The sequence below is a fragment of the Anabrus simplex genome, chromosome 3 (genome assembly GCF_040414725.1).
Source record: "Anabrus simplex isolate iqAnaSimp1 chromosome 3, ASM4041472v1, whole genome shotgun sequence".
Lineage (NCBI taxonomy): Eukaryota > Metazoa > Arthropoda > Insecta > Orthoptera > Tettigoniidae > Anabrus > Anabrus simplex.
This window is the reverse complement of record NC_090267.1, coordinates 367,494,877-367,639,055: the sequence shown is the minus strand read 5'-3', so window position 1 is coordinate 367,639,055 and position 144,179 is coordinate 367,494,877. Positions and strand designations below refer to the sequence as shown.

The following is a 144,179-nucleotide window of genomic DNA, read 5'->3' as shown; positions in this document are numbered from 1 at the left end:
ACGAGGGCTGGAACGAAGTCCACTCAGCCTCGGGAGGTCAACTGAATAGAGGGGTGATCGATTCCCTCCTCAGCCGTCCTCGAAATGGTTTTCCGTGTTTTCGCACTTCTCCTCCAGGCAAATGCCGGAATGGTACCTAACTTAAGGCCAGGGCCACTTCCTTCCCTCTTCCTTGTATATCCTTTCATAACTTCCCATCCCCCCAAAAGGTCCCTGTTCAGCATAGCAGGTGAGGCAGCCTGAGCGAGGTACTGGTCCTCCTCCCCAGTTTTATCCTCCCGACCCAATGTCTTCCGCTCCAGGATACTGCCCTTCAGGCGGCAGAGGTGGGATCCCTCGCAGAGCTCGAGGGAAAAACCAACCCTGGAGGGTAAACAGATTAAGAAAGAAAGAATTTTCTGTTATGCCATTTACTTTTGGAACAGTACCTGCAGTTTATTAAATACTGATAGCGAATAGAACTTGCAAAAATGATTTTGCAATATTGGAAATAATTCGATCTTCTTCTTCTTTGTCTGTTTACCCTCCAGGGTCGGTTTTTCCCTTGGACTCAGCGAGAGATCCCACCTCTACCGCCTCAAGGGCAGTGTCTGGAGCTTCAGACTCTGGGTCGTAGATACAACTGGGGAGGATGACAAGTACCTCGCCCAGGCGGCCTCACCTGCTATGCTGAACAGGCTCCTTGCGGGGGGATGGGAAGATTGGAAAGGATAGACAAGGAAGAGGGAAGGAAGCGGCCGTGGCCTTAAGTTAGGTATCATTCCAGCATTTGCCTGGAGGAGAAGTGGGAAACCACGGAAAACCACTTCCAGGATGGCTGAAGTGGGAATCGAACCCACCTCTACTCAGTTGACCTCCCGAGGCTGAGTGGACCCCGTTCCAGCTCTCGTACCACTTTTTCAAATTTCGTGGCAGAGCCGGGAATCGAACCCGGGCCTCCGGGGGGTGGCAGCGTATCACACTAACCACTCCACCACAGAGGCGGACCGATCTTAACCAGTTCAACATATTATTACAGTATTGTGCCTACTAAACTTGCGTGAATGGTTCTTACTAAATCCATTCTCTTTTGCATTTCATTACCCAAGATCTCAATGCCATGGAGCTATAGTGATGTATAGTCTCGGGGTAACGCGATGGAGTTAGGACGCTGAATGTTAGAGTTCGAATCCCAGTGAGGCTGATAATTTTTATTGAATGTTGAATGGATATAGCCTTCAGTAACAGAGACACAAGGGCTGAATAGATGATGTCATACCGTCGATATGCAGGACTGGAAAAACTTGGAAACGCATGTCTGAAATATGAAGGATGCGAGAACACGACGAAACAAGTCTGAAGGAAGGAAATCCTGGAAATGATTAGAAAGAAAAACGATATAATAAATGGCTGGGTGCGTTCAAGGGTTGGACTGAAAGTGCAACATGCGCCTGTGAGGTAGGCAACCTGCACAACAAGAGCCAACTACGTATTTTGGATAAACCAGCGGAGAGTCCTCCCAGTATTTAATACAGCTGGGGTCGGACGATAGTTGCCTTTGATGTGTTCCCTCCAACTAGCCCGCCCTTATACTTCCACTTATCAGCGCGGATGGATTTTTTTTAGCTATCTTCTTTTTGAACTTCATTACCCAGTATCTCCATATGAACGTCCGTCAGTGGTGTGTGGATTCGGGGTAGCGCACTGCATTAAGATTTCTGAACGCTGCAGTTCGTATCCCAGTACGGCGGTGTTTTTTTTTCTGAATAGTAAATAACTTTCTTATATAAGTCAATACATTCATTACCTATATATTTTTACTACATTGTGCCTACTAAATCAAATGCCTTGTACTTACACTAGAGTGAATGGATCTTTTTAGCTCCATTCTCTTTAGAACTTCATCACCCAGTATCTCAACGACAACGTCGGACTGTGATGTGTGGTCTTGGGGGTAATGCACGGGAGTACGAGTGATGAGCAGTGCAGTTCGAATCACAGTACGGCGGAGAAATTTTACCGAATACTAAGTGAATATAACTTTCAGTGATAGAGTACCAGGGAAGTGAGAGGTGCAGAGCAGCCAATAGGAACAGATGAGTAGAAGGTGTCATGGCGGTGACATGGATGGCTTCAGAAACTTAGAAGCAAATATCTGAAATAAGGCGGATGAGAAAAATATGAACTAAGGAATTCTGCGCATGCGTGAGCATGTGATCGCTTACAACCAATCAGTAACCAGAACTAAATCTTGGATTTCTGGTCTGCTGATTGATGTAGGTATAAGGGTGGGTTAGTGGTTGGGAACACGTCGAAGGCAGCGGTCGACCGACCCCAGAGGGGAAACCGGAGCCATTACCCCCAGCTGTCTAAAATGCGGGGAGGACTCTATGTCGGTTTGTTTAAATTTAGGTCGTTGAACCCTGCTGTGCAGGTTGCCTACTTCACAGGCGCTAACCCCAATTTTCAATTGAACCCTTGAACAACTTCCCTTACTCATATCGTATTTCATCTCAACCATTTCCTGGACATCGTCGTTTTTCAGAATTCCTTACTTCATATTTTCTCATCCGCCATATTTCTGATATTTGCTTCTAAGTTTCTGAAGCCGTCCATGTCTCTGCCATGACACCTTCTACGCAGGTGTTGTATCCAACTGGTTCCTACTGGCTGCTCTGCACCTCTCACTTCCTTGGTACTCTATTATTGAAATTATTATTAATTTACTATTCAGTAAAAATTGCCAGCCCGACCGAGACTCGAACTACACTGTTCTACATTCGCACTCCAGTGCCTTACCCCTAGACCACACTTCACTGTCGAACGGTTAGTCTGAAATCATGGGTAATGAAGTGCAATAAATAAATGGATTAATAAAATCCATTGCTACAAGTAAATTTATCGTTAATTTTGTTTAGCATGTACCCTAGGCGGTAGAGGTGAGATCCATCGCCGAGTCCGAGGGAGAAACCGACCCTGGAGTGTAAACAGATTAAGAAAAAAAAGAATGTATCCTTCTATATCAAACATACTGTAAGTGATCTAGATAAGAGATAATTATTTTAAATATAGTAATTAAAATGGTGTCCGCCTCTGTGGTGTAGTGGTTAGCGTAATTAGCTGCCACCCCCGGAGGTCCGGGTTCGATTCCCGGCTCTGCCACGAAATTTGAAAAGTGGTACGAGGGCTGGAACGGGGTCCACTCAGCCTCGGGAGGTCAACTGAGTAGAGGTGGGTTCGATTCCCACCTCAGCCATCCTCGAAGTGGTTTTCCGTGGTTTCCCACTTCTCCTCCAGGCGAATGCCGGGATGGTACCTCACTTGAGGCCACGGCCGCTTCCTTCCCTCTTCCTTGTCTATCCTTTCCAATCTTCCCATCCCCCGCAAGGCCCCTGCTCAGCATAGCAGGCGAGGCCGCCTGGGCGAGGTACTGGTCATTCTCCCCAGTTGTATCCAGCGACCCAAAGTCTGAAGCTCCAGGACACTGCCCTTGAGGCGGTAGAGGTGGGATCCCTCGCTGAGTCCGAGGGAAAAGCCAACCCTGGAGGGAAAACAGATTAAGAAAGAAAGAATTAAAACGGTAGTAGGCCTAATTTATGTCTTTTCTTTCCGTTTACCGACCAGTGTGGATTTTTCTCTCCGACTCAGCGGAGGATCCCACTTCTACCATCTCAAGGGCAGTGTCCTGGAGCGTGAGACTTTGGGTCGGTGAGATAAAACTGGGGTGGAGGACCAGTACCTCACCCCAGGCTGCCTCACCTACTATGCTCAACAGGGGCCTTGTGGCTGGATGCAAATATCAGAAGGTATAGACAAGAAATTGGGAAGGCGGCCGTGGCCTGAAGTTAGGAGAAGTGGGAAATCACGGATAACCACTTCCAGGATGGCTGAGGAATGAATCGAACCCCGATCTACTCAGCTGACCTCCCGAGGTTGAGTGGACCCCGTTCTAGCCTTCGTACCACTTTTCAAAAAATGGTGGCAGAGTTGGGAATCAAACCCGGGCCTCCGGGGGTGGCAGCTAATCTCACTAACCACTACACCACACAGGCGGACCGATACATAAATTATGGTATCTCTTTTTCTACATTGCGCCTTCTTCTTCTTAATCTGTTTACCCTCCAGGTTCGGTTTTTCCCTCGGACTCAGCGAGGGATCCCACCTCTACCGCCTCAAGGGCAGTATCCTGGAGCTTCAGACTTTGGGTCGGGGATACAACTGGAGAGAATGACCAGTACCTCGCCCAGGCGGCCTCACCTGCTATGCTGAAGAGGGGCCTTGTGCAGGGATGGGAAGATTGGATGGGACAGGCAAGGAAGGGGGTAAGGAAGCGGCCGTGGCCTTAAGTTAGGTACCATCCCGGCATTTGCCTGGAGGAGAAGTGGGAAACCACTTCCAGGATGGCTGAGGTGGGAATCGAACCCAACTCTACTCAGTTGACCTCCCGAGACTGAGTGGACCCCGTTCCACCCCTCGTACCACTTTTCAAATTTCGTGGCAGAGCCGGGAATCGAACCCGGACCTCCGAGAGTGGCAGCTAATCACGCTAACCACTACACTACAGAGGCGGACTACATTGCGACTACAAAATTAAATTCATGATACTTACACTTGAGGAATGGACTTTCTTAGCTCCCTCTCTTTAGAACTCCATTACCCAGTATCTCAATGACAACGTCCGACAGTGATCTGTGGGTAAAGCGCTGGAGTATGGATGCTGTCACTGGAATTCGAATGCAAACGGGGCGGATCGTTTCTAGTGAATTAGTAAATGAATATAACTTTCAGTAACAGAGTACCAAGGAAGTGAAAGGTGCAGAGCAGCCAATTGGAACAGCTGAGTAGAAGTTGCCATGGCGGAGACATGGATAGCTTCAGAAACTTAGAAGCAAATATCTGAAATATGGCGGATGAGGAAGTATGAACTTACGAATTCTGAAAAACGACAATATCAAGGAAAATGGTTCAAAAGAAATACGATATGGGTAAGGGAAGTTGTTCACGGTTTGAAATGAAAACGGGTGGCCCGCTCTTGGCCCTATATTTATCAACAGACCAGAAATCCGCGATTTGGTTCTGGTTACTGATTGGTTGTAAGCAATCACACCCTCACGCTTGCGCACTGCTGTACAATTGGACTTGGCGTTGTCCATTGTGAAGTAGTGCGATCTGTATTATTATTGTCATATTCAAATAGTTATTTACATGATTATTTAATTTTAAATCCCAGTTAATGATACTATGGAGATCAGTAGAGTAGCCAGGATCGTACGAGGTGGGGGGAGGGGGACAGGGGGTTATAATTACTAAATGATGATATATCATAAGGTGCTTGTGAGTGTGTGGTGTGCGCATGCATGAGTGTCTTTATAAGCACACTGGTTAATATTCAGATTGTAGCGCGACAAATTTATTTACCGAAATCATACACGATAATAAAATTTTATAAAAATCGTGTTCGGAACACTTGATTGGAGAAAATATATTGTTTGTGCACCTTCTTTTAGTTAGTGCACTTTTTTGTGTGAGGGGAGGAAATTAGGATAAATGTCCTGTTAGGTCATCAGCCCAGAGGCTGGTTGAATCCTCAAATAGCACCACCAAAGGTTATGCGGTTATAAGGAAACCGCAAAAACCAATGGCAGCACCAATGCAGTATTTTTTACTGTACAAAGCAAATTTAATACGTCCTCCAGTTTAATACATACATATCTCCATCTTTAGATAGAGTAATATTGGTCATACATGTTTCAGCTCCTTTGAGCCATCTTCAGTAACGAAAAGTTAAAATTTACATAATTAATGTTAAAATAATATGTTAAAATACAATGAAAAGAATGAAAAAACAAATAAGACATGATGGATTAAAAACAATGAATAACTATAGCGAGGTTGTGGACCTCTTAGTCTGAATGTGCACTATGTTACAATTAAAAACGAGGACGAATACACTGTGTTAAAATTGTAAATCATCATCCTCATCATCATCTGTTCACCCTCCAGGTTCGGGTTTTCCCTCGGACTTAGCGAGGGATCCCACCTCTACCGCCTCAAGGGCAGTGTCCTGGAGCTTCAGACTCTTGGTCGGAGGATACAACTGGGGAGTATGACCAGTAGCTCGCCCAGGCGGCCTCACCTGCTATGCTGAACAGGGGCCTTGTGGAGGGATGGGAAGATTGGAAGGGATAGGCAAGGAAGAGGGAAGGAAGCGGCCGTGGCCTTAAGTTAGGTACCATCCCGGCATTCGCCTGGAGGAGAAGTGGGAAACCACGGAAAAACACTTCCAGGATGGCTGAGATGGGAATCGAACCCACCTCTACTCAGTTGACCTCCCGAGGCTGAGTGGACCCCGTTCCAGCCCTCGTACCACTTTTCAAATTTCGTGGCAGAGCCGGGAATCGAACCCGGGCCTCCGGGGGTGGCAGCTAATCACGCTAACCACTACACCACAGAGGCGGACTAAAATTGAAAATAACAGTCTATTTCCGTTGAGTCACAATCCCAAGTGATCAAGAGGGCAGCGAGAAAACTGAGGTAGTTATGTTTGTGAAGAAAACAGATGTCAGGTAAATTGTGAGTGACTCATAGTGGACGATGACAACTCAGTTTCATATATATCTGAGTAAACATGTGGCCAACATTACAAATTACAATAAAACAGCGAAGAATTCACATGTAACTCAACTAACGTGCTGAACTTCCACCCTAACGATCAGCTGATTGCTTTCCCGCGCTCGCTACAGTACGGCCTGTACATCACGAAGGCAGTGGCAGTGTGTAATGTGTGACGGCGAGACGTAAAACCAATAGCAAAAAACATCCTGTTCATAGCCACGTGACCTCACGTTTTCTTACATGAAATCCGAACCACAAGGTTGTGACTTCATTTCGTGAGTACCACAAGCATCGGCAGAACTGTTGCGACGCATGCGGGAAATGGCTAGGATAAGGTAAACAACTTTGTAATGAATGTAGATGACATTTTTCCGAGCTTATAGGCCATGGCCCAATTGGATTCCTAGCTCCCTAGTTGGATCGTGAAATGATCCATAGTCATCATAAAAATATAAAGCCATATTCCACTTTAGCAGTTGTCCGACTCGTTGGCTGAATGGTCAGCGTACTGGCCTTCGGTTCAGAGGGTCCCGGGTTCGATTCCCGGCCGGGTCGGGGATTTTAACCTTCATTGGTTAATTCCAATGGCCCGGGGGCTGGGTGTTTGTGCTGTCCCCAACATCTCTGCAACTCACACACCACATAACACTATCCTACACCATAATAACACGCAGTTACCTACACATGGCAGATCCGCCCACCCTCATCGGAGGATCTGCCTTACAGGGGCTGCACTCGGCTAGAAATAGCCACACGAAATTATATTATACTTTAGCAGTTGACCCACGCTGACCAGTTTTACCACTCTCACGTCGAAACGAACTGGTCGCAGATGTTATTTTTACTCCGCACATTTTATGTGAACATTTAAATGAACTCATTAATCGTTTTACTGATGATGGAATTTAGTTTCCGAAAACTGGATCTAATAAATTTTCATTTGCGCTGATGTGAAGGGTCAGGGGGGGGGGGGAGGAAGAGGTGAGTCAACTTTTTATCGTAATCGAGTTAGCGGTGATGTATTGGGCATCGGACCAAGCTTAATTCAGCTACATTTTGAACTTCAGTTATTCAAAGCATATGATTTTGTAACTTTTTATTTGTTTATCTAGTAACGTTTTGAAATTAAAATTTCGTTTTATGGGTTCTGAAGGATGTTAACTTAGACCTGCCTGCTTTCTGCCCCTGACTCTTCGTAGACTGCGTTTGTATCTCTTTACTGTTGTTTAAATAGTGCAAACCTATTGTTGTATCAAGCAAGAGTCTAGTTTTACGTACTGTTGGTATCCTACTTTTTTTTCTTGTTTTTGCTACCAGCTTTACGTCGCACCGACACAGATAGGTCTTATGGCGACAATGGGATAGGAAAGGCCTAGGAGTGGGAAGGAGTATCTTTGAGCTTCTATTTGGGAGATGAGTTTGAACACCATCGTCGGTATGGTTGTTTCGGCGGTTTTCTATTTCCACACCAGGCAAAGGCTGGGGTAATATATTAATTAAGGTCACGGCCACTTCCTTCCCTGTCTTACCCCATCGTGGTCATAAGACTTGTCTTGAGTCGGTGAGACGTAAAACCAATAGCAAAAAAACATCATGTTCATAGCCACGTGACCTCACGTTTTCTTACATGAAATCCGAACCACAAGGTTGTGACTTTTCATTTCGTGAGTACCACAAGCATCGGCCGGAATTCGAGCCGTGGCCGCCTTGGCGAGAATTCAGTGACCATACCACTCGGTTATCACACCCTCACGAAGGCAGCAGGCGTTGCATGGTGTGACAACAGGGAATCACGAAAAAAAAAAAAAAAAAATCATCTTCAGGGCTGTCGATAGTGGGATTCGAGCCCATCATCTTTGAATATTTGTAGAAATGTATCCCACACACACAAAATTATCTACATTTCTATAAGTATTAACTGCTTTATCATCATCATCATCATCATCATCTGTTTACCCTCCAGGTTCGGTTTTTCCCCCGGACTCAGCGAGGGATCCCACCTCTACCGCCTCAAGGGCAGTGTCCTGGAGCTTCAGACTCTTGGTCAGGGGATACAACTGGGGAGTATGACCAGTACCTCGCCCAGGCGGCCTCACCTGCTATGGTGAACAGGGGCCTTGTAGGGGGATGGGAAGATTGGAAGGGATAGGCAAGGATGAGGGAAGGAAGCGGCCGTGGCCTTAAGTTAGGGACCATCCCGGCATTCGCCTGGAGGTGAAGTGGGAAACCACGGAAAAACCACTTCGAGGATGGCTGAGGTGGGAATCTAACCCACCTCTACTCAGTTGACCTCCCGAGGCTGAGTGGACCCCGTTCCAGCCCTCGTACCACTTTTCAAATTTCGTGACAGAGCCGGGAATCGAACCCGGACCTCCGGGGGTGGCAGCTAATCACGCTAACCACTACACCACAGAGGCGGCAACTGCTTTATCACTAAGGTAATACAGAGCTCTTGGATCAGCCGACCACTCGCTAGTGCATCCGCTGTATCCACGGTTACTAGACTAGAGACAATGGTATGAATGTAAATGGTATGAAAAGTAAAGTTGTGAGTTTCACCGAGAGGAAAAATCTAGGTCATCGGCCCCTATGGTACGAAATGAGACGAAATGCGATTACAATTAAAAGTACAAAATTCATCCACTGACCAGAATTCAAAACGTGATGATGAGGAATGAACTGATGAAGATGAATTTAAAACAATCAGTGGATAAGACGCGCAATGCCTCACATTCCCAGAAACATTATTACTGACCAAGGGACTGCTTCCACAGCCCAATCCTGAATCGATTGCTTGTCTAAATGGGTCAATATCTATGTCAACGATCCCGCATAATGGCACTTATCGCTAGTAAAGGAGAACCATGGTATTTCTCAAGTTGCGGTACTAATCAAAGGTAGCGTAAACTCACGGTTTCCAAACATTATGGTACTACTCACAAGTATTGTACGTCGTACAGGTAACGCAGACCTATGGTGTTTCTCACACAATGGTGCCACGCATAGCCAACGCAAACCGATGAAGTTACTCACCTAGGTGTACTAATCACGGGCGCCGGCATTCCCGTGGTGTTCCTCACATAGTGCGTACTAATCACAGGCAACGCAGACCCACGGTGTCGCTCATATAGTGGTACAATTCACAGGCTACGCCCAGACCCGTGGTGTTGCTTACATGGATACGACTCACGTGTACTGGAAACCCACAGTGATCCACCCACTGCTGCTACTAAGCACAAACCTATTATGTACCTAATATAGTGGTACTACGCGTAAGTAAAGGCGACCCATGGTGTTCCCCGCGTGATGGTACTAATCAAAAGTAGTTTCATGGTTCTAAGACAAACATCCCTTGGTCGCCCCTTTTAGTCACCTCTCACGACAGGCAGGGGATACCGTAGGTGTACTCTTCGTCTGAGTCTCCTACCCACAGGGGGTAGAAAGGGAGAAAAAGAAGGGATCCGTCACTTTGAAAAATGAAGTAACGGACTAAGAAAGGCAAGGGCCACGAAGGGCGTGGAAATGAAAGATTTCCTAGGCCTCGAATGCTCTAATACCGTCGGGGTCGGAAAGAGTTGACCAAGGGAGGTCGGACAGGATAGACGAAAGTGAGGAGACTGGCACAAGTAAGTGGAAGCAATGCCAGGACTAGCTAAGGGCCCCGTGGTCGTCAACCCACACTCCCAAGTTGAAAGCCCCTTGGGCCCCTTTTAGTCGCCTCTTACGGCAGGCAGGGGATACCGCGGGTGTATTCTACATGTGCGTCCCCCACCCGCAGGGGGTAGTACCGAGGTTTTAATATAAGAAAATGTCTTTGTTGGGGTAATCACATAATGGGATTGTAAATAAAGGTTGCAGATATCTTCATATGATTATGAGGGTGTTTATGGGTTGAGGGTGTATAAATCCCTGGTAAGACTACAATTAGAGTATGGTTCCAGTGTATGGGACCCTCAGCAGGATCGCATGATACGAGAACTGAAAAAAAATCCAAAGAAATATAGCTCAATTAGTTGCGGGTATCTGTTTTCTTTTTTTTTTTTTTTTTTTTTGCTATTGGCTTAACGTCGCACCGACACGGATAGGTCTTATGGTGACGATGGGACAGGAAAGGGCTAGAACTGAGAAGAAAGCGACCGTGGCCTTGATTAAGGTACAGCCCCAGCATTTGCCTAGTGTGAAAGTGGGAAACCACGGAAAACCATCTTCAGGGCTGCCGACAGTGGGGTTCGAACCCACTATCTCCCGAATACTGGATACTGGCCGCACTTAAGCGACTGCAGCTATCGAGCTCGGTGTTGCCGCGTAATTTGAGACAAAAGAGTAGGACAAAAGAGTAGTATTACGAAAATGTTGCAAGTTTTGAGCTGGGAAGACTTGGGTGAAAGGAGACGAGCTGCTCGACAAACCGGTATGTTCCGAGCTTTCCTAGGTAGTTAAAGTATAAGAGGTAGGATCACGCGCAGGTCTCCCCACCACGCTTGGCCGTCGGTAACGTCATCGAGCACCCTCAGCGCCTTGTCTTCTATATGAGGTAATACACTGCTGTGAACTATTCTGTTTTAGCCACAAGTTAGAGATAATAGAACTTCATTGATATTTTAACATCACCTCAGAAACGACATTCCACTTCATTAGTAGGAGATCAAATACAGTGTGAATCAAGCAGCGTTTCTGAAGTTTTTCGATCTGTATAAAAGGTTTTAACAATGCTAAGATTGTGATCGCAGTGGAATGGCCATTCCATATGTTCATGTTCTCAGCACCTATGATAACAATAACAAGGCGCCTCTAATTGTTACAGACTCGAACATTAAAGCTTGATGACTGCAAGAAGTATGTTCGTTGTTACAAACAATACTAGAAAACTATATACAACTGTCAACAACACAAACAGCAAACGTTAGGAAACTACTGTATAACTGTCCACAACACAAACAGTACAGTAAATGTTCTCCAAGTGCCAGGAACTGACAAATTCCACGTTAACATTAGATAGGCTATATCAGTTAATGAGCCTGTGTATTAACATTCTTAGCACTGGTTTTATATTCAACATTATAAACTGCCTTTCATAAAAAAAGTAACAGGTGTGTTATACACAAAGAATAATGCTGATATTTTTTTAAAACGTATTATCAAATATGATTCCCTATAGCCTCAGTGGAATTTCTTTTCTTTTCTTCTTTCTTTATCGGTATTGTATTAACTGAAACCCGGTCTCTTGAATGTCTTTCTTTTGTTTAAAGCGTTCATTCGAATAAAAGAACGGCTTCTCACGAAGCAACTTGAAAACTCATCAATTTCGGGGAATTTCTTCTTCAGGATATACGTAAGGTTTGTGATGATGTTAGAACACTCTTTCAGTTCTTTCACGTGGTAAAATTTGAACTCTTTTTCCATCTGCACTACCGTGGTGTACCGTCTCTCTGTAGGCTGCATCAAACTGTCCCCAGACATCTTTGAAATCTAATTTCTACCCCTTGTAGCTGGACCTGTTTTCTCTCCATAATCGCTTTCTATATCGAGGTTCTTCTTCTTTACCCTAAAAGCTATATAGCCAGTGAAGTCTTTAAGCAGCTCATCACGATCCTTGGTTTAGTGACTGTCCTCGAGCTGCTCCACTCGCTCTTCAAGGGCTTTAACGAATCCTTGCACATCCTCCGGTAAAGAAGAGGATGATGTATTCTCAACGCTGGCCTTAAACTGACACACGATATCCGAGTTCGATCGACTTCATCAGTAGTATATAACATTTGGATGTAATGTTTCATAATCTTCCGGAGAACAGTTGGAATTTCTTATCGCCTCGGAAGCATTGAGGCTAAGAAGCAATGATTTCACACTTTGCGTCACAGCTGTCGGAAGAGGATGGTTATAAAATCTTCCGAACCCTCGAAGCTGAGAAAGCTTTCAATAATGTCTTGATTACTTGTTACTGCTACAATTTATTTATGTCAGTGGCTTTAGGGAATACATGAAAATGTATGTTTCGTTCCTTCGCGTGCCTGGTATGATTTGTGCGACCTGCAATGGCACAACAAACCATACTGAAAAGTGTACACTATTACTGCTTTTTACGTTTTATCACATAAAATAAACACACACACGGTTTCTTATACACCACAGATATGTTACTATCGTGCATTATTAGCTCCTAGCTTCTGCGTGCACAGCGATTTTTATTCAAAGCACCTCTACTTCATTCAGAGCAGCTTCAGCACGAGGGTCCTGCGTGACGCCACAGCTCTGCTTTGCTACTGCGCATCTCTTCCGTAATCCTTACCTTGTATTCTACGTACCTTGCGAGCTTTCAGTGTAGAAATGGCGTGGTATGACATTAGTAGACGAATAACTTTGAGTGGTGTTTTTAAAAGTAGGAAATTTCACAATATGAAGGTAAAGTTAGAATTCAAGAGGCGTACATTTTGCAATAACATAGTAGTTCAGAAACCTAAGATTAATATTTGTATAACTTGTAGAAGCAATCAAACTGTAATAGGGAAACTGTTAAGTATGGATGAGGAGGAAAAAAGAAATCTGATGGAGAAGGCTATACAACATCTTAATCACGTCCAAGCAGAGCGGACTGCTTATAAAAACACCATAGACAATTATTGTAGACAAGGGATTAGACAACTGGTAACTCCATTGTCTCTTGGGCCACATAGCTGTAACACATACAAAGGCGCAATGCATTATAGTTTTGATTTTGCCCAACAGGTGCACTTACCATACGATCCGCAACAAGTTGGACCCATTTTCTTTCTTACCGGTATAGGTTACAAAGTGGGGCTCCTTGGTGTAGCATGTGAACCACTTAACAAATTTGTTTTGTACATTATTCCAGAAGCTTGTATTGCGGTTAAAGGAGTAAATTCTGTCTTATCTCATGTACATCACTTTTTGGAAAAAATTTCAGTAGGTGCGGAGCATTTAGAATTCCATGCTGATAACTGCGTTGGGAAAAATAAGAACATCTTAATGAGATACCTCATGTGGAGAGTTATGACACAAAAGAATAGCAGTTGAAAAATTTCATTTTTGCCAGGGGGGCTCACGAAATTTCACCCTGATTTGTATTTTGGTTGTTTCAAGAGAGCATTCCGGAAAAATGAAAGTGAAGTTATTGTAAATGTAATTAATGTCGCCCGTGCAAGTTGTCAGGTTTCTAGCTCTATTATTCCTATTGGGTGGTGTGCTAAGTCCCAACTGACGAGCCTAACTTAGCACACGAGGGCGAAACGCAGGCAACCAAGAATGAGTTAGCTGGAAAATTTATAATGTCCAATAACGGACCATTATATTGGTATTATAAATTTTACTCATTCAGGACAAATATTTTAGGTTCCCTATGGGAATCAACATCTATATCATCTATTATTCCTGTCGCTGTTGGCACAGAAGCCGGAAATGCAACAATTCCTACTTATGACTGGCAATACAACTTCCACGCTGGAATGAAAAAAATTGCACAAATAACCCGGATACATCACTTTGTGTATATGAAACAGCACCCTGGTGCAGTGTTGACAAAGAGATCCGTAGTTTCTGACGAAGTACCCTACACCATACTTCCAGAAGATCCACCGCCTGACTTCAGTGACCTTTCGCAAGTCACCAACCAACCCTCAAGGAATTAGCTTCGATAGACAGATGTATCTCCATGAAAAAATTAGACCCTTCGTATCAGAAGATAAGAAAGATATACTATGTCCTTCTGTAACATATTTCCGCCACCAACCACCTCAAGAGAAAAGCCTCCGAGAAAATTCTCCCTAAATAAGAGGTCTCGACCCACCTGCAGCTACTGTGGCGAGGCAGGACATCGGCACCAGACGGTGAAAGGGCATATACTATGTCCAAAACGCAGGCTTCAGCATAAATAACTGATATTCCTTTCTTATGCTGGCTGTGATAAACGATCATTAAGGTATGTGATCATTTTTGTAAAGTGCAGTAGTGATGCAATTAGTTGTCTTCAGGGACCTTCGGCAAGTCATAAAACCTCAGAGACTTAGCATCGATAGATAGATCTCCACGAAAAAATTAGACCGTAAATAATATCTGTTGGTAATCGTTAAAGAAATTCTATATCAGAATACCGGTGAACATGAAAATATAAACGCCAGCGTAACTTCCAAATAGTTTAGAAGTTGTTTGTGTCACAAAGTAACCAAATTTTTAAACAGCTCTACTGAAAAGTTATGAAATCTTATGTTGTAACATTACATGCTAATGTAAGGCCTTAATTTCTTTCGGAGGCATTCAATTCAATTACATGATATTAGTTACATATTATGGAACACGACAGTACCTTTATACACGATATGTGGTCCCTTTTCATATGCACGCACACATTTGTTGAAGCATTCTTGGTTTGCAACCACTCACCCACTATATCTTCAATGATCTCTACAATAAGTTGTAGCCTAGATTTCAGTTTTCCTTGACCCCTTGTATGTTCCTTAAATAGAATGTAGGAATTCAGGACCATTCTGGGAATAACATTAAATGCTACTTTTTTCCAATACTGAACAGTTTTGCATTCATCTAGGTAGGCATACAACATCATGTCAGAGGTACACTGCTGTTTGTTGAAAGTGAAACACCAAGACCGAGAGCTGTGATCACAATGCAATTTATTCCACATATTAGGGACACGACAAGACCCAAATGATTACAATTATAGAACTGTACATGCACGGTGACCGTGGAAATTCAGTACGTTGTGGCTCCACCATGCGCTGCAATCAGAGCTGCTAGACGTCATGGCATGGAATCAAAGAGCGCCTGAATATGCTGCTGGGGAATATTCTGCCACGCGGTTTGTAGGCACATCCATAAATCATCAACGGTGGCTGCAGGAGGACCTGAACGAACAAGGTGCTGACCGACCATATCCCAGACATGTTCAATGGGTGACATATCCAGCGAACAGGCAGGCCAGGGAAGCAGTGGTATCTGTCGTTCTTCGAAAAAGGCATGCACATCACTCACCACATGTGGCCGGGCATTGTCCTGCTGGAATATGGCGTCTGGAACGGCCTGCAGGAGGGGCAGTGCCTCGGGCTGTAAAACATCCCTAACGTAGCGGTAGCTGTTCAGATTGCCCTCAAGACGTAGGAGGCAAGATCACATGTTATAGGCAATTGCGCCCCAAACCATCACACTTGGTGTTTGTCTGCTATGCCACTCAACAATACTGTCTGCCCGATGGCGTTCACCACGGCGGCGTCTAACGCATATGCAGCCATCACTGTAGGACAAGTTCAAGTGGGACTCGTCCAAAAACACTACATTTTGCCACTCAACACGCCAGTGTCGGTGTTCACGTGCCCACTGCAGTCTACGGAGTTGGTGGTTGCTGGTCAATGGAAGCCGGCTCAATGGCATGCGTGCCACCAGTCCGGTCCTCAGAAGACGGTGTCAAACCGTCAATGCAGACATCCTCACACCTGTTACAGTGCTCCAACGTCGAGCCAACACCGTGGACGAAGCGGTTCTGTTCGTTACGGCCAAGCGGACAAGATGGCGGTCATCTCGCACTGTGGTCAGATTGTGTCGTCCAGTACCCTGTCAGCGCTGCGTACGGCCCTCTTCTCTCCACTGATTCCACATACGCCTCACTGTTGAAGCAGCGTACCCTGTACGAGGCGCAATGTCACGGAACGACAGACCCATCTCCCGGAGCCCTATCATTCTGCCCCGTTCGAACACACTCACATGCTGATATTCCCTCCTGTGATGTCGGCGAGGCATAGTGGCACTGAGGTACACGTTTCCACTTCGTATGACGGCTCCGCATTGACTGAGCGTTGCGTAACACTGACCTGGCCGGTCACACACAGAAAGGCACTGCTGGGCCTACATGCACGCCATTTCTCTGCAATTTAAATCGCTTATTATGGTTCCACTGTTCTACACGTCCTTTGATTTTGGCATGTTTCACACCATTGCTTCTGAGTGTTTCACTTTCTACAAACAGCAGTGTATCAATGCCCCCGATGAATTTATTGTAGCTGTGGATCACTTCCAGTTTTTCACAAGCTTTATGGTATTCCCCACTTTTAATTTGTACTTTCGTATTTTGAGTTAGCTGTTGCCTTACTGGAGAGAAGAACAGGTGCCTTTTGTGATTTCTTCTCACTGTAGGCACAGGCCAAGACAAATCCAAAACGACAGTACAAAGTACCCAGGCGCGGCGGGCCTACATTTGCCGCGTTAACCGGGCTAACACAATCTAAAACGAAAGATCAATGAATATGACTACATAATATTATGGCATATTGTTTATTTAATATCGCATACTATATTGTAACAACAATAAAGCCGAATTCTCTTCCATATAAATAAAACATCAATTTATGAAAGCTTCGCATCTGTCGAATGATGCGCTCTATTTTTCGTTTCTCTGAGGCAAACATGAGAAGCCTGAATTCGGTTGAGGCGTGCTTGCACATTCGATAACACTGGACAGATCTGACCGTGCTGGCTAGTAGGCTCCCGTGTTTGCCCAAGTCGAGAGGCTAACTTAACAGTAATCGCTTGCAGTATTCAGTTGTGGTTGTTATGAGCATGTCTTGTGCCTGCAACGACTTTGTTGTTGTTAAAGGGAGATTCAGTTATGATGGACAAATGTGGCTGTGATATGAGGATTTATTGAAACATTCATTCTGTAGCCAAACCTTTTCTGCTAAGAAACAAATAATGGAAAATGGGAGACCCACTCCTAGTATATTAGCTATGGTAACAGAAAGAAGAGACAAAGTGCATCGTTTTAATTATTCCTGGTACTCAAATGATATATGGTTGTGTGGATGTAGGAAGGCGTCCGGCTCCATGGCTAAATGGTTAGCGTGCTGGCCTTTGGTTACAGGGGTCCACGGTTTGATTCCCGGCAGGGTTGCCACGGGAGCTGGGTGTATGTGTTATCTTCATCATAATCATTGTGTCCGGCTCCATGGCTAAATGGTTAACGTGCCGACCTTTGGTCACAGGGGACCCGGTTTCGATCCCCGGCAGGGTCTGGAATTTTAACAATTGGTTAATTCCCCTGGCACGAGGACTAAGTGTATGTGCCGTCTTCATCATCATTTCATCATGACGCGCAGGTCGCCTACGGGTGCCAAATCAAAAGACCTACACTAGGGGTGTCCAGAGGCCACACGCCATTATTTATCATCATTTCATCCTCATCACGACGCGAAGGTCGCCTACGGCATCAAATCTAAAGATGCACCTGGCGAGCCGAACATGTCCTCGGCGCTAAAAGCTGTACGCTTTTTTTATATAGGAAGTCGTGTTCCTTGTATTGCTGGTCTTGCCTTTTATTTTCAACAGACACAAATGTTTGTGATGTTAATAGTCATTACGTATTCAGGAAAATGACATGAACAGGCTGTAGACCATGTTAATTCCAAAACAGCTTTACTGAAGTTACTAGAATAGACGAATCTCTAAGTCTTGCCTTCAAAATTAATCGGGACAAACATAATGAAAAAGTTAAGGCAAACAGGTATATATTTAGTTGTATAATAGATGCTGTTTGTTTCTTGGAAGAGCAAGAGCTGCCTTCTAGGGGCCATACTGAATAAAATGACTCGGTTAACAAAGGAAATATTGTTGAATTTTACAGAACCACTTATGATGAAAGAATACGGAACCAATTGGAAACCTCTGCTGTGTTTCTTGGTACTTCCCATGATATCCAAAATGATTTAATTGATTCAGTCTCAGCTGATTTGTTAAATAAACTAAAAGAAGAGGTCGAAGTAGCACCATTTGTAGCTGTGATATAAGACGAGGTCACGGACATTTCACAAACATCCCAAGCATTCTTCAGTGTTTCCTTATGTTACACATGATAGTATTCAGGAAAGATCTATTCAATTTATTGATGTGAGTACTGATTGCTCTGCTCTTTCTCTGACTGGGCATGTTTCAAATTAATCAATGAATTTCAATTTGGTGACAAATTAATTGCTCAAACGTGCGATGGGTGTTCTGTTATGGCTAGAGCACTAAACTGCCAAATATCAATCAGCCTTATTTGTCCACTGCTATGCACACAAGCTAAACCTAGTACTAAAACAGTCTGTTACAGGCATTAAGGAATATAAAGTATTCATTGAAACTCTATCTAGGTTCACAACTTTTTCTTGAGATCTTCAAAGAGAAAAGCTGCATTTAAGACATTTACTACTAAGCATTTGCCATCAGCTGCCCCGACCCACTGGATATATACGAAGCGTTTGGTTGAAGTAATATAAGAAATAAAGAGGATCAGAAGAAATTCTTCAAGTCGGTCATAAGCAACACCAAAGAATGGGACGGTGAAACAAGAATCTGTTCAAGAGGTTTCTTTGCTAGAATACAAGATTTTAAATTTATTTTTCTTTTAAATTTTGTCATCAACTGTACTGCAAAAATCTTGCTTTAAATTTTACAAACCAAAATTAATTATATAAGATACTGTGCTGTTAAGCCCAGAGGAGTGCGACAGCTTTGGCAGCCGGCACAATTCCTATCCTCCATTCCTGACCCGATCGAATGACTGGAAACAGGCTGTGGATTTTCATTTTCACTGTGCTGTTAAGGTCAGGGAATTTAAGAGATTTCTGAATGACAAACGTGACACATTTGATTTATTTTGGAAGTAGGGCACAGAAGAACATCCATTAGTCTCGTCAAATTAAAATGAAGAGCTAAAAGGCATCTGAGATCTGGCCCGCCAGTAGGTGAATTCCAAGCAGTAGTGTGAAACTGAATCACAGAGCATCCTGCTGCGGTGCCCCTCGTTTGTTTTGAACACAGCGTGCCACTCAGAGAGCCTTCCAGAAGCACTGCGTGTTCCTGCCAGCGAGCATATGGAGCAGTGACTTCATCCCGCTAGTGGCCTATATACATGCCGTCCAGGTGGAGAGTGAACAGAGGCTGTACACAGGCAGTCCAGCAACTAGCTACACTGCAAGTCAGACACGGTGCACCAAACAGGTGGACTGAAGTCTAGTCAGGAGGCTTCACCTCAGGGCAAACCAATTAGTCTCACTTATTATTTTCAATATTCTATTCCACTTAGTCTTCGTCTCTTCTGGCCAGTCCTTGTATTATGAATGTAATATTTATGTAGTTTTCAGCTGTGTCCTTTCTCGCTCTCAGAATGTACTGTATACTCTAAGCAATGGCCTTCAGAATCTTTTATTTGCATTGTATTCTGGCAACATAAAGTATTTGTAAATATTAGGTTAGGCAGTTTGTTAATGATTTCTGTAATAGATCAACGAGCTCATGCATGTTATTAGTGAAATGTATATATTAAGGAAGCATTGTTATTCGACAGCAGAAACTGTTTAAAGAGTTTTTTTTTTTTTTTTTTTTGTTATTCAAGTCTGGTAAAAAGACAGCAAGAATAATTATTGTACACAGCGAAAAGTGTTCACAAATAACCCATTTACTTTGTGTTGTGTATATCATCTCTTACGTATACAACACATCCAGGAGTTTATTCCCCACTTATGATGATATTTATTGAGTAAATATTGCATTAAACCATTAGTGATGTCCTGTTCTGTCCCCACCAGGCTTTCATCAATACCCAGTTCCTCATGAGGAGTGTAGTGGTGTCTAAATATGTTGATATGGTGTTGACAACTAAAGGTTGAAATCGAACACAGGGACCGTAGGCTCGATGACCTGGTAGAGCACACTTTTCACTGTCCACCAAATAAAACAACCTAAACATATGCTGAAACCTATGGAATGAAATCATGTTCCCAAACTACAGTGTTGACTGTGATGAGGAAGATGAACAATATGAAGCAATGGTAGCTTTCCTGTTTCTCCCTGAATTCAGAATGAAAGCCAGAAAACTTCTCATTTCAATTAGGGTTACGCCCTTCCATATACGAAGTTGTGGAGATTTTTGTTTAGGACTGATGGGCAGAGTGTTTGTTTTCTGAGACAAACAGATTCAAAAGAACAAATTGAAATATGAAATGGGAAGGGAACCTGGTGGTGGCATATGCTTAGGTCCTGTTAGTTCCTGATATTCATGAGGAAGCGAGATGTGCTGTTCCAGAGCGAAAATATCGCGATAATCTTTGCCCTCCAAATCGCTATCCACACTGAAATCACTGTCTGGAGATGCTGGATAATTATCATCATCATCATCATCTACACTTTCTGATTCAGACAAAGAAACATCATCATCGCTTGAATGTCACGATGCTCAGTGATATCGTCAGCGAAATGAACTCTCTTCACCATGTTGCACACAATAAACAACTAATCTTAACCTTCTCTTCTTCTTCATCCATTCCCTTTTCCAGATTCTCTCTGGGTAGGGTAGTGTACTAAAGCCCTCCACCTTACTTGATCTTTCCACCACTCCTCTTCTAGTACTTCATTGCTATCGACTCCTCTATTTGCAGTACAGTCCACAACAGAGCTCCTCCACCTCATTCTAGGCCTTTTTTTTGTTATGTTTTGCAAGTTGCTTTATGTTGCACTGACACAGATAGGTCTCATAGCGACGATGGGACAGGAAGCGGCTAGGAGTGGAAAGTTAGCGGCCATGACCTTAATTAAGGTACAGACTGGTGTGAAAATGGGAAACCACCAACCCCCCTAGGCCTCTTTGTAGTCTCTGTATCCATGAATGTTCTCTCTGGTATTATCTCTCCTGGCATTCTCATCATGTGTCCAAACCATTTTAGCTCTGCTATATCAATCTCTTCTTGAAGTTTACACTGACTTAGCAAATGTCATGGGATAGTCACCTAATAGCGTGTGGTGCCTCATCTGGCCCTGCGAACTGCAGTGAGACGCCGTGGAAGTGAGTCGACAAGTCCCTGGTAGTCTTCTGGATGCAGCTGACACCAAATCATTTGCAGAGCGCCCGCCAATGCTGGTCTGTTCGTGAGTGCAGGGCACGGAGCCTGCGTTGCAGGACAACCCAGATATGCTCGATAGGGTTCATATTGGGGCTCCTGGGTGGCCATGGCAGTCATTGGACACCCGCTGCATGTTCCTGGAACCATTCCCGGGCGACGTGGGAGCGATGTGGTGGCATGTTATCATCTTGAAACACCGCAGAACCGTCTGGGCGCTGGAAGGCCAAAAATGGGTGGAGATAGTCTCCCAGCAGCTCAACATACTGCGTTCCATTCAAAGTCTCTTCCAGAACAACTAGGGGGCCCATTCCATACCAAGAAAATGCACCCCAGACCATAACAGAGACACCAGCGCCCTGGACCACACCTTCGAGGCAGGGGGACCCATCACTTCATGTGGTCTGCGCCATACACGGTGCCTCCCATCGGCATGGTGCAGTTGAAATCGTGATTCGTCCGACCATATCACGTTACGCCATTGTTCCAGTGTCCATCCCTGGTGACTGGCGACAAATGCGCGTCTTTGTGCCCGATGACGTTGGGTTAACAGTGGCACCCATATGCGGCACCGGCTCCCATACTCCATAGAACCCATGTTCCTACGGATTGTCCACTGGGAGGCGTGTCTAGCATGGCCTGTGTTGAATTGAGCCGTGATTTGTTGCACGATTTTCCGTCTGTCACTATTGACAATCCGTCTCAGATGTCGCCGGTCATGGTCATCGAGGGTGGCTGGACGGCCGGTCGTTCATCTGTTGTGGACAGTGACACCCGCATTCAACCATTCACGATACACCCTGGACACGGTTGATCGTGTGAAGCCCAATTCCCGCACCACTTCCAAAATTGCACTTCCCATCTGTCAGGCACCGACCACCATACCCCGTTCGAACGGTGTCAGCTCACGACAACGTTCCATGTTACACCTGTCACATGCACAGCCACTGCCCACAAGGTCTGCCGCTGGCACAGAGGGCGTGTGGCGTGCAGAGAACACACCTGCACATCAGTGCTCCGCTATCCCATGACATTTGCTCAGTCAGTGTACACACTCCCACACTTCTCCTTATTTCCTCATTTCGTATTCAATCTCGTCTTGTCTTTCCCTGTATGCTCCTCAAGGACCTCATTTCACCTGCTTGTATCTTACTTTGGTTCCGCTTAGTCAACGTCCAGGCTTAACCTAACTGAACTATATCTAACACTTCATTAAGACTATGCTCCTAATTACTTTAAAAAAAGACTATTTAAATAATGAACTGACACATAAACTAAATATATTGCCTACAATACTGCTTAATTTCACTGTATAATTGTGAAGAGAAAAAAAAAACGGAGAGAAATACACGCAAGATTGCCACCAACCACGATGTAAACAAGACACGGAACTCCAGTGAGGACTTTTCAGACACTAGGAATACCTATAAATACGGATAGTCGGCAATTCCCACAGAGTATAACGTGAGTTAAAACTGTGCTCGTCTTATTCTGTGCAAAAATGCTGCTATCTGGCGTGTAAATAATGAAATGATAACAATAAAGACAGGCAAATTATTACTGTGATAGTTTTCGCAGGACCCGTGGGTATCCTTGAAAGCGAAAGGGTTAATGTGGATAAGCCATTTTCAGAAAAAGGTAGAAGTGTCAGGGTTTGAATTTGAATGTATCATATATACAGTGAACACTTTTATCCCAGTCAACTTTTCCCTAGCAGTAAGCTCTCATCAACTGGCACCAATGAGTCTGAACTGCCATTGCGATGGTCTCTACCAAATGCAGTACGAACTATTCTGTGTTATATTGATGGTCATACAGATCTTGTGATAGTACCTGGCTGCCTGAATGCTGTCGCATACATCACGGATATCATGAACCACTTTAGTGTTACTGGCATAAGGTCTGATTTTGAGTTAATTCATGATAACGCAAGAGGCCATACTGCACAGGACACCAGAGACCACCTCCAAGGTTAGTACATCTCTGTCACAGAGTGCCAGTGTCAGGTGACTGGAATAGTTGATTATTGCTGTTAATAAACATACCACAAAGGAAAGTAAGGAAGTAGATAGTTAAGGCATGCAGTTTTGAATTTTGATATTAAATTATCTAGAACTGGCTTCAATTTATAAATGGTAAGGTGAGTCTGTTTGCCATAACCTTTATTAACAGCAAAATGAAGGAATTTAAGCAGAAGGTGTTGCTAGCAATCTATTTCTAGCTTTTAACTGTATCATCAAGAAAGAACATTTTTGATAAAAGATTACACTTTTATTAGTGGGAAACCAATATATAGCTGCTTCTTATTTTCATTTTCGCCATCTGTGTATTTATGCAGATTGTTGAGTATACACAATTTTTTGCACTGCTATTAGCTCACAAAGTTCATTTTCTAAGAAATATTCATATATTTCCACTGGCTCTTTCTTATCAACAAATCTTTCTCTCCTGTATTCCTACGCATACCAATCGTTTGGTACAACAGAAACTTACCTTCATTTCCTTTTTCACTACTCTTGCCAGAACTCGAATCCAATACTAGTTCATGACATTCAAACAACTCCCTAGAAGTAACACTTGTGCTCGGAGCACTGACTAATAGTGTAGTTTCATCATTACTATCCGAGCTAAGACAACTAGAGCTACCCTCCTCACTTAGATCGAGCGTATCACATACTGAGAAAGTGGTACAGATATATTATAACATGATAACATTAAAATGATCACTATAGAAGAGTAAACTCATTTAAAAGCCGCAAAGTGAAATAATAGTTCTGATGAATTCATGCAATTCTGCAGCAGCAACCGGTATGCTGGTCTCAACTGAACTGCAGTCAAGCAACAAACGGGCATTCTTATGCAATGCAACTATGGACAGAATATAAAAGGCAACTACATAGTTGAGAAAACTTCATATACATGGCAGCAACTCTTGAAACAAACAGTGAAAGTTTCAAAACTCCCGCGTGATTTGGAAAGGGGAGAAAAATGCTAAATTGCTGCTCGCACCGCAAGCCCTGCTATGCGGGGTAAAAAAAATACATGAAGTGGAAGCGGGCATACAACAAATGAAGGAAGAGAAAGCAGCTGGGCCAAATGGCATACAAGCATAATTTCTCAAACTGTTCAATGAAGAAAAAATAAAAATTATCACAAAAATATTCAACGACATTTACTCATCCAGTAAAATTCCTCCAGAATGGTTAGAATCAGAATGTGGGAACTACCGCACCATCAGTTTAAAGAACCATCTACTAAAATTGTTTCTTAAAGTGATACACAAGCGGATATGCAGTATTTGTGAAGAACAGATAGCGTCCAACCAGTTCGGGTTTTTAAACGCAGCTGGTACTAGAGAAGCAAAATTTAGTGTACAAGCACTGTTCCAAAGATGTAGGGATATCAACTGTAATGTATTTGCATGCCTAATTGATTATCAAAAGGAGTTTGATCGTATGAATAATGAACACATGATAGGCATACTTAAGAGAACAGGAATTGATGGGATAGATCTCAGAATAATAGCAGATTTATACTGGAACCAATCTGCAGTCATGAAAATAAATCAAGACCAATCTGAGCAAGTGAGAATACGCTGAGGGGTCAGACAAGGATGTATAATATCACCGATACTCTTCACCTTTATTCTGAGCACTTATTCAAAGAAGACCTAATTGATGTGGAAGAAGGAATTTCAGTGAATGGTGTCGAACTCAACAATTTGCGCTACACAAGTGACACAATTGTCTTTGCAGATACGATGGAAGGGCTACAGAAGTTGAACAGAATTTCTGAAACAAGCAAGAGATATGGTCTGGACATCAACACTAATAAAACAAAATATATGATCATCAGTAAGAAGAACATCCAAAATGTGAATCTGTTCCTCAATGGAGCAAGTATAGAGAGAATTTCACAGTATCCGTACCTGAGAACCATCATTAATGAAGCATGGGACAATTCATAAGAGATAAAGTGTCGCACTGGAAAAGCGAGGAGTGTTTTCAACTCATTGAGCTCAACCTTCAAGAATCACGACCTTACCATGGATACAAAAGCCACCACTGCTATACTGGAAGAATTTCAACTCTGGCTATACAGAAGAATTTTGAGAATATCATGGACTAAGAAAGTTACAAACGTTGAGGTTCTATGCCAAGCTAACAAGAGACCAGAGATGATCAACACTATCAAGTGTCGTAAACTACAATATTTTGGACACATCATGAGGAATCAGGAAAGATGAGCTGCTTCAACTTATCCTGCAAGGAAAAAGATCTCCTGGGCAAAGAAGAATTTCCTGCCTCGACAACCTTAAAATCTGGTTCAACAAAACATCTGCAGAACTGTTCCGAATTGCAATGGATAAAGCCAGAATAGCCATGTTGATCGTCAACATCCGAGGTGGACAGGCACGCTAAGAAGAAGAAGAAGAATGTTTTTCCTTATTTCTGATTTAAGAAATACTCTAAAATATAAAACTTAATATTTTTAACAATGTATTAAATATTGTCTACATAGTTACCGCAATTAGCTACTTCCTACTTTCCTTTGTGGTATGTTTATTAGCAGAGGATTCTATATAAAATGTTATTTCTTGCGACTTGAATTTTCTGGTATAGGTACAGTAGAAGTCTGTTATAGCGAGTACAGCAAATAACAAGAAACCAGTTATAATGTCAGTTTTTGTCTGTCCCTTCAAAATTCCTATATTAAATTGTGTATTATCCTTCAGTAACAGTGAGAGCCCTATCACTGATGCATCTGTTATTACGAGCGACTAAGCATGCACGATTTTTTCTGTTACCAATATTTATGCACTCAGCCATTAGATTGCATGCGATCGATAATCTTCAGTATTGTTTCCTCTTTATGTCCACTAGTGAGCTCTCTCGTCGACATCCGAAGGCGATGTTGGAGTCGAATAGTAACACCCGTCGACTGCTGTTCCGTAAAAAAAAAAAAAAAAAAAAAAAGGATAAGAAAGATGAGAACATGTTTTCGTAATAAATGCATAAATAACATGTCCAATAACAGTCATTAACTAATTTAAAGTTAAAAACTTCATGATCGTTCCGTATTGAATAGAGAAATAAGAAGATGTACAATATTAGAAGGATCCACCTTTCAATACTCCGTTGTAAGCTGAACTAAAAAGAAGTCACAACTTGTTTACTGGGACCGGTTTCGACACAATGTTCAATGTATTAGTTGTCTTAAGATCTTTATATCTTGCCCTATTTTACTATTTGGCTGATGATGACACTTGTATAGTGAGTAGGTTACCATTTCTCTACTGGCGCATGAAATATGTTTTCATGATACATATAGTACAGTTAAGTTACGCGGCGCTGCTTGAATAAGAAAACTGAAATGTTTGCCACAAAATGCGATCGATCATCTTTGGTACACTATCGTTTTCTTGCTATGTGCATTTGCAAGCTCTGTCCTCAACATTCAAAGGTGATGTTGGAGTCGATTAGTAACACCCTGTCAACTGCTGTTCCATAAAGAAAATCAGAAATGAAAGAGGAGAACATGTTTTCGTAATAATAATATGGTACGTACATGACATGGTCGACAGCAGTTGTTAAGACCTTCAACATTTTAGACATACAGTTGCAATATTGTACAGAATGACATATACGCCAGTTCACGCTAAGACGTGCCCCATTTGTATGTGACTAAATGTACATCATCATCATATGGCATTCCTTCAACACCACAATCTTAATCTAAGCTTCATCATATAAATATGTATGTATGGTTCAGCTGAAGATGACCTTGAATATGAGGTCGAAACCGGTCCTGTAGTTTAATATATACAATAAATAAGTATTGATTGGTGGAAATCCTCTCCTATTTTTAATTGAGCAGTTGTTAACTCGCTAGAAATTAAGACTAAGTAAATGATCACTTAATTTTAATACTTGCCCTGAAATTAAGTTCGAATGACATAAGTAAATTTATAATACCACTATAAATGGTCCATTATTGGACATTATAAATTATCCAACTAATTCATTTTAAATTTACTCATTCAGGACAAATATTTCAGGTTCCCTATGGGAATCAACATCTATATCATCTGATGGCCAATCAGGCATCCAGTTTTGGTAATGAGACAAAGTCTCTCATAGTGCATTGGCACTGCCAGTGGCTCCAAGTAGCCTACGCAGTGGCTTCCATGGTATGCACTAGCCATGCGTCTTGGTGAGTGTGCTATGTACCAACTGATGAGCCCAACTTAGCACACGGGGGCAAAACGCTGGCAGCCATGAATGAGTTAGCTGGAAAATTTATAATGTCCAATAACGGACCATTTATATTGGTATTTTCGCCTCGAATGTTGACAAGAGAGCTCGTAAATGTGCATAGTGAGAAAAAAATACCGAAGGTCGCATTTTGTGTCAACATCTATATCATTTGACTGCTGTTCTCTAAGAGAAAATTCAAAATGAAAGAGAATAACATGTTTTCGTAATAAAAGCATAAATAATGTGGCTGATAGCAGTTGTTAACTCATTAGAAATAAAGGCTGAAGTAAACGATCCCTTAATTTTAATGTTATATACTGAAAATAAGTTTGTGATACACCTCAAGATATGGCAGAGTACACCACTGATTTCAGAGGATAGTTTATATTTTCTTGCGTCTAGTTAAATTTCGGAAAGGCTATTCCCATATAAATATAAGGAGGTTATCATTTCTAAATGTGCATTTGAAATATGTTTTCATGATACATTATACAGTTAGGTAAGGTGCTGTTTGAAGATGAAAACTGAAACGTTTGCCACAAAGGCCCCTGGAGTGATAGTATAATTTTTTCAGAATGAAATTTAACATACACTTTCACATAGTATCGTATTTAGAAAAATAACAAACTAGTAAGCCGAAGTGTGGATACCATTTGCAAAAACACAATTTTTTAACAAACTGATTGCCATTTCATACCGATTTTAATATGTATGGGTTTTTCCCCAACTTTTACGAAAACTTAAAAGGTATAATCAAATGTTCCATCTTTACAACACTAAATTTTTTTTTCATTAATTATTTAAATAACATTTAAAAATAACGGAACATGTTTCATCTATCTTATAGACATCATCAGCCGGAAAGTTTTAAGATTAAGACCAAAGTACAAGGATAAAAACATATTAAAAATAATTCGGAATACCAAATGTGTCAGTTATAATATTAAAGAATATGTTGGAATGTTCTGAACATACCACTTGAATACTGTTAAAAATGAAAATTAAAAATAATGGACACATGAGATGGTTCAATGAAATTGGTAATAAGAGTCCTTCTTGACGTGATGATGGTGTGTTGACATACAGTTTTGCCGAATACGTCTGTAGAAACTTGGTGATATGGAGCACAATGTTAAGTTCCAGTAGAATGAAGATAAATTGTTAAACATAATGTTAAACATGAGCGAGGGTTCCAGTAAAAAAATATTGAGTTTGTCTTGTTGGGGTGATGATGGCATCTAAAAATCGGACATAACGACAATCCGCTATAGCGAGTAAATTTTTTGCCGTTATGAATTCCCGCTATAACGGACCTCTGTACATATACATATATATATATATAGACTCCTACACAATCTCACATATTCACCTTATATTACATTTTTCAATGCTTTGTAAAAAATAAATAATTATAATGAACATGACATGAAAGTTCTTTTCAAACCTTTCATGAATTGGAATATGAAAGTTTTCTGCTTTCATACCAATTAAAATCAAAATTACAAGCAACTCTCATAATGAGTTTTGTGAGGCAATGTCTCATATTATCAATGTTAAGTCTCAGTTAACTAGATTACTATGTAGCAGACTTTGGAGAAGGAAATGATGATTTGAAACACCAGGAATAGGACATCGTTTTTCTCATTTGCTGTGTTATAAAAAATTCACAAATAACATTTCATAGATTTAAAGAATCCTTATCATACTGCTCTGTTTCTGTTCCACATCACACACGACAGGCACTTATTTTACTGAGTCTTTCTGCACATCACCGATTATATCCGCAAATAGTGCTTTCTTACGATGTTCTTTCCCTTGGACATCCTTCCAATCCTCTGCTTTGTATTTGTATAGTGAAAGACCATATTTGCCAGATATTATGTGGCCAAACTGATTGCTGTTAAGTATAGCATCTTTGGGAGCAAGTTCATCCATGATGATGAGCTTTTGTTTCATTGTTGCTGCAGACCATATGGCATCTAAAGCCCTGGAACCATGTTTTGAACATGCCAGTGCAACGTATGTTCCCTAAAACAAACAACACAGACATCAGAAAATTACAATATGATTATTATAAATAAAGAAGCATTCAATGAAGGCTAAAACAATTTATTGATGAGAGTAAATGAAAAGAAGGTGCTGTTTTTAGATTCTACTTTGAACAAACAGGCCAAGATTCCAAAACAAAGGTACACAAGACACACACATGAGCAACTGAAACATAAAACACAATCGCTTACTAAACACAGACTACACATAAACAGTCTCGACTGTTCACTGTACCTCCATCTCCAGTTACTGGCATGGAGTTCGAGTTGGATACATTCGCTTCACATGAATCTTGCAGGACCTATCCTTTCCTGCATGGTCAAGTTCACCTGCAGGTCTCTTCTTGCATATTCATTCTTGACTCTGTCTCTCCTGGTTTTCTGTAGAGCTGACCTAATGAATTTCATTTCACATGCTTGCATTTGACTCACTTCTCTCTCATTTATGACACAGGTCCCCAAACTACACGTCATGACTGACAGGAAATTGTCTGTTTAGCCCTTAAGAGGACTCCCTTGTCCCAGATTAGGATTTGTACTTGGTGAAAAAAGCTGGATCCTTTTGCTACTCTGTGTAATACTTCTAGTTTGGCACTTCCATCACATGATGACACTACCCAGATAATTGAAACTTTTAACACTTTCAACCTTCTCTCCCTCCAGTATGATGTTACAAGATGTGGTTGTCCTGCTCATCTGCATTGCCACTGACTTGCTTTTACTCACAGTCAACTTGAATTCTTTAAATTTTGTATTCCAGCAATCCAGTCTCCTCTGAATTTCCCTTTCAGTCTCTCCCCAAACAGCGATGTCATCAGCAAAAACAAAAGCATTGACAGCTTAATTTTCTACTTCCTTGATTTCTTTCATAACTGTGTCCATAAGTATAAAGAAGAGTAACGGGGAAAGCGAACTGCCTTACTGAACACCTCTCTTTGTCTTAAACCATTTGAACTCCCACCTGCCACTTGTACACTGCTGTCACAACCTGCATACATTATCTGAACGTTTTTATTAATGAATCAGGAACATTGTGTTTCCTCATGCATTCCCATATTTTATCCCTTGGTACACTGTCATTTGCCTTTTCCAAATCTAGGAACACTACTATCAAGTCCTTTCCTTTCTCCCAATGTTTCTCCACTAACTGACAGAGGGAAAAAATGAGGTCTATCGTTCCTCTATTACTTCGGAATGCATGCTGTTGTTCCTCAAATTGGGGTTCTAGGATTTTCCTCAATCTCTTTTTTATGATCTTTTCCATTATCTTAAGGCAATGTGATAGTAGTGTGATTCCTCGGTAGTAGGCGGACTTCTTTCTACTTCCTTTCTTGAACAATTATATTATACCATATTGGCTCGCATATAATTCACACAGATTTGTGTGCAAAAGCTCATATTCCCCAAGAAACGTAAAATCTGCATTGCAAATACAAACTCATGTCCTCATACCGAGATGGTGCAGCTCATTTTGTGCACACCCCCAATAGAAGTGAGCTGCATGTACCATTTCAATCACATACCAGCCCACCCGCCATCTTAAATTTCTGGCAGTACCGGGAATTGAACCCGGGCCCCCAAGGATGGCAGCTATTAACACTAACCGTTACGCCACGGAGGCTACTGAAAGAAGACAACTGGCATAATTACCCTATTAATTGTCACTGCCTTCAATCTTCGAGCTATTCTCACGTGCATCATTCTGGTCACCATCCCATACTGCATCATTCTGACTTCTGTCTACTGCGTTTGCGATGCCCGTCTTCAAGAAATTCTTCACAAAAAAGTCTGTCGACACCATAAGCCATGCCCACATAACCCAGTCACACACGAGTTCAACTGACAGCCTCTTTATTTTGCCTGCTGGTGTCAGCTCATACTCCCCTCCTGCCATCCATTCGGCATACAATTCACGTATGTAGTCCGTGAAGGGCTTGTTGACGGAAACAACTAAGGGCTGTAGACAATGTGCGAGTAAACCAGGAATTACGAGATCAGTTATCATTTCCTGAAGACGTTTTTTCGTGTCTTCCACCAAGTGTCCGCAGAAACTGTCCCACACTAGCATTGCTGGACATCGAAGCAGTGCCCCTGGTCGTGTTCCCCACACCATACGGACCCAGTCCTGGACAAGAGTTGTATCTATCCATCCATCCATCCTCTCTCTTGAACACGTTTCCTTGGGAAACTTCGCTTTAGGCCCTGTTTTCCTTTTTTTTTTTTTTGCTATGGGCTTTACATCGCACCGACACAGATAGGTCTTATGGCGACGATGGGATAGGAAAGGCCTAGGAGTTGGAAGGAAGCGGCCGTGGCCTTAAGTAAGGTACAGCCCCAGCATTTGCCTGGTGTGAAAATGGGAAACCACGGAAAACCATTTTCAGGGCTGCCGACAGTGGGATTCGAACCTACTATCTCCCGGATGCAAGCTCACAGCCGCGCGCCTCTACGCGCACGGCCAACTCGCCCGGTTCCTGTTTCCCTTTTGAAAATAACGTATGGTGGTAATTTCTTCAGCCTGCAGTTATTGCTAGCATGACAGTGCAATGTTGTTTTTCACACCCAGTTGTACATACAAGCAAGCTAGATTCTCCCTTCTTGTTGGTGGTGGTATTGCATGGCATGTCAAAGTTTATCAGGGTTTGATCTGCATTGCCAATTTGAGATGAGTTTTGCATTGCTACCACATGGCAATGAAAGTTTATGATTTTGTCGCTGAAATTGTTTGGCACTCTCTGACAGGGAGATGTTCGCCTTCGCAGACACAATCCCTTTCGTGTCATGAATCTACAGTTCCAACCCTGGCTCATTTTCAGATCCAAACCGCTGATTCCTCCTTTAATCGCTAGTTTGCATGCTGTGGTGTACAAGCGCTCGCAATCTCCTTCTGTCTTCATACATCATCTGTTCCAGTACATCCTCCCATTTGTATAATCTCTCCTCCACATCTGATCTTACAGTCTCTATCCAAAGTTTTCTTGTCTTACACCACCATTTATTGATTTCCACTCGGTCTGGTTCTTCTTCAATTTTACAGAAATGAGATTGGATTTGTAGATGTTGTAGATATTGTCAATAATTTGTTGAGAGACATTGTCTTGTTTTAGAACTTCAAGGAATTTGTTTCTGTTTACTCGGTCAAAGGCCTTTTTAAAGTCCACAAATGCAATGTGTATTTCCAAATTGAAATCTCTACATTTTTCTATTAATATCTTCATAGTGAAATATGCATCAGTGCAGGAGCGCCCTTTACGCAAACCTTGTTGTTCATTCCCCCATTTATCTTCATAATGTTGCTGCAACTTATCTTTAATGATATTTGCATATATTTTTTAACCTGAGCTGTATGTTCAGTCTTCAGCCCTAAGGGTGGTAGGATCCTCAACAGCTCTGCCATCGGCTGTCATAAATGGCCTAGGCATCACTGAAGAGGCGTACTAGGGCAATGAGGAGTGAGGTAGTTTCTCGTTGCTTTCCTCACTGAGCCAGAAGTTGCTGTTACATATCAGTCTGCCAAGCCCACTGAAATGCATGCACCAACCGACCCTATGAGCAACATTTTCACACCATTCATGACAGGAACTGGCTGCAGAAGGAATGCCATAACTAGCATCGCTCATACCTCAGTCACTTTCATATTGTCAAAGCCAAGCATAAGACAGAGACAGATCAATGAAAGTAACAAAATTACTCTAGCTCATACCAGAAGACATAGTGCAATGTAAACACTAGATCTGCCAGCAAAGTGCCTTTCCATTATTGAATTCATACATATTATAAAAATCAGATCAAAAATTAGATGGATGGCGCCGGAAAAACCATCCATCTAATTTTTGATCTGATTTTTGATATGCTCTATTGGTGGAAAAGAATCCAATTCCCTCCATGGGAACTTAGAATTTCCATTTACATATTATAAAACGTAGGGAGAAAAGTCCGCAGCCTTGTCTTACATCATCATCATCATCATTTCCCAACTCCAGTGCAAAGTGCCTTTGCTGGCAGAACCTAGTGTTTACAGTGCACTATGTCTTCTGGTATGGGCTAGAGCAATTTTGTTACTTTCATTGATCTGTCTCAGCTTTATCCTTGGCTTTGACAAAATGAAAGTGACTGAGGTATGAGTGATGCTAGTAATGCCATTCCTTCTGCAGCCAGTCCCTGCTATGAATGGCGTGAAAATATTGCTCATAGGGTTGGTTGGTGCTTGCATTTCAGTAGGCTTGGCAGATTGATATGTAATAGCAACTTCTGGTTCAGTGAGGAAAGCAACGGGAAACTACCTCACTCCTCATTTCCCTAGTACGCCTCTTCAGTGATGCCTAGGCCATCTATGACAGCTGGTGGCAGAGGTGTTGAGGATACAACCAACCTTCGGGCTGAGGACTAAACATACATACAAAGAGATCCAGCAGTAACTGTTAGAAAGTTTAGGCCTATATTAATTTCAGGTAGAAAATAAATTGTACTGCAATTTGCGTAATATTTTTGTTCCAGTTTTTATCTTGATGTTCCCTCAAATATTAATTTAACAATGCTAATTCCTCTGTAATTTTCATGTTTTTTATGTCAACATTTTTATGAGCTTTCTGCCAACTTTCTGGTGGATTGTCTTCATTCCAAAGTTGATTTAAAAAGCTTAGGAATCTTTGTTTGAAAGTTTTACTTGAATATTTGAACAGTAGCATGTATTGCATTCTCTCCAGGTGCTTTAATTCCTTAGTTTCTTCAAAGTTTGGTCTACCTTTTCTAATGTTACAGATTCCAACGTATTGTTGTTAGATATTGGGGAAGTTGACACTTCATTTGTTGAACTTGTCCAGAGTGTTTGAAAATAATTAAGCCAGTCATTTGGTGGTACTGTTTCAAGTTTTACTTCTTCCTTAACTTCCTTGTTTAATTTCTTCAGAATTTTATAAGTTTGTGGTTGTGGTCTCGTTAAGTCTGTTTCCAATGTAGATACAAAATTTTCCCAACTCTCTCTATGTTTTCATCTAACACATGGCTAGTGCTAGCCATGCCTCTTGGTAGGTGTGCTAAATGATGACCCCAACTTAGCACACTGGGGTGAAGCGCTAGCAACCGGGAATGAGTTAGCTGAAAAATGTATAATGTCCAATAACGGACCAACTATACTGGTATTATAAATTTACTCATTTGGAACAAATATTTCAGGTTCCCTATGGGAATCAACATCTACATCATCTGATGGCCAGGCAGGCATCAGTTTTTGAAAATGGGACAAAGTCTCTCACAATGCATTGGCACTGCCGGTGGCTCCACGTAGCCTACACAGGGGCCTCCATGGTATGCACTAGCCATACATCTTGGTAGGTGTGCTATTTACCAATTGATGAGCCCAACTTAGCACACTGGGGCGAAACGCTGGCAACCAGGAATGAGTTAGCTGGAAAATTTATCATGTCCAATAATGGACCAACTATATTAGTATTATTGCCTTCGAATGTCGACGAGAGAGCTCACTAGTTGATATAGCGAGGAAACAATACCGAAAATGATCGATCGCATGCAATATAATGGCTGGGTGCATAAATATAAGTGATGGAAAAAAATTGCGCACAATTAATCGCTCGTAATAACGGATGCGTCAGTGATAGGGCTGTCACTGTAACTGAAGGATAATACATAGTTTAATATAGGAATTTTGAAGTGACAGAAAAGAGCTGATGTTATAGCAGGGTTCTCGTTATATCCTGTACTTGCTATAGCAGACTTCTACTGTACTGTGGATTTGTTCTTAAACTTTAAACATGTAAAACCTCCCCAGGATGGCTACTTCACACTGGTACTTCTAGGATTCACTGAGTTCCCATCTGAAGGAATCAATGTGCTTTGAGCATTACCTCTATGCAATGAAGATTGCTTTTACAAAAATTACACCACTATTTTGAAATCTCATAAATCAGAACAATGCTGAGATCACTTTCTCCCTCCTGTTCTTTATTTTTTATAAATGCAATAAATAAGTCCAAAACCAAACCCCATGGCACTACAGGCCTTGAAGGGCCTTAGCCTACCAAGCGACCGCTGCTCAGCCTGAAGGCCTGCAGATTACGAGGTGTCGTGTGGTTAGCACGAAAACTCCTCTCAACCGTTATTCTTGGCTTTCTAGACCGGGGCCGCTAGCTCACCATCAGATAGCTCCTCAATTCTAATCACGTAGGCTGAATGGACCTCAAACCAACCCTCAGGTCCAGGTAAAAATCCCTGACCTGGCCGGGAATCAAACCCAGGGCCTCCGGGTAAGAGGCACGCTTGCTGCCCCTAAACCATGGGGCCGGCGAATAAATAAATACACTCAAATATTAATGTACATTAATCAAATACTTTTGGAAGTTGACTCTTGCTCACAGCTAAATTAGTAATCAACAAAGATAGACTCAACTGTATAATTTTAGTACATGCTGTCATGTGACAAGTTAGAAGCAGCGTATTTGTATACTAAAGCAATTCATAAGGAGAGAAACTAGAATGCATGACTCAAGGCCACTTCAATAAAGAAAGAACTTACTTGAAGCTTCCGAACCATTCTTTCCCTACTTTTCTCGCCAACATATTCACTCATCATGTAAGCATCCATTATATGACTTCCTTTAGGATCACAGAATATATTCTTCAGTTCACTAGCACTCATCTCCATAAGACTGTTAACAATCTGAAACATAACAAATACTGGTAGTAATAATGATGATGGTGATAATAAAAAGTGATCTGATTAACTTAAAATTATAAAGCTTCAAATTAATTAGAGCGGGCGGTCAAATTAGACAATAATAAAATTCACTCATTAGATTTAGAAAACAGAATGGGATAAAAAATACAAAAGATGACGTAACCAAGAGCTCTACAAATACTGTGAAAAAATCATGAACATGGCCAGGAAGAGATGCCTAGCATTTTATGTACACTTCTACATGATGGATCATGCCAAGTTAACCAACCCGCTTCTCGTTTACTGGCAAAAGAAGAAGGCGAAGTCACCATGGTTGATGGAAGTAAGCAAAGAACTGCAGGAACTGGGAAGAACAGAAAGACACTTCAAAGACCAGACATCTCTCGGGTGGATGCTTAACACTTTGTTGTCCGGGCGCACGTTACTCCATTCTTTCCTGTGGACCGGCAACAGAAGCATACCTAGCGTGAGAAGTAGGAAGAAATATAAATACCTGTAAAACCTGTAAATGGTTCTAGGACTCTGTTTTCATCCTTATTTGTCCATCCATCAACCTCACTGTCACTACTATCACTGGCATTTTCACTCGCGTTATTGTCGCCGTCAACAGACTCATCTGAACTGAATGTCGCACTTTCACTTCCGCCGTATATTTTGATGTAGACGGACACACATCTTCACAATCCCTAATACTTAAACTTTCGCAATCACTAGAGATATCAGATAAACTACCAAACTATCAGCATGCAATTCTCCAAATATTTCATCATCGTTCAAGCTGTCTTTGCCATGGCGCGTCATGCTGACACCTGGCAATACACTCGGTCACGCGGTACTGAGTGTTATGAAACCACACTTCCTGTGCCGAAAGCATTGTCAAGGAAAGAATGTATCTATCTAAATTCTGATCAAACAAAGACTTTAGTTTGTAAACAACACAAAATATTTCAATTAATAAATGGCAGAGAGGATAAAAACGCACAAGAATGAAGCAATGGGAGAAAACATTAATTTACATAGCCAGTCGCCCGCACACAAATACGAAACTACGTTATTTAACGTACCCCGTCATTAATGTGTTAAATAAATAAGGTTCCAGAACAAACTGCCAAGAAGGAAGACAGGTACCCTCTGGAGAAAGGAAAGGAAGGAACAACACAACCAGAGGATGTGCAATTACTGGGCAAACATCAAAACCCACCCTAAACATAATAGTTGAATATCTAATCCTTAGTCGACCTATACAAATCAAGAAAAAGAATCTGATTGTCAAAGTACTGGATGAGAAACTAAAATGAAGGATACAAAAATTATAAGTACTAAGAAGAGATAACAAGACATTCAGTACAATCTTACAAAACACGGAAGGGTGTGAAAAGCACATTGCACACTGATCAAATTTTGAGGAAAGATTTCCTTTTGTCCATGTAAAATGTCCCTCCATTGTTGATGACGAGACTTTAGCATGGGTGTGGGGGTGACGGTAATGATTTTTGTTTTAAGAGGAAGTACAACTAGGTTATCATCCTCTCTGAAAAATGTAAGTAGAAAGGAAATTTAAAATAAAACAAAATTATTTATTCAATGAAGGAATTTTAAAACAAAGTACAAAATAAAACAAAAAATATTGTATGGTAAGTCAAAAAGGTCACTAACAAATCAAAAGGGAATGTGAGTTCCCTGAATAACAGAACACTTGCAATTTATGTACCCTTGATTAATCCACTGTCACACATAAAGCAATGACGAGATCAGCAATATAAGAAATAAATTGATAAGCCAATACAATATATCAAGTAAATAATATTACGTCAGTCTTGGGACAAGTTTCAGCCACTTAGTGGCCATTTTCAGCCAAAATTAAATTAAACAGATTGTGTGATAACTAAAACATATGTATACAAGATGAAGACAATGTTGCAGGAATAATTATAACATTAAAACACACATAAACCAAAAATTATGGTTGTGATCTTCTTGACATAATATGATGTCTTTTAAGTAGAGTTAGGACCTCAGGCAATGAAGTAAATCTAAAATGATAGCCAGAATTAGGAATGAATAAACAAACAGAAAAGAAGTTAAAAAGGAGATAAATATTATTTATGAGACTCACCTCTATAGTGAAATGTACAGTATATCTAATGTCTGATGTGGAACACATAATGACATGCTGGAGGAAGCAGCTAGGTCATGGAAACAAGCACTCACCTGTTCTAGGAAGCAGGCAATAGAAACAAAGGATATAGGGAGAGGAGGGGAGAAAGAAAAGGCGAGGAGGAAGGGGAAAGAGGGGTAGGAGGGGAGGAAGGGATGGGGGGGGCTTAAAGAAGGGAGAGGAAGGGAGGGAAAAGGAAGACTGCTGCTGAAGGGGGAATTTAAAAAGATTATAAAAGAAAGAATTATTTTCATCTGAAATTTCATTTAGGTTGAAGTTAGGATTGAAAAACTGTTCCAGATGGATAAAACAATTTTCCGTAATATTGAGCAGGAGGCCTTTTTCTATAACTTTGAGAATTTTCATGTCTTGGTTAATATCAGTGAACTTATGGTTAGTATCACCCATGTGCTGTCCCATGGCCGAAACTCTGTTGTATTTCAGGGCATTAACATGCTCTAAGTATCTTATATGGAATATCCTACCTGTTTGACTGACATAAGATGTGTCACAATTATTGCAATTGAGTCTATAAACACCTGACTTGGTGTACTTGTTGCTATAATTAATAGAATTGGTATTCTATGAAATATCTGTTTCTGTGACAAGTTTTGAAGGCTATTTTGATGTCATGTTTTTTAAATATGTCTGTAATTTGGTAGACTTGTTTATTACTAAACGTAAAAGTAGATAAAAAATTGTTGCGAGTTTTTTCTTTTATTAAGGTAGTTGAAAGATGGTGTTTTTATTAATGATTTTCTCTATATAGGAGCTGTTGTAGCCATTAAATATAGTTATACTGCTAATGGTGTTTAATTTGTTTTTAAATTCTTCTTTAGACAGCGGGATGCTAAAAGCACAGTGTACCATACTATGGTATGCTGCACATTTATGGGCATTTGGTTGTATGGAATCTTGATGGATTGCGTTGGTTTCCTAAAAATCTTGTAGCTCAATGAACCAGGTTGTCTGATGATTAGGGCCCGGATTTTTAGGTGGCATAAACCTTCACTTTAGGTTTCCTGTATTATTAAAATAGGTTATTTTAGGTTTATCCTCCAGGATCAATACATGCAGAAATAATTTTCTTTTTTCATAGTTCTGTAAAATTTATTTATGTATTTAATTCACAAAAGTTTACATTGTCATATTCATAAAAACACAGAGAGAATACACTTTACTGTCTCCTTTGTATTATTTTTTTGGCCATTGGCCAACGTACACACCCAAATTTTCTCGTGTAAATGTTTTCCTGTTGTCACGTAATACATTCTTATATGATATAGATGTTGATTCCCATAGGGAATCTGAAATATTTGTCCTGAATGAGCAAATTTATAATACCAATATAAAGGGTCCGTTATTGGACATTATAAATTTTCCAGCTAGCTCATTCTTGGTTGCCAGCGTTTCGCCCTCGTGTGCTAGGGTGGGCTCATCAGTTGGTACCTAGCACACCTACCAATACGCTGGCTAGTGCATACCGTGGAGGCCACTGCGTAGGCTAACTGGAGCCACCGGCAGTGCCAATGCACTAAGAGACTTTGTCTCATTATCAAAAATTGATTGATGCCTGCTTGGCCATCAGATGATATAGATGTTGATTCCCATAGGGAATCTGAAATATTTGTCCTGAATGAGCAAATTTATAATACCAATATAAAGGGTCCGTTATTGGACATTATAAATTTTCCAGCTAGCTCATTCTTGGTTGCCAGCGTTTCGCCCTCGTGTGCTAGGGTGGGCTCATCAGTTGGTACCTAGCACACCTACCAATACGCTGGCTAGTGCATACCGTGGAGGCCACTGCGTAGGCTAACTGGAGCCACCGGCAGTGCCAATGCACTAAGAGACTTTCTTGACATTCTTATATGACAAAAAAGTTCTTTCAACGGAGCATGACATCATTGGAGCGTAGTACATAGATGCTAATGCAGCAGGTTGTAGGGGTAATTTTCCTGAATATTTTTCTCCCTGTAATACTGAATTGATGACTTTCATATCTTCAAAACCAGGTTGAGTTGAAGAATCTTCTGCAGCTTCAAAGAACATGCCATCCCCAATGGCCCAGGTATTTCTCTTCTGGAAATACTGCCAATGATATCCAGGGAATCTTTGAGTGGCAAGATTGCACTTTCCAACTGGAGAATAACTTCTGGTATAAAACAAAAATGTGTCTTAATATATGCTAGGGAAGCGACGAGGATCGGGCACTTGAGCAATTTCTTGGCCTTGGCGATGCGGGAAGCTTCCGTTTCATCCAAGTCACTGACGACATTTTTAATTCCTTGTAGGTGCTCAGCATAATAAATAGCAGCAGACAGCCAAGTTCCCCAGGGGGTAAGTATCGGCTCAGCTGGAAGAGGTGTTGCCAGTAGTTTCTCTTTGAACAACTACATACGTGTTGGGGCTTTTAAGAAAACTTTCTTGACTGAAGAAACCACGCTGTTACCAAGCTCGATAGCTGCAGTCGCTTAAGTGCGGCCAGTATCCAGTAATCAGGAGATAGTGGGTTCGAGCCCCACTGTTGGCAGCCCTAAGATGGTTTTCCGTGGTTTCCCATTTTCACACCAGGCAAATGCCGGGGCTGTACCTTAATTAAGGCCACGGCCGCTTCCTTTCAATTCCTAGGCCCTTCCTATCACATCATCGCCATAAGACCTATCTGTGACAGTGTGACGTAAAGCAAATAGCAAAAAAAAAACCCACGCTGTTCACGTCACTGAAGTTGCTTCTAATCTCCTCCTCAAGGCGGTGCAGGCCATGGGCCAAGCACGTAACGTGTAGCATGCTTGGATAGAACGACTGTAGAACCTGCTCTGCCTTCAACATGTACTGTAGGGAGCACTGTTTGTCATTTCATCTAATGTCTTCTGGTAAACGGGATGCAAATAATTCTTCCCTAAAGTGGATTCATTAGGTATACTGTGGCCACTGATGTCTCCCAAGAATGTTTTCATGGTCAGGTTACTTAGCACGTTCCATGGGACGTTTGCAGACACCAACGCCTGACATAGGCGGAAGTTAGAGTTATCTTCAGGCCTGCCAACTGTGGAAGAAATAAATGTTTTACTGTTGCTGCTGGACTTATTTCTCCTCGCTACACTATCCATGTGAGCAGCTGCAGGCTGCTCAAGATGGGATTTCTGCTCACATTTAACCTAAAATGAAGAATCCAAATCCTAAGTATTCTTCAGTAAGCGAGCTACAGTATTGCAATGCAGGCTTTAGGTCAGTTACGGGAAATTTACTTCTTTGGAGCATGGCTGACAGAAGACTACTCAACCATCCATAGTGAAGTATCCATCTGGTAGCAATCCATTTTCTCAATTAGTGCGATTTAGGTATAGTTTCGCTATACAATTATGGTTAGCAGGAACCATTCACCACACACTCTGCTGGCTGTACTTTCTGTGGACAACTGGATGTTAAACTGTTCACGTTCCTCCTGACCTTCTATCAGGTACATCAAGGGGCCACTGGATGTCACATGTGTTGTGGAAAGCGTGGGATGTGCTGCATTCAATGGTAGTAACCTGAACTATCTCCGTCCTACTTCTTGTAATCATGGTGGAAATAATTTTACAATACATTTCAATGGGGTAATAACATTATTTATTTGAAGAAGGTAAAACAGCTATTTAGGTTATTTTAGGTGTCAACCCCTTATTTAGGTTTTTTAGGTTCTATGAAATTCACATATTCTGCTCCAGGAAGTGTGAAACGAATGAATATATTGAAATTTGTTAATTAAATAGCGAGGGAAAAAAAGGGTTAAAACCTAAAAATCCAGGTCCTACTGATGATCGTTAGATCTACATAATTGAGTTTTTTTATCATTCTCTGATTCTAGTGTAAACTTGATATGTGGGTCAATGTGATTAAGATTGGATAGAGTGGTGATGGCATTAGTTGCACTTTCATTCCTGATCACAAGAGTGCCATCCACATATCTTGTCCAAAAAATAATATTACTAAAGATGTTGTTAGTATTAATTTTGGCGTGTTCTAAAAGATCTAGATAGACTTCAGCTAGGATGCATGATATGCCGTATGTTAGTGACACAACCATTGGTCCGGATTGGTTAGGTCCGTTTAGTGACAAGACCACTGGATTAGGGGCAAGCAAAGTGGGTCTGGGGGCCTGTAATAAAATAATTAATGACAAAAATCACTACAGTAAAACCTCGTTAATTCGAAGTCGTTGGGACTCAAAATCGGACTTCGAATTACGTAATTTCGAATTAACCGCCAATTCGCAATTCAGAAGTACCAACCCATGCCACGTTACAAAATATTCTAAGGCCCATTACTGCATGCAGTTAACCTTGCTTCATAGTTTATACCTTTCAAATGCCATGAAAAAAGAACTATTTCCAAAATGTATCCAAGAAGGTTCATTTACAGTATTCAAATAATGCACTCGGATATCTCACTGGTAAACATAACCTCACGCAACGAAAGAAAGAAAGAAAGAAAAAAAGCACAATTCAAAGACGAGGAGAAATCTATGCTGGCTCCCATGTGCAAGTGCTTTATTAATTGGATTACTATACTGTATTCATTTTAGATGCCTTGTATTTACACAGAAAGTACCCGATGCCCTTAAAATCGAACTTTCCTATGACTCTATCCTTGTACGATTTCCCGCCATGGCACTTCTCTCGTACTTCAGAAATGTAAACACTTGCCACGTCACAAAGTATTCTAAGACCCATTAATACATGCAATCACCTCGATTCACAGTTTAAACCTTTCAAATGCCATGGAAAAAACTATTTCCAAAATGTATCCAACAAGGTGCATTTACAATGTTTAAAATAATGCACTTCGATAAATCACTGAAAAACATAACCTCACGCAACGAAAGAAAAAAATCGCACAATTCAAAGACGAGGATAAATTATGCCGGTTCCCCTGTGCAAATGCATTATTTTTTGGATTTCTGTACTGTTTGCATTTTTAGATGCTTTGTAATGACATGGAAAGTACCCAACGCCCTTAAAACATTGTAGCTTATCGAACTTTCCTATGACAAGGGGATAAAGTATTTCGCATCCATGTGCATTGCAACGCACTACTATGACCCCCATCCCTCACCCTTGTACGATTTCCCGGCTGGCAATTTCTCCTTTAAAACCATAAGACCGTTCGGACTCGCATGAAAATAAAGCAATGCAGTTTCACCGGCAATGACAATATTGTTCGGTGCCTGCGAATTTATTATATGAGCCACGTTTTTTCGTCAACTGTCGGCATCGCCAGTGTTCGTGGATTCTGTTTTCCCGCACACTGCCTGTTGTGTGATATTACAGCGTTCCTTAAAAGGTTGAATACAAAAGAATTCCGATTTCATTCAACTTAGCAAGCATGAAGCGCACTGTAGACCCACCGAAGTGAGTGTAAGTGCGGAAAGCTACCCCCCACGTTCCGGAACGTGCGCTCTATTATGACGCGGAACGGATAAATTTTGAGTTGAAATTACTCTGTAACATACTATTGTTTTTAAATGTAAAGGCAGTTTTGAATTAAAAGTCTGAATTTTGGTAATGGGGCCGACATTGTACTTCGAATTACGAATTATCCGTATTTCGAATTAAACAATTGAAATAACATGCAAAACTATATCTCATGTTTCCGGGAACGAGAGCTTCTTCGAATTAGGCAGGATTCTGAATTAACCGATTTCGAATTATCGAGGTTCTACTGTACTGTTATTACACAAACAAAAGGAAACTAACAGGGCAATAACCAATAGAGGTCATGAATAAACAACAGACACACGGGACGTAACAATTTGCTGTTCCGTACATACATGTAGTAAATACTGGTGTTAATGCTGATCAGCAGATATGAAAGTTTTGCTGATGTGAAAAATGCTAGTTACGATAGAATTGCTCTGAATCGTTGAATTGTTATTGTTTATTATTAATTTGTATCATCACCATGTAGAGGACATCAGAAATGAAGATTTTTACTCCAGTAAAGTAGGTGTACAGGTATACTTTTATATTATGATGAAAGTATTTACCTTGATCGGCTTGTTGAATTTCAACATAGTCTGAAGCAAAACAGATCCATTCAGCTGCACAGACAATTCTTCTTTATTTGGCTTCCAGTCTTCATGCTTCACTAATCCAAGAACAAGATAAGCCAGACTATTCTGCTCTGCGTCGCTACAATGGAGAGCTTTCATCAGATTCTAGAAGGCAAACATTAGTCTGCAATACTTTACTAATGTAAATATAAAAACAAATTTAAGAATTAAAAAGTATCACTGTAAAAATTGTAATTTTAAGTCCAAACTGCTATAAAGATAAGAGATTTCAAGCATGAGCATCTTCAAATTACCAGGAGAGTATCATAAATACATTCTTTCTGATATTTCAAGTAACTAAAAAAATATTTCTTCCTGTCAGGGCAAGTTGGTTCAAAGTCTTACACTAGTGAGCTACATCAGAATCCCGACATTTGAGTTTCAAAAGCAAACTACCAAGAGCATCAATGTCAGACTATTTGCTAATGCAAGAGATGAAAAAACATGCTGTGATTGTTGCAATACATTAGAGTACAATGCTGTTTAGATTGTACATATTTTGAAAGTAGACAGGTCATTTGTGCACAAAGTTTGGAAGGAGTTGGAAGCCTCCAGCCGGGATGTGTCGCATGTAGTCAAGCAAAAAATGCATTCAAAACATTCATACTGTATAAGGACACCACACAGTTCATACAGCTGGTACCCCAGAATAGCCATGAGGGCCACCGCCAGAGATCTCCAGGTGCCCAAGGGAATAATCTGCACTGTAATGCAGAGGACATTCAGTATAAGTCATATACTATGAGGGAAGGGCAGTTCATGTTAGCACATTCACAAGAACACTGGCTACTCAAAGAAAAATTTCTGAATATGTAGAAACATCCATAGAAACCCAGAATGTTCTGTCCTTTAGTCCAAAAAAATAATTTTATGCCAGGTTCAAAAGATGAAAAGGAGAAATGACAGGAGGTTATGTGCAGATCCTTCGGATGTCCCCCATATTATATAACCAAGTGGATGTCTTGTGTCAAGCAAGAAACGTTCCCTGCGAGGCAGAGAACTTCATTCAAAGTGATGAACAACCTTCAACACACCACATTTTCAAATCAGCTAAAGTCCTAGTAGCAGTGATAAAAGCCAAGAAAGAGGAGGAGATGGAAGAAGAAGATGAGCAAGAAGATGAAGATCAAAACAAGATTCGAACCTATGAACAAACCCACAGTCCTTCTGTGACGTAAAGCAATTTGCCATTGCATCTAACTCTTGTACTTTTCTTGAACTAATGTACTCAGCTCAGGGCTACATTCAGACAGACATGATTAGAAAGAAGAGGAAATAAGTTTGTTTGTTTAATCTGTGTAAGAAAGCTTCGTGTTGTGAAGTACTGTATACAGTGTTGTAATGAAATAAGGTTAAGGAGCATATATATAGTGTTCTGAAACAGTGCATTATAGTGATATGATAGTGCCAAAATGATATACCGTGTATCATGCTGTATGTAATAATCAACCGCAGTTATAATAATTAGCAAATCAGTGTACAAAAGTACTACGTACATCAATCGGAAAAGCCGAGCGTCATGCATGGTCAGATAGCCTACAGGTAAGCTCAGAATAATATTTAAAAATACTGTATACTGTATCATGTCTTGTGTAACAGTGGTGGTGGTTGGTGTTTTAAGGCAAAAAAAAAAAAAACAATGTTTTGTGTAATGCAGAAACTTGTCTAATAAGGAAAATTGTTTTGGTCCCTTGTAATTCCGCTTTGAGTAAGTTTTACTGTATAATGTAACAGGTTCTTACCATTCCTTACTACCTTTAAAAGTACATACTGTAACTGTTTTCACACCCCTGAACAATTGCCTTAAACCCATCCCATAGGCCGTTTACATTTTTATTTTCCATTTTTCACAGATCATAATTGCTTTTTTAAGAATTCCCCCATGCCCCTCTGATTAGCCATACAGTATTGCCTAATAGAACTACTTTTACAACCTGCAGCTGTACACATCACTTCACTCTGGCTTCAGGATGTATTCTGTATGCGTAATGTGCAACAAACAATTTTAAATACACCAATGCACTGCAGCTTCAGATAGTATGTATGCGTAAGTTGTATGAAAACATTCTACATACCAGAAGCGAATGTTTCACACTGGAAAATGTTATAATGTAGGTCACAAAAAGCCCTACGTCAATCATCATTAAATACTGCCCGAGCTACAAACATCAAATTTTCAATATCATTTTTTAATTTTTGAAGTAGGATGTTACTGGAAGAGAGTAACCAGGAATGTTGATCCCGGATGATTGGGAGAATGGCTAGGTTGAAGAAGATGAAGAAGAAGAAAATTATTTTGACATCATATGTATTCAGGGCCCTAGCTATAACCAGCAGAAAAACATATTTGTTCTTATCTCCCGAACATCTTGTATATTTTAGGTAAATATTATTAAATGGTCTTACTAGTTAAACAGAGCCTGCTCAGAAGAGAACAGATAAAAATGGTCAAAACTCATTGATCTCTGCAGGAATCATGACCTAATATCGAAATCTACACATTTTAAGAGGGAAAAAAAAAAAGTCAAAACATGGAAACATCCCAATTACACTAAAGGTGAATGGCAATTAATGTATTTATGGATAAATTATATCACAAGGAAATTTATAATGTCATGGTTCTTCGAGGAATAGACACAGGCTCAGATCATTATGTAGTTAAAATTAAAATCAAATTAACTCCCCAAAGGAGACTACAACAACAAGCCTATAAACCAAAAAGGAAAATAGATCCAACACTGCTAATTAAAAATGAAATAATCAAAAAGCAACAGAAAAAATTTAAATCACAGATAACATAGATGACCTAGTTGGTAACCTTCAGCAAATTGCAGAAGAATTGGCCCCAATAAGGCCTCATAAAAAACATCAGCGGTGGAATAATGAATGTGGTGATATGATTGAAAAAAAAAGCGTGGTTATCGCACCAGTCCCAAAAATCTGGAGCATCTTTTCAAATTTTATATTAACAGTGGAAAGATACAACTAAAACCTTAAGAAAAATAAAAAGACAGTATCGTAAAGAAACTCTGAACTCAACAGAAGGAAAATTCAAAATATCACATTCATGGAATTATTACAAAAATTTTTAAAAACATTTGACTAAATATGAAGCTCCCAACCTTATTATTACAAGATGGAAATGGTGAATTAGCCCACAACAATCACGACAATGCACAAATCCTGGCTAAATATTTCAAAACACTCCTAAATTGGTGAAGAAACAATGATGTTAGATGTCAATACACCGATACTTTGCTAGGGGCTTTACGTCGCACTGACACAGATAGATCTTATGGCGACGATGGGATAGGAAAGGCCTAGGAGTTGGAAGGAAGCGACCGTGGCCTTAATTAAGGCACAGTCCCAGCATTTGCCTGATGTGAAAATGGGAAACCATGGAACACCATCTTGAGGACTGCCGACAATGGGATTCGAACGCACTATCTCCCGGATGCAAGCTCACAGCCGCACGCTCCTAACCGCATGGCCAACTCGCCCGGTACACCGATAACAACCCCAACACGGAATATAAACCCTCCTACAATAAAGGAAGTTTACACAGCACTGAATGACATGAAGAATTTTAAAGTGCCTGGAGAGGATCAGACTTTTACAGAAATTTGGAAATATGCTGTAAGTTTAGCAATAATTGCCCTTCATCAACAACTAGTCAACATCTGGATTACAGAAAAAGTTCCAGAACATTGGACAAAAGCCATCATCCATCCACTACATAAAAAAGGGGACAAAACAGATCCTTATAACTACCGAGGTATTTCACACCTGGACATTACCTATAAAATTTTCTCTAGAATTAGTCTCAATAGAATTAAATTACAACTTGACAATGAACTAGGAGAATATCAAGCAGGTTTCAGGCCTTGGAGGAGTTGCACTGACCAAATTATGAGTCTCAAACTGACAATGGATTACAACAGAAAAAGAAACAGAGATATGGTGATAACATTTAAGGACTTCAAGAAGGCCTATGATTGTATTCACAGGAAATCTTTATTAAAATTTTATGACACATGGGATTACATCCTAAATTAGTAAATATGATAAAACTAACTCTTACAGAGACTAAATCAAAAGTTAAGTTCAGAGGCGAATTATCAGACCCATTCTAAGTAACTATTGGGTTACAGCAGGGTGATTGCTTATCACCATTACTATTTGATTGTGCACTAGAAATGGTAATGTGAAAATGGTTTAGAAAATGCCCTCTAAATAATAAAATAGGTAAGAAAATCCAAACCAATTGCCTTGGTTTTGCAGATGACATGGCGTTACTAGCCAAAGATTTAGATGAAGCAAAAACACAAACATCAGAGCTTCACAATATTGCAAATAAAACTGGCCTTAAAATATCATTTGAGAAAACAGAAATTATGATCCGGAAACCAACATAATTAAAGGATATACATATTAACAGCACTAAAATTAAAACTGTAACACGATTCAAATATCTAGGGGAGTTAATAAGAAATAATTTAAATGAAAAACCTTCAATTCAGATAAGGGCAAACAAATTATCTAAGGCACAAAAGTTAACATGGGAAACTTACAACAAGAATTACTTATCCATTAATGCAAAAATCAAACATTACAATACAGTCATAAAGCCAGAAGCCACATATGCCACAGAAACATTATGCCATCTAAACAAACAATCCAACACTGACAGATTACAGAAGATCGAAAGATGAATTGGAAGAACTTGTATCAATAAAAGCTGTCAAAAAGATGGGCAATGACAAATAGTATCTAACAATGTAGTATATCGGAAATTAGAACCCTTTACTGATACCATGCACAAGAAAAGTTTAGGGTACTTTGACCACATCCTGAGAATGCCAGATTCATGACTTCTGAAAGAGCTAGTGCAGTACAATCTTGCTTCAAAAAATACTACAACTGGATGCAGATAGATAGAAGAAATTAGGGAGGATTTGAAAGAAATTGGCCTTACACCAGATGACACTATGGATAAGAAAAAAAGTAAACACAACACTTAAAAATATGACTTTCCACTTTACACACACAAAGACGAAAATCTCAACTAGAATATCCTCTACACAAGAAAGGGCAAGAATATCAACACATATGAAGAAGTACTGGGAGGAACGCAAGGCTTGGACAGTTCCTACCAAGAAATCGACAAATCAAAGGGTTGATTAAAGTGATAAAATGTGGTCTCAAAAGATGAAAAGATGAAGAAGAAGAAGAAGTAAGTGAATACAGGAAAATAACTTACCTTTATGAACTGGCTTTGTCTTGTTGATAGTCTGACACAAGCTTGGGCCAGATTTACAATGACTCCAATATTACCACGGGAAAAAATGCTTTCGAAGCCATCTGCAATCTCGTCAAACATGGCCTCGAACTGAAATGAAATTAAGAAATGTTCTGTATTGCCATGTATCTCGGTATATAAAAACAAAACCCCATGGTGCAATAGCCCTGAAGGGCTTTGGCCTCTACCAAGCGACCACTACTCAGCCTGAAGGCCTGCAGATTATGGGTGACAGGCACTATAAATCCTCTCGGCCATTATTCTTGGATGATTAGAGTGCAAAAAATGGGATGGGTGGAGTGTGAAGATGTAAGTTTTAATAGATATACTGTAACGTATTTTTTTTTTCGTACATACCTCAACTTTGCACTTGCAATTAGCAAGAAGCCTTTGCACAGCAAAATTAGCTAATGGATCCTTGGATAAGGCAATAAGTCTGCCAATGAAAATAAAAGCATAAAATTGCGTTGAAATCTTTGTCGTAGGAGATACTGCAATTGCTGTTTCCATAAGTCTCACAGCAGGTTCACTATAGAACAATTCAGGAATACTTTGAGCATCTTCGGGCAGCTTCTTATCCTCGCATTCTCCACTCTTGCCAACACCTGGCAGGAAACAATTGTTCAATAACTTCTTAACAAACATCTTGCACAACTTTTCATCAACAGCTCGCAATGCATACAACACTGTTTGAAGTAAGCCTGAAGTTAGAGTATCATACGACATCTCTGAAACAATGAAAACACATTATTTAGTTTAGTGTTTATAATTTTCTTTTTAAAAAGCACAATTTACTGTAAAAAAAGAATTCAGAGTGAAGAAGTACCAGCATGCTAACTTTAAAGTAAAAAGGGTTAGACAAGGCTGTACTCTTTCACCATTTTTGTTCGTAGTTTACATGGATCATCTGCTGAAAGGTATAAAGTAGCAGGCAGGGATTCAATTAGGTGGAAATGTAGTAAGCAGTCTGGCCTATGCTGATGACTTGGTCTTAATGGCAGATTGTGCCGAAAGCCTGCAGTCTAATATCTTGGAACTTGAAAATAGGTGCAATGAGCATGGTATGAAAATGAGCCTTTCAAAGACCAAACTGATTGATCCAAGAGAATTGAATGTCAGATTGGTGATACAAAGCTGGAACAGGTAGATAATTTCAAGTATTCAGGATGTGTGTTCTCCCAGGATGGTAGTATACAGTAAGTGAGATTGAATCAAGGTGCAGTAAAGCTAATGCAGTGAGCTTGCAGTTGCAATCAACAGTATTCTGTAAGAAGGAAGTCGGCTCCCATACGAAACTATCTTTACATCAGTCTGTTTTCAAACCAACTTTGCTTTACGGAAGTGAAAACTGGATGGACTCATAGAAGTAACAGACATGAAAGTAGTGAGAATGACTGCTGGTACAAACAGGTGGGAACAATGGCAGGAAAGCCAGCAGCAGATCTTGTTGAACAGCAGGTCTCACTGTGTGTGTGTCATTGAGGGCAAATGAACCATGTGACCTTGCCGCGGTGAGGCAGCTTGCGTGTCCCAATGAAGCAGGTAGCCGAGCCGTAGGTGCAACCATATGGGATGGGTTTCTGTCGAGAGACCAGACTAACGAATGGTTCATTCTGTAGTCGCCTGACCAGAAATCCTGCCAACGTACTTCACTTATACCAACTACATCTAACTTTAGTCTATCCATCTCCCTTTTCAGATTCTCTAACCTACCACAGCGATTCAAACTTCTAACATTCCACACTCCAACACGCAGAATGTCTGTATCCATCTTCCTGATGATTGCCCCGCCCTCGTGTAGTCCCCAGCCAGAGATCCGAATGGGGGACTACTTTACCTCTGGAATATTTCACCCGGGAGGAAGCCATCATCAATACATAATTCATACAGAGAGAGCTGCATGTCCTTGGGAGTTAGTTATGGCTGTAGTTTCCCGTTGCTTTCAGCCATGTAGCAGTATCATCACAGCTAAACCATCCTACATGCTGGTGCAAATCATGAAACAGCTTCACTTAGGTCCAGATATTGGGTAGTGAGCATAAAGAAAGTGGTATGGACTGTCATTCACAAATGTGTAAAGTGTTTCAAACTACGAGCCTCAACAGCAACGCAACTCATGGGGCAACTACCTTCTCCTCGAGTGACTCCATCGCAACCATTTTTTAATACGGGAGTTGACTGCGCTGTCCCGTTTTACATTAAACAGTGTGCAACCAGGAGCAAGATCAAGGTAAAATGCATTGTTCATCTGCCTTTGCACCAAGGCGATACACTTGGAATTAGTTCATGACTTAACCACACAGGCCTTCATTGCCGCCTTATGGAGAGGGGAGGTGTAGAAGCCTCTATATTGACAATGCTACTAACTTTGTAGGAGCTAAAAATGAATTGCTGAAAGTGCACCAGTTGGAGCAGTGGAAGACAGAAATGCTGAACAATGCAAGCCATTTCATTCTCCCTGATTTGCCTCACTTCAGTGGACTGTGGGAAGCTGGAGTGAAATCCATGAAACATCATTTGTGAAGAACTGCTGGCAATGCCTGCTTGACGTATGATGAGATTTATACCCTGCTTTGCAAAACAGAGGCATGCCTAAACTCACGACCGCTCGTTAGACTCTCAGACGACCCTGATGAACCCTCATACCCAACTCCTGGCCACTTTCTGATTGGAGCTCTTCTGCTATCCTTCCCTGAATCTGACCTTAGTGATGGTGTGCACCATTATACTTCCAGATGGCGCTACATCCAGGCGCTGCAGCAGAACTTTTGGAGACAGTGGTCTAATGACTATCTTAATAGCTTACAACAGCAGCAGAAATGGTTGAAGACTCAGCCTAACCTTCAACCTGGAACTATCGTTTTAGTTAAGGATGACAACATTCCTCCTCTGTCTTGGCGACTTTCAACAGTCGAGGAAACTCATCCTGGGAGGGATGGACGAGTGTGTACGGTTACCATTTGCACCAGCAATAGAATTTTAAGGCGTTCTATACATAAATTATGTCCCTTGCCAGCTCAAGACTGACATTTGCAAATACATTCAGTGTCTCATTTTGTGTTGGTTTTAAATTCTTTGCTGTTATATTGTAAGATTTTAATTATGATCACTGTCCTTTATTGTTTGTGTTTAGTGCTGTACTTTTTGTTGTAGCATTTGAATTTGTTCGTTTATTCTTCATTGTCTGAACAGCTGTGTACATTTTTGCTTAAGTTATACTGGGTTGAAGTTGTGCGTGTCTCGTAATCAGCATATGTATTGGTAGTGAGAGAACTTCATGATATGACTATTTGTTCAATTTAAATTCAACATTTTTGAAGTTGAATGTGATACATTTAAGTGTCGCAGTATGTTTGTGGTTGCATAGAGTGCCACTGCACTGGCACTGCCCCACTTCCTGGGGTAGCCTGTCTCAGGCATGGTCGGGCACCTTCATGTGCAATCATGTGAGTCAGTTATAAACAAGCAGCAGGGCGGCCTGAAGGGAACTATTATGAAATGTACTGCGTGGATAAACTCTATGAATATCAAATCCATCGCGTGAGCTTTTTTTTTTTGCTTTAAGTCACACCAGCACAGATAGGTCTTATGGCGACAAAGGGACAGGAAAGGCTTAGGAATGGGAAGGAAGTGGCTGTGTCCTTAATTAAGGCACAGCCCCAACATTTGCCTGGTGTGAAAATGGGAAACCATAAAAAAAAAAAAACATCTTCAGGTATGCCGACAGTGTGGTTCAAACCCACTATCTCTCGGATACAAGCTCACAGCTGCGTGCCCCTAACCGCACGGCCAACTCGCCCGGTCATCACATGAGCGACATGTTAAATGGATGTATCATAATGTAGATATGATGTTAATGAACTAGTATATGTGTAATTAAATATGTTTCATCTTTCTATATGTATGAACCAGCATGTGGTTCCTAGCACCACATGTTCTCAGGGACCTGTCCGAATGAGGTCGGAACAGACACTTGGTAATGATGTTTAGTTACTCCAATACACTCATCTGATATGATGTATTCTAAATGCATATGTTATTAAACTGTCTGTGAATACATTTCACACAGCATAAATATTAATTCTGAATATATCTCCTTCACTTTCATACAGTTCTAACATATAATATGTCCAATTAAATTTATTCTGTTAATATTTTAGATAACTTGCTTCTGACTTTTTTTCAATATACAATCAAGATTAGTACATCGATTTTATTTTAAAACTGTATTATTAATAACAATATGCTAAGTTCGAAAGTTTTCCTTCGATATTGCAGTGATCTGCTGTAAGGGAAATTATGAATTTATTTTGGGATTCCAGATATGATTACTCCGTTTTCATATCATTTTGCCAGAAGTATATGCGCCATCTTTGTGCCTATTGCAAAATGTTGCAACCCGTGTCCACTTGCAGAGGGTAAAAATAAAGTTTCGACCCAGAAGAGCAAATTTTCAAAACTGCTTTTGGCATCCAATATGTTAAACTCTCCCTTTCAGTTAATCCCATAAAAATAAGCAGGCAGCATCAATTCAGGCAAGCACGGTGGTCAAATTACCTTTGAAAACAAACCACGAAGCACAGATGCCAAAAAAACAAATATCACCAAAGAAATTCCAGCAGTGACAGCAGACGTAAAGGCAGAAATTTTCCAACATACAGCAGCACTACAAATTCAAACCTATCTGGATGCAAACAATCATCAATGCCCAGCAGGTACTAACTTGGGCCCCATGATAATTATACTTATTATTTATCATGATTACAAGAGCAATACAGAAACTGACAATCAAACATTTTAAAATTTCTTATGTTTAAAAAAAATGGCTAAATACACTTACTGGCAAAAAAGTGATACACTGCAAATTTCTGACAAAATTTCTGTTACTCCATCTGAAACCTTGTAGCCTATAAATTAAATGTTATGACACTGCAACAATAGCCCATCTGAGAAGTTTCACCGTAATGACTGATGCACATTATTGATCGTGACAATCACAGCACCAATACCGCCATTTCCCACTTTCGGACAAGAATAACCACTAACAGCTGTTTTAAGGTTTACTCCTGTGAATTCTCATGCCACGTATTTTTGTGGACATTATGGTTTGTCTACAACAGTTAGTCCCACTTCTAAGTCAGGACATGATGACTCTTTCACCTGAAAACGCAGCAAGGCCTGTGGCATTAGTGGAGGATGGGCAAAGTATACGCTACGTAGCAGACGTTATAGACACATCTTGTTCTAACGTGTACAGAACTGTTAAAAGGTACAGAGAGGACAATATCTGCACCAGCAGGCCCAGTTCTGGAAAAGCACTACTGAGCGCTATGATTGCTTTCTCGTAATGCAAATTCTTCGTGATCAACACCCAACAGCTGTGGAGGCTAGGAATAGTTTACAGCAAGTACGGGGCACAAACATCAGTAAAAGGACAGTGAGGAGGAGGAGGTTGTATGAAGCGGATTTAAAGTCCACGAGGCCCGCCACAGGACTTCCGCTTACACGTGAGCATCGCACCTTTCAGATGCAATTCACCAACACCCATCGAAACTGGACTGTGGAATAGTGAACTCAGTGCTGTTTACGGATGAATCCAGATTCTATTTGAGGGCACTGGATGGAAGGGAGAGAGTATGGAGAAGGTCCAGCGAACGTTATTCACCTTGTACTTTCTCCGCAAGAACACCATTCAATGGAGGCACTGTGATGGTCTGGAGTGGGATCACCACTGATGCATGCACAGAGCTTGTATTTGTCTGACAGCCCACTGATTCATCAAGAAGACTATTTGATCACATGGCGCCTTCTGCACCTGTCATCGGCAAGAACTTTATCCTGATGCATGACAATGCTCGCCCACATGTTGCTGTTAGTGCACATGAGTAATTGCATGGTGTGGCCTGCTCATATCTTGACCTAAACCCGATAGAGCATGTCTGGGATACGAGATGTACTAGGAGTCATTCCCCTGACACACTGGCTCAACTTCAGACCGAGCTCCAGGCAGAATGGGAGCTCATACCACAAGAGAACATTCGAGACTGCATCCTGAGCACGCCTGATCGAATCACAGCTGTAACTGCGGCTAGAGGTGGTAATACCCCATACAGAAGCAATGGAAATGCGTTGAAATCATGTAGACAAATGAACTGCATACGAAACGTTGGAGAGCTCCAGGTTTCAACATTTCCAAATTCATGTTGGTGGGCTGTTGTGATTGTCACAATCAACAATATTTCTCAATTATTGAGCTGAAACTTTTCAGTCTTTAGTTTTAAACGTGGCATGTTCGAAAGACATTTCTACTATTACTGATAATCCGGTGGTGTCACCAAACAGAAGAAGTAACATGTTGGAAAGGCCTACTGCAATGAATAATAAAAACGTCAGGGTTTCAATCAACATACTTGCAATATACATATATAAAACTAGCAGTTACCCGCGGCATCGCTCGCGTAGACTTCGTACTTTGATAAAAGTAATTGTTCCTCTGTACTGTACTAAGACATTATCTGAAAATCCCTAAAGTGTAAAAACTCACCGAAAAATTGAGTTTCATTTACCACAGAAACCACGTTTGTGGTATTGCCATTTGGGGCTAAGAAGACAATGCCACATAGAACTGTACATGCCAGAAACAGTCTTCTCTCAAGTAGGGGGCGGGGGAGTTTCTTTATTTTTAAAGAAGATTCCTATTACCAGTTTTCACGTCAGTAACATCTGCAGTTTTTGAGATATAAGTATCTTCATAAAAAGAATTCAACACCTTTTTCATCCCCCGCTTGGTTAAGTCGATTCCCCCTCAAAAAAAATGTGTTTCATTGTTTTTAAAAAAAATTGCAAATACCAGTTTTCAAGCTTCAGTTTTTGAGATATAAATATCACTATTAAAAAAAATTCAAATCCTTTTTCAGCCCCCACCCCTCCCAAGTTGAATGTACCCCAAAAACGTGTTTCCAAATACCATTTTTTCACGACTGTAACATCTGTGACATCTCATACAAATACTTCAATAAATTTTTCAATCTTTTCACCCCCTCTTAAGTGGATTTTCCGAAAACAAAACAATACACATTTCTTTATTTTTAAAGGAGATTCCAAATACCAATTTTCACATCTGCAACATATTTAGTTTTTTAGATATAAGTATTCTCATACAAAGAATTAAACAAATTTTTCTATAAAATTCACCCCCTTAAGAGGATTTTCCAAAAACAAAAAAATATGTATTTCTTTATTTCCAAAGGAGACTCCAAATATCAATTTTCACATCTGTAACATATTCAGTTTTTGGGATATTAGTATCCTAACAGAAAGAATTCAACCCCCAACCCCCTTTTCAGTACTCCCCCTGCCCCCAACTTAAGCGTTTTTCCAAAATAAAATATACATGTTTCTTTATTTTTACAAGAAATTAAAAATACCAAATTTCACGTCTGTAACATGTTCAGTTTTTGAGATATATTGTAGATATGCTTTTTAAAAACGAACCCTCCCCCCCACCCCCGATTTTTCAGTTCCCCTTAAGTTGATTTTCCGAAAACAAATAATCTATGTTTCTTTATTTTTAAAGGAGATTCCAAATACCAATTTTCATGACTGTAACATCTTCAGTTTCTGAGATAGAAATATCCTCATAAAAGGTACTCCACCCCTTTCTCACCTTTCTTCATGCCCCCCATCCCTCTTAATGGAATTTTCCAAAAAACCAGTGCTTCTTTATTTTTAAAGCAGATTCCAAATACCAACTTTTACATCTGTTAACAATTAAGATTTTGAGATATAGATATACTCATTTAAATAATTCACCCACCTTTTTACCCCCATAGTGATGGAATATTAAAAAATCCTCCCTTAGTGAGCACCTACACTGTAATATATGGTGTATCCCTAAAATTTAATTTCTTTATGTCCAGTAGTTTTGGCTCGGCGTCGGTCGGTCAGGATATGTTATTTTATATAGATAGATGCAGATAACTACTGGACATAAAGAAACAAAATTTTGGGGATACATTTATATTCGAGTGTAGAGGTTTAATAAGGGAGGATTTTCGGATACTCCATCGCTAAAGGAGTGAAAAGGGGGGTGAATTATTTAAATGAGTAAATCTATATATCAAAAACTTAAAAGTTTACAAACGTAAACATTGGTATTTGGAATCTCCTTTCAAAGTAAAGAAGCACATATTTTTTGTTTTTAGAAAATCCAATTAATGGAGGTGAGGAGGAGTGACAAATGGGGTGAATTTTTAAAAAGACTATATCTACAGTACATCTCAGAAACATAACAAGATACAGACGTGAAAATTGGTATTTGGAATCTCCTATAAAAGTAAAGAAACATAGATATTTTGTTTTCAGAAAATCCACTGAAGGAGAACTGAAAAGGAGGGTGATTTTAAAAAGAGCACATCTACAGTATATCTCAAAACTGAATATGTTACAGACATGAAATGGTATTTTTAATCCTTTTTAAAAATAAAGAAACATGTATTATTTTGTTTTTGGAAAATCCACTGAAAAGAGAGTCGGGGATGAATTTTTTAAATCAGCATATCTACAGTGTATATCAAAACTTAACATGTTACAGACGTGAAAATTGGTATTTTTATTTTTAAAATAAAGAAACATGTATTTTTATTTTTGTAAAAACCACTTAAGGGGGGTGGGGTAAAAAGGACTGAAATGTGTGCTGAATTATTTTTATTAGTTTACTGATATCTCAAAAACTGAAGATGTTGCAGACATGAAAATTGGTATTTGGAGTCTCCTTTAAAAATAAATAAATACATATTTTTTTGTTTTCGGAAAATCCACTTAAGGGGGAGGAGGTGAAAGAAATGAAAAATTAGTCAAATTCTTTGTATGAGGATACTTATATCTCAAAAACTAAAGATGTTGCAGACGTGAAAATTGGTATTTGGAATCTCCTTTCAAAATAAGGAAACATGTAGTCTTTTGCTTTTGGAAAATCCACTTAAGGGGCGATGAAAGAATTGAAACATTAGTTGAATTATTTCTATGAGGATACTTATATCTAAAATTAATTTATGTTACACACGTGACAATTTGTATTTAGAATTTCCTTTAAAAATAAAAAAGCTAACATTTTCAGAAAGAAATCAACTTGGGGGGAGGGGGGCAGCGGGCGTTTGGAATAGGTGTTTAATTATTTTCATGAGGTTACATATATCTTGAAAACTGAAGATATTACAGATGTGAAATTTTTTATTTGGAATATTCTTTCCAAGTAAAGAAACATGTATTCTTTTGTTTTGGGAAAATCCACTTAAGAGGGGAGGATGAATTGAGAAATTAGTTGAATTTTTTGTGTGAAGATACTTATATCTCAAAAACTAAAGATGTTACAGACGTGAAAATTGGTATTTAGAATCTCCTTTAAAAATAAACAGGTATTCTTTTGTTTTAAAAAAATCCACTTGGGAGGGGGGTGAAATAATTGAAAAATTAGGTGAATTATTTGTACGTGGATACTTATATCTAGAATAAAATAAAGATGTTGCAGACATGAAAATTGCTATTTGGAATCTCCTTTAAAAATAAAGAAACATATTATTTGTTTTTGGAAAATCGACTTAAGGGGCGGGGTGGTGAAAATAAGTAAAGGAGTTGAATTCTGTTTTTGAGGACACTTATATCTCAAAAACTGAAGTTTACGGACGTGAAAATTGGTATCTGAAATCTCCTTTAAAAATAATGATGCACGCAATGGGTCGGCGGGAATTAACTTAACGGGGTAGGGGGTTTGAAAAAGAGTTGAATTCATTTTATGAGGATACTTATATCTCAAAAACACAGACGTGAAAACTGGTACTTGGAATCTCTTTTAAAAATAAAGAAACACTTTTTTTTTTGGAAAATCCACTTAAGGGGCTGAAAAGAATTCAAAAAGCGGGTGAATCTTTAAAATGAGTACCGGTATATCTACAGTATATGTGAAAAGCTTAACATGTTACTGACATGAAACTTGGTGTTTGGAAAGTCCTTTAAAAATACAGGAACATGTATTTTTGTTTGTTTTCAGAAAAGGCACTTAACGGGGGTGAAGAGAAGTGAAAAAAGAGTTCAATTATTTTTCATGAGGATACTGATATCTCAAAAACTGAAGATGTTAAAGACATGAAAATTGGTACTTGGAATCTCCTTCAAAAATAAAGAAAAATGTTTTTTGGAAAATCCACTTTGGTGGGGGTGGGGGAAGGACTGATACAGGGGTTGAATTCTCTTTTATGGGATACCTATTTCTCAAAAACTGAAGATGTTACAGACGTGGAAATAGTAGGTAGGGCCTATTTGGAATCTAATTAATTTTTTTTTTTTACCAGAGAGAAGATTGTTTCTCACGTGTACAGTTCTATATCGCATTGTCATCTTAGCCCAAAAAAAGCAATACCACGAATGTGGTTTACAAAGAGTTTCTGGGCTAAATGAAACTCAATTTTTCAGTGAGGTTTATACTTTAGGGATTTTTCACATAATGTCTTAGTACAGTACCTAGGAACGGTTTCTTTTATCAAATTACAAAATCGACGCGAGTGAAGCCACGGGTAACTGCTAGTCTGTGATATAAACTTTCAATAGTTTGTTGATAATGTGTTTTCTTGCTAATAGGTACTTAGGCAAATAAGTGGCTGAGTAAAAGTTTGTTCCTCATGGAAATTTGTTTTTTTTTTTCCCTTCAGCATTTAATTACTGTATTTATTAGTGTGCCCCAACCTCCAGCCCACCCCAGATCATACAACTCTACCGTCACAGAATGAAAACCATTTCTTCCTTGATATGTTCCATAGACTGTAACCCGAGTATGGAATGTTTTTGTATTCTTTGAGGTAACAGGAATGATTTCTTTGCAGTTTTAAGTTCTTAATACAGAGTAACATATACCTTACAAGTGGTGTTACCATTTGCTCCTATTCACGACATAATTTTGTGCGAGACACAGAAATCTTTGGGGATGATTTCTCTGTATGTCATATTATAGAACAGGGATTTCCAATTTGTAAGGGCTCGAGGGCCATTTTGGAAACCTTAGTCATGTTCGTGGGCTGCACTTGAATATGCCAATTTTCGTAAAATTCTGCAAATAATACAGAAGCACCATTATGAAATAATATGCATAGTTCAACTGAAATGAGGGTTTGATCATTTTAATTGCTTAAAACATTATTTTAAAATTGCATAAGAGAGTGAAATTTGGAGCCGAACTGAGTGGCTGAGACAGTTGAGGCGCTGGCCTTCTGACCCCAGCTTGGCAGGTTCGATTCTGGCTCAGTCCGGTGGTATTTGAAGGTGTTCAAATACGTCAGTTTCGTGTCGGTAGATTTACTGGCACGTAATAGAACTCCGGTAGGACAAAATTTTGACACCTCAGCATCTCCAAAAAACCATCAAAAGTAGTCAGTGGGACGTAAAAATAATACGTTATTACTTGAAATTTGGATTTTAAATGTTTCAAAATCAAAAATAATCTGTTGAGAACAGGTGAATACTTGAAAAGAGGAACTAGTATTAAAGAATAATTAGTTCTGACTTGGGTCTATAATGTGTATAAAAATTAACAAGTTTTCGAACGAGCTAATAAATATGTTTGTGACTTTTATACACGTTATTTCTTACAGTGCTTTCACAGGCCGCAAAAATGGCTTCGCAGGCCATATGCGGCCCAAACCCCTGTTATAGAAGATCACAGACCACCACAACACTTTCATGACACATTGCATAAAACGAGTGTTCACAGAACACTGCATTGCTCAGATAAGAATACTGAGCTTCTTTGTTATTAACTGAAATCAGTTTGATGATTAAGGCATGTATACGAGGATACGAATAATGTAGATAACACAACACACATATTTCAGATATGTATATTGGTGGCGTTGGCACCTATATGTATTATACAATATTATATATATTATCATATAGGGATCAAATTTTGTGAAAGAGACTAAGTCTCTCATAGTGCATTAGCAATGCTTGTGGCTCCAAGTAGCCTACGCAGTGGTCTCCACTATATGCACTAGCCATGCGTCTTGGTAGGTGTGCTAGACATGTCCTGTAACTGCAGTTGCCACAAAATATCCAATTACTTTCATGATCTAAATATACACATCATATTATTATTATTATTATTATTATTATTATTCTACTGCTTTTCCACAACTTGTGGAGTCGCACATGTGGATTTGGCCCTGTTTTACGGTCGAATGCCCTTCCTGATGCTAACCCTATGAGGAATGATGTAATCACTATTGCACGTTCCTGTGGTGGTTGGTAGTATGGTGCTTTGTTTGAATATGAAGAGGATAGTGTTGGGGCAAACACAAACAACCAGTCCCCAAGCCGGAAGAATTAATCTCACACGATTAAAATCCCCAACCTGACTGGGAATCGAACCCAGGACCCTATGAACCAAAGGCCTCAAATCTGACCATTCAGCCGAAGAGTCACATAATTTGAATACCCTATACATGTACACTATAAACAGGGTTCAATTCTCAGTCAACCAATAATTTAAAGTACTTCCTCTTAAAACAATAATCACCACCATAACAAGAATTTAAAGTCTACGAATGGTTTGGTGTGAAACTGCTTAGCTATTCAGAGAAAAGAACAAACTGCCTGGTTCTGTAGCAGAAAAACGAAACAGGTCACTATACTGCATGATAATTCCAATTCAGGATGCCTGCTCAGTGATCCTGGGTTAACAGACAACTGGAGAGGAAAAGCTTTTAATTAGTTCAACAACTTTGAGAACACCGTGGGAGAAGAAAGATGGGATTGAATAGCAAGAAATCTATGCCGGTGAATGCACCAGCAAATTTTGTCATTCAAAAATTTCTTCAAACCATAAATAGTTTTTCGGGATGTTTAATACATAACATTAATGCTGGGCAAGTTTTGAAGGTTTATGCCATGACACAAAATCAAGCAAAGACCTTGGTGATACCTAAGTTCCTGTTGTTTATTTCATTTCAAATACCATAAAATCAAGAAATGATCATGTCTAGCATTCCAGGTTTCAAAACCGTATTTAAAGTTGTTAATGTTTATCATCAGATAAACATATCCATTTATGTATAAAATTAAGAAAATCATACCTTTCAACTGGGGCCAAAGGATGAGTCTATTCACATATTCTCTTAACAGACTTTTGTATTCTGGCGGTACCTCCCTCTCGACCCGTGTTCTCTCAGATACATCATTTAGAGTGCTTTTCTGCGATGAGTTATTTTGTCCAGTAGCTGACACGGAAGGGATGCCACTCAAACATTCCAGGCATGTTCGAATGATATGATTAGCATAAGTATCCCAGACAAACTCTTCCATGTTGTTTAATACATATGAGCAAATCTGAAGCACTAGCGATTGTAGACTCTTTTGCTCACTGTTGTCAACAGACTAGAAAAAAGAACAGAATAGTCACATAAGGAAAAATAATTCAATCATTCATGCAGAACACACTGGTGCAAACGATAGACATCTTAATATAAAAGTTTAAAAAAATCTCAGTATGAAACCTGCAAAGTGGCCCATGAAGAAGGAATAGCGGGAAAGTATTATAAAACCATGCCATTTTAAATGAAACTAAGTTTGCAATAAGATCCTGTCTAACAGCCTCCCTTGATCAGCAAGTATCAAGGCAGTTTACAAGCAGCTTTATCCACAGTGGATCACATTTTTGTTCTACGACAGCTGATCAAGAAAATGTGGAAATATGATGGAGACCTGCATGTGCTATTTGTAGAGTACAAGAATGATTCGAGCCTGTTTGGGTAGGACACACGGTAAGGCGAAGCTCAGGAACTGCACAACCAAGAATTTTGGCTTTGTCACAGAGTTGAGGCAAGGTGACAGATTATCCTCTGTTTTATTCAATCTTGCACTTGCAAACATCATGCACAAAACATTCCACGACAACTTCAACAGCCTCAATATCATGCACCTCTCCTATGCTCATGATGTGGCCCTACTGTCCAAATCGATGGAGGAGACACTACTGGAGACCGTGGTGAGTAAGTTTGGCTTCCTCGTCAATGAGGTGAAGATGGGAGTACCTGTGGAGACAAGAAGACGTGACAAGATGGTTAAGGTCTCTTAAGAGTCAGGAGCACATCATTTAAGGGAGTCCATGAGTTCAATTACCTGGAAACCATGTTTACGAAGCATAATACATCAGGAAGGGGAGAGATCAACACATGGATCAAAGCTGGAAACAGCTTCAGCCAAGTCCTCAAGTCAAAAAGTCTATTACCTCAAGATCTGACTGAATAGAACATTAATTCAGCTGGTCATACCATACGGATGCAAGACTTAGTGTACAGAAGCAAGATCTGAACAAACTCCTTATCTTTGAGAGAAAAGTCCTGCAGAAGATCTATGGCCCAATGCAAAACAAGACTGCGGGAAGTAGCAAATTTGGTATAACTGCCAGCTGGAGAACCTCAGAAGGATGAGCAACCATCAATAGCCCGTTATACTTATGGATTTCATTCCTTAGGGAAGCCCAGGTAGGCCATGGCAGACTCGAATGGTCGGCTTCATGAGGACCTGCTCTGAATTAACATAGGCTGGCTGATTGACGACGACAAGCAGGAAACCTGACGGGAGACCAATGGAGAAGAACCCTTGGAGCATTACGAGGTCCTCTGAGCCCGATCACGCAAAAGTAAAGATAGGTAAGGTACTTCACAGACTTGGTAAAAGTGTCAACAGCATCATGTACTTAGTGCATATGCTAGGTATACTCCCCTAGCATTCACCTAGTGTTAAAGCGACAACTCACAGTAAACCACATCTAGGATGGTTGAGTGGGATTATAACCTATATATTTCAGTGACTGAATACTACTCAGCTCCAAACTTTGAAGTCAATCACTAGCAGGAACTTTTCCCCTATCACCTTCCTAAACAAAACTTACTTCAACTGTGAAAGACTGCTTAAGGATAAACGAGTTGCTAACAGTTATTTGTTACAAAAACCCACCTCCAATCTGTTGCCTGTTGGTCATTAATTATCTTATGAGTAGTATATTATTCCTGATGTTAAAACCTTAAGCATTTTGAGCAACAGCCCATAGCTGCTCGAACAGTATGCTGTACTGTCATGCCAGGTTCTCAGGTTACATAACTGATGCAAATGTGGAAGGATGAGATGCAGTGTCTCAGGATATCTGCAAGTCATAAACATAAAAGTAACAAAATATTACAATGGTGTATGATAGAAAAAACTTGAATTTATGTAAATCCAAGAACATATCTTTCTCTTCCAATAGTGATATGAACAGGTCACTGGTGTGCTATATGATAAAAAAGTTCCCACCTGCCTGAAAGGAAAAGTCTACAAATCCTTGGTCTGACCAGTTGCACTCGAGTCTGAATGATAGCCTACAACAAAAAAGCACGACCAAATTCTACATGAATGGACGATGGAAGGACAGCAAAACAATGGCTACACACAGTCGTGGCCGGAAAACGACCGGTAGGAAGACCTAGGAAGAGGTGGCTGGACCAAGTGAAAGAGGACATAGGAACAAGAGGAATCAGCTGGGATGTCGTCTTGAGAGAAGAGTGGTACATGGACAGACAGAAGTGGAGAGTGCTCGTAAACCACACCCGGGCAACTGGAGTGGAAAACTGATGATGATGATGATGATGATGGAGATGAAAATGTTATGTTGGCCACTGGGTCTTACAAGATTGGACCATGTCAGAAATTAAGGTGTCCGAAGGCGATTGGGAGTGGCACCTAATCCAGAGAAGATGCGAGAAGCACGACTTAGATGGTATGGTCATGTCGTCCGAAGCCCTGCCGACTCAATGATACATACAGCCCTCCAATTTAATCCTGGAGTTTCTCAATCCCGAGGTTGTCGCAAGAAGCAATAGTTTGACTGCATCAAGGAAGACATGTGTCTTGCAGGCATCACTAAAGCTGATGCCCTTAACCGCAGGAAGTGGAGGATGGCATGTTTAAAAGCAAACCCTGTACCAATGCGGGACTAAACGCCAGGAAGGATGAAGAATGATTTATTGCTGAACTATTAACATCTGAGGTAAGATTTCTGCTCACATTGCTATAATAATACTTGATATTTAGCTTCATATTTACCCGCTTTTCTTAAAAAAACATATAAAATGCACTTCAAGCATGGTAAGTTATACCACCCCTTAAAACAATATTCACCGCGACAATCGCACAACAGATAAAAACTGAAAGCAACAATATGCAAAGTGAATAATTATTTAACACAACATCACTTACGGATGAATTTATCCATTGGGACTACCTGGCAAGTTCGACTTCTTGGCCTCCTGAAATATTGCTACAAATAGAACTCCGTCTATTTTCTTAATCTAATTTATTTCAGGATGACCTGATAGATGCACACACACACACAATTCTAATTAAACATGAATGGCCACATTCACTCATTGCCATCTATTTACAAGTCTCTCATCCTTATGACACAGTAGGCAGTCCGGCCCCTTGTTATACCTGGGGACGACTAATCCTTACTTTCACTTCCCAAGTCCAGTTACCTAATATAGCAGCTGATTGTAGACTGCTGGATTTGAACACAGGAACACTAACAACAGCCAAAGCCTCTGTCGCCACCGAACACTAACATACTGACACCAAGTAAGCCAGCCGATGAAAACAATACACGGAAATACCAGCCATGCCCACTAGACTGGCTGGAAGCTCCCCGGTCAGCTGATTAATTAGTCCCTTCCAGGAAGCACCGAACGGGGCTACCACAGGCCTGGCACGTAACAATATATTTGATATGGTGGATTTATTTAAGCCACACACTTTAGCTGTGATAAATTGAATCTTGGAGAAATCAACCTTCAACAGTACTCTACACAGCAGCATTTTTTAAAACATCCATACACAAGAAAATATATGTTTTGAGACTGACTATGTAAGATTACCTTTCCTCTTATGCCCGTGTTACCAGTGCTTGGTTTTATTAGCGACATGTTTATGATAAATTTTAACAAAATGCTGTAATGCACAATACCTGTAAAAAAACCTACACTTTCAAGAGAATTATATTATTACTAGTAACAGCAGTATAGCAGTCCCTCTAGCCTCAGATGAAGAAATGACAGAACTGAAGGACCACTACTCCGTTACTGTAGACTGAAATATCTGATAATTACATCAGAAGATGAGAGAGAACACACTTGAGAAACACTTGTTGTTTATTTATAATTTATAAATCTCCAAATGATGATGATGAAAAGATCACATTCTCTTCAAATGTAAGTTGCTCCAGTTTGAAGCTGCTGCTATATCCGTATCACTAACTGTATCAAAATTTTCACACTGAGTTTGAGTTCCCCCAGGGCAACTTGAGCAATATGCAGATGTTCCAGGTCTTGAAAAACATCACAGTCATATTAACAACAATAATTAAACTAATGTTGTAATGGTCCACCTTTTCAATACTATAATATGCCATCTTTGAATTACATTTCTAAACTAGGAACTTCAATTAGAACCTAATTTAATTTTGTCATATCTTACACATAGTTCATCCCAGATTTTTTTAATGTCAATTGTGTGTTTGTACATTTGTTTTAGTTATTAGATGTATTACATTAAGGCTGATGATGGCCAGCCAAGGCCGAAACTAGTTCCTAGTTTAGAAATGTAATTCAAAGAGTGTATATTATAATACTAAAAAGGTGGACCATTACGACATTAGTTTATCATTGTGATCACAATTCAATATGGATCAAAACCATGAAGTTTATATCCTCCTATGTTCACAGTCATAGACACCATTTTGTGTACAGCCCCATCTTTTTAAGGTGACCCTAGTTCTTCCAATGCCAATTCTTATCCTATTAAGCATTCTCCATATTAGCCATGAATGTGAGGCATGAACAGGAGTTCCCTCTGTTGGCTTATTCTACTCTGATAGAGCCAACTGTTGCTGCCAGTACTGATTCCTGAGAGCGCTTCATTTAGCTGTTTTAGGCTTGATGCTGTTCATGAAACTCTTCTGAAATGTGAGACATTGTTTTACTTGGTGGCTGTGTGGAGGATGATCGACTGTCCATCTCTTGTTTCAGTTTCTCAGGTTCAGCTACTACTTTCCATCAAACAGGAGGTGTGGTGCTGTACCACAGCTGTGGTATACCTCTTTGACATTAGTTATGTCTGAGGCATCCAAAGACTACACAGCAGGTCTCATTCAAGGCAGTATCCACTTTCTTGGAATGAACCAAGTTGGTCCACATCGGACAGACACACTCGGCTACAGACAAAAAGTGAGCCAAGGTTGCAGTTCACACAGCTGCTGAATATGCTTTCCAAGTGGACCTTCTTAACATCCTAAGGCCGGCCATACACGTTGCGGCGTACCGGAGAGGTTTACCTGTACAGTTGACCTGCGCAGTAAACCTGTACAGGCGACGACCTCATACACGGTACAGTTTGCCCATCAGTTGACCTTATGGCAATAGACACGGCTTCAGTCTCCGATTCCTTCAACTCTGTCAAAAATTTTGTAAAGCGGCATCTCTCAGTGCACGGTTATGATACTCCTTGCTCTTCACACGCCACAGACAAGGTTCCGATTTGTACAACTTGATAAACTCCTCTAAAACTTGAGTTCGCTTGCGGTTTGACATGTTTCGTACAGCATTCTATCAAAACAAAACAAAAAAAATCAACGGTAACCAAAAAGGTATTTCAAAACAAAACAAACTGAGTGGTTTAGTAAAAACAAATAAACAGAATGCAAGACCCTCTTCCTACGCTTGTCCTGCTTCAACTGAGCTGAAACCTGTGCAGGTCTTGAGTGAATCACACAGACGTGCAGTTATGTTCAACTGCGCAGGTAACAGAATTGTTTTTCGATTCTTCCTGGCTCGCCTGTACAGGTCTGGCTACCTGTGCAAATTCATCGAACGTAGGTGCCACTCATGCTCCGGTTTACCTGCGCAGGTCAACTGTACAGGTAAACCTCTCTGGTACGCCGCAACGTGTATGGCCAGCCTAAGTAAGCTGTTCTTTGCTCCGAACTTCATACTGATGGAATGGCAATGTCCTTCAAATCTCCAAATGCTGACTGGAGAAACACACGTGTACCTTATTAACTTTAAAGCTTCATGTCCAGTTCTCTCTTAATATTAAACGGCAATCAGTCAGAAGCTACTGAAGATAAGAATATGGGGATTTCTCCAGTTCCCTCCTAGAAATGTCTTCCTTAACGCTAGAATGACCAAACTTCCCTCATATCTATAAAGGCCGCAGGCAGTCATTTTGACTGTTGTTGCTTACTGATGTATTATATCTAGCATCCAGGGGCTGGGAAACATGTGATGATGATGATGAAGCTTGTTTTTTAAAGGGGTCTAACATCGAAGTTATCAGCTCTTAATTGTACGAGATGAAATGTAATGACAATTAAAATTTTAAAATTCATCTACTGACCAGAATTCAAAACATGACGATGGAAGAATGAATGAATGAATAAATAATCAGTGGATCCAATTCACAACAATGAAAGTTGAAATAATTCCAAAATCCATCCACTGACTAGAATTTAAAAAAATAAAGATGAACAATGATTATGAACTTAAAACAATCAGTGGATCCGACCCGCAATGTTCCACCTTCCCATTAAGTAACTTAAAACAATGGTATAAACAGAACAAGGGACTGTTTCCAAAGCAAAATCCTTAATTAATGATACTTGCTGTCTAAAGGGGTCCAGGTCAACAGCCTGTGGTGTTCCTCACATAGTGGGTAATAATCACATGCAACGCAGACCCACGGCCCTTCCCCCATATAGTGAAACTAATCACAAGCAACGCCCAGACCCGTGGTGTTCCTTGAAACGCACACCCATGATGGCCACAACCAGATGCTGAAACATCCCAGCGAGGTTAGCCTCCTTTGATCTCCTTGGTGTGTTCCAACCGAACCTGGACAGAGAGGGGTCATGACACCTGCAGACCCTGGGATCGATTCTTGCCCAGGTCAGGGATTTTTACCTGGACCTAAGGGTTGGTTTGAGGTCCACTCAGCCTATGGAGATTACACGTGAGGAGCTATCTGATGATGAAATGGTAACTCTGATCCAGAAGACCAAGAATAACATCCAAGAGGATTCGTCACACCGACCATAAATTGCAGGCCTTTGGGCTGAGCAGCAGTTGCTGGTAGGCCAAGGCCTATTAAGACTGTAATGCCACAAGGTTGTTTTTTTCTTATCATGACACAGGTAAATTTGTTAAGGTATGCAGATGATACTGTGCTTATGTCCGACAATCTAAAGCGTCTACAAGACCAATACCTACTGAACAGGAAACTCGCTGGAATGAAATAGGGTCTTAACAACAATGTTGCAAATAAAAAATTCATGATATTTAGTCATCAACCACACCACAATAATGAAAGGAAGAGTTCTTTTAGGTTGCAATGATAACCTCAGTCTGATGGTTAAAAGCTATTGTTGGTCAGTGCTGCTCTAATGTGCTGAGACGTGGACTTTAAAATTTAACTCCGTAAGGCGAATGGAAGCTTTTGAAATGTGGATCCACAACAGAATGCTTCAAATATTGTCGACATAAAGGATGAGAAACACCAAAGTCCTTCAACAAGCAAAAGCAGGTCATGAACTTTTGTCTTTGATCAAGCAGTAAAGATACAGTACTCGGTGGTCATATTATGAGAGGGAGCAAGTACAACCTTCTACAGCTAATATTACAAGGAAAAATTAAGGGCAAGCATGATGTCAGTTGCAAAAAAAGTGACCAGATATTATGATTAGGATAACCACAATTATAAAATATTCAGTAGCCATTCTCAGAAGCCATTTTTGAATGGAATGCATGCCAACCACTAACATTTTATTAGTATGAACCAATAATAATGTTATAAGTTTTACATCCCATTAACTACTTTTATGGTTTTCAGAGATGCCGAGGTGCTGGAATTTTGCCCCACAGAAATTCTTTTATATGCCAGTACATCTAACAACACAAGGCTGACGTATTTCAGCACCTTCAAATACCACTAGACTGAGCCAGGATCGAACCTGCCAAGTTGGACACAGAAGGCCAGCACTCTACCATCCGAGCTACTCAGCCCAATAGTATAAACTCAACTAGTGATTTAATTTTGTGATTATCTATCATTAGTTCCTGTAAAATAACAGTTTCCAGGACAAGACATTTATAGCTATTATTTAGAACTAAGAATTCTGCACTTATCACATCCTACAAACAATGAAAAATTGTTCACAGGCAATAATGAGCGTAAAATATTAGACATACAATTTTGTCCTTTTTCTTTTCACTTAAACCTAAGCAAAGTATCTTAACATTTTCATTGCCCCTAACTTGACAAGTCTCATGTAAAATTTATCACATTCAGCTCCTTTCGTTTTTTAAAATATTCATACTTAGGTCATCTTTTTTTTTTTTTGCTAGTTGCTTTACGTCGCACCGACACAGATAGGTCTTATGGCGACAATGGGATAGGAAAAGCCTAGGAATGGGAAGGAAGAGGCCGTGGCCTTAAGTAAGGTACAGCCCCAGCATTTTCCTGGTGTGAAAATGGGAAGCCACGGAAAAACCCACTATCTCCCGGATGCGAGCTCACAGCTGCGCGCTCCTAACCGCACGGCCAACTCGCCCGGTAATTAGGTCATCAGCCTGGAAACTACTGTAGTTAGATCCTCAAATATCACCACCAAAGGATTACAAGGAAACTGCAAAAACTGATGGTGGCAAAAAAATGAGGTGTACTAGGTAAGATGAAGAGTAAGGCTCTGAATGTCATTACTGAGCACCACGATATCACAGCAGATTCCATACTGTCACAGCTATAAATGAGGCTGGGACTTCAGTGAAAACTACAATTTGTTCTGGTCTGTGCCAAGAGTAAAGAAGAAAACTGTATCCATCAAGAAATAACATGATGATTCTCCACACAGTATGTAATATAGCTTCTGAGAATGAAATAAAGTAAACTTGTTGACATCATTTAGGTTTAGTAAAATGTTTTCTTACCAATGATCGACTTGAAGCATTACTGACAAGAGTTTGCAGCACATGACTTGCAAATGGATCAGTACATATTGGTCGTAGATCTTGACAAAATTTAATTCCAAAGTTTCTAAGCACTTCATCCTCCACCCATGGAATGAGATTCTCAATTACACGAGAAGCAAGTTGATTGAACGAGCAGTTTGCTTCCTGTCCTTCAAGCTGAGCAAAGACATTATTAACAAATACATCTGAAATGAGAAATAATTTAACACATTACTAAATATGAAACACGATAAACTACAAATCTTAAAAATATAATAACCAAAAATACAAATACATATTTCAATTCTATTTCATGACTAATTTGGTGTTCAACCAGACAACACAGGTTCTGGTCTGTGGCAAGAGTTAAAAAAAAAACCATTTGTATCCATCAAGAAATAACATGATGATGATTCTCCACACAGTATGTAGGTCTAATAACTAGAGCCCAGATTTCCATGCACTATCAAATCATGCATTCATGCACTATCAAATGACAGAACATGCATAATAAACTGGAAAATATGCACTATCAAAATTCAGTTCAACATTGTTATATTTTCAGTTCCTTTTGAAACATTGTACAACAACTACTACTCATTATCTTCATTTAGGCCAAGTTCATTTGTTTATCTGACAGAACATTCCTGAACACAGAAAATGATCTTTCTACATCAGAAGAAGTAACAGGTTCATACTTAAATGAAGACAGTTAAGATGAAGTATATCTGAAGTTTCTCTTTTCGAAAATTAACTAAGAAATTCCATACCTCAATCCATTTAGACACGAGGTCTCTTCATAGACTTTTAACAGGTGGCATAACACCAACACTTCCCAGCACAGTCCAACACTAAATTACAATTTGAAGCGTGTAAGCATGCTGCTTTCAACTCCCTTCTTTTCTCAATTATTTTTGGCCTCAGACGTGTGAACAGTGAAAGTTCAGGGTGGGAAATTCCAGGAAAAGAAAACAGTGTTCAGGGTAAAACCAAGATTCGTTTTACCTTATTTCTAAGGATTAGAGCGGTCAACATCGGGTCTTCCTACTTATGTCAATGTTTATTCAAGAAACAGATAAGAAAGTGTTTGGCTACCTGGATTATACCACCTCTATGCATCTAACTTTGGTTGTGAAGTAGTATACCAGGAATACATTTCCTTTCTATCTCAATAATAAACAAATAACGTGGACGTACGCTCCCAAATTCTGCAAACCCATGTTCAAAAACGGCACTATCATGCAAATTAACATAATACTGTATATGCATCAAAGACAGAAGAAAAGTCATACAGCCTACTCCAATATAAATGTCCAATTATTCGCTACTAAATCCAAACCAAACCAAACCAAACCCCATGGCACTACAGCCCTTGGCCTACCAAGCGACCGCTGCTCAGCCCGAAGGCCTGCAGATTACGAGGTGTCGTGTGGTCAGCACGACGAATCCTATCGGCCATTACTCTTGGCTTTCTAGACTGGGGCCGTCATCTCACCGTCAGATAGTTCTTCAATTCTAATCACGTAGGCTGAGTGGACCTCAAACCAGCCCTCAGGTCTAGGTAAAAATCCCTGACCCGGCCGGAAATCGAACCCGGGGCCTCCGGGTAAGAGGCAGGCACGCTACCCCTACACCACGGGGCCGGCGCTATTAAATCCAAAATGTTCAAAATATGCACTATGCATGAATTTTCTCCCAGAAAGGTCAAAACATGCAAACATGTATGGAAAAAGTATGGGTGTTTGGAATTGGTTAGTCATAAAACGAATAATAACTGAACACCAATTGTGGGAGTTAATTTCTTGTTGTATGGTACAACTATACTTCTCTCCATGGTGTAGTTAAATGGATAATGAACTATATTTGCAAAATAGAAGTCTAAAGTATTTGAATTAAAAACCTAAAGCATTCATACCCAATTCACTTGTGCTTTACATGTTTCTAATATAAAATGAAGCACTGTCACTTAATTGTTTACCTACTCTATGCTGGTTCAGGATTTGACTGAACCTAAGGTTTACTCTCCCATATGAATATTCTTTTATAGAATTCAATACTAGCAAGCCAACTGTATTCAGTACAGTAAATGTTTTAATTTATTTGTAATGGTATCATATGCCACATTGTGTTTTTTTTTTTTTTCAAGTCCTCTGGTTCCCCCTTTTGGCAAAATATTTTAAGGGAAGGCTTGTAACCGAATCCCCATAGACTGTAATATATGTCAACGTGTCTGATGTGAGATGTTAATCACAATTCATTCTGCCAATAGAATTTCAAGTATTCGTGGGAATTTGACTTATGACAACAGAACAAAAGGAATAGATGCGCAAAAATGTGTACACTATAAAATCAATTTGTCATTCAAAACGTAGAGTGGTTATGTGGATTCGATGTAAGGAACAATCTTTTTGTTACACTTGCTTACAAATGAATGGTTTTGAACCTTCATGGCCTTATATCAATAATTTTGATAAAGAGCATTTCAGCAAAAAGCATGAAGTGAGTTAAAAATGGCATAAACACTGGCATTGAATTCCTGAATATTTAGAAATCAATTGTCAGTAGTTCACACAGACTTAAAATGAAACAGTTACCGGTAAAGGAAAAAACGTCTAAAATTAGGTAAGTTACCCTGTCGACATATTAAGTGATAGGCCTACTATTAACTTAAGTTTGAAATAGGTATAATGAGAAAGAGACATCTGATTTCTGTTTGATTGTTTTTTTTTTTTTTGTTTTTTTTTTTTTAAGTTTTGTCAATTTTTCTGTAAATAAATAATATATTGAAGTAGTATAGCCTAGTGAAAGTATTTTTGGTGTTCTCTAAAACTATGCAAATGATGTTATTGAAAGCAATAAATGAACTGTACTGTATGTCCTTAAATTAGTCTGAATATCTCATGTTTTGTGTGTTCCAATGTTTTTAATGTGCCTATTTGACTATGTAATGGCTGAAGATGACCCAAGCAAGGTTGAAACTAGTACCATGAATTAATAATAATGTTATTGGCTTTACGTCCCGCCAACTACTTTTACGGTTTTTGGAGACGCCGAAGTGCCGAAATTTGGTCCCCCAGGAGTTCTTTTACATGCCAGTAAATCTACCAACACGAGGCTGACATATTTGAGCACCTCCAAATACCACCGGATCGAGCCAGGATCGAACCTGCCAAGTTGGCGTCAGAAGGCCAGCAGCTCAACCGTCTGAGCCACTCAGCCCGGCAGTACCATGAATTAATGTCTTAATGAGAATATAACCAATTTTGATGAAATATAGCTATATTTGACATTAACATTTATGTACTGAATAGGTGGACCCATTTTACCTTATTTCACATATAACAACTGTCAATACGGATCATTATGAAGTTTATATCATACGATTAAGCCAATCGTGACAAAAACCACCACCATCACCAGTTAACATGATTGAACAATATTTCCATGTTAGTGATGCTTGGCAATGATATGGACTAAGCAACAAAAGTTTAAACCCATGAATATTTCTGGTATCACAGCCACCGGGTGAGTTGGCTGTGCGGTCAGGGGCGTACAGTTGTGAGCTTTCATCTGGTAGATAGTGGGTTTGAGTCCCACTGTAGGAAGCCCTGAAGGTGGTTTTCCGTGGTTTCCCATTTTCACACCAGGCAAATGCTGGAGCTGTACTTTAATTAAGCCCACAGTCAATTCCTTCCCACTCACAGGACTTTCCTACCCCATCGTTGCCATAAGACCTATCTGTGTCGGTGCGATGTAAAGCAAATTGAAAAAAAAAAAAAAAAAGTTATCATAGCCGGTACAGTAAAACCGTATAAGACATAAATGACTGGAAATTGTATTCTCTATAACTTTTGTTAAGTAGTATTTATTGACAAGACCACTGATAACATAGATATTTGAAAATTATGTTTCAGGCTTTCCTTTTAAACTACCAGTTCACCGAGCGTGAATAAAATTATTGATAGCATAGGATGTAGCACCTTATTCCCCAGCTTTACATATCAATTTTCATTCATTTCTGTTTGGCCATTTTGTCATGATGCGTGTACACAGACAGAGATGACGGAAAATTAAAAATTGCATTTCCTTCTTACTGTGGCCCCGATCAATACAGAAATACCATTCCTTTTTAAATTCTGAGTAATGTACAGACAAGACTCTCATTCTATATAGGCCTACATAGATTAAATTACATAATACCATTCCTTTCTTTACACTACTTCTACAGTTTAACACTAACAATTTCATGTCTTCCTTATCTGACTTCCTGCTTGTCATCACCGCTCCATAGACCATCCTGCTTCCCTGGTTGTACCTCCCTATAAAGCTTCTAAACAAACCCCCTTACTTATATGTACCATTGCAGTTCAAGTAAAGGCCATCTAAATGCAGAATTCCTTTTGGCTACCCACCCATTAGGATCTACAAGTCTCACTCCCAGCTTCCCACGTGGCCACTCCATAGTCTCATTTAAATCCCCAATCACCTGCCCGTCAGTATTCCACTGATAACAACCTATGCTTCCTTAAACTTTTCCTTTGCTGCCGTAACCACATCCGCAACTACTATCTGCGCACTTTTTAGCAACAGATTTGTGTACGGGTTTGAGGAGTAAGGAGGGAGCACTTCCGGTTCCATTAGTACTGCCAACTAAATGGAAATGAAATCTGAATTGAATCAATAATATGATCGATCGATATGAATTTTCTAAACCTTTGTTATTTTAAGCCAACAACTGTGTCACACACACATTATATAACATTATAAAACATTTCTCGATGCGAATCTTATTCCTAGAGTGAATTCTATAGTTTGGCTTTGCTGTGTAAATAACAACAGTACTAGTTCGTAAAGTGTACGCCATTATTATTTATAAGTTTCATATTCCGTATTAATTGGATTCAATGTAATAGACAAGAAAAATGTTCCACCGAACAATAAATGCATTGATCGGTGGAACATTTTTCTTGTCTATTACAAGTGTACGCCAGACGTCGCACAGCGAAACATAAGCGATTCTTAGTTTGCGTTTCGAAGATTGCCGAGATCGACCGCTTCAGCACTAGGGTGTAAATCTATCTCTAAAAAGTGCGCAGATAGTACATTAGTATCTATTCCTGCTTGCCTTACGTTGTTGGTACCAACATGGAAAATTAACACCTTCTCCTTACCCTCCTCCCTCCCTTCTATTTTCCTCAACATTCGCCTTAACCTAATTCCTGGATAACACTCTACCCTGGTTCCCTTTCCTCCAAACACTTTTCCCACGTGTCTAACAACTGAGTTACCTATGACCAGAGCCTCAACCCCACCAACCTCATTAGAACCCCTCCTCTCCTAGTCTCCCTTAACTTCCCTGCTGAGGTTACTTACTCCTCCCTTTTCTCCTTCTCACTACTCTGTTCCATCTCCTTTTTCCTATCCTCTACTCTATGTTTCCCTTTCCCACCACCCTTTCCACTAGGCCCACCCTTCCTCTGTAACATTTCCCTGATCTCCATCTTCCTTCTGCTGTTCTACCTGCAGTGACTCAATGTCTGCCTTAACCTATTTCCTGGAAAACACTCTACCCTAGTTCTCATTCCTTCACATACTTTCCCCACATGCCCAACAACTGAGCCACCTCTCACTCCCTGAGGAAAATCCTTAGTCCTCATTTTCCTTCCACCTGTCACTTGTCTTTTAAAACTTCTCCTCTTCCTTTCCCTCACTCTTGCCTACCTACTGTACCCTGTACACTGATTGAGGGAGACCTACCCTCATATCCTCCCTCTGTTACAAACCTAATTATCTCCCTCAAACTCACTATCTCTTCCCTCATCTTCCTTAATTTCCACTCACACCTGCAGTCCCTACACCTGCCTCCCCAAGTCATTCTTTTCTCTTCAAAGAAATAATATGGAAATATCAACAGAAATTAAATAGAATAATCTAAAAATAGAAGTACCTATATATGTCAGAGGAAGGAAATATTGTATCACTACACAAAAAGGGATTAAACTTTGTTTGGGTGTGTGTATATTAATATACCACAATTCACTCATCAAAAGAGATTAGATTTTGTTCAGGTGTGTGTGTTTCTTTTTTTTTTTTTTTTTCTCTAGTGGCTTTACGTCGCACCGACATGTATAGGTCTTATGGCAACGATGGGATAGGAAAGGCCTAGGAGTTGGAAGGAAACAGCTGTGGCATTAATTAATTTGTCTGGTGTGAAAATGGGAAACTACGGAAAACCATCTTCAGGGCTGCCGACAGTGGGATTCGAACCCACTACCTCCTGGATGCAAGCTCACAGCCGCGCGCCCCTAACCGCACGGCCAACTCACCCAGTTGTGTGTGTGTGTGTGTGTGTGCATACACATTTCAATATCATATTGGTGAAAGCCTGCAGGATCACTATTGATTATTTTACCTTGAATTTACCAAATAAACCTAGCCTATGCGAAAATAGCAGTACATCACATACCACGTCTGATGAAGAAGAGTCACTACCTACCTATTCTTTTCACATTCGGAAGTAAGTGGTAGGCTATAGTAAATGTACTGCTGAGCATTTGTGGAAGATAGGTTACAGATCCAACAAGACATGACAATGACAGCATCTCTAGTAATAAACAAGAGTTGCCAAAGTCGGAGAATTAAGAGGAGAGAAGACCACTGGTCTGGATAGGTTAGAATATGTTCTGGAGAAAGCCGCATGTTTGGATAGGTTAGGATATGGTCTAGAGGGAAGCAAAGGTCAGGGCCTCTACCATCCCCTGGAATCCAACTAAAATGTGACAAAAAGTATGGTTATCCAGCACACGACATGGTAAATTCAAACTGCGTGGTTATATTAACCAAATGTTACAGCCTTGAGGCCACATATTATGCAACCTCTATCAGAGACAATTAAAAACTTGTCTTCTCCACACCTGACCCAAGACAGCCAACAGGAACACAGAAAATGGTCTCATTTATCAGATTTACACAATTTGCGTTTTCATTCTTCTGTAAGAGTACAAACAAGTCTGGGTAAGTTGGTAGGTCCCTGGCAAGCACAAAGGAAGAATTCTCCTCTATCCTACTTCAGGTAGTTAACGTTTCACGTCATACCAAGCCATTGGTTTGTGTTAGGAGACATTTACCATAACCCTAAAATGGATCTAACAAAATTACCACTATAAATACAAAGTACCCAGACGAATTAGTATTCTCGTTTATTTTAAATCATCGAAAATATTTTACGAAAATCCTTCAAATGTAGCTGACCACGCAAAGAGACATAATCCAGTAATTAGTGGCTGCTAATAAGACATTCTTTACTTGTGTTTTTTATAGAAAATAAATGATCTGAAACTTACTTCTCTCTTCTTGTGTTTCGAAGTCAACAGGTTTGATCTGCATCACACGTAGAAAGTACTGGTATGTATCGTCATCAAGCTGACTTCCTTTTCCATATCTCCCTCGTTTAGCTTCTTTCTTAGCATGCTGGAAAAACGACAGACGTTTCTTCCTCTTCTTGCTTTTATTCACATTCTCCATACTTATTACATGTGTTATTCTTCCTCCAGTCACAGTTTAAACACCAAAAAACTTCAAAGTCCCTAACTGCACAACACTGGAAACAATTTCATGGAGAATTTTAGACCAAAATTGCCATATTTGTTTACATCTGTTCAGCCAGCACCAAAGCACGTGGTAATCAGAATCGGCAACACTGAAAAACAAAAATTACTTTTTTATTTTCAAACAATCAAGGAATAACGTCTTTATTCACAGCCGACTTGATGCCTTGACAATCGGGTCCACGCACTGTAAATGGAGTAGTTTCATAGCCCGACACGTGGCGCGGAGAGGGCCTACGTTTTCACCAGGTTTTTGCGATAGAAATGCAAACTCCTCTGTAGAAAAGATAGACTTTGATTGCCGATTTATCGTAAATTTGAGGTACCGGTATGAATAATGTTACATAGGTTAATACTGTTAAAATGATTAATCCTAAAGGTTATTTTCGTTTATATTTGCCAAAATAATGTGAAATGAAACTGTGGAGAGATGGAGTAGTCTAGCTGACGTACTGATATTGACTTTGATTGCCGATTTATCTTCATTTAGAGGAATGAGGAAGAATGTTACATTGACTAATATGTACTAAAATGATTAATCCTTATAACGACGTGCTGCGTCTTAACTAGAGCCCCTTTTGCCACCACTTCTCAGAGTTCCTGAAGGTCCTTCACAACTACCGTAGCGGTCCCAGGGCCCTCGAAGTCCCCACTGTACTTCACCTCTACCTGGATAACATAAATATTTTGACTCAAACATGTTTAAGTTTTAATTTCAATATATAAAGTTTCAGATTACATCTCATTCATACCTTGCACTAGCATTTTAAATTTCAATTCAGTAAGAGAAAGGTATTTTGAGTAAATACTTGGAAAACTGTTCATTGCACAGATAACACTTAGCTTCATACGTTGGCCTTCCTGTCATAACAGTAATGGTTCCTTCTTGTCAGTGTTTAAATGTTAAAGTTGAGACTATCTTGGAAAAAATGTGTTGTGCTACTGTTATGTGGCAAATATGACTCCGAAATTTTTCAGTCACTACTGATCTGCATTTCGGGCAGTCGCCCAGGTGGCAGATTCCCTATCTGTTGTTTTCCTAGCTTTATCTTAAATGATTGCAAAGAAATTGGAAATTTATTGAACATCTCTCCTCGTAAGTTATTCCAATCCCTAACTCCCCTTCCTATAAACGAATCTTTGCCCCAATTTGTCCTCTTGAATTCCAACTTTATATTCATATTGTAATCTTTCCTACTTTTAAAGAAACCACTCAAACACATTCGTCTATTGATGTCATTCCACGCTATCTCTCCACTGACAGCTCGGAACATACCGTACCACTTATACAAGAATAACAAGGTATTTTTATTGGTCCACCAATTCAATACTATCCACTGTTATGTAGTTACATTTATAAACAGCTATAGAGCTTTATGGTACATGTTTCGCCCTTTCTGGAGGGCATCTTCAGTCTTTACTCAACTTTAAAATGTTAAACTACTGGGCGAGTTGGCCATGCGGTTAGGGGTGCGCAGCTGTGAGCTTGCATCCGGGAGATAGTGGGTTCGAACCCCACTGTCGGCAGCCATGAAGATGGTTTTCCGTGGTTTCCCATTTTCACACCAGGCAAATGCTGGGGCTATACCTTAATTAAGACATCGCCCACGAACTTCGCCGGGCTGAACTACCGATCCGCAGGGCGTCCAGGATATTCAATGCCGATGGCCCTACCTTTTTGGTTCGCCTTCATATTCCGACCTCTACCGACACCGAGCGCCTCATTAAACATGGAATGCATCTATATGGCCGCCATCATCGTGTAGAATATTCACGCTCTCCCCCTCAATCTCTGAACCGACCGCCCACATCTCGACGACGTCCCCGGCCAGCCCCTCCTCTCCCACCTCGCCCACATACCCGTTTTTCTCCACCCCCTCCTGGTTACTTTTCATCCCCATCGCCTAACTTTGACCTCCTCCGTCTCCTCACATCCCTCGTGAATATCTCCTCCTTATTCCACCTTCTGGCACTCCACATTTCCCCTCACACCCTCGTGTAACTCACCACTTTTCCTTCACATCCTGGCACTCCACATTTTCCATCATACCCTAGTTAAATCTTCTATCTTATACAAGACTGTAGCTTAACTGATGAAATAAATAAAGCAATTGTCCCATACTTAGGCATAGACACACTTTCTCTCCCATCTCCTACTTCTTCACATCCTTACCCACCTCCTTCTTCCATCACCTCTACCCGACCCGCCCGCATCTCTTGGCCAGAGAGAGGGCATAACCGTCTAGGTGGCCCGCCCCACCCCTACAGGGTGGGGAATGAAAATATTTGAGCAAGCAAGGAAAGTATGTGTTTGGTGGTTACTTACACTAATGCCTGTATTTCATGTACACCATCCTATAATTGGTCAGTTTCATTTGTAAATGGTCTGAAGGAATGCAGTTTATCAAGTTTCTATTGACTGAAGGGGAAGTATAACTGGGCAACCATCCTAAGCAAAATTTGAAATGTTCCAACGATGCTTAGAATGATCTTTTTTTTTTTAATTTTATTTTTTTGCTAGTTGCTTTACGTCGCACCGACACAGATAGGTCTTATGGCGACGATGGGACAGGGAAGGGCTAGGAATGGGAAGGAAGCGGCCGTGGCCTTAATTAAGGTACATCCCCAGCATTTGCCTGGTGTGAAAATGGGAAACCACGGAAAAACATTTTCAGGGCTGCCGACAGTGGGGTTCGAACCTACTATCTCCCGAATACTGGATACTGGCCGCACTTAAGCGACTGCAGCTATCGAACTCGGTAGAATGAATGTATTGTCCAAAGAAATACAAGCACCATAAAGGGCTTGAAAATGAAAGACTCCCCAAGCCTCAGAAACCTAATACCGTCGGAACAGAAAAAGAACAACAGTTGACCAAGGGAGGTCGGATAAGAAATATGAAAGCGAGTAGCCTGACAAAAATAACTTGAAGCAATGTCAGGCTCAAAAATGCTACAAAAAATGCATGGGACCACTTTTAGTCTCCTTTTACGACAGGCTAGAGATACCGTGAGTGTATTCTACCGGCCAACCACAGGGGGGAAGTAACATTATTATTGCTGTTATTATTCCTGTCCTATTACTAAATTCGTTAGCCCGTACCGTAGTTAGGCCTAGTTTTACGGCTGAATATCCTTCCTTACGCCAATGCTGTGTGGTGGGACGTCGTCAGTATTACGTATTAAGTTACGTATTTCTGTGGTGGATGGTAGTGTGGTGTGTTTAGTGTGTATGAAGTGTATGAAGATAATAATAATAATAATAATAATAATAATAATAATAATAATAATAATAATAATAATAATAATAATAATAATTGTACCGGGTGGTACACCTCCACGTCGCTAATTTAAACTTTGCGCCAGTTGAAACTCCCCTACTGGAGGAAGCCTGAACTTTATCTACTGTGTTAATTTTCAAGTTTTTCAGAAGATGTCACTACTTGGAAATTTTGAAGTTTCTGAACTGGGTTGTTTTCGATGTATTTTTGTTGTGCCTGTAGTAAGAAGTGTGGACATTGTCTTCCAGATGGCACTACTGAAGAACTACAATTGTGCACCCTAGTGCGAAGTGAAAGAACTATGTTTTTGGAGAAATTTTGAATTCATAAGTTTGTTCTTTGTTAAATTTCTTTCAGTCATTGTTTAAGTTGGCAATATTAACCCTTTCTTTCCCCTTGTTTTGAATTTAGCCAATCCCGAATTTCTTTAATTCATTTATGACCAATCAGGTGTATCTTCTTCAACTTGGATATGTTGCTTAACCCTAGCCAATAAAATTCTTGTGGGAGGGTGTTATCATTCCTGAAACGCCTCGAACTTTCCGCGAGAGTATATAAACTGCTGATTTTCGGGTCTCCGCGCCACTTCAGTAACATCTTTCAGTGTGTAAAGTACGTAGCAGGGGGCGGGAAGCGCCTCTTTTTTCGGGCAGCAGTTCATCCACAAGGTAATGGCCGTTTAATAACTTCTTTTCTTGCTAGCTCAGCAGTTTAACTCTCGGGGCAGGTCCGAAGCCTTTTACCATGTAACTTTCCCTTAAAATGTAAAGACACTCGGTATCTATTCTATCTGTTTAACTATAAATTGGGATAGAGAGTGCTTAACCCTCTCGAGCTCCCACTCATATTGCTTTGAGGTGAACTTATTTTCTCAACCGTTTCTTCCAGTCTAGCGTAATGTAAATTGTCTTCTCATATAAGTCACCTCTTTAGTATGGGATTAGCCCTTGCATTAACGGCCTAGTGCCAAGTTGGTTTTTAAACAAAATGTATTAGGAGTGCAGTTTTGCCTCCTCTCTAGTTGGTATTGTCGAGGCAATGTAATATTTCTATTTCTTCACTAAATCGGCCTCAGTAGGTTGGGTATTTTTACCCCTGTGTATATGTCCTTGGAGGACAGCTTGAACGTGGAGTTTGGTGTGGCCTGTGATAGGCTTGAAAGTAAAAGCGGGTTGCTCTTTCGTAAAATTTGTTTCTGTAATTTGGAGCAAGTGCTCCTGGGCATGATTGGGGTTTTCTGCCCCTCTGTTGAATCTTGTTTTTGGAGTAAAGTTGGGCTATTGCTCAAGAATTGTGAGTTCGGGGCTCGAAGCCCAAATCCTGTAAATACTGTAATTGTACTTTTGTTGCCTTGCTACTCTGTACCTGTCATTCTTGTTATTTCTTGATTTTGAAAAGAAAATATAACCTTGTTAAATTTTATCTTAACTTTAATTTCGTATTTTGAGACCCGTTCACCTCCGCACCTTCTTTCACCTCTGCTGCTCCACAGATACCTCGGATCAATAATAATAATAATAATAATAATAATAATACCAGCGGTTCCCTGGCTATTTACTATTTAAATTGCGCGCCTTCTCCACGGCCATCTATGCCAACGGACTTGAACTTGTAAACTTCCAAAGAATTTCGTCTTCTACAGTTAGATGTTAACTCTCTCTCACGCATAAAAACAAACCTAGAACTGAGCAAATTTCATTTTTGTTCTTGGTAACCTTTTTCTGAAGACTACTTTTTTAATGTACCGAAGTTGTCAACACTTCAGTTCAGCTGTTTCCTCCTTTACTGTAACCTAATATCAGATGCTTGTAAATATGTTCTATAGCCACTCAAAACTGGGGTTGTGTACAGGAATCCAGCCTATCAGCAAAGTGTGGTTCAATTTAATCGGGAAGCTTCCCCTTACAGAGGGCACTTTAGGGCCGTCTTGTCTGAATTGCTCCAGTGCCTGGGATTGTGACTTGACGGAGGCCTAGGAGGTAGGGGCGCGGCCTGCTTGAAGAATATCCAGCGATACGAGGTAATGGCAGAATTTTCCTAAACATGTGATAGCGCCTGCGGGTAATTTGAGGGGAAGTTTTTAGCCGTTTCCTTTTAATGTAATTTTGTAAACTGGTGGTTTAATTGTAAGCTGGTGGTTTAAATGTAGGATTTTCGGCGAAGTGTGAGGACTCTGTTTCTTTTGCCTACCCGGAAATATGTAATGTAAGGGAAAGAAGAGCAATGACCCTCTGCCGTCTTCCATTCAACCTTGCAATTGGGTGACTAAAGTTTTCAAACTATAAATTTTGTAAATCTCGTCTTGGCTTCCGGAACTCCTTTAGTCACCCTCTTGTAGTATGGGATTAACCTCTGTATCGTTGGGCCGTAAGCCCATTTAGGTTTATAGTAATTTCTATAAGGAGTGTTGGAGTTTCGCCTCCTTGCCTCTTGTTAATGGCCGGTTATTTGCAACCTTTTTTCTTTTACTCTTATGATCATGTAGTAAGGGTAATTATGCCCCTGTTTATCCTGTATTATCCATAAGGCAACTGTTCTTCGTTGCAGCTCAACACGCTTAAAAGGCTTGTTATTCACTAAACCAACCATCGCAAAAGGGTTACCTAAGTCAAGTGGTAGCCCACATCTTGGACTCAGCATACGCCACTAAGCGAGTTGGGGTCACTTTTGTCACAGCTGTACTGCCTCACCAGAGGACGACGATACCCGATACAGGACTTTAAAATTTGTCATGTTTCTTTTTTTGTATTTGTTCAAATCAACACAAATACAGTGCCATGCATTTTACGATGATGGCACCTTTATTGTAGCGTTGGCTATCTAGAAACAGGAGAGGAAGTTATAAAAAACTGGAGTTAGCTGTACCCGGGCTCACCCGTAAGTTTCTTTATTTAACATGAATAAGTCAAGTGAACTTGCATTCGGGAGATAGTGGATTCAAATTCACTCTATCGGCAGCCCTGAAAATGGTTTTCCGTGGTTTCCTATTTTCAGACTAGGCAAATGCTGGGGTTGTCCGTTAATTAAGGCCACGGCCGCTTCCTTCCCACTCCTGGCCATTTCCTATCCCATCGTCGCCATAAGACGTGTCACTGCGACGTAAATCAAATTAAAATATTCCATTTATTGTCTCACTCATTTTCAAACTGGCATCCCAACTTATAAGGCATATTCACGCCAAAATATGCAATGTTAGTTTGCGCGGAATAAAGAAGCAAACAAAATTCTTTATTCGGGTTTATGTCATGATGACCGCACTTAAGTGAATCAAATGTCGGTATGCTAGGAATAATTAATATAAGCAACTCACGTAAACGTTATAGAGAAGAAAAATCTTGTGGAGGTTGTTTCCAATACGAATTAAAACGAGTATGCAGTGAAATATTAGATGAATGAACGCTGTTTTAATCGTGTATTGAATGTTTCCCTGTGCATTGTGCCTTATAATCCATGACTAATACCAAATACAGTAGAGACAATACGCGACACTCAGCGAGATACCGAGGGACAGCTATTAGAACTCTCTCTAGCGGGTACACCTGAGAATAATGATTCTGTCATAAGAGCACGTGTATTTGTGTTTGAAGTTTTTGAAGTTATTTACGCGTTTTCAGTGAGTTGACATAATTAAATAGTAGCGTGTGTCATTCCTTGATATCTCCTCTCAACATGAGGGGAAAGGTATCTGCTGTGTTTGGCTGCAGTAACTATGAAGTAGAGAAGAATGCGCGGTCTTTCTTTCGCTACCCTCGTGACAAGAAAATGTAAGTAATATTGTGTTTGCATATATATTCTTCCAGTGACAAAGATATTTTTATAGTACTTCATAATCTTCTGACCTGCTCGACCCATATTTTAACTGGCTTAAAATATAATACGCGTATTTTATTGTATAGTGCAGCAGTTAACCTTCAATACCGATGTGTTATAGGTGTGATCTGTGGGTTTTAAAATATCACAGAACGATTTGGATAAGGTGTACAAGAAAGAAGGGACGTTACGCTTATATAAGAATTATAAGAGCTGTTCAGATCATTTCCAGGCCAGCGACTTTAAACATCCTCGACTATATAGCCAAGGGTACGCTACATTTTTACTCTAATTGTACGTAAAATATTCCTCAAAGCATCACTATCGACAACATTTTCATACTTTTCTTTCTTTTACTCCTCTTCTCAGATTAAAGCCGGGATTTTATAGATTTTCTTTCTGTTAGTAGGCTTCATAATAAGAGGAAAATTGTCCAGTTTTAAATGTTAATTCATTGCATCATGTGTGTAAGGAATGTGCCAATATTTTTATTGACAAGTGTCTTAATGTGATGATACAATGTTTTTTAAATGAGAAAAAAAGACAAATCTAACCGTAAAAGTTCAGGCAGGAATGCTAAAGCAAAAAAGGTAATGCATAAATGAAATATCAACCCATTTCTCAGCAGTTCATTTCACATCTTTTTTATATGTCTAATTTCAGTCTTTAAATAATAACCTTTTAAATAATTCTTCATTCATTTATCCAGAATTGCTTTAGCGACTTCGAAGTTAATATCTCAATAATACTTTCTTTCTAGACGTAATTTATTTATCCATTTTCGTATATGCATTTCCATTGATATTTGAATTTAGCGCGACTTTTCAGGTCAAGTCACTAGGAGTGCCACCGTCGAATTGTCTCCCATTTTAACAAGGCTAAATTCGTCGCGTATTGTCTCTAGTGTATTTGCTGATACCAAGATTAATGACTATAGTTCCCAAAGATTGTGGGAGCAAGGACATTAGAAACAATACAATTGCCTGGTTTTGGTCAAAAGCCAATACTTTCAAACTTGTGTACATATAGATTAGAACAATATAACATTTCCAATTAGTTTCCATTGTAACTTCCCAATCAAGTTCTCAGTTATGCCCTATTGTCATTTCATCCAAGCAGTTATTTGAGTTGATGATTTTTGACAGCGGATGTTTTTATAAGTCACATGGAGCTTGTAATCCTCTTACAGCGGCAGTAGAACTAGATTTTACTTGATTGCTCGAGTAGCTTCAGTTGTTCTCTGCAAGTAGAAGAGAGTCGTAAGATTGCATCAATTGGCTTTCGGCTATGGAATCGGCTAGTCGAGGCCTTCGATATTACAAAAATAGTGGCTGTCGAGTGCCATTCATTTTCTCACCTTCCATGGCATTTTCCTTTCTTTTCCAGTATCTTCATTCTCCTATGATTAGTGTTGAGAGTATAATTACCTATCTCTTCCAGCTCCATGGCTAAATGGTTAACGTGCTGGCCTTTGATCCAGAGGGTCCTGGGTTCGATTCCCGGCTGGGTCGGGGATTTTAGCCTTCATTGGTTAATTCCGATGGCTCGGGGGCTGGGTATGTGTGACGTCTTCAACATTAGAATTCATCATAGATAGGGCCCCATCCTCATAGACGCGCACGTCGCCTATACGGCGTAAAATTGAAAGACCTGCACCAGGCCTCTTAGGAGGCCACACGCCATTAATTAACTTATCTCTTTATATTTCTCCTTAAAATAACCACCACCATCACCAGCAGAAGCATCTTCACTACTAGACACGGAACTACCAGGAGATTCAGCCGCCATAGCGAAAGAATGCCAGAACCATTTCGAGCCCAGTGATGATTATGATGTTATTGTGTGGTCTCCGGAGAGGCCTGGTGAAGTTCTTTTAGATGACGTCCACGGGCGATCTACGCCTCTGAGTGTGTGGTGGTGATGGTGATAACGATAAGGAGTTAGAGAAAGGATGAAAACCGGTTCGGAATATCGCCTACTCCTGTCGAATAATATCACGGGATCTAATCAGTTCTTAACGTCACCATCCGACAGACGAATTAATATCAACAGCGTCATATACCCTCACTCCAAATGAACGTTGCGGAGAGGTTTGGAATTTACCCCATGTAGTACCAACATGGTATTTCTTTTCGACCAACGGTACTCGAACCCGTTATTCTGAGCTCAACAAAAGTACACGAATTATTTTTAGCGCTCCTATGAAAGCGCTAGCGGGCAATTTCCCCTTACCTTTTCTGGCTCCGTGGTTTCTTTCTGATTTAGGCGACTTACATCTAGTGTTTGTCTTGTTTGTTCTAGCGTTTGTCTTGTTCGGTTCGTTCCTTCTGTGAGAGATGCGAATCGTTGAGTGAATCAATAATAAATTCTGCTAACAATCTATTCAAAAAAGAGTATTTGAAAGAGAAAATGAGATGCATTTAAGAAACTCAGAAGTATTCCTTGAAAGACTCAGGAAAGAATCTGAAAGGGCCAAGGAAAATGCAAATGTTCAATGTTAGCATTTGATTTTCAACAGAATTTGCCACTTCTGTTTTATTTTTCATCTCAGAAATTTCCTCTGCTTCTGTTCTATAACCAAGAATACCTCTCATTCATAGAGCAGTTCGATTAATCAATTTTAAATGTTCCAGCAACCGAAGACATTTTAGAGGAATATATAATAAATGTTTGAAGGACAATATTCTAGCCACAGACTTTATCCTGGTAATTTTTTTCAGCACTAGCAAGGACAGGCTGCTCCATTAGTGTCTGTCCCTATCTGGCAAGGACTACCTCTTGCCATGGCCTGGTCCTGTTTGATTATGGGCGCCTGTTTCTGGGTAGCAACTCTTCAGTTCCAGGCTTCAGTTGGAAATGCTCCATATAGGCCTATGTATTGGCTTTTATTGATTTGAATGGCCCGTTTTGTATGGTCATAGGAATCACCATTGCAAATAGAGAGACATTTCGCTATCTCATTCCGGTCCAGCGATGTATTTCTAGGAATGGGATTTATAGGAGCAGTAACGCCTCGATGGGTCCTCGTCGGGGAACCTGTAGCCTTTTGTTCAGCGTATACAGTACCAAAGAAACAAACTGTGACGGAAGAACAGCTCTACGGAGTTGATGTGTGTTGCAACTTAAGAAATAATAATAATAAGAAGAAGAATAAGAATAAGAATAAGAATAAGAATAAGAATAAGAATAAGAATAAGAATGAGAATAAGAATAATCAACAATTGGCTTTACTTCGCACCGACACAGATAGGTCTTATAACGACGATGGGATAGGAGTTGGAAGGAAATAGCATTTGCCTTAATTAAGGTACGGTTCCAGCACTTGCCTGGTGTGAAAATGGAAAACCACGGAAAACCATCTTCAGAGCTGTTGACAGCGGGGTTCAAACCCGCTATCTCCCGAATGCAAACTCACAGCTGCGCCCCCTAACGGCACGGCCAACTCGCTCGGCCTTTTTCCTCTTCTTTTTCTTCTTCTTCTTCTCTTGTGCGACGTGAAGTCAACTGTAAAAAATCTTCTTCCTCTTCTTTTGCCTCTGCTTTTAGTGCAGTATCCGTCATCTGTAACGGTTGAAATTCCGTTACAAACATTCCTCAGCATATATTATTGTTATTAATAACTATTATTAATGTTTTTCATATTCAGTTCCATCATCTGATTTCTCTATTCATTATTTATCGCTTGCTCCATTTCATTTAATCTATCATGTAACATATGTATGTGTGTGTTGGGAATTTGTATACTGCGAGATTTGCTGCTACGTGTAAGAGATTAATTTATTATGTGAATGAAAGTTTAAAGAGTTGCACTAGGTGGTGAAATACAGCTGCATTTAGCGTGGAGTCATACTACATACAGGTTACCCATACGTCACTGCGTTCATTTTGAAGCAGGGAGTGTTCTCGGGGAAGTCTTATCGTAAGAAACAGCCATACGGTCTTACCCTGCACTTCGCTATTGGCACATAAGGTGCAATACTTTTAATCTTGGCTTATTACGGTCTGATTTACCCATGCCTTAGGGGCTGAACCATGTAACAATGAGAGATGATAAAACAGCTTGCATTCTATAGTGAGTGTTCAGATGGATGGAGAATTTTCAGTGATTAGACGTATTAGATGATTGGGGTGTGTTCCGTATATGTTCAGTCGAGTCGACTTGTGTCGTTTCTGTGACAGGTGAAGGTAGAGTCTTTGATATGGAGACTAACAGTACGGTGGGCAACGTGAGAAACTGATTGATCAGTGTATTTAATATATAGGGCATGTTAATGATAGGTCTTTCGTTGGTGGAGGTGAGTCACCGATAAGAGGATAGGTCAGCAAATCAGGTCTGATATAACTGCAGCTGATGCCAGTTCCAAGAAACACGCAACAGCAACACTTGAAGTGTTCACGATAATATGAACCAGTGAGGGATAAATTTCCTGTACGAAGTCCGGTCAAGTGTACTTTAAACTTAATGCCTAGAGCTGCATTCCCTTTTAATGTCAGACTTTTATTTTGTAATGTCAGTAAATCTCACGATTTCCATTTCAAAATTTAAGAATACAATTTGTTTAGTATCAAATGCAGTTAATTATTTTATTCCATGGTAAAACAGGTAATCGCAAATTCTAGGTGGGAACCAAACGACAATATCCTTTTCCCAAAACCTATTACAGGTTATGCTGTCAAGTAATCTTATTACCCCAAACCCTAGAGCAATTCAAGATTTTCGCTCTTTAATCGTTACATTTATTTGTAGCAGGCGTCCATTACCAATTAAAGGATTAGAATTTCCGTTTATTGTATGTATAATCAATCAGTGATTGCCCAAACCGTAGGGCATATTTTATGTGGAAACTCAAGGGTAATCACACATCGACCATGGTTTTGTTGTTGGTTGCGAGGAGTAGCGGCAGGGTTATTTTTCCGAACCACTGTCTCAGTTTCTCCGGCACATACGTGCGGAGTCACCCATGTATAATTATATGCAGAAGGTTGTAAGTGTCCGGATGCCTCATGATATGACCGAAATAATGTTTCTAGATCCTAACAGCCTTACACAATTTTCTTTCTTCATACAAACTGGTCAATACCTCCTCATTTAATTCTGTGTACCTAGTGATACGAAGCACGTGATAGTAAAATCTGCTCATGGTGGCTTTTGTCATAGTCCAGAACTCGACTCGGTACACCACGATGGAGAACACACAGCACAGTGCGATCCTAATCCGAAGCTGCAATGGTAGTCCTCTACTACAGAGCACTTGACGGAGGCTTGTAAATGCTGCTCTGGTTTTCTCAATACGGCGCTTTATTTCTTGGGAATCGCCCCAGTGCTCGTTGACGACGTTGCTTGTGTATGCAGGTTCATCGCGCTGTCGGCTACAAGGAAAGTGTTGTCAGCATATCTGATCTTGTTAATCGTCATTCCTTTCATTTTGATGCGCCTATCTATAGTAGGCCTATATTACTCATGACCTCCCTGAAACAGTGCAGATTGAACAGGAGCGGGGCAGTATACAGCCTTGCCGCACACCTTGATAAATTAGGACTTCATTCGTGAGCCGGTGTCCTACTCGAACACAAGCCTCCTGTTTACAATACTGTATAGGTTTTTTAATGATGAGGTCTCTTTGTGACAGCCTATGTACATGTCTCCTTCAGTATAGTAATATTTTTTTCAAACTGAACTCCGTCGAATGCCTTCTCGAAGACAATGAAACACATGAATACGAGGTGACTGACCTCTCTGTATCTCTGAACCAGGACCTGAATGCCAAACAAGGCTTCCCGATTTCCGAGGCCTTTACTCGGAACCAAAACAACGTATCACCAATGTGCTCTTAATTTTCCTGTAGATACGCTGGTGAATTATCGGGAGAAAGATTTTCAGCGCGGTGCTCTCCAGGCTGATTATATGGTGGTTTTTCCATTCTCCTGCGTTAGGTTCCTTTGGCAAGCTCACGAACATTGACTGCAACCAGCCATCAGAGAGTTCTCCAGTCTCGAAAAGCTTGTCGATTAGTGTCAGCATCGTTTCCTACCCTGCTCACTCCGAATTTTCAGCAATTCTGGTGGAAGTTCTCCTGGTCCTGGAGCGTTTGCAGTTTTCGTCCTCTTTAGGACCTGTTCTACCTCAGCCATTGTAATCGATGAGTCTGCTGCAGCTCCTCCTTTTTATAGGTTTTCCCTGTTGTCAAATAGTTCATGTACATATTCCACCCATCGCTGCATCTTCATGTCTTAATTGAGGATGAGCTTGCCGTTTCTATCAGTCAGGCAGCTCGGTCGACCCGCCCGCTTACGCTCAACCACCTCATGATATTTTTTCATGCAGAAGAAACATATCATGGTACCTATCCCTGTTCTCAATATCGGTACATCGGTCCTCAAGCCATGTGGCTTTGGCCTTCCTGATGTCTCGTCTGATCCTTATTGTATGTTAAGTTCTCTGTATCCGTTCGGATCTCGGTTTTATATCTTTTTATATTAACGTCTGCACGAGGCTGCAGGAGGGCCAGAATGGCATTCATCATCCACGGTTTCTTTTTAAGTGATTTCTGGCGCTGGGCCATGGTGTGTGTTGCATCCATAATGCAGTTTATGAACTGAGTCCACATGACCTCGAAAGTCTGTGTCTCCCTGAATTTTAAACTATTCGTCTTGATTTTTAATGATCTCTTACTTCTTCCACAACTCGGCCATCATCCCAGGTATGGTAACTCTTGCACCTTCTAACTCCGTAAACGGTGACGGAGTTGACATGATATTTCTTCATAAAGTAATTGGATACTGGAACGTAAATTGTCGACTTCTCAGAGTGCACAAACGTTTTTTGGATATCCCTCAACTGTGCTAAATCTCAACTTGGTGTTCGATTATACTCACTCAGATGAATTTCCTCGAAGCCAAAGGATGGAGAAACAAAGTCAAAAGGCAATGATTTATGGCCACATGTGTGGAGGAATAAAACTAACAAACTCTCGTGGGCTAGGAAGAAATTCAATCACTTTCTCACTCACTCACACCTAAAAGCAGAATAAAGCACATAGGAAAGTCTGATTAAGAAATATACAATTTAAAGGAATGTTTTCTAGAGTCTTAAGTGAAAGCCAATTAGACATCATGAATATAAAGAAACATGTTAAATGGACACCCGACGGTATTTCAACTGCATTTACCATTCGCCGTCAGATTAAACGATGTTACGAGTATCTCAGATAAAAATGATATTACCCCTTACAGTAACTGAAGTTTTATCTCTTCAAAGATGGGCTTCAAGTCTTAAAATGAGGCAAGGCATCCAGATGGAATGCAAATAACGAAAGTTGCAGGCCACTTAATGTATGACGAGACGAATTATCTATGAGTATGATAAAATGGAGGAGGATGTTGTGGGTCCTCATTCTTACATCCAATTTGTTATGGCAAGAAGGCTTTTTGCAAAATGGAAGCAGACAGTATTTCTTGGGTTTGACACAACAATACTAAACATATCCTGGACAGTATTATTGCTGAGCTCGTTACTAACCGATGTAACCGTGCCTCGCTACGGAATTCCACATTGTATACAGCATTCTAGGTTAGGTAGTGTACACGTTGTGAAAAAAATTGTATTCAATTGCATAGCTCTTATCGTTACCCTAGAAACGCGATGGGGAAGTCACCAAACGTATTTTCTCATATGAAGACTGGGTTAGGGAATTGTCATTGTAACGGTAGGCCCACTTGCCTACCATCAGTCAAATCAGGTTGGGGAGTTTTCATTATAATTGCAGACACTCATCCTCCACCTGCATTTTTAGATCCTCAGAAAGGCTCTCTTTATGATTTTTCCAACTGAAATGAACATAGGACATTACAATGACGTCAGTAGAAATGGCGCGATTAAAAGCAATGCTTTCATATGAAATACTCAATCAAATGATAAATCACACATTTTCTCACTTTTAACGAACAGTACTACGCTCCCGATTCAACAGTCCAAAGTTCCAAAGGTGGAATGACCAGGCCGCAAACAGCCGTGATCCGTGAACACTCTTCGCTTTTTATCGGCAAGGGGTTTGAATAGTGGAGAATCCCAGGGCAAAAACTATGTCCGTTTATTTATCTGTTTCCTAGGCGTATCCGATGAGTCGGAAAATCTCAGTTCACTATACTGGCGGCGGAAAAAACTATCTAACTTGGAGGCAAATTTTTCCTCCAAGCCAGAAGAGAACCCCCCATCTTCGCTGCTAATTTGGAATAAAATAAATGTAGATTTAATAAAAGTGAAGAGGAAGAAGCTTTTCTTAAGAAACGGCTCTTTTCAGGGTTGATTTTTGAGTTATTTAGTGAATTGTGGTGCTGTAATTTAGAATAGACCTACATTGTAATTCTAGACCAGTTCATACTACTACTAAGAGAGCCTCTGCCTGAAGTGTGCACACTGCTCATTCAAAACAACGCGTCAGAGTAGGGATCGAATAGCTGGAATACTATGATGAACTAGTGTGTTTCGTACTAGTAGTATCAGAAAATGTATGAACCTAAGGAATCATGGGCGCCCGCAATGGGGGGTAAGGGGGGACACTTGTCCCCCCCTGGATTTCTAATAGGGTTGATGTTCAATTGTTTAATATCATACCAGATTATACAGTCAGTCATCTAAACATCTGTTATAACCGGAAATTTCTGTAAACAATTTAATGTTGCTGACGTTATATTGGTTTTTATATTTAAGAAAAATATTCTAATAATGTCATACAATAGGCTACTAATGGAAATATTGCTTCAGTTTCCAATGTGGTTATGCCTACCCTAGTTTTACGTACCGTATGTTTCCATTACACTAATCATCATCATGAGTGCCGACTAACTACTTTTGCCACCCCTCGTACGGTACCTTAGGAATTTGTCCTCGGCAGTGACCATAAGGGAAAGCACGTTCTGGAGATATTTTTATACATTACCACACCTCTAGCGAAGTTCAACCCCCTAAACCAAGGTCGTGTTTGCTGACTGGTAAGACATTAGTCCAGTAAGGTCGTGCTTACAAAGCGGATTATTTATTGTGCTCTCGCCTAATTTTACGCCGTTTCATCTTACCGCAATCTTTGTTCGTGCTGCGAAATTCTGTATATTGTTATTTTTAAGGCGTGCAATAATACGGTGGCTAATTTCTTGTGAACAAAGTGACGATTGCTATAAGAGAATGGTAGCCTGCCATTGTTGTCGTACAGTAGGTTCTTAACTTGTAGTGTTAAATCATCTACAATCGAATCATTGTATAATAGTTCAGTGATTCTGGGATGTTTGTGTTGTTATCAAAGCGGCTATTAGAGTGAGAAGTGATTTAGTAATTTTTATCTATTTGATTTAACGGTTATAAGTTATTGCGAATACAATCAAACGATTTAGCGACTTTTATGCATTAGAAATGGATATAAGACGGTTTTTCAAAAAGGCTAAACTTAGTAACTTAAGTGAAGAGGCTGGAAGTTCTGAGGAAATAAGTGCGTCAAGTGACAGTGTTGAGCAGAACAAAGAGTGCAGTGTTCGCGAACTAGAATCTAAACTTAGTAACTTAAGTGAAGGGGCTGCAAGTTCTGAGGAAATAAGTGCGTCAAGTGACAGTGTTGAACAGAACAAAGAGTGCAGTGTTCGCGAACTGGAATCTTCACAAGATATAGAACAATGCTGTGATAAAGCGGAACTGCAAGGGGGGATTATTAACGAAGTATTTCTGAAAGATGAAAGTGACAGAAAAGACATTGGCATGTTCTTAATGCAGGAAAATATATGTGACACTCTTAAGTATGAATTATTGTTAAAACCATGGGTCCCACAAGTAACCTACGATTTTAAAGGTGATTTGCGAGTTGGAACCAGCCGCGCTTTCAGACACCAGTGGTTGAAGGATTATTCTACGTGGCTCTGCTATTCTCGTGAACTGAAGGGTGCTTTATGCCGAACGTGTGTTCTGTTTAAGCCGAGCGTTAAAAGAGGTCTTCAAGGTTCATTCATTACGAAACCTTTCACAAAATATAAGGACTTCAATGCCAGCGCCAAAGACCATATAAAATCAAACTGGCATAGAGAATCATCAGAAAAGGCGAAAAACTTTGTGGACATCTACGAAGGAAGGCAACTCACGGTGGCTGATCAAATAAATAGTAGTCTCCACCATCAGATTGAACAAAATAGAAAGAAGCTGGAACCAGTTTTGTCAACTATCATTTTCTGTGGCACCCATGATATATCACTTCGAGGGAAATTTTCAGACAGCGGAATATTCCATGATTTATTGGAATTCCGTCTTGAGGCGGGAGATGCTCAACTACAAGAACATCTCTCAAATTCTGCAAAAAATTCCAAGTACACTTCTCATCGAATTCAAAATGAAATGATAAGATTTTGTCAACAGGAATTACGAGAGATACTGGTTACGGAAGCAAATTCATGCAATGCTTTCTCTGTTATTGCTGACGAGACAGCTGACATATCTGGAACCGAGCAGCTGTCTATTGGAATTCGGTTCGTAAAGAATACATCTAGTTATGATTTGAAAGTATGTGAAGAATTCCTTGGGTTTCAGCCTTTGGAAGAAATGAATGCCAAGTCAATCGCAAATTCAATTTTGAATTTTTTAACAAGCTCTCGTCTGGATTTAACCAAACTATTGAACCCTTTAGGTCCTTATTGAGGGATACCTACCTTCCTTACCTATCAGCAACGCTCATGAGATCTGTCTCTTGGGTCGTTTCGGGTTCTTCGTCACTTGCTGAGGTAAAGGTAGGGTTCATTAATTCTAATCTATCTACTGGAATGAAAGGTCTATTTAAAATATTCCTATTTATTCAGGGAAATGAAGTAATTTACTATGTCAACGATGTCATAGTCAATTGTGTCCACTGGACACCACAATCATTTTTACATAAATGTCAGAACACTGGTGTGAGACTTTAACGTAACTGCCTGATGGGCAATCTTACTAGAAACCATTATCTCAATTATTAATCATTTAAGAAAGGAAAGTCTGGAAATCCTTAAATTCGGCTTCCATGTGAGACCACATGTACCATCATAGTGATTCGTTATGGTCCAGCCCTCGTAACACGAATTCTGGACTCTGGTTATAATTAAGGCCGTCCAATCGGTGTGTGCCACACAGTGGTTCTACGGCATGGACCCTTAATTGAATCGATGTGACCTGCGTCGATGTCATGGACCGACATCTAATCTTCTAAGTTACTTTAAAGTCATTGTGGATGATGACCGCAAGGAAATGATGCTACAATGGCATATGGCCCTAATCTAAGTCACTGAGGTTGATGACCCCCTGACCATCCAAGTTTCTAGGCTGAAGGCTAAACACAATTAAGTTACATCGGTTGATGACCAAAGTTTCCACTTTACTATCCCCAGCACATTCACTGCTCAATCAATCAAAGTTCAATAATTACAACAATAGCAATGCTCACAAACTTTGTGGCAGTAAAATCCATTTCCTTCGGATATGTCCCTTTAATCTTTACTTTATTTTTAATATTCCCCAGACAACAAACTAAAATTTCCAGAATGCATCTCCAAGTTATTCGCTTGATTAAAGTTATTTCAAAATGCGGTTTCACTGAATTTAATAATTTAATAAATTTAAATGATTTAACGAAATATTAACAAACAACAAATTTTATCTCCGCGGACTCTGGTTTCCTCACAAATTTCTACGCAGCTGTGATGTGAATTCAATATTGCGATGTTTATCTGGCTGGAAAAGAATTTGTTACATCATTCATGTCCAGCTATATATCTCATCTCGTGATATCATGCTTAAAAATCTAATCTAATCCTAACCGTTTAACACTTGGATATCCTAATAATCTACGTACAAACCAAACAACTCGCCATATAATTACGATGTCATATCTCGTCATTACCATTATGAATTTTGCACACCCCTCGCAGACAAATCGATCATCACGACCATCGCTCTATATTTTGGACAACCTTGAAATTGGGTTACTCTGTTCCTTATACTCAAAGTTCATGGTTTCGAATGTTCATTACGTCCCCAATTACAGTACTTCACAATACTTAGATCATTACCGGCTATGAAATTTCAACTAAATCCAGCATTTTAACATATCCCCTGGCCGAGAATACAGTACAATCTCAACTCCACTCCTATTCCCGTTATTATCCCCGCTGTCCGCTTAGGTCTCTCACCCCATGCTCGCTTGGCAGTTACATAAACCACCCGGTTCGTTCTACCTGACTGACTTCTCAAAATGCTCCCTTTAAAATCTGCCGACATGATTAAACAAATACGATATTCTAACCAACAAAATGCACAGATTATGCTTCCAGATGCCCACACTAATTATACGCGTCGCCAATTATACCGCTATGGATTTCTATGAATTTCTTTCCATTCCCAACATTATAAATATTCCCCGGGCTATCATATCCCGGCTTCAATGACAGGACTCTAACCTGATTCGCACATCTCATCTCAACTCATATAATACACTCCTCGGGCTTCAGTGTCCCGGCTTCAATGACAGGTCCAACCTGATTCACAAAACTGACCTCTATTTCCCAGCTCCACAATTATCATTGACAAAGAACTGGAATAAAATCCTCACTAGAAATACCGACGTCTAATATCGCACAATGCATTAATCATGAATAACTTCGCATAAATGATATCGTATTTAATAACTTGATTTTTCGAGAAATGACTGAAACATTCTACTAGATCTTTTTATTGTCAGTCAGACACAGTTTAAAATGGGCATAGGAAAACGTTTCTCTCCGTGAACAAATTCATCACCCTTGGCTCTCACCCGACAGCGTGCTTCCACTCGATTGAAAATGAGTGACCATGGATTATTATTATTAACGTCAAATTGCAGACAGAAGAATTTTACATCGAATGAACATCTTACATTGACATCACAAAATACAGGCAGTACACTCACACGGATGACGATCTACATTGGACGTGATATCACTTCAGAACCTATTTCAATAACTTTTTACAACATTATATGGCACTCGCAAGACTTCAAAATTTTATCCAAGTGGAAAATAAAACAAATGACTCTTTTAGTCGTACCCTCACATTTACGAAACTTAGTAGGGGTGACCCCTGCGTCGTAAATCCCCATTCAAATACAAGAAATCACGAGACAAGATATAAGAGGTAGTAAGATGGAAAGCCACCTACCTCATGTCCACGCCAGTATTCGTCTTAGGGCTCACCTGTGACCCTGGCATTTATTTAGCCATCTTTACATTCATGGCTGTACATCTCATTATGTTTCTTCAGGTTTCCTGGAATAAAGCATAAAAAAAAAAGAAATACCCTTCACTTGTTTGCGGAGCGCACACGATGGATTATAATTATTCCCGCACACGAATTACTTAATCACATTAGAATATTTCAGTACTTTGACCGTCCTATCTGATACACTTATTTCTCTCAAGAAAACTATCTCCCCATGGAGTCAAGACTTAGCCACACTGGCTAAAATCTGCAGTCGAACTCAGTCTACTTTCGTTGGTTTGATTTAGCAGAGCAGCTCAACAATTTTTCGTCCGCTTTGTATCACAAATGCCGGAGAAGGAAGCTTCGTCATGGCGTCCCTTCATATTTATAGCAGTTACCCCCTCTCTTCAGGTCTCTCCCTTTGCCGCCAAGAAAAATTTTATAAATTTTCTGACTTACCTAAACTGTAATTTCAAGAGTTTTGAAAGTGACTACATGCTTGCTACATTTCTGATGGTAGTGTTCATGGACATTTAAAAATTTTACGGGTTCGATTTGTGAGATGATTGACCTCCTTTGATAGGCACTATATTTTTTTGACTTGGCGTGGTCACGCCGTGTACACGCGCTTTGAAATAGTTCATAAAAATTACTTGAGATTCTTCCGCCGTCGACACGTGTGGTTGACGTCACGTACCCCAGAGCGTGGGACCGAAGGTAATCACCCCCTCGTCACGTGTCAAATCCATGCTATCAAGAATCCAACTTTTAATTTAATTGTATTATAATGCATAATGTTCTTAGGGCACAAAGGTCATGGGTTCACTATGTGGTCAAGGATACGACGGTTGTGCTACTATGGCAGGACGTGAAGGTGGAGTTGCAAAATTAATACAAGATAGGTATCAAAAGGCTATTTTATGTCACTGTGCTAGTCATAAACTTAACCTGGTAATAAACGACCTCAATGAACTCTCTGTTGTGAATAATGCGGCAGGTACCATCAAGGAAATAATTAACTTTTTTCGTGAAAGTCCACTCCGAAGAAAGCAGATCTGTAACTTGCCTCTTTTCTGTGAAACACGATGGTCCTCAAAGTACAAAAGCATTAGGCTCTTTTCAGAAAACTTTTCCAGTATCATGAAGGCTCTCGAAAATATTTCTAACTGCCGAAGTTTCAATTCCAAGACTCGACAACGTGCACATAATCTTCACTGTTCAGCATCGAACTCGGCCTTTATTGTTGCAATTCACGTAATGGCAAAATACAGTGGCATTTTAGAACCCGTAACAAACTCCCTTCAAGCCGAAGGACTGGAGCTCTTCAAAGTTAGAGAACATATCTTGTTGCTACTGGACCTTTTTAAAAAGCAACGATCAGACGCAATTACCCACTTTCAAAGAATAATGGTAGATGCTGAGGACACAGCTTCTAATAGTGGATTTGAAATAACGATCCCTCGCCTCGCTGCCAAGCAGCGTCACAGGGCGAACCACAATGAAACTATGGCCGAGGACTATTACAGAGTTTCAATCTACATTCCCTACATGGACTCACTGATACAGTCTCTAGAGTCGCGTTTTGGAGAACAAAACAAAACCATACTGATGCTGTATTCTCTCCATCCTTGTGTTATGAAGACATTAAGAAAGGAAGATTTTTTGCATTCCATGAAAGTTGTTTCTAATATCTACAAAATAGACAGGTTAATGGTGGACGCAGAGTTGTGGTATGACGTGTGGCAAACCAAGGACTGTAAACCAGATTTGAATTTCCTGGAACTTTTAAAAGAAAGTAAGGATTTTTACCCAAGCGTAGGTGTTGTTTTAGAAATTTGTATATCCCTGCCCGCGACAACGTGCACAGCGGAGAGGAGTTTCAGCACGCTTCGTAGGGTGAAATCTTCGCTTAGATCAACAATGACAAACGATCGACTTAGTGGGCTTTGCATGCTGTCTTTGCACCGTGAAAGAATAGCCGAGGACAAACAGAAGTTTATTAAAAACGTTCTTACACGATTTTCCAGAGAAGCTCCTAGAAGAATGCAACTTCTCTTACCCGATTCTGTTGTTTAGGGATATATTACTTTAAAAAAGTAATTTAAACTATTAATCAGATTTAAGCGTGGTCTAAAAAAAGTAATTTAAACTATTAATCAGATTTTAGCGTGGTTTACGTCCATTTTAATAAAAATGATGGATAGTATTTGTCATGTGATAGATATGTTTTAATTGAATGAATTTGTATGCTGGAAATCGTATTACGAAACTAAGACTTCATATTCCTAAAGCTGCTAAATCAGTACAGATTTTTGATTCGTACTTTTTTCTTCTCATTTAAAGTAGACAGGACATTTGCGTAGCTAGTGCTTTTTATCACTGCCGTGAAACTAAGTGTGTGAGGAAATAAAATGAACATTACAAATGTTGTCATTCCGTACAAGTGTTTCATTATTCTAACAAGAGCACTGCAAGATAGCCTATTCATGATTGGCTGTGAAGAAGAGGAAAAACGTGATGATCCACTGTAACGGTGAGTACAAAACTAGATTTTTTTAAACATTTGGGAATATTATTTTTAAGTAACTGACAAATTATCCCATTGTGTGTGCTATTCGAATAATTAGCCAGGATGAGTTTTAGAGATATTTCTACAGTTGAATTTAACATAGTGACTTGGTATTATCTCAAAATATATCCATTTGTTTAGAAAATCCGATGGTGCGTCCACACCAAGATGTTTTCGTTAACTTTGTTAATAAACATTGTTAATGAACAATGTTCATGAACATGTCCGTGTGTTAATAAACAAAATAACGTGTTCATTAACTTTTCGAGCATGTTGCTAAACAAAATTTCTTTAACTTTTGTGAATGAAACTTTTCTTTAACATTTCGTGTTTTCGTTAACATTTCGGTTCGCACATGCGCAAAGACGCAATTAGAACACGCAAATTCGTAGCGCGGAATACTCAAAATCGAATCGATTCACCATACAAATACGTAAGTGAAGTGTAGGAGTCACCAGTTGTTACGAATCTAAAAGTTCTACCTAGCCTAACATTAATAGAGATGGCATTCCGATAATTTGTATCATTTCTTGCAATTTCAGGCCCGATTACTGTCAACAGGAACTGAAAGTCATGTGGGGACATTCTCAGAAAATTTTGAAAACCTGCTGCATCATGAATTAAAAGTTCTTTTTTTAATTTGCTATTTGCTTTAAGTGCCGGCCCCGTGCTATAGGGGTAGCGTGCCTGCCTCTTACCCGGAGGTCCCGGGTTCGATTCCCGGCCAGGCCAGGGATTTTTACCTGGACCTGAGGGCTGGTTCGAGGTCCACTCAGCCTACGTGATTAGAATTGAGGAGCTATCTGACGGTGAGATAGCGGCCCTGGTCTAGAAAGCCAAGAATAACGGCCGAGAGGATTCGTCGTGCTGACCACACGACACCTCACAATCTGCAGGCCTTCGGGCTGAGCAGCGGTCGCTTGGTAGGCCAAGGCCCTTCAAGGGCTGTAGTGCCATGGGGTTGGGTTTGGTTTGGTATTTGCTTTAAGTCGCACCGACACAGATAGTTCTTATTACGACGAATGGACAGGAAAGGCTTAGGAATGGAGAGAAAGCGGTCGTGGCCTTAAGGCACAGCCCCAGCATTTGCCTGGTGTGAAAATAAGAAACCATGGAAAACCATCTTCAGGGCTGCTGGCAGTGGGGTTCGAACCCACTACCTCCCGGGTGCGAGCTCACAGCTGCGCGCTCCTAACCGTACGGCCAACTCGCCCAGTAATTAAAAGTTCTGACATAAGTGTCCTCTCCAAACTTAATTCTAAACGCTTTACCAATATTTTTCTTTGCCACACTGTGCGTCTGCGCTTTTCTCTAATTGCACTAGTTAAAATAATGAAAGCGGCAGCTGTAGGTATTTTCTTCTTCCTGACCCTATCTATTGTAACCTCACAAACAATTTTGGTGTGGACACAATGTTAAAGAAGTTTGTTAACAAAAGTTTATTGACATATAGAGAAATGTTTTCGTTAACATTGTTTACTAACTTTGTTTCGTCAACATTGTTTATTAACTTTGGTGTGGACTAACTATAGTTAACATTACCAATTTAAGAATTGCTTGATTTCTAATTTTTGGAAATACGAACTGATCATTATATCATTTGTAACCATTTTAAGAACTCAACCTTTTGATAATGAATCACAGAAGAGGAAACACAAAATTTTGTGGTCAAAATCTCTGAACTAAAGGCTAAATATCCATTCATTCCGGCCATAAAGTAGCCAACGGTTTCAGAGCAGCAAAGCGCTGCAACGAAAATGGGTGGGGGTGGGACTGCTTGCGCATCATCGTCATCTAGGTAGGTAATGAAACGAAATAATTTATCTTCTTTATAACAGGAAAGTTGATCTAGAAAAGTGTTAATGTGCCCCCCCCCCCCCCTGGAAAATATCCTGCGGGCGCCCATGTAAGGAATGGCATGCTAAAGAAGTAAAAGTTATCTACCTCTCCAGCTATTTCCCGCCAATATTCAGACAGGCTGTTATACTCGGTACGCAGCAGTAATCCCATCTGTCGAAATTGAAACAAACAATGGTCAATGTAATGTTATTGTTGATCAATGATATGCGCTTTCATTATTGTAGGCCTTCACGTTTAATTTTCTTCCGACTGTGAAATACGACTCTTATCATAGTCGGCACCTTAAAACTGAATAAAACATAAATAATCGGAAATTGTATTCTCTATAACTTTTGTTATGTAGTACTTTTGATAGGACAAATTACATAGGTATTCAAAAATTAAATTTTAGGCGCCTTCCCCTAAGCTACCATTTCATCCAATGTGAATAAAATTGTTTAAGCTTAAAATATAGCTTCTTATTCCCCGACTCTATTTGCCGATTTTCATTAAATTCTGTTTACCCATTTTCTCGCGGCTCGGCATTGATATGGACTTAGCAACAAAAATACAAATTTATGAATATCTGTGTTATCATAGCCGGTACGGTAAAAATGTATAAGACTTGAGTGATCAGAAATTTAATTCTATATAACTTTAGTTGTTTAGTATTTATCGATACGACCACTAATAACATACATATTTGAGAATTAAATTTTAGGCCTTCCCCTAAACTACCATTTCGCTCAGCGTGAATAAAATGATTTATAGCCTAGATTGTAGTGGCTCATCCCCAGACTTTACATACCAATTTTCATTAAATTCTCTTCAGCCGTTTTCTCGTGATGCGTGTACATACTATACATGCATACATACATACATACATACAGACAGACAGACAGACAGACAGACAGACAGACAGACAGACAGACAGACATTACGGATTAGTAAAAAGTGAATTTCCTTGTTACTGTGGACATGACCGATACAGAAAAACCATTATTTTCAAATTCGGGCCAATGTATAGACAAAACACTTATTTTATATATATAGATAATGTTGTAGCATTTGTCACTGTGTGAATGTGAGAACTTATGCTGTCCTTCACATACATGAGGTCTATCACCCACGAACCTAATGTATGTGAAGGACAGCATAAGTTGTCACTCCTTAGAAGCCTTTGGTTCAATATCCAGTACTGCCAAACATTTAAAAATGGCAGGATTGCTGGCATATGGTCAGAATGGTACATGCAGCTCACCTGAGTGTGCCAGAAAGGAGCTGCACCACCTCAGGACGAGGACATGAGTTTACTTTTATTTGTAAAGTATAGACATTAACATTGAATTGACATATGGATAATAATCCTGTATCGTCAAAAATGAGACTGACCCATGTTTTCTAAACACGGGACTTATTTTTACAAAAAATCTCGGGAGAGGAGTTTCATTTATAAGGTGAAAGCAAATGTTGCACAGTTTTTTCTGTTGCGTGTGATAATTATTCTAGGTAACTTTTAATATCTGTATCGCGATTGGCCTGTCTAAAGCATTTGATAGGGTGGATCATGGGAGACTACTGGCAAAAATGAGTGCAATTGGACTAGACAAAAGAGTAACTGAATGGGTTGCTATATTTCTAGAAAATAGATCTCAGAGAATTAGAGTAGGTGAAGCTTTATCTGACCCTGTAATAATTAAGAGGAGAATTCCTCAAGGCAGTATTATCGGACCTTTATGTTTTCTTATATATATAAATGATATGAGTAAAGGAGTGGAATCGGAGGTAAGGCTTTTTGCGGATGATGTTATTCTCTATAGAGTGATAAATAAGTTACAAGATTGTGAGCAACTGCAACGTGACCTCGAAAATGTTGTGAGATGGACAGCAGGCAATGGTATGTTGATAAACGGGGTTAAAAGTCAGGTTGTGAGTTTCACAAATAGGAAAGGTCCTCTCAGTTTTAATTACCGAGTTGATGGGGTGAAAGTTCCTTTTGGGGATCATTGCAAGTATCTAGGTGTTAATATAAGGAAAGGTCTTCATTGGGGTAATCACATAAATGGGATTGTAAATAAAGGGTACAGGTCTCTGCACATGGTTATGAGAGTATTTAGGGGTTGTAGTAAGGATGTAAAGGAGAGTGCATATAAGTCTCTGGTAAGACCCCAACTAGAGCATGGTTCCAGGGTATGGGACCCTCGCCAGGATTACCTGATTCAAGAACTGGAAAAAATCCAAAGAAAAGCAGCTCGATTTGTTCTGGGTGATTTCCGACAAAAGAGTAGCGTTACAAAAATGTTGCAAAGTTTGGGATGGGAAGAATTGAGAGAAATAAGAAGAGCTGCTCGACTAAGTGGTATGTTCCGAGCTGTCAGCGGAGAGATGGCGTGGAATGACATTAGTAGACGAATAAGTTTGAGTGGCGTTTATAAAAGTAGGAAAGATCACAATATGAAGATAAAGTTGGAATTCAAGAGGACAAACTGGGGCAAATATTCATTTATAGGAAGGGGAGTTAGGGATTGGAATAACTTACCAAGGGAGACGTTCAATAAATTTCCAATTTCTTTGAAATCATTTAGGAAAAGGCTGGGAAAGCAACAGATAAGGAATCTGCCACCTGGACGACTGCCCTAAATGCAGATTGATTGATTGATTGATTGAATGTGTTGGGAGGAATATGGGTCTCTGAAGGATTGTCTGTTTCGATGATATGTACCTCCTAGAAGTACCCTGTTACAAATTATCCCATATTATATTTCTTTACTAGTGCATCTCATTTACTGAAACTTATTCGCAACTGATTTTTGGATAATGGATTCATTTTGCAAAACACGGATTAAAATTAAAATTTATCACGTGCAGTGCCAGAGAATAAAAAGTCAGAACGTTAAAATAGCAGCATAGTTTCTTTCCCACACTACAGGCACTGCATTAAAGGGATATAAATCTGAACTGGACAAAGAATTAACTGAGGTAACAGGAGAGTTCAGAGAAACGGTGAATCACTGGTACAATACCATGAATTCATATTTTCTTCGTCCTTCTTTGGCGGGTACAATGCCTGATGGAAAATGCTTTGTTGAACAAAATGAAGTATTGAGTAAAATGCAAAATCTAATGGGCACTTCTCTGTATATTGGAAAGAACACCTTACAGGCATTTCAGAAAGCTGTGGTAATTTCAATAAAACTCTGAAACTTTTGTTCAGAAACATAATGTATAATACATATTCATCTACAGATTAAACCATGATTTACTAGAAAATTTGTTTGGACACATTCGCACATGTGACGGTCTGCATGATCATCTTTCCCCTCTTAACTGCATTTATCGAATAAGAATGATACATTTGGGCAAGAACCATGGAGTTACCCAAAAGCAAAGAAATGCAGTTGATGCTGATCCTGATTAATACATTGTAGCAAGAGCACTTAACAAAGGCGAGCGTCTAGACCAGGGCCTCTCAAACGCCCAAAATCTCACGCGTGCAAAACGAGGTGCAAGAGCTCCGTGCACTGTGCATCGGTTCTACTCGGCTCGGCTAGGACCAACGCTTCGTCTCTGGGCTACTCGGCTAAGCTCGGCTCAACTTGGCTCGGATTTGGAGCGCTACGGAGCAAGTGAGGAAGAGGGAGCAGGGGAAGCGAGCGAGCCAGGCGTGGGGAAAGAGAGAGACAGCGCTATTACTCCAAATCGAGGAGTGGGGGTCTGCACTCTGGGCAACCAAGCAAAGTCGTGTTTTGCACCGTGCACAGTGCATGCACCAGGCGCATGCACCCTGAGAGGCCCTGATCTAGACCCCGACAGACATTTTGCTCCGTGTCCCCGGAAGTGAGCATAACAATACCTCTGTGTCCTCTTTCTCTCGCTCCCTCGAGGCGAGCATGATTTGAGAGTGGCGCGGAACACCTGATTCTGAAGCGTTGGTGTCATGTTCATGTGTTGTAGGCTACAATATATGTCCAGTTCATGTGTTGTAAGCTGTGTATCTATGCGGTAGATTATACTAATCAAAATGTTCCAGTGTGCGTGCGCTGTGTGATAAAGTGTACACACAACATAGGAATTTAAAGAGACATGTAAGACTGCCCCACAAAACAGTAGACACAGTCCCGTCCTTAAAATCAGATCCTATCGAGTGACTTCAGTGACCCGTTTGCCCGGGAAAATTTAGAAATAAAAGACTTTTGAGAAGGCATAATGTAATCAGTCATCCAGATTGTACAAAGAAATCGAAACCATCTGCTAGTTCAGACAGAAGAAACGCTTGTCCTTTACAATGTGGTTTTGACCAATGATAAGAGTAAGTTTGCCATTGATTTTCATTCAGATCATGGAATTGAAATTAAATCAAAACCTCTTACGTTTTCCACCTATGCATCATTTGTTACATGGAAAGAGAAAATAGAACATGACACAAAATCGAAGTAACTTATATTGTCAGCCGTTCCGCAGCAGTATTAAATGCCAAAACTTATTATTTTTTTTCATGTCATCGCTTCGGACAGTTTGTATCAGAATCAGAACCAGGGCCTCTCAGGGTACATGCACTGTGCACGGTGCAAAACACGACTTTGCTTGGTTGCCCAGAGTGCAGACCCCCACTCCTCGATTTGGAGTAATAGCGCTGTCTCTCTCTTTCCCCACGCCTGGCTCGCTCGCTCCCCCTACTCCCTCTTCCTCACTTGCTCCGTAGCGCTCCAAATCCGAGCCGAGTTGAGCCGATCTTAGGCGAGTAGCCCAGAGACGATGCGTTGGTCCGAGCCGAGCCGAGTGGAACCGATGCACAGTGCACGGAGCTCTTGCGCCTCGTTTTGCACGCGTGAGATTTTGGGCGTTTGAGAGGCCCTGGTCTAGACGCTCGTCTTTGTTAAGTGCTCTTGCTACAATGTATTAATCAATTACCCTTGACAACGAAACCATGCAACCTTGACAACGAAGCCTAAAAACACAGGGAAGCAATAAAATTGGCGGATTTTGTCCGGCAAGTGTTAAAGTAATAAAAGACAATCAGATCGGGGAATGTCAGGTTGATTACGTACCTACATCTGTCTGTTAGGTCATCAGCCCAGAGGCTGGCTGGATCCTCATATAGCATCACCAAAGGCTATGCAGTTATCCCTACATATGTAGGACATTCAAACGATCTGGGTCACCTTTCTTTAAGTACAGAAGAGAGAGATGCCCTTGTAATGAAAATCGCAGCCAAAGTGCCTTTTGATGCCATTTTGGACAACCTCCGAGAAAATATTTGAAGCTCTCTGGAGACAGTACAACTTGTAACGAGGAAAGACCTCTATAATATTGAAACTGCTTTCTCTTTGGCAATTCTCGAAAAAAGGCATAGTGATGATGGGACAAGTGTTCATTCCTGGGTTCAGCAAATGAAGAACCAGAATTCTTGCATTTTATTTTATAAACAACAAGGAGTGCCATGTACCAACGAACGATTTCCCTTTCTAATTTCGTAATAGTTTTGATGAATGAGGTGCGACGTGAAATGCTTCAGAAATATGGAAGTAATATAATTTGTATCGATGGCACGCATGGCCTCAACAATTATAATTTTGAGTTGTTCACACTCTTAGTTGTAGTTGATTTGCATCAAGGTTTCCCGTGTGCCTTTATGTTCACAAATAAGAGAGAAGAACAACTAATGGCACTCTATTTTGAGACAATTAAGGACATAGTAGATAGTGTCAATCCTAATCCTACTGATTGTTTTTTTAACGGATGGAGGAAAGTTATGGGCGAACCTGGAAAACGACTCTGCTGTACTTTGCACGTGATTAAAGCTTGGCGGAAAAATCTTACAGAGAATATTAATAATTCAGATAAGAAGGAAGAAGTATACAGACAAGTCACAACTTTACTGCAAGAAACGGATGTCAATACATTCAATGTAATGCTTGAAACATTTATAGAAAAAAACTCTAAGTGATCTTGATTCCGAAATGTTTGGGAAATATTTTGTGCAGCATTGCGTCCCTACTGTAAACTCTTGGGCATTCCGTTATAGACTGTGGGCACAAATTAACACAACATGCATTTAGACTCTGTCCACAAAACTCTAAAGTATTTCTACTTATCCGGCAAGGGAGTGAAACGTCTTGACAAGGCAATACATGCCTTGATGCGTTTCATTAGAGACAAGATATTTGACCATATCATCACCTAAGAAAAGGGGAAAGTCACGTCAAAACTCAATGATCTTCGAGCTAGACACAAAAGAACTTTGAGCATTTCCCCTGAAAATGTATTCGAAGATGAAGATGATTGGTTAATCCCCTCAGAAAAAGACAGCATAGATTTTTATAAGGTTGGAAAAACCGAAATGAAATGTGAAAGCTGTCATCTTAGATGTTCTGAATGTGACACATGTATCCACGAGTTTAAATTACCTATATAGATAACAGTGTACGATGGAATATGTGTAAGCATATTCATGTCATATGTAGGTACAATGCTATAAAGAACACAACCAGGAGGCCTACAGATTCGATCGAGATCGTTATTTCTACTACCACCGACGTCAACTCTGCTCCTGACTTGATTATCGACATTAACGATAATTAACTGAAACAAAATTAGACTGAAGTACTAATTGCGGCTCTAAACAAGAACAGTGCTACAAGTAAGTGTGCAACTTTAACCCTAGAAGCGAGGCAAAGTAAAATAAATATGCTACAGGAAGTAATATTCTCTGCATGTTCTCTGGAAGAAGTGGATGCAATGGATGGAATAGTTGCAAAATATACCCGACTATTTCAGCAGTCCGTTCAAAAATTGGAATATTTTCCTCAGCCTCCAGAAATGTACCAGGGAATAAATATGTGGATCAACCAGTGGCGTATCCTGGAATCTCCACTGAGGCATGCAACTAGTAACCATGCAGTTAACACAATGTATTAAGTAAATTTCAATTCTACTCACCCTAATTACATGTAGGTGAACTCGAGCCAAACAGTTTTACTGTAAGTTTCTGGATTGAACGTGCGTACACAATTCTTGTTTTCTCTTTTTAAATTTACGAGGGTCCGCCTCTGTGGTGTAGTAGTTAATGTAATTAGCTGCCACCCCCGGAGGCCCGGGTTCGCTTCCCGGCTTTGCCACGAAATTTGAAAAGTGGTACGAGGGCTGGAACGGGGTCCACTCAGCCTCGGGAGGTCAACTGAGTAGAGGTGGGTTCGATTCCCACCTCAGCCAACCTCGAAGTGGTTTTCCGTGGTTTCCCACTTCTCCTCCAGGCAAATGCCGGGATGGTACCTAACTTCAGGTCACGGCCGCTTCCTTCCCTCTTCCTTGTCTATCCCTTCCAATCTTCCCATCCCCCGCAAGGCCCCTGTTCAGCATAGCAGGTGAGGCAGCCTGGGCGAGGTACTGGTCATCCTCCCCAGTTGTATCCCCCGACCTAGAGTCTGAAGCTCCAGGACACTGCCCTTGAGGCGGTAGAGGAGGGATCCCTCGCTGAGTCCGAGGGAAAAGCCAACCCTGGAGGGTAAGCAGATTAAGAAGAAGAAGAAGAAGAAGAAGAAATTTACGAGGGAAGGTAGAGGTCTCGCGGCTTTAACTATTTGCATCTTTTCATCAAACGAACGGCCAGTAAATGGCTTCTCAAACTGATTTACAATTATATCCGTTTTAGACTCATCCATCGTTAATACCACATTGCGCAAAATATAATAAAACTCCGAAAACGACGAATAGCACAGGAACAGCACACACAGAATGAACTCACTAATCAGCAAAACACACAATGAATTAACTCACTAGTTAGCCACAACTCAAGCACTGGAGATAAGTCACCCCAGTGGCATTGGTCAGTTTCGTCACGTTGGGTTCTCGCTAGGGGGTAATCTGTGTGTCCCGTTCGCTGTAAACATGTCGACTTTCTCCAAGTTGCTAACAGATGGCAGAGGGTAGCACGGGTATGGGGTGACAAATTCTGACCAAGTTTCAACTGCAGCGACATCGTTCGGAGGGTTTCAGAACTACGTCTGCCACTGAATGCAATTTTAAGATTGAATGCCTGATGTCGTTAACTCCTCCATTTGCTGTCTCTTTCTTCCGAGAGTGGAGTAGACGGCGAGACTACACCAGCACCACACGTAATGAAGCAACGGAACTAGTACAGTTGCGCGGACCTTTTGAACTTCTGAGAGATGAAATCGTTAATATTTGACCTGAAACAACCTAAAATCGTAAATCAGACAGTTCTTTGTGTTATCATAACGCATGCAATGAATGCCTTGCATTCAAGGAGAATACGCCCCTGGGATCAACAAAGACGATTTTTCTCCACTAATAAATCTACTCCTAAGTTATGTAGAATCTTTCGACGTATGGACCCCGAAAAAAAGAAACTGGTTTTGTTGTCAAGGGTAATTGAGGGCAAACAGAGAGACGATTGACCGCTGTGTTTAAAGTTCTCAATCTAGCTATTCTATGAGAAAGAAGGTAGCGTAATTTATTACAATAATTTATTTAATGTGTAATTGTGACATGGGCCTATACTTAACTTCTGTGATAAACCACGCACACGAAATTAGACACACACGGACGATATAATTCGTGTTATTACAGTTAAAGCACACGGTCAAAAGAATTCGAGTTAATAAAGTTTGACTTTAAATAAATGCGACGTTTGTGGAAAACCATAGACTATAGCGTGTTAGATGGTGTGCATGGACAGTAATCCACCTTTAGGTCCTTGTGAAAGTGTCCGGAGTCGTCTTAAGTAGACAGCAGTTGTGGTGCGTTAACTAATAACTTTGTTTTATTGCATGCGCAGTGTAGCTTACACAGTATTTTGTTGTTCTGTTCAATGGTAGGCTCCTGGAAGACAGCAGTTGTGGTGAGTTAATTAATAACCTTGTTTTAATGCATGCACAGTGTAGCTTACACAGTATTTTGTTGTTCTGTTCAATGGTAGACTCCTGGAAGGGGGAAGGGAAATAGTAAATAGCAATGCGCATGCGCCAAATCAGGATCGGAGCGAAGGAGCGAAATGTCTGTCAGGGTCTAGACGCTTGTTTAACAAAGGTCAAATAGCTGTTTCAAGCACAAACTCACTGTAATGAACGGGACCTTACGTGACATTTCCACTGATACTGTAAATCAAATCGAAGCAGATGGGTTGGAATACCTTGCAAGCTATGACGTCTATTAACTTAAGGACAAATATCCCCACCGTGGAGACTACACTCATAACACAAAATGCTACTTGCCTACTCAGTACTTTCGTGAGTTGATCAGTTATCGTAGGGAGGATTGACTACTCCTTCACCAACAACAATTAAGATCCTTCGCCGTCCAACGGTTTTCTACACTGATACATCAGTCACGTAGGGCATCTATATATTTAAAAAATTGATGAAAACTTCAGTCAGTCAGTACGGCCATTCTATTCGTTCGATTTCCTTCATTTTTTTAACTGAAAGGTATTCATGCACAGATTTGTCATCAGGCACTATAAATCACTTAACTTTCGTCTTCCTCAAATTATTTGATTTTTCTATTTTTTGTCTCTTTGAAGCTATCATATCTTTGGCTCTAATTGAGGTGCGGAGTTCTTTTTCACCTAAGAACACTCAGTGGATCAAGATATTTCATTTCAGCTCTTAACTATTCAAATTGGTTGATTCTGAGGAAAGTTATGAGTGCACATTCAATTTGACGTCCCATTTCTTCAACATTTTTTTCTCATTGAAGCAATTAAATCTTTCGTTCTAATTGAGGCACGCAGTTCGTTTTGGTCTAAAAACACTCCGTGGATCAAGCGCTTTCTTTTGAGGTAATAACTACTTAAATTGCTAGATTCTGAGAAAAGTTATGAGTACATTTGTCTCCATGACGAAGATCTTTCAAGGACTTTCCAACAATTCAGCGCGTAGTGTTGTTCCAAGGAACGTTTAATTCAATTTCTTGGTGTGATGTATTTTCAAGTGTTTTGTTGACATATTATTACATTCTATTACCGCAGCAGATCATGTGCTTTATTTCATTAAGTCGGAACTTTGCAAATACATCCGTGAGGAGGGTAACGAACAACACCATACTTTGCACATTGCGGGCGGAGCCAGCGGGAAACTGCTAATCTATATATTAAAAAATTTAATGAAAACTAAAGTCAGTCAGTCCGGCCATTCTATCCGGTCGATTTCCTTCATTTTTGTTTTAACTTAAAGGTATTCATGCACAAATTTGTCATCAGGTACTATAAATCACTTACCTTCCACCTTCCTCAAATTATTTCATTTTTTCAATTTTTTGTACCTTAGAAGCAATCATATCTTTGGTTCTAATTGAGGTACGGAGTTCGTTTTGGCCTAAGAACACTCAGTGGATCAGGTTCTTTCATTTCAGCTCTTAAATATTCAAATTGGTTCATTCTGAGCAAAGTTATGAGTGCACATTAAATTTGACGTCTCATTTCTTCAACTTTTTTTCTCATTGAACCAATCATATCCTTCGTTCTAATTGAGGTACGCAGTTCGTTTTGATCTAAAAACGCTCAGTGGATCAAGCGCTTTCTTTTGAGGTAATAACTACTTACATTGGTGGATTAGGAGAATATTTATGAGTACATTTGTCTCCATGACGAAGATCTTTGAAGGACTTTTTAATAGTTCGGCGCGTAGTGTTGTTCCAAGGAACGTTTAATTCAATTTCTTTGTGTAATGTATTTTCAAGTGTTTTCTTGACACAATATTACATTCTATTACCGCAGCAGATCATATGTTTTATTTCATTAAGTCGGAACTTTGCAAATACATCCGTGGGGATAGTAACGAACAACACCATACATTGCGGGCGGAGCCAGCGGGAAACTGCTAGTTCCCTGTTAAAAAGTCTGCTGATCAACTGGACTGAAGAAAATCCGGGAGGTTTCACCTCGGGACAAGCCCATCATCGACAACTTCCGCATTTCTGATTCACCGAACTTAGAGCGAACTCCAGTACATTAGTTGCCATGTTTCCATACTCGTTTTATAACCCGGTCACCACCTCTTCGACAACCAACGTCACCACCAGCACCATTACCGACTTCAACCAAACAGCCGCAACTGTCTACCATTCGGCTGTGAAGTCCAGCTACGCTGCTCCTAATTATCAAGCCAGATATATTACTGCCACACGATCTCGACCTTTAGATAATTCAAGACCGCAATGTCACTTTACGAGTCTGGCTCCAAGATCAATTCCAGAACAAGTACCAACCAGACGGCACCTGGAAGTGGCCTCGGAACGGATCCCTCAACCAGCCACGTCGCGTGATCCGCCGCTCGCCATGGAAATCAGCACGCAGAGAGACCTTCCACCTGCAACTACAACCACCACCACGACACCTACTCCTGCTGAATCCGGCACGAGACGCCCTATTAATCACTCCCATTTTCTTCAACAAACTCCGACAGGTACTCATTCCTTTTTACTTTCCCACCCCTCCCCTGCTTTCCAATCACCTCACGCCATATTTGCTACTCTGCTCCGCTTCAACATGCGCCGGGAGGATCTCGCAGACATCCGGAAAACTACTACCGGAGTCATCATCCAGGTCAACGGGGATGCTGCTGCCAACCTGCTCACTACAATAGGATCTCATCATCTCGGTTCAAGCACCCCCCCTTAACGCCTCCCACCCGCACCCATTAAAGATCCGCCTACTCCTACATGCTATCGACTCCTCAGCTGCGTAATACGAGGTGTAGACCCCTCTATTACTGAAGATAACATCCTCGCCGAACTCAAAGCCGAAGGCATCCTAGCGAAAAAAGTATTCAGGATAAAGAACTCAACAGGACCCACCTACATGGTTCGAATCCTACTGCCGACACCTGAAGACGTGGACCGAGTACTGGCCAGCGGAGTTTCAATCTACAGACACCAACACAAAGTGGAGCCATCCCAAGATCCCCCACTACAATCCATCAGGTGTGAGAGATGTCTCACATACAATAACCACCCTACCACTCAGTGCACAGCAAAACATCCTGTATGCGGTCATTGCAGCCAACAGCACTCTACATCAAGGTGCCCCAACACTCGTCACCCTCCCCTGTGTCACACTTGTGGAGGCAATCATCCAGCATATTCACGCCGTTGCCGAAGCCGCCCTGCACCTCGCCAAAACCGACCTGAGCTCATCGCTCCTATACGAACCATCGACATGCCCACACCACCCAACCGTTCCCTCTTCCCTCCACCTACCGTTGCAGATCTTCTCCGCTTCTTAACCATTTCCCTACCGAATATTTATCCCTACCATAGATCGTTAGTCCTCACTCATCTACAAGCCGCGGCGAACCAAATATTCAACCTCCATTTTTCAACCACTTACTAGGACTTAAACTCCCACTTAAATTTCACACCTCTTGAAACACTCGTCTAAAAGCACTCCACATTCTCTAACTCCAGCCAATAAGCTCCATCTTCTATTCATTTCTTCACTCATAAATGTAACCACTCAAAATTATGATACAAACTGGTTGGTGTGTCAGTGTGCTAAGAAGAAATTTGTTTTTGTATTTAAATTCAGTTTTCTATGTGCATACACGTCCTTCCAGGCGTAGGATGGCAAGAAAATTCCTAGTATATAATTTGTTCAAACTGTAGATTGTATGTAGGTTCTATATCAAAAAAGAAAAGATGAAAATAAATAAATAAATAAATAAATAACTAAATAAATAAATAAATAAATAAATAAATAAATAAATAAATAAATAAATAAATAAATAGGCAAACTTCCTCTCCCATCTCCTCCTTCTTCACATCCTTTACCCACCCACTTCTTCCATCACATCTCCCCAACCCGCCCGCATCTCTTGGCCAGAGAGAGGGCGTAACCATCTAGGTGGACCGCCCCACCCCTTCAGGGTGGGGAATGAAAACTTTTATAGATAGATAGACCAACACGGCTACGCGATTTTAAGAAAATAATGTCATTCACGTCGATTCATGGTGAGAGTGAGTTTAAACGCGGCAAGGACATATTAAAAAGAACAATCAATTTCGAGTCATCAAAAAATATGCATAACATCCCACTTGATGCAAGTGAGACAACAATAAAGACAAGATTCTTTCTCAGACTGGAAATCTTAAAACAACAATAAAGACAACTGGAAAAATTAAAACATTCGCCACACCAATGAAGTTCTGAGAATGTCAATGCAGAACTGTGACTGATTTCCATGAAATACGTGAAAATTACCCCCTAAACTGTAAGATAAATCACACTCTATTCATACCACTTAAGAAATTATTATTGTACCAATAAAGCATTATTTTCACAGGCATTTTTCGCGAATGTGATCAGCTCTTCTCCATAACCAAATATTAAGGAGGAAAAGGTATTTGAAGGAAACCACGAGGAAACTCAGCGTATCTTGACGTAGGACTGTGTGCTACTTGGCCGTTGAAAATTGACGTTTTTCTATAGTTTGCAGTTTGTCAAAGAATTCAAATATACGTGTTGTAGCATTTTGAAACTAAGATCGTGCCAATAGTGACATCATCGTTAGTGTATCTTTAGACTGTGTCCTCCTAGTACTTCTATCTTGAACATCTTATTTCGTTCCATCTTTTTCAATCTGCCATTATTCCGATTCTTCGCCGTCCTCGACACCTCTTTCCATTTATCTTCCCTCTACAACAGTTTTTTGTATTCATTCTCTTCTCAGTATGTGTTCTATCCTGGTAGCATTTTATTCTCTCCACTGGCCCCGCGGTGTAGTGCCCGCCTCATACCCGGAGGCTGCCAGGTCAGGGATTTTAACCTGGATCTGAGGGCTGGTTCGAGGTCCACCCAGCCTACGTGATTATAATTGAGGAGCTTTCTGACGATGATATGGCGGCCCTGGTCTAGAAAGCCAAGAACTTTGGGCGAGAAGATCCGTCGTGCTGACCACACGACACTGCATTATCTGTAGGATTCGGGCTGAGCAACGGTTGTTTGGTAGGTCATGGCCTTTCGGGGCTGTTGTGCCATGGAGTTTTTTGTTTTTATTTTATTCTCTTCATCCTTCACCATAGCCATATTTCATAACGTTGTAGGTATTTCTCTTCTTTCTTTATCAATGTCAAAGTTTCGGCCCGATATGAAACGACACACCATACAAAATATTTAGCCACTTAGAAAATCGTTTTCGTAGCCTTAAAGTGGCAGTTCTTGTCGTTAGAAGTTCTTTCACTTTTCCATATGCATTTTTCCTTGTGTTATCTTTCTCTTTATCTCTTCTTTGCCGCCTCCACTCCATGTTACAACACTTCCCAAATATATATATATTTTTGCTTTACGTCGCACCGACACACATAGGTCTTATGGCGACGGTGGTTTAGGAAAGGCCTAGGAATGGGAAGGAAGCGGCCGTGGCCTTAATTACTGGGCGAGTTGGCCGTGCGCGTAGAGGCGCGCGGCTGTGAGCTTGCATCCGGGAGATAGTAGGTTCGAATCCCACTATCAGCAGCCCTGAAGATGGTTTTCCGTGGTTTCCTATCTTCACACCAGGCAAATGCTGGGGCTGTACCTTAATTAAGGCCACGGCCGCTTCCTTCCAACTCCTAGGCCTTTCCTATTTCATCGTCGCCATAAGACCTATCTGTGTCGGTGCGACGTAAAGCCCCTAGCAAAAAAAAGTAGCCTTAATTAAGGTACAGCCCCAGCATTTTTCTGGTGTAAAAATGGGAAACCACGGAACTTCCCAAATATTTTAAAAACCATACTTGCTTCAACGTTTTTTTTCTATCTCTACGTGGATATTTTTAGGTTGTTTAGGGTTTTTATCACTTTTGACTTAGTGATGTTTATCTTCATTCCGTATCATTCTTCAGTTTATTTTAAACTGTCCAACAGTCCTTGTACTGCGTACTTCTGCACTTTCCGCTACTGTTGCTTGACCGTCTGCATACCTGATGACCTTTATTCTTTCTCCTCCAAATACCATCCAACCGATGATTTCCAAGGCCTCTTCTATCAGCTTCTTTGCATATGACATTTATGTCTTACACCTCTTCCTGGTTTTGTCTCCTAGGCTGCGTTCACAAAATACGACTCAGAGTAGAGTATCGCGGAGTAACTGGTAAAGTTAACTCTGAGTAACGGTATTTCGTGAACGCTTCGAGTGAATACAGAGTAACAGAATATGGCTAACCAATTAAGGAAGGTTATTTGTTTTACCATAACCTCATTTGCGAGGAATTTAATGTCTAATTTCCAGGCGAGTTTCTTCATAGCAGCGTGCTATATGAGTTATTACTACTTTCCTCACCAAGTTGTGCCTTAAAACAGTATCCGTTATTCTTTACCTCGTAGGAACAATCTGATTACATTGATGATGAATACCAATACATCGGCTCCGCACTGATGCACGATAAGCCATTTAGGACAACTAACTGTAAAGATTATGTTGTTAACAACTACGACGAAACTGAATTTAAACAACATTTCCGATTGCCGGATCAGCATTCGAACATATACTCAGAGTCATTGGCCCTAAACTTTCTAAATCCAAAATCGGGGAACGAGGAAGACCATTGCAAGACCCACGAAAAAAAAATTCTGGTTGTAATTTGGCTCTTAGCACCTGATTCGTACAGATCGGTTTCGTGAGAATTATAAATGCACTGTGTGGTATTTCTGATCGTATAATTAAATAGTCTCATTCAGAAGGCCATCTAAAATATTAAAAAGTTACGTTGCATTTTCCCATGGAAATCTCATAAAGTTGAGGTTAATAAATCAGCTGCTCATTCATAACATGGGTTTTCTTATAAAAATTCAATCATGTTATTTCCGCCGGTTATTAAAATTGGCACGGTGCCTATTTTTCCTGTTTTAAACGAAAATATCCCCTTCTTTATTCAATACATAACGCCCTTCTTTGTCAACAACTGAAAATAATTTGAATTCATTGCCATGTCAATATAGCCGCAGTTAATATTTTTCACCGCCACCGATGAATGCATTACTGCGCATGTCGAGTTAAATCTACCCACCTATTTACGCAGAGTAAAAAGAGTATACTCTAAGTTAACTCGAAAGCATTTTCTGAACGCCTTGTAGAGTTAACTCTTTACTTTTATGAACGGATAGAGTTAACTCCGAGTTTACTCGGAGTTGGAGAGTAGTATTTTGTGAACGCAACCTAGGTTTCTGATCCATCGATTCTCACCGTTACACTCTGTTCCAGGTCTATAGTGAATCTTCAATATTTCCAATCTATTCCATTGTCCTTGAGAATTTTCTTTCAAAGGCTTTCTCTAAATCAGTATAGGATACATACATATCCTTGCCCATTTCCATTATTATTTCAGCTATTAGCGACATACAGGCCAGAAATCACCTGGGATATGATTCAGAAAGACTTTTAACAACTTGGGCAGGTATGGTGGAATAGAATCCTGCACATATCTAAATACTCACAATCGATATTTATTTTTATAAGAAGATAACGGAAAAAATGAGGCATCTAATGATGCTGTCAGGAATTGGAAGAAAAGATATCCTGATATATAAAATTCGATTGTATGGATGCCACGCCGCCATGACATGGAGTTCTTAGGCATTCGATCAGGTGATACTGATACGTTATATATTGATGTTCTGTGACTGATACGACCAGTTTTCATAGTAAGGCATGCACAAAAATTAAATATCCCGGGCCAACTCCAGGCTATATGTGCAAAGTGTGGGGATCTCTTTGATACATACATCGTACATTACCATTCTACTGTACATCGTAAACGAAGAGGACAACCTCAATCAAGAAAATGTGCCCTGAACAACAAGACAAAATGCACCACTAAACATTTACCCCGTTGTACATTCATTCCAATCATCACTGATTTGCATAACGGCTGTCTCCCTGGTGGCATATTCCGTATCAGTTGTTTACCTATTCTTTTCTTAAATGATTTCAGAGAACTTGAACATTTATCGAACATTTCCCGTCCAATCCCTAATTTCTCTTTCTATAAATGCAAATTTGCCCCAATTTGTCCTCTTGAATTTCAACTTTTATCTCAATATTATGATATTTCCTAACTTCAAAAGCTCCACTCAAACTTATTGCATGCTTTCCTTTCTTTATTCATTAGTCATGCATTGAGTTCAAAAATATCCTTGAAGAGATTACATTGGCGGGAGGAAGAATAAATATCATAAGTATCTGAGGAAGTCTTCGTGGACATTATTCATGTTCCATCGATTGACACTTGAATACAGGCTTCCCGCTTGAGCAACAAGGCAGCAACAAGGGCATCCTAGTATGTTTTCGTTATTAAGTTGGATATACTGTGGAGGTGACGAGTATTGGTTCATTTGTGAATAGCGAGTGTCACTTTCTCCATGATCGTTTGGCGAGTGTGAAGACTGTCAGACGAAAATTTTGGGGTAAAGTTACACACACGAGTTGAAGATATTTGTTTGTAAGTAAGATTTTTACACCTGCAAGTTCAGATAGAACCTGTACTCTGAACCAAGGTATTAACTGAATAGATTGTGTTCTTTGCTATGGGTGGTCAGTTAATCTTCACTTGTATTTTCAGACATTGTTCTTTAACCTAATATATAAGTTAAGGTTATGTTGTCTCGGAATTAAAAGGGATAGAGGTTCATCTACATGTTAAGTAAATACGGTAACGGTAGGTTGCAGAGTGTTATTAAATAAGATGTTCGTTCCTAGAGAGCTCTTCGTTTAGCCCATTAGGATTATTTTCGGCTGTGATTTGAGAAATATTTAGAAACATTATCCGCCAATGTGTAATACAGATCAGGGTAATTTTGTGATTAGGTTATTATTTTATTTGTACCCTTTATTTTAAGACCCATCAAAAGACAAAGTTTAACAATAACGACGACAACAAGGAAGTTAACATTATAATATAAGTAGCACGATGAGACGATTTGAGGACCACTTTACGTTAGTAATGACGTTAATTTACCCGAAACGTAAGACTAATGCTATCAAAAGATTACACACATCGGTTCCACGGTTTTTATCTCAGAAATTGAAAGCTCAAAATGACAGTTAACTGGAAGCGGATTAGTGACAATACTAACGCTTCTTTGTTCAGTGAACAGATTTCGTCTTTTAAGAAGAAAACATCACTTAACTTTTCATAATGTAGGCCTATAGAGTGAAGGACTTCTGTTTTAGGATCATCCATGAACGTCTTAGATAGCCTATAGCAAATATTTTAACAGTGTTCTTTCTTGTAACATCTCAGTTTGTAAATCGATACAGTTGCAGCAAATGAAAGCTATGCTGCAGATACGGTATTGTAAAATTTAATCGGGGTAATAAGTAACTAATGTATAGTTCTCGTGTATGTTATACTTATTTGTATGTTAAGGAAATTGGTGGTTACCTTGAGTTGTTGCTACAGTATTTTTGACTTTTTAGGATATATGGCTCCGTATTCTTAGTGACTTAGTCTACTGCTTATATCTTTAGTGATGAGAATATCTTTAGGGTGGTATGGAGATAGCTGCTGCTGATAGGGTTTTCATACATCCTAATTTTTCACAACTGTCACCATTCTGCCCTAGACTTCTCAAGATGTTCACTTACTTGGTCTGGAATTAATAGCTGAGAAGTGGTTGATTAGCTGCATTACTATTTACGTATTTATTTACTAAACTAGGAATATTAACTGAGGAAGTTCTGCACGCTATGGAAACGAGGATTCCCCGATGGAACCTTACTGATGCGATTCGACCATGTAAGGATCGGTGATGTCCGACGACGACTGCGAGTTGCGCCAGTTGTAAAGAAACTACGGGAAGGAAGGCTTAGATGGTATGGACACGTCGTTCGTAGTTAAAGAGAGTTCTGTAGCAATTACAGTGCTATGCTTCTGGAACCTGAGGGCCAGCGACCACGTGGTCGACCGAGAAATCTGTGGCCGGATCGCATCAGGGAAGATGTAGAATATGTAAACGCCACTCCAGAAGATACCTTGGATCGGTTTAAATGGAGACGAATGTGCTGACATACCGAACCTACAACTGCGGAGAAATAACGGTACGAAGAAGAAACCGGGCTAGTTGGCCGTGTAGTTAGGGGCGCGCAACTGTGAGCTTGCATCCGGGAGATATGGGTTCGAAAGCCCCTGTGGGTATCCCTGAAGATGGTTTTCCGTGGTTTCCCATTTTCACACCAGGTAAATGCTAGGGCTGTACCTTAATAAGGCCACGGCCGTTTCCTTCCCACTCCTAGGTCTTTCCTAATAATAATAATAATAATAATAATAATAATAATAATTTCGTGTGGCTATTTCTAGCCGAGTGCAGCCGTTGTAAGACAGATCCTCCAATGAGGGTGAGTGGCATCTGTCATGTGTAGGTAACTGCGTGTTATTGCGGTGGAGGATAGTGTTATGTGTGGTGTGTGAGTGCAGGGATGTTTGGGGACAGCACAAACACCCAGCCCCCGAGCCATTGGAATTAACCAATGAAGGTTAAAATCTCCGACCCGGCTGAGAATCGAACCCGGGACCCTCTGAACCGAAGGTCAGTACGCTGACCATTCCGCCAACGAGTCGAACAGGCCTTTCCTACCCCATGGTCATCGTATAACCTATTCGTGTCGGTGTGACGTAAAACAAATTGTAAAATACGAAGAAGAATATTAGATTTACGTCCAACTTACTACTTTTACGATTTTTGGAGATGGTATTGTGTCGGAATTTTGTCGCGCAACGAGAGTTCTTTACCGTGCTAACAAATCTACCGACAAGAGGCTGTGATTCATCTGTGATTAGTGTTAAGAGGGAATGGTTGCCTCTTTGTACTTCCGCTTAAAAAATAATCAATACCACCAAATAGGGAGATCAGATTTATGAAACGAAGTAAAAAATAAATGAAGTTCATCAACGACGTTCACTTATTACATTTATTCAGTGGTTGTTGAGCTTTATTCATTTCGAAGAAGAGCCTAATAGTCGAGTGACATAATATTTGACATCCCACGTAGAGTACGGCTCGAATCACGGCCAATGCATGTGGAATTTTTGAAATGGTATGTCATGCATCATCTTGCAGAACGATTATATGGAGACTTATGAAACCGCTCAAGAGCTTACAGTTCTAAATTATTGTGACAAAATGCATATTTGAAAATAAAATACACTTGTATGGCTTTGTCAGCTCACTAAATATCGACGGAATTACTACGATACTGTACATTCTTGCCGATACACTTTTACATTGTCGTGTTGAAAGCAGCCAACTGTGTTCACAGCAGTCAACAATAGGAACAGTGGAGGGAAGAAGTCGCCCGTTAAGGTTTGTTTACTATGGCATGTCTTTGGCATGGGCTAGATCAAATTATTGTTACTTTTAATGACTTTTCCCAGTCATATCCTTGGCTTTCACGATAGTGAATGATGGATGAGCGATGCTAGTAATGCCATTCCTTATGCAGACAGTCCATGTTATAAATAGTGAGAAAATGTTCCTCATAGGATCGTTCGGTGTGTGCTTCATGTAGGATTGGCAGATTGATATGTAATAGCGTCATCTGGCTCGGCGAGGAAAGCAACGCGAAATTACTTCACTCCTCATTTCCATAGTATGCCTCTTCAGTGACGCCTAGGTCTTCTATGACAGCTAATGGCGGAGCTGTTCAGAATCTAGCTAGCCTCGTGGCTGAGTACTGAACATACACTGGGATGAATGAGCCTGTTTATCCTTAATTAGTTGATGGTAACATGATCTTATTTTAGATATTGAACATGTACTTATTTTTCGATGTTGAGTTTAGTTCTATACTTCGACTTTATTTCAGTTCTTATTATAATTTTACTGAGCTCCCTGATAGAGAATATAAGACGATAAATGACAACGGAATTAACGCTACACCACAGACATTCTTTTATGCACCAATCAATCAATCAATCAATCAATCAATCAATCAATCAATCAATCAATCAATCAATCATTGAATCAATGATCTGCATTTAGGGCGGCTGCCCAGGTGGCAGATTCCCTATCAGTTGTTTACCTCATATTTGCATTTATAATAATTGTTTACCTAGCTTTTTCTTAAATATTGTTAATGAACTTGGAAATTTAAAAGATCAATATGCCTTTAGAACACAAAAAGGAATTAGGGAGGCTATATTAGTATTACGTCAAATTTTGGAAAGAAGGTTAGAGGTCAACAGGAAAACTTATATAACATTTATTGACTTGGAAAAAGCCTTCGATAATGTTGAGTGGAAATTGCTTTGTCAAGTAATGGGGAATATGGGACTTGATTGGAAAGACAGGTGGCTTAATCTGAATCTATATAAAGCTCAACCCACGGAAGTTATTATTAATGGTACACCATCTGAATCTACTAAGCGGCCCCTTACATGGGCGGATGACCAGTCTACATGTCAGGGCCAACCCTACAACCCTATAATCTAACAACTAACTTGGTTCCCCCCACACGGGCGGGATACCAATCTCCATGCAAGGTACCACCCCTAAACTAAATCTACTAAGCTGCCAATAACATAGGAGGATGACCAGTCCACATGTTAGGGCACCCCGTACATCTTTATTAGCCCTATAATCCTAACATTAGATTGTTGGCCCCCCACACGGGTAAGAAACCAGTCCACGTGCAGGGCGCCCTTCCTACCACTACTGTTCGGCCGTGTCATCTCCCCTGGTAAGAAAAGGAGCCGCCCTCCCGGTGATGACACGCCCGGCCCTACCCGTGGGCCCAAAGGAAAGACCCCACCATCCCCTACTAGCTGACAGTGCAAATTTCTCACCATTCCATTTACGGCTGGCCACATGAGGCAGAAATCCATATCCTCATGTGCCCCGCCTCCCTCACGCCTCTCTCGACATATGTCTGTCATTCTTTTCCAAACTCTCTGCATACATTTGGGATAGGCCCGTCCTATCCCATCCTCTTACGGTTATATCCTAATTATTTATTTATCTCCTCAGATCTTACAATAATTAACCCACAGATCCGTACCTCTCTTACATAGTAACTCAAGCATTATATTGAATAAAACTAATGAAACAAGACAAAACTGAAGCTCCTATTCGGAGAACTTTGCAAAACAGTAACACTGTGTAAGAGTCCGGCTCCATAGCTAAATGGTTAGCGTGCTGGCCTTTGGCCACAGGGGTCCCGGGTTCGATTCCCGGTAGGGTCGGGAATTTTAACCTGAATTGGTTAATTTCGCCGGGGCTGGGTGTATGTGTCGTCTTCATCATCATTTCATCCTCATCATGACGCGCAGGTCGCCTACGGGAGTCAAATCAAAAGACCTGCATCTGGCGACCCGAACTTGTGCTTGGACACTCCCGGCACTAAAAGCCATACGCCATTTCATTACTGTATAAGAAAAATAAATGCCTTCGGCAATATAAGACAATAACTAAAAAACACATCGGCACTGTGTGGGGGTACTTGACCTATCTCTTGTGTCAGCAGAACTTGTCTATTCACTTCCTCCTAACACGTCACGCATCTAAACAAGCAGACACTGTCCTTGAGCCATGTTTCCATATGCTTGACCTGTCTGCTTACTCTTAAAGATGTTGATGATGATTAAACGATATTAATATATTAATATTCTTTGTGCGTATGTTGTCATTGTATCATTTCTAGCCATTGAGTAGAAATGGCCAAAGTGTGGCTACGCCTCTGGGAGCTACGACACACGGTGGTGCCAAGGCAAAGGAGTAAAAGTGACAATCCGATTCTGTATGCGTTTTACTACAGTAAGTGAGCCGTAGAATCCGGATGTGACAATGGTTTTGCAGTTAAAAATGATTTATAATGGGCAAATTGCATGTAAAACGAAAAAGGTTAGTTTCATGGAGTCCACTGCGGTTTATTTAGACTAGGTATCGTTTTACACTATTAAAAACATTCAACACCCTACAGTGACTGTAGTAAACACACTTAAGCATGCGAAAAATAGTTGGCTAGCAAAAGTAATTGTCTAGGGGAGATTATTTGAACATAACAGTGATTATTTTTTTGTGAAATTGCGCACATTTCTAGGGTTATAAATTTGTTTTACATCGTACCGACACGAACAGGTCTTACGGTGGCAATGGGATAGGGAAGGGTACGACTGGGAAGGAATCGATCGTGGCCTTAAATAAGGTACAGCCCCAGTATTTGCCTTGTGTGAAAATGGGAAACCACGGAAAAACATTTTCAGGGTTGATGACAATGGGGGGTTCGAATCACATGTCTTCCGAATGCGATCTCACAGCTACGTGACGCAAACTGCGGAGCCATCTCGGTCTAGGTTATAAAATAAGCTCCGTTTCTCCGTTGTAATTAAAATATATTTTATTTTTGAAACATTTATTAAACATTTAATTCTTTTCCCCCACTTGCGTTTTTTCCTTTCAGTTTGTAAATGTGTATAATGAAGCGGTGTTTATAATTGAAAAACAACAATATATTGTGTTTGGCGTTCCTTGTATTTCTTACTTCTTTATTATTAACTTCATCTAATAGGCAGAGTCGAAATCCTTAAAAGTCTAATGTTTGAGGTATTCCCTACTAAAGTCGGGTTTCGTACGAGCGTAGTGTAAAAATGTATCTGCCCTCTGTTATCTTAATGTTGGTTGGCCTACTTTGCACTTTTCCCTTGTTCTTTCTCGGATATAAAATATATGTATTACACCCGTCCCTACGCCTAATGGCTCCGGCGTGATATCTACAGGGCGTTAACGGGTTGGAATAAAACAAATAGGCGCTTAACAAGACTAAGCTTAAAGGCATACAGGGTAGGAGACGGATCATACCTAATTACAATGAGAACACATTCGGGTTAAAGTTTAGGTTAATACAAGTGGTTTATTAGGCCTTAATGATGATGATGGTAATGACGCATTTATATACAAATGAATTACATGGATTATTATCAATTGTTGTTGTTTGTTATCGACTTTTAGTCGTATGTGATGGATCCGAGTATTATCTATCGCAGAGCGATCCATTATGACGAGATTCGAACGGGAAAACACTTATCATAGACACTGAGGCTATGTGACATCATTGATCAATAGGATTAACATGCATGCAACGAATCTGAGCAATCCCTATACTAAACACACAACTATTCCCCAACGAAATGCCAAGAACGAACTCATAAAAATGTGGAACAAACGCCCGGGTTTGAACCGACCCTCACTTGTATACAATTCACCACCCCGATGGTCAACACCATCGGCAACTCAATTATAATCACAACAAGATACATAAACCCTTAAAGAACACAAATTATATACAGTAAACACGTGAGACATCCAGCCTTCGGTTGAGCATTGGGGTACCAATGCCGCTGTCGGGAACTGAACTAACACCCCTTGGGATGGAAGTGGGACTCTGAAAACCCTAAGCTAGATTATACTCAAGTGTGTAATGACAGTAAGCTGACAAGTACTGGTAACAATCGCCGTGTCATTTATTAGCGACTACATCATTCTGGCGTGTTGAATATTTCATTATTGGGCGATTCTTCCGCCCTCATTCTCTTCAACTCAAGGCTCCCCCTTACACGAGCGAAAGAGCATACAAAAAAAAACAACACTTCTCCTCACTAGGTCAACTGCCCCAGCCCCTTTGCACGGCGGGTGGTCAGTGGCCTCGGCCTTCACAGGCATAACGCCCTTTCTTAACAAAACACCCCATCTCGGGGATCGTTCACTAATAAACTGAACTTCATTGTTCATTAAACAAAATTACATCGGCTCTCAATACTTCACTTCAATTCAACACACACATTCGTTTACAATATCATGATCCCGCGACGCGACACCGGTTTCTATGATACCAATACTTGCATGATTACCATAACTACAATTTATTATTATTATTATTATTATTATTATTATTATTATTATTATTATTATTATTATTATTATTATTATTATTATTATTATTGGGTTCATCATTACACCATCTCCCTACACGACTTACCTGGAAATTAGACCATACTGCATGATCATAATTAACTTCCTCGTAATAACGGTGTAATTAATCCATATCTAAATCGTGGTTTCTGATAAATCATCACGCGGTAATACAATTATGAATTAAATATTCCTCAATTTGCACTTAAATTGTGATAAGCCTGCCAATTAAAATCGTACACTTCCTATCTAAATATATGTCAGTGGAGGCCTGGGTGTCAGTTCCGAAGTCACATCTCGTAGTTCTGGGTGCTCACGGAATAAAATTACACTATTTACCAGCCATGCATTATCATCACTGGACTAACTACAACCTAACTTGAATTACTCTGAATTACTAACAATTAGTCTCCTGACGCATCAATAATTACAAGTTTCCCCAAATAAAATGATTAAGTCAATCTACTACTGCATGCAAACTCATCGTATTACCCCTTTATTTACAATTGATTGCTCAGACGTGTTACTAACTAAATAAAGTAAATAGAAGCTACGTGTATCATGGTAGCACATCTACATTACTGAAGTTACAATCTTTAACATTATAGCGTCAGGTAATGATAACTGTTCCCCGCCCAATCTGATTTCGTCATATTAATTATGATTTATACTCATCTCCATCTCGATGACCCGTTGTCAGCTCAGGGAGTCCATGGCTGGTTTAGTGCTGATCCATAGGCACCAAAGCAGTTACTGGAGGCACCATTCTTCTTTCCAACCGGGAGTCCATTGTTCTAAGTTGACGAAACCGCTGGCAGTATTCCTGAGGCACACAACACGTCACTATTTATTCCAAGATTTGTGTAGTTACATTCAGTGTGAACGTCCAGCCACGATATCGGACCTCACTCCGCAATCCACGATTCAGTATCGGATTCCGCGTACCTTTGTTACTACTCGACACAGTAATAATAATAATAATAATATTACAAATTATATTTAATGTTCGCGACACGTCCCTGATCTTTAAAGTTTAGACACTAGCATCACGTCTATCCAATCTCTGCAATATTTACGCACAGTACGCGATTTCACTTGTAAATTAAATTGAAATTCACTCAAACAAAAGATCGCTGGAAGCTCGACGGCACGAAGCTTCGCCGCCCGTAAGCCACAAATCCCGACTGACTCTTCTCCCTTTCTGCAGTAGTTTTTACTAGGGAGCGATACCCCTTCCACTAATTTGTGTAGCGCCTATTCCCGGCGTACTCGAGGTAAAATAGTGCGGATGGTCGGTGACCAGTATCTAGTTGGTGCGATTGAGACATAACCACTCAATTATCCTTCGGTGAATCTCTTTAAATTAATTAAAATATGTTCTGCTTCCCCTACCACACGGGGTGAAGTCCCTCCGTCGAGGACGTGTCATGAGACTAACCAGATGGCCCCAGTACTTTTCCACGCAGAAACAACACAGTATTATTTCTTCTGCTGAAAGTTATCACGGAAGAGGACATTAAACACTCTAAATAAATGTCCCAGTAACATTTATCCCTTTTAAATCGGGAGAGGAGCCCCTAATTCGAGTTTTATTAATTTTCTACCTCGTAAGTAATTAAGTTGGCCAGTCCGATTCCAAGATGGCTTTCATATTTCGTTTCGAAAAAGTTAGTTTCCCCTCATTCTGTGAGCCTTGAGGAGGGATGTCTTCTCTCGAGTGATGTCACAGGGAATCCCCATTCGTAACCCCTCCCGGGTCTAAGTTGGCTTGGCTTCATCTGCGGGGCTCCCGCTACACAAAGGATAATACTGCGCAATAAGTCGTAGACAAAGAAATCTCGTCGAATAATTTTAAAATACACAATTTATCTATCTCAATGGTATGAATATTAATTAGTTCCGGTATAACCTCTATTAATGATATGAATATTAATCATTTTCGGCGTTCTTTCCCTTTAATAGCATTGCGTGCGTAATTACGGATATCGATATCAACCGAAGGTCCTTGGATCATGCCCCTGTCGGGTTCAGTATGTTCAGTCCGTCAGCGATTCCGCTGGTGGGATCCTCAACAGCTCTGCCATCAGCTGTCATAGATGGCCTAGGCATCACTGAAGAGGCGTACTAGGGAAATGAGGAGTGAGGTAGTTTCCCGTTGCTTTTCTCACCGAGCCAGAGTTGCTATTACATATCAGTCTGCCAAGCCCACTGAAATGCATACACCAACCGACCCTGTGAGGAACATTTTCACACCATTCATAGCAGGGACTGGCTGCATAAGGATTGGCATTACTAGCATCGCTCATACCTCAGTCACTTTCATATTGTCAAAGCCAAGGATAAGACAGAGACAGATCAATGAAAGTAACAAAATTGCTCTAGCCTATACCAGAAGACATAGTGCATTGTAAACACTAGTTTCTGCCAGCAAAGGCATAATAAAATGTATACCATGTTACAATTATTATCAATGCATAATGTAGTGGTAAGCAGCCTGTTTTTAGGAAATTAAAGCGCGTTTTTTTGCCGCGTTTGTTGATCGCGGCATGTACTTTATTTCTAGTGCTAGATAACAGAGGAAGGACACTTCTCCAAGCTCTACTCACTACTATTCGTGTCAGTTTACTATAAGAACATTCAGGAATATTAAGAATTTATCTTCTTACCAGCGTTGAGGTTGTTTTACGGATGATATATCAATACAGGGCCTACACGTTTAGAACTATTTTAATCAAAGTTGTTGAGGCAAAAATTTCAGCTATATTCATGATTATGCCCCCTACGGATACTAAAAGCTCATCATGCTCGTCAGTAAACATGTGTGCTCTACAGTTCTTTACTGTAGGTGTACACCTCTATTACTACTACTAAAATGTTTTCATTCCTCCCCTGAAGGGGGAGGCGGGCCTCTTAGACGGTGATGCCGTCTCTCAGGCCGGGAGATTTGTTACGGTGAAGGAGATGTGCGGAGAAGGTGAGGGGGTTGGCGGCCATGGCCTATACTAGGAACTGTCCCGGCATTCGCCTTAGTGCAAGAGAATGGAAAACCACGGAAAACCATTCTCAGGACAGCCGACGGTTGGGACCAGCCGTGAGGTTCAGCCCCGTCCCGTCTCCCGAATGCAGAGGCGTAGAGCCGTGGCCACCTCTCCTCTGCTTGGTTGGCCGGTCAGAGTGCAGAGCTGTTGGACGGAGACCCACCCTGCATCTACCGACGCATCTCCACTGTTTTCCTTCCCTAATCAACATTATATGAGGGCTGTAAATAAAGTGATGGCAATATTAATAGAACGCAATACTTAATTAACTAACAAGTACAATTGCATTACATTCTTTCAATGTAGCCCCACAAAGTCTATCACCTTTTACCAAATGTCGGAAAGTCGTTGGGGACGACTGACAAGGCGTTCACTATTGATGACAGCGATGGAGCGCTCTACTGCGCGGAGTACAAGTGCCACACATGATATCGGCGGTCTCGGAGGGATTCCTTTAACTTCAGAATCACAAGGACTAATGTCTGGTGAGTACGGAGGGTGTTCCAAGATCTCATTCCGACACGTGCGAAACGCCTTAACCTATCGCACCACCGTCCTATATAGTAATGCATTATCACCACAGGCTTCACGTAATCCTCGATAACATTCTGATGCATTTTTGCCACGAGCAACCTCGATTTTAACCCACGAACACAGATCACCTATTGAACACATGCTTTAGAGCGGTGAAATCGACACTCTTCACTTCACCGCCACACAGCAAACAACACCCTCTCTCATATCCTATTTGCACATGCCCGATCTCCTGCGAGTGTCTGGACTACGTTGCTACTACTATATTTACAGCCCTCGTATATCGAAACTTAAAGCCGCCGTGAACCAATAACTTATGACCTCTCTTACTTGACACTGAGAACATGACGATGTTTATAACGTCAAATGCCATCCCACACTAGTGTTGCTTAAACGACTCCGAGCTGGCAGTGGCGAGATGGCGTGGAATGATATTAGTGGACGAATAAGTTCGCTTTTTTTTTTTTTTTTTTTGCAAGTTGCTTTACGTCGCACCGACACAGATAGGTCTTATGGCGATGATAGGACAGGAGAGGGCTAAGAGTGGTAAGGAAGCAGCCGTAGCCTTAATTAAGGTACAGCCCCAGCATTTGCCTGGTGTGAAAATTTCCAGGGCTGCCGACAGTGGGGTTCGAACCTACTATCTCCCGAATACTGGATAATGGCCGCACTGAATAAGTTTGAGTGGCGTCTTTAAAAGTAGGAAAGATCACACACAATATGTCCGACTCCATGGATAAATGGTTAGCGTGCTGACCTTTGGTCACAGGGGTCCCGGGTACGATTCCCGGCACGGTCGGGAATCTTAACCATTTTTAGTTAATTCCGCTGGCACGGGGGCTGGGTGAGGTGTCGTCTTCATCCTCATTTCATCCTTATCACGACTCCCAGGTCGCATACGGGCGTCAAATCAAAAGACCTGCACCTGGCGAGCCGAACATGTCCTCGGACATTCCCATTTCATTTCATTTCATCACAATATGAAGATAAAGTTGGAATTCAAGAGGACAGTCTGGGGCAAAATATTCGTTTATAGGATGGGGAGTTAGGGATTGGAATCACTTGCCAAGGGAGATGTTCAATAAATTTCCAATTTCTTTGAAATCATTCAAGAAAAGGCTAGGCAAACAACGGAATCCGCCACCCGGGCGGCTGCCCCAAATGCAGATCAGTAGTGACTGACTGATTGACTATGAGACATGTCAGAGTGCTGAGTACAGTGCAGGGTGACTTGTATGCTATCTGGTAGCCATGCTACGCAATATTGAAATTGACTTTGTTTGTTATGTGACCATGTGAAAGTGTAATATCATAAAATTGTGCGCAGTACGCAGTGTACCCTACCACTCTGACCATCCAGGGTAAGATCCATTGTTAATAATTTGCCATTGCCTCAATGAAGTACGATAACCCTCACCAGGTGGTTAGTTACTGTATGTTGGCAGTAATTAAAGGTTAATCACCTTACCTAGCACTCAGGCAGAATCAGTCCTAAATTTTTACTATTGATCTTTGCCTCTTAGAACCGATTCGATGTGATCTTGTTTCAGAACGATGACGACGTGGCAACCAAACCAACCATCTTCTGGATTATATTCTGGACAGCCAGATCCGCCTCAACCTTATAGCTCCGAGAGTCAAAAGGACCGAGTCCAGACAGGTTTCCAATCACAGTATGCATATCCTACTCAGCCTGAGTATTCAACTCAACCGCCGAACTATGTACCGCCTCCGCCCCTGTATGAAGGCTTGAATAATGTGCAGCCCACTATTATTCCCAGTTATGCTCCACCACCTCCTGGTTTTACTTCTTTAAGCAGTCAGCAAGGTATGTACGGGTCAGCCTACGGTGATGAACCTTTTACGCCATTTGATGGAGGTAATTTCGAGTTTACGGACAAGACCATTCGACAGGGATTTATAAGGAAAGTGTACACCATCCTCATGTGTCAGCTCTCTATTACAACAGTTTTCATAGCAATATTCACCTTTCATGAACCAACGCAAAAGTTCCTTGGTCGTAACCCTGGAGTATTTTACACCGCGTTGATTGCAACGTTTGTAATCCTGATTGCCATGTCATGCTGCCCCAGCGTTCGCCGCAAATATCCTAAGAATATAGTTTTCTTGTTCATTTTCACTGTAGCTGAAAGTGTTTTACTTGGAGCAGCTGCTGCTACTTACCATCGGAGTGAAGTGGTGCTGGCAGCCGGAATCTGTGCTGCAGTGTGCTTAGGACTATCTATCTACGCATTCCAAACTAAGCGTGATTTCACAGTTCTTGGAGGCATTCTAGTAGTGGCAATGATAGTCCTACTCATATTTATGTTCGTAGTATTGTTCTTTCCAGGGAAGATAATTTCGATGATCTATGCTTCTGTGGGCGCACTACTTTTTTGCATCTACCTGGTATATGATACACAGATGATGGTAGGGAGTGGAAAGTATTCTCTGTCACCAGAAGAATATGTCTTCGCTGCTTTAAATCTGTATCTAGATATTATAAACATTTTCATGTACATTCTGGCCATCATAGGAATGAACCGAGACTAATAATGGCGATTTCCATCAAATTATTAAGAATGTTGCCTGCTTGGTGTCAAGGATACTTGTATTATGTGATATTTATTTTATTTAAGTTATTTTTAAGACACATTTCATAATGTTGAGACAGTTTGTGATGTAATGCACAGTGTACGTATTTTTAAATGTGACCCTTGATCCGAAAATATACCTCTACACATAAAATTCAACATCTGTCTGTGTGTCCATATGTATGTACATATGTATTTATTCGTGTCTAGTTATAACTTGAGAACCACTGGGCGTATTTTTATACGGTTTTCGCTGTTTCCTATAAGATACCCAGACAAATGTTTTCGTGTGTAAAAAATTGAACTATGATTAAACGAAAGCAAGGAGTAACGATATCTACGGAACAAATCTCACTAAATCGTGAGAGATATCCACAAACTATATGCACACAAATTATAGAGCACAAACAATTCGACAGAAACGTCCACGAGGATATACGCACCTATTTTTAAAAGTTCGGCCACAATAACCGTTTTTTAACAGTATAAATCCTGCGCTGATTATGGGAGTAGTATTCCATAACTCGAGAACCACTGCACAGATATTTAGGTGATTTTCGCTTCCCAGGTTAGGTTTCCATTTTCTCGGTTTACGCTGCCTGAACCGTTAAAGATATCCACAAACTAGATGGATAGGAACAGCAAGACAGAAAGTTCTACAGAAAGATCCCGGGGACCACATATCTGTCTTAAAAGGTCGCCCAGTATAACAGGTTTTTAAGTTTGTTAACTGTAGAAACCTTCGCAAGATACATTTGTGAGGCTCGGCTTAAAGCCGTCTAAATTCGAGAACAGATGGGCAGATTTTTATCTGGTTTTAGCTGCTGCCTAGAGAGTTATTTATTGAGGTATGAGCAGTACCAGTAACTGTTTCTACGAAACAACTCGGAGAAAGTAGATGGCACACTAACACATGCTGTGCTTAAAGCTGACTAAACCGTTAAGCATATCCAGAAACTAAATGGTAAGAATTGTAGAGCCTAAAAAAGTTCTACAAAGAAGTCTGAAGGGCCTGTCTTTAAAAGGTCGTTCACAATAACATATCCGTACATGTTTCCACATCTTCACCCGTATGAACGTCCCGCTCTATGGCTAAATGGTGAGCGTGCTGGCCTTTGGTCAAGAGGGTCACGGGTTCTGTTCCCGGTCGGGTCGGGAATTTTAATTCCGATGGCTCGGAGAATGGGTGTGTGTACCGCCTAGGTAGGGCCCCATCGTCATTGACGCCCAGGTCGCCTATACGGCTTCAACTCGATAGACCTGCACCAGGCCTCTTCCGGAGGCCACACGCCATTATTATCCATATGGACCAAATTAGTTTGAAAATCTCTGTTTTAAAAGCAGTAATGAAATGAAATGAAATGGCGTATGGCTTTAAGTGCAGGGAGTGTCCGAGGACTTGTTCGGCTCGCCAGGTGCAGATCTTTTTATTTGATGCCCGTAGGTGACCACCGCGTCGTGATGAGGATGAAATGATGATGAAGATGACACATCACCCAGCCCTCGTGCCAGCGAAGGTTAAAATTCCCAACCATGCTGGGAATCGAACCCGGGACACCTGTGACCAAAGGCCAGCACGCTAACAATTTAGCCATGGAGCCGGACTTTAAAAGCAGTGATAAGGGCAGCATAATTAATACACTTCAAATAAGACTGTGGCAACATTTTCGAGAATCTGATAATTCATCATTGAGTGACAGGTAAACACACTGTAAAACGGCTGTGTATATTTAATATTAGGAGCAGTACCTCCCAGGAGGATTCAACTAATCTCTGATGGGGCTGTACCTTAATTACGGTCACGATCGCTTCCTTCCCCACTCCTGGACCTTTCCTAACCCATCGTCGGCGTAAGACCTATCTGTGTCGGTGCGACGTAAAGCAAATTGAAAAAAATATCTTTAACAGCCAAAGTTTATTAAAATCCATAACAATGCAATAGCTAAGTCTCGTCCATTTTCCTGTTCCACTCAGTGATTTTTGATATAAATATGTCTTATGGCTGGGGGTCAACTGAAAATTGCGTTACGGAAGTGTAAACCTAACAAACGTGGAGGCTATGTCTTATGGTTGGTCATCATCATCATGAATTCCTTCCGGTGAGCCGGGTAGGATATTTTAGAACGATGTGCCTCCATTTGTTGCGGTCTTGTTATGCTTCTTCTCTCTCTCTAGGGCATCCCATGTTTCTCCTCTGTTTTCTAAGTCTTCTCTAATCTGATCTAACCACCTTTTTCTAGGGCGTCCAATCGGTCTTCTTGCCGGAAAGATTCTCTCAAAATACTGCCTTGAAATTCGAGTCGGCTGCATCCGCTTAACGAGTCCTAGCCACTTCACCCAATAGCAGCGATTGGGAAATGTAAGTAGGGGCGCAAAAAATGTAAAGAAAACAAAGTACCCGAGTTTGTGGGATATAGCGTGGGGGGGGGGGGGGGATTGTATATACGTTATACATTAAAACTGGAAAAGAAAGCTACTAAATGGAATTTCGACAGAGAGGTAAAGATTCTCAGCCTAACAACTTAACTGTGTTGATAATATTTATTTGAGATTTTGATTCAATACTATACAATAAAACTTTCACGAGAGGAACAATATTACACATGTATTACAATTAAATAGACGTACGGCGTGATTATATAATTAAAAATCATTTAGTATTTCACTAAAAACTCAAAAAACTAACAGACACTAAAGAGACTGCCAGACTAACGAATGCGCGCGTACCCTTCCTCACAGCACATAAAAAGTCTCCACCGGCGCTATACAAATCGGTTAACCGCGTGAACGACTTTGTTGCGTATTTCCGCTAATATTTTCGTTATTAATTAATTAAAGCAAATAATTAGCTGATAGAACAACAGGGCTTGTACAAATTGCTTGTTTTAATAATTCCTATAATTCCTTGTTTCATCCAGCTAAAATGGAATACAAATGCAAAGTTTTCTCCACAAAGTAGGGGGGGCGACTGTCCCCCCCTCCCCCTCGCCCCTCCTAATCACCGCTTCTGATTGCATCACTCAGACTTTCTCCCACGGTCAGGCTGACCTGCAGGCCTCTTCGTATCTGACCATTCCTAATTCTGTCTTTACTTGTTTTCTGTACATCTATGGAACTTCATTTCACACTGCTTGCAGTTGACTTTATTCTCGTTTATGCACGACTCAGATAGCCTCCGTCGCTCAGGCGGCAACGCGCCGGCTTCTCACCACTGGGTTCCGTGGTTCACATTCCGGTCACTTCATGTGAGATTTGTGCTGGACAAAGCGGAGGCGGGACGGGATTTTATCCAGGTACTCCGGCTTTCCCTGTCATCTTTCATTCCAGCCACACTCTCCAATATAATTTCAATTAATCTGTCATTAATCATTGCTCAGCTAACGGCCGTAGCCGTGTTGAAACACCGGATCCCGTGAGATCTCCGAAGTTAAGCAACATTGGGCGTGGTCAGGAGTTGGATGGGTTGCCACGCGCTGTTGGTGGGGGGTAAGGGAATGGAGGAGCGGAAAGGAACTGGCCACCCTACCGTACGTAAACTCCGGCTCAGGAACACCTCTGCGGAGGTTCGGACCTGCCTTCGGGCAGAATAACCCTTACCTACCTAATCATTGCTCCAGAGGAGTGTGTTCAGATTTCGGCAGCCGGCTAGATGTGGCTTCATTCCTTTCATTCCTGACCCGGTCGAATGACTGGAAACAGGCTGAGGATTTTCATTTTATGTATGACGCAACTCTCCAGGCTATAGGCCTATGTCATGACGGGCAGGAGATAATTTTAATCATGTTCTGTTTAGCCCTCTGAGGAGTCCGTACTTGATGCAGAAGTTGGATCCTTATTGAACTCTGTTCAACCATTTTTATTATTATTATTATTATTATTTTTTTTTTTCGTTGGCCAGTGGATGGGAGTAAAATATGCCCCCCTACTCATCTGTTTCCGAGGAATTGCCGATGAGGCGAAAAGTCACTGTTCTCGCTATACTTGCGGGGGAGAAAACAATCTGTCTAATAGGCTGGGAGGCCTACTGTCAGAAGAGAAACCCCCTCTTCGCTTCAGATTACGTACTCAAAAAGAAAGATTAAATCGGAGCAGTATAGGTATCAGAGTGCTTCTTAAGAAACGGCCCTTAACAAGAGAATAATTTAGAGAATATTTAGTGGTATGAAGGTTTCAATTGGGAAAAGGCCGAAAAGGTTGGCCGGTTCGAATTTAAAACAGGTCATAGAGGATCCAAGGGCCACGGTACTTCAGGCGAGTACTTGGCTTCTTGGTCCTCATGACCCGCTTTAACAATAAAATACCAGGGTTCTCTGATTGGTTCGAGAGGATCCTAGCCCTGGTCATCCTCACTATTTTATTTATCTGAGATCTAAGTGTGGGGATACGAAGCTCGGGCCGTATCCTCTTCTTAGATTTCAGATATGGTGCTCTGGTCATCATTCGAAGTGTCTTATTCTGGAAGGCTTGTAATTTTGAAAGAGGAGTCTTGGCAATATAGCCCCAGTCCTCGCAGCCATACAGCAGGATGGGCCTGATACATGCTAGGTAAATATTTCTCATGATGGAGGTAGAGATATATTTATTGCCTAGCAGAGGTCTCAGTGCTTTCATCCGTACCGTGGCACGCTGTCTGGCCTGTTCTATATTGTAGCTCCAGGACAAAGTTCTGTCCATTATAAGGCCAAGATATTTAATTTGGTTCGTCCAAGACACAGGGACGTTATTGATAGTGAGGCAATCAAGGTTAGGCCGGCGCCGGGTGAAGACAATTGCCTGGGTTTTATCCGCATTTATTTTCACCTTGTTCCGGAGACACCACTCCCAGAAGGAATCGATCCATTGCTGTAATCGCCGGACAGCATAGTCATTTCGCTTCATGCCGATGTAAATGGCTATGTCGTCCGCGTACTGCTGGATCTCTACACCTTCCCGTGTAGGAAGATCGTTCACATATAGGCCGTAGAGTGTGGGGCTCAGCACTCCACCCTGTGGGACTCCTGCTCTGAGTACCCGAGGGGTGGATTGCTCCCCTTCACAGGAAACATAAAATTTCCTGTTAGTCAAATATGACTGTATAATTTTGACTAGATAATTAGGGACTCTATATAATTCCAAAAGTTTCACAATTAAATTATCGTGCCAGACAGTGTCAAAGGCTTTTTCTACATCGAAAAATACTGCTGGCACGCTACGGCGCATATTGAACGACCTTGTGACATACTGTGTCAGGCGCAGCACCGCAAGGGGGGCACTGCGCCTGGACATGAACCCAAACTGCTCAGGTCGCAGTATGTTGCGGGTGTTCAGGTATCCATTGAGGCGATACCGCTGCGATGTCCTTTAAGCCTCGGCAGGTCGCCGGATCTTACGGGAGCTAGCGAATGAGAGTTGTTCTCTTATCTAGATAGATAACCCCAGTCGACGCTGACCATTCAGCCAAGGAGCTGGGAAGGAGCGAGAAGAATTTCCATCCCTAATTCTATGACCTTATCCAAAGGGGATATGATTTACTTACAATATCAAGTTTTCAATACAATAGCCGTTTCAAATCCGGTTGATGAATCCACTGAATATCTTATCCAGTCACGAGGTTGAGGTCAGTCGTATTAAATCACAGCACTGGAATTCATATTTAAAGCAACAATATTGGAAGAACTAACATCGAAGACCGCGCAGTTCTTGGAATACAGGCCGCTGTATATTGTCTTGAAAACTTTCGATAACTCCGTTGAAAATTGTGCCAGGAAGCTTAGTGTTTCGCATTGAACTTCATTGAAATATTATTGTCGTATAAACCTGTTTTGTTTAAACATTATTGGGTCAAATGTGCGTTAGCCTCGAGAACATTAATATTGTAAAAACGATTAAGGGTCTGCCAACTACCATAGGAAATAAATTTGATTACACTTAACGATCGTAACTTCAATGGAAGAATTATCCGGCTTAGTAAGACACTCTCTCTTGTCCGACTCGTTGGCTGAACGGTCAGCGTACTGGCCTTCGGTTCAGAGGGTCCCGGGTTCGATTCGCGGCCGGGTCGGGGATTTTAATCGTCTCTGATTAATTCTTCTAGCCCTGGGACTGGGTGTTTGTGTTTGTCCCAACACTTTCCTCTTCATATTCACACAACACACTACACTAATAACCACCACAGAAACACGCAATAGTGATTACATCCCTTCATATAGGGTTGGCGTCAGGAAGGGCATCCGGCCGTAAAACAGGGCCAAATCCACATGTGCTACACAGTTCGCACCCGCGACCCCACAGGTGTGGGAAAAGCGGTAGAAAAAGAAGAAGAAGTAAGACACTCTCTTACTATGCTGTAGATAGCATGGTTGAATCCTGAAAGTCAGCATTTAAGAGCTCTTTGCGTGAGACTCGTGTAAACATATTTATTGGCACGTTGAAGATCCCCTTCAGTACAATATTTCAGCAGACTGCCATCTCTTAAAATTGATAGTAATTAAAGGAAAGTTAAAATTGTATTACTACTATTATTCTTATCTTCTCTGTAGTAATTGTAATACTTTTTTTTTTTTTTTTTAAGAATTTGCTTCACATCGCACCGATCGACACAGGTATCTCTTATGGCGACGTTGGGATAGGAAAGGCCTAGGAGTGGGAAGGAAACGACCGTGTTAAGGTACAGCCCCAGCATTTGCCTGGTTTTAAAATGGAAAACCACGGAAAACCATCTTTAGGCTGCCGACTGTGGGGTTCGAACCTACTATCTCCCGGATGCAAGTTCACAGCTGCGCCTCCCCTAACCGCACGGCCAACTCGCCCGCTAGTATTATTATTATTATTATTATTATTATTATTATTATTATTATTATTATTACCTAGTCTATTTCATGCAGATGGATGCAGAGTGTGGACCTTAATGTGTAGTCATTTCTTTCTAGTTTACCTATTCTGTGTAATCACGATTACCGTAAATAAATAATTATTATGGCTTTCTGTATGAGTGCGGTTAATAGTTCCGTCCATGTGGTCTTATTACTTGTGCCGGGCTGAGTAGCTGGACGCTAGAAGCGCTGCCCTTCTGAGCCCAAATTGGCCGATTCGACCCTGGTATTCAACGGTGCTCAAAAACATCATGTACTACTGACAGTTTTCATTCCCCACTCTGAAAGGGTGGAGCGGGTCACCTAAAGGGGAACGCCTTCTCTCTGGCCAGCCTCTTGTCGGCAGATTTAACTGCACATAATTTAACTCGTGCGGGACAAAATTCCGGTACCTCGGCGTCTTCAAATCCCAAAAAGTGCTCGGATGTAAAACCAGTATTATTATGATAACATGTGATATGGTAAGTATATACCTGTAAATAATTGGGCTAGATTTTGGAAGGAAATGGTCGTGACCTATACCTCAGTAGCTCCCTCTGATGATCAGAAATGTTTGACTATAAAAGAAGACCCTTCATGTTTCGTATGGAATAAAAAACTATAATTGCTACAAATATCACTAATTCTAGCCACTCGATCCATGAGTTTAACATTTTGCGACATTCATATAAATAACATTTTCAAAAAACGTCACTGTCCGCTTCGATGCACCTCCCTGCACGCTTATGAAAATCACACGTCGCTCTATGCTTCCATACGAAGCAATCGAGGAATTTAAAGCACATTTTGAGCGTTAGAACACAAGCTAATTAAATAATTATTTGTGAAGAGTTCATTTAATTTTATCTTATCGTTCAAACGAGAGGAACTAAATGTATTGTGTTTTACAAACAACTTTCAAATTGTTGTTATTCTGCAGGCCTAAGTATTGGAAATAGGACACAGATTCATATAATTTTTTATTTTTACTCAAAATTATTGAGCAATCAGCTTTGTAAGTGACGATAATTCTCCTCACGAGTCATCCTGTATTACAACCCGAATGATAGCCGAGCACTCTGTCACGCTTGGTCAGCCATGGTTCTCTTCCGATTCCGTCTGTACTAGAATTGCAAGACTTTCAGAGTCTTTAATTTTCACGCCCTTCATGGCCTTCCTCTTTCATTTACCTATACTCTTATTCTTTAAAGGGTGGCATCTTTTTATTTTTCACATTTGATTAGCATCTATTCGTACGGAGGTCGAAATTGTTCGCATAGGGATCCGAAAGTTGAAAGACAGGAAAAGGAGGAAACTTGAGGGAGTCAAAATGCATGGCCTACGATATAGTATGACAGCTACCCTCCGGGATCGACTTAATGACGAGTTTGTAAGATAGGATGACCATATTTCCGAAATGAAAAAAAAAAAAAAAAAAAAAACAGGAAACAAAATGTGACACTATTATTATGATGATTAATGTGTATCAAATAAGGCTGTAATTTTGTAAGGTGCTTTATTTTTGAGGCATACTATACTGTCGACTATGTGAGCCAATGTGGCCTAATATACACTGGACCGAGCTCGATAGCTCCAGTCGCTTAAGTGCGGGCAGTATCCGGTATTCGGGAGATAGTAGGTTCGAACCCCACTGTCGGCAGCCCTGAAGATGGTTTTCCGTGGTTTCCCATTTTCACACCAGGCAAATGTTGGAGCTATACCTTAATTAAGGCCACGACCGCTTCCTTCCCACTCCTAGCCCTTTCCTGTCCCATCGTCGCCATAAGACATATCTGTGTCGGTGCGACGTAAAGCCAATAGCAATATAT

The 144,179-nt window shown here is 40.5% G+C and overlaps 1 protein-coding gene and 1 pseudogene across 1 annotated transcript; one reads left to right on the top strand and one right to left on the bottom strand.

The window, feature by feature from the left end:
- Nucleotides 1-29,367: 29,367 nt before the first annotated feature.
- LOC136867351 (nucleolar protein 9) lies at nt 29,368-79,777 on the bottom strand. The gene is made up of 8 exons (XM_067144521.2): nt 79,461-79,777; nt 72,097-72,323; nt 63,160-63,460; nt 50,396-50,766; nt 50,000-50,128; nt 44,674-44,844; nt 36,323-36,466; nt 29,368-29,770 (listed from the first exon to the last, which is right to left on the bottom strand). Exons 1-8 carry the CDS (start codon nt 79,639-79,641, stop codon nt 29,486-29,488), a joined length of 1,809 nt encoding a protein of 602 aa, XP_067000622.2. The 5' UTR covers nt 79,642-79,777; the 3' UTR covers nt 29,368-29,485.
- Nucleotides 79,778-121,824: 42,047 nt separating this feature from the next.
- On the top strand, nt 121,825-135,479 carry LOC136867350 (protein lifeguard 1 pseudogene; annotated as a pseudogene).
- Nucleotides 135,480-144,179: the final 8,700 nt, after the last annotated feature.

Excerpts from the sequence above, each read along its gene's own strand:
- LOC136867351 (XM_067144521.2), bottom strand. The coding sequence starts at position 79,641 with ATGGAGAATGTGAATAAAAGCAAGAAGAGGAAGAAACGTCTGTCGTTT. Across the intron at positions 63,461-72,096 it reads ATGCTTCAAGTCGATCATTG|TCTGTTGACAACAGTGAGCA; the intron begins GTAAGAAAACAT and ends TCTTTTTTCTAG. Across the intron at positions 36,467-44,673 it reads AATTCAACAAGCCGATCAAG|ATTGTTAACAGTCTTATGGA; the intron begins GTAAATACTTTC and ends GTTATGTTTCAG.